The sequence below is a fragment of the Mustela lutreola genome, chromosome 8 (genome assembly GCF_030435805.1).
Source record: "Mustela lutreola isolate mMusLut2 chromosome 8, mMusLut2.pri, whole genome shotgun sequence".
Lineage (NCBI taxonomy): Eukaryota > Metazoa > Chordata > Mammalia > Carnivora > Mustelidae > Mustela > Mustela lutreola.
The window spans coordinates 5,377,576-5,520,312 of record NC_081297.1 but is presented as its reverse complement, the minus strand read 5'-3'; the positions used below and the strand labels follow the sequence as shown (position 1 = coordinate 5,520,312).

At 46.0% G+C, this 142,737-nt stretch overlaps 3 protein-coding genes and 1 long non-coding RNA gene across 13 annotated transcripts; 2 read left to right on the top strand and 2 right to left on the bottom strand.

Moving 5' to 3' along the window:
- Window positions 1-79,741: 79,741 nt before the first annotated feature.
- LOC131838054 (prostaglandin F synthase 1-like) lies at window positions 79,742-101,372 on the top strand. Of its 7 annotated transcripts, XM_059183707.1 has the most exons (12): window positions 79,883-80,059; window positions 80,804-80,931; window positions 81,699-81,764; window positions 85,055-85,177; window positions 86,897-87,064; window positions 90,591-90,707; window positions 91,408-91,485; window positions 92,646-92,768; window positions 95,503-95,612; window positions 96,325-96,490; window positions 97,039-97,118; window positions 99,387-101,372. In XM_059183707.1, exons 4-12 carry the CDS (start codon window positions 85,091-85,093, stop codon window positions 99,427-99,429), a joined length of 972 nt encoding a protein of 323 aa, XP_059039690.1. In that variant the 5' UTR covers window positions 79,883-80,059; window positions 80,804-80,931; window positions 81,699-81,764; window positions 85,055-85,090; the 3' UTR covers window positions 99,430-101,372. The 7 variants fall into 7 exon arrangements, with proteins under 7 accessions (XP_059039691.1, XP_059039694.1, XP_059039690.1 ...); XM_059183708.1 differs by lacking the exons at window positions 79,883-80,059; window positions 80,804-80,931 and adding an exon at window positions 79,742-79,825; XM_059183705.1 differs by lacking the exon at window positions 80,804-80,931.
- A 5,548-nt stretch (window positions 101,373-106,920) lies between these two features.
- AKR1E2 (aldo-keto reductase family 1 member E2) lies at window positions 106,921-118,791 on the bottom strand. Of its 3 annotated transcripts, XM_059183700.1 has the most exons (10): window positions 118,669-118,791; window positions 116,061-116,228; window positions 114,084-114,200; window positions 113,869-113,946; window positions 112,478-112,600; window positions 110,839-110,936; window positions 108,998-109,070; window positions 108,499-108,579; window positions 107,752-107,837; window positions 106,921-107,484 (listed from the first exon to the last, which is right to left on the bottom strand). In XM_059183700.1, the coding sequence occupies exons 1-10, from the start codon at window positions 118,705-118,707 to the stop codon at window positions 107,442-107,444; spliced, it is 906 nt and encodes a 301-aa protein (XP_059039683.1). In that variant the 5' UTR covers window positions 118,708-118,791; the 3' UTR covers window positions 106,921-107,441. The 3 variants fall into 3 exon arrangements, with proteins under 3 accessions (XP_059039683.1, XP_059039681.1, XP_059039680.1); XM_059183697.1 differs by lacking the exons at window positions 106,921-107,484; window positions 107,752-107,837; window positions 108,499-108,579; window positions 108,998-109,070 and adding an exon at window positions 109,769-110,581; XM_059183698.1 differs by lacking the exons at window positions 106,921-107,484; window positions 107,752-107,837; window positions 108,499-108,579; window positions 108,998-109,070; window positions 113,869-113,946 and adding an exon at window positions 109,759-110,581.
- A 1,498-nt stretch (window positions 118,792-120,289) lies between these two features.
- LOC131838051 (uncharacterized) lies at window positions 120,290-130,473 on the bottom strand. Of its 2 annotated transcripts, XR_009356446.1 has the most exons (5): window positions 130,388-130,473; window positions 128,212-128,301; window positions 122,215-122,353; window positions 120,937-121,068; window positions 120,290-120,423 (listed from the first exon to the last, which is right to left on the bottom strand). It is a non-coding gene; the product is annotated as an uncharacterized LOC131838051 (long non-coding RNA). The 2 variants fall into 2 exon arrangements; XR_009356445.1 differs by lacking the exons at window positions 120,290-120,423; window positions 120,937-121,068; window positions 122,215-122,353 and having other exon boundaries at window positions 127,789-128,301.
- A 114-nt stretch (window positions 130,474-130,587) lies between these two features.
- LOC131838050 (malignant T-cell-amplified sequence 1-like) lies at window positions 130,588-131,470 on the top strand. The gene has a single exon (XM_059183696.1). The coding sequence runs from the start codon at window positions 130,725-130,727 to the stop codon at window positions 131,268-131,270; it is 546 nt and encodes a 181-aa protein (XP_059039679.1). The 5' UTR covers window positions 130,588-130,724; the 3' UTR covers window positions 131,271-131,470.
- The last annotated feature ends 11,267 nt before the right edge of the window (window positions 131,471-142,737 follow it).

The following is a 142,737-nucleotide window of genomic DNA, read 5'->3' as shown; positions in this document are numbered from 1 at the left end:
TATTCTACTATTGTCAAAACATCCCTAGATGCAGTCACTCCCCCACCCCGTCCCGAGTGTGTTTACTGGATATCTGCTAAGTATGAGGAACGTAGGTGCTAAGTAAATAGGACTTAGTACTAAGTACTATGCGAGCCTCCTGCTCAAAGCGTGGTCGCTGGACCAGCAGCCTCAGCATCCCCAGGAGCTTTCTAGACAAGTGCAGGGTCTCAGCTCTCACCCCAGTCCTAACGAACCAGAACGTGCATTTTAACAAGAGTCTCGGGCAAGAAGAGCAGTGATGGGAGCACCAATAAATGGCTTTCTTATAGGAAACCATTTGTAGGTAAGTTTGAGGAGTCAGGTGATTGAATGGGAGGTGAGCCTCCAAGAAGAATAGAAATGACCAGCTTTTAACTCTTTGTGGAACACACCTTACCTTTACCCCAGTGAAAGCTGAGGGGAATGATGTCACTTTGGTCCCATCGGGGTCAGTAGCTTTGGGAAGGACATCTGTGTGATCCTGGTGGGGGGCTGGAAATGAAAGGAGAAAATGTCCTCTTCAGGAGTTCACATAAGACATCCCCAGAAATAGCTCCTCGGGTCTGGGGGTCAGTGTGGCACCGTGGGTCCCCTGTTCTTCAGACAAGGGCGCGGGCACCTGGATTTGGAGCCTGAGAAACCGGGTTCCATGGATTTGCGGTCATAGAATAGACGTTACTTTATATTCTGCCATCTCCCCATACCCACCACACTTTTTCAAACATTTAAAAGTCTACTTCCCTTTTTGCTCATCCGAGACTCACTTTTGCACTGTTATGGGGATAACGACATTCTTCACTTCATTTCACACTCTGTGTATCAGGCGGATGGCTCGCTGCGTGGCACACACCCCTCCCGCTCCCCCTTGGGAGAGGGAGGTTGGAACAGTCATCTTGGTAAGCAGCAGGCACTCGCTCAGGAACTGTTGTCTGCAGGGAGACTGCTGGTGCCATGCCGTGTACAACACGTGGCCATCTGAGCCGAACCTGGGCTGCTAATGAGAACATCACTTTTTTCTAGAGTCTTCCTGCTCCAGCTCAGAGGTGAAAATGAGATTTCCCCCAACAGTAATTCATCATGCATTCACAACTGCTCATCCTTCTCTCCCAGGCTGTTTTTCAAACATTCGAGCTTGTTACTGAAGACGTGGCCAGTGTGTCCAGGGCTCTGCCACGAGGATAACACCACTATCCCTTGTGTAAAACGCAGTGTTGCCCAAATGACTCCTTATGCACTCTCTTTGAACCTGAACCTTTTATCTTGGAAAATTTTCTATATCTCCCGAAAAGTAGAAATCAGAGCTCCATGAACACTGGTATACAATTTACCTAAGTTAACCAGTTGTTAACATTGTGTGTGTTACACAATCCAAGCCACGTGTCTTGTAAAATGCCCCACATGCTGGATCAGTTTCCTCGTGTTTGATTTAGGTTAAACACTTCTGACAAGAATAGCACATTGATGACATGATGTACCTTCCTACAGCATCACATCAAGAAGTGTGTGACAGGGGCACCTGGGCGACTCAATGGGTTAAAGCCTCTGCCTTCCACTCAGGTCATGATCCCAGAGTCCTGGGATCGAGCCCCGCATCGGGCTGTCTGCTCAGCAGGGAGCCTGCTTCCCTTCCTCTCTCTCTGCCTGCCTCTCTGCCTACTTGTAAGCTCTGTCAAATACTTAAATAAAATCTTTAAAAAAAAAAAAAAAAGAAGTGTGTGACAACAACTTGTTCCATCACTGCTTCTATGACTTTTGATCACTTCGTCAACATGGTTTTCCTAGTGTTCTTGATTGTAAAGCCCCTTTCCCTCTTTCTAGTCAATAAGTAATCTGTGTTGATATTTTGAGAGCTCGTGAATATCTTGTTTCCTGGTAACATTTCGCTCAGTGGTTTCAGCATTGACTGACACCATCTGATAAATCTTATCATAGAGGATGAAAACAGTGACTTCCTAAATCTTTAATTTGTTCCACTTTTATTGGCTGGCATTTCTCAGTGGAGAAGGACGCCCCACCCTCAGCTTTCCACCTTTCTTCCTCCCTCTCGCTCATTTCTCGTTGCTCCCTCTCGTCCACTCTCATGTGCAAAGCAGCACAGACTTAGAGATTCTTTTTTAAATTCCCGGCGTTATTATCCATTACTATATATTTTTTTATTCTCGAGTTATTCAAATTGTGTCCAATGGTGGTCCTTCAGGCTAGCTCCTGGGTCTTTTGACATCTCCCTATTAGTTTCTTTTCTTTTTTTTTTTTTTTTTTTAAATACATCCTTACTTTCTGGTAAGACGATATTATAGGCTTATACTTTCACTATCAGAGGACTGGGATCAAACGTTGTTCCAAGCAGCCCTGGTTCTTTTTAGTGGGGAATGGTGTTTCAAAACGATATTTAGTGGGACCGTGTGGGGGACTCAGCAGCTGAGTGTCCAACTCTTGCTTTCAGCTCAGGTCATCATCTAGGGGTCATGAGGTCCAGCCAACCTGCCTCAGACACTGTGCTCAGTAGGAGTCTACTTGGATATTCCTTCCCTCTGCCCCTCCTCCTGCTTGCACACATGTTCTCATTCTCTCTCTCAAATAAATAAATAAATCTTTAAAAAAATGTCTATAGTGGAGAACTCCAGATATGCCTCTTGCTATAGGGGATCACTGTTTTTAGGCTCTTTCTATAGCGTTAGCTAGGAAATAGACTTAAGGGAATCACAAATCCTTCCCAAGCTGATTTATAGGATCAGTACAAATCCAATAAAAAGCCCCAGCAAGGATTTTCTTTGAAAAGGCAAAGGGCCTAGAATAGTTAAAACAATCTTGAAAAGAAGAACAAAGTTTAAGAACTTAACACTACTAGGTTCAAGACTTACTGTAAAGCTGTAATACTAGATGTTATGAATCAAAAACTAGATCAATGGCACAGTAGGTAGAGTTTAGAAATGAACCTGCACATATACGGCCAACTGATTTTTGACAAACACACAAGTCAGTTCAATGGGAGGGCAGATCTCCTCAACACATGGTGCTGGAGCAACTAGATAATTGGAGAAAAATTAACTTCAACTCTTACCTCCCATCAGACACACAAAAAAGATTTTTATATGGCCCATAAACCTAAACATAAAAGCTTGTAATATGATGTTTCTATAAATAAACATGGGAGACTATCTTTATGAACTTATATTGGACAAAGATTTCTTAGGAACCAAAAAGCATAAACCATAATGGAAAAACAGGTACATTGAATTAAAGTTGAAAAAAATCTGCTTATGGTCACCTGGATAGCTCAGTTGGTTAAGTGACTGCCTTCAACTCAGCTCATGATCCCAGAGTCCTCAGATGAAGTCCTGCATCGGGATCTGTGGGGAGTCTGCTTCTCCCTCTGACCTTCCTTCTCATGCTTTCTTTTACTCTCTCAAATAAATAAATAAAATCTGAAAAGAAAAAAATCTGCTTCTCAAAAGCCATTTTTTAAAAAGATTTTTATTTATTTATTTGACATACAGAGAGAGAGAGATGACAGGTAGGCAGAGAGGCAGGCAGAGAGAGGGGGGAAGCAGGTTCCCCGCCAAGCAGAGAGCCTGATGTGGGGCTCGATCCCAGGACCCTGAGATTGTGACCTGAGGCAAAGGCAGAGGCTTAATCCATTGAGCCATCCCGGTGCCCTCAAAAGACATTGTTAAGAAAATGAAAAGGTAAGTCATAGACTGGAAAAAAATTTGCAAAATATATATTTGACAAAGGGTATAGGTCTAGAATACATAAACAATGCCTACAACTCTACAGTGAAAACAAAACCCAGTAAAAATTGGCAAAAGCCTTCAATAGACATTTCACAAAACAAGATATAAAAGTGGTAATATGAGGTTGGCAAAGTTGTCATCAGTATTAATCATCAGAAAAATGCAAATTAAATCCAAATTAAGAGACTTCCAGCTTCTGCTTAGAATATAGAGATCTAATCTAACAAAAACAGGTACTTCTGTCTGTGTGTGTTTCAGCAGCTTTAACAGGATACCACAGACTCAGTGGCTTATAAACAATAAACATTTATTTTTCACAGTACTAGAGTCTGGAAAGTTCAAGATCAAGGTACCAGTATGGTCACACTCTCGTAAGAACCCTTTTTCTGGCTCATAGCTGATACTTTTGTCCTCACATGGTCTAAAAAATGAGGGAGCTCTCTGGTGTCTCTCTCTTTTGTCAAGACACTAATCCTGTTAATGAGGGCCCCACTCTCATGACTTAAGCACCTTCCAAAGGCCCCACTTACCAGTGTCTAACCATGGGAGTTAGGATTTCAGCCTATGAATTTTGGGGTGCCACAAAAACTCAGACCATAGCAACCTCCAAGGAGAGATGATTATAGACTCTTTCTTGAGCCTGACTGGGTGATCATGAGAAAGACCAGGCAGAGTGAGATATGGAGAAAGCCTATTTCTTGATGGAGGCTTGGAGAAACCACTATGGGAAAAACACCAATCCTTTGTTTTACTGCACCCACAGGACAAAAACTCTACACTGATAGGAGAGGGCAGGGAAATGTGCTGGGTCCAGCTCCACAGAAGTTCCCTATCACTAAGGGAAAGGCAGAGTCACTGAACAGACCCCAGCTCTGAGGCCCATCTAAGACCAAAGCTGGACCAGACCAACAGAGAATACTTCCCTGTGCCCACCACTATAAAGCTAGCAAGCAGTAAAGGAACAAGCAGTACGTCTACTGCTGGGCAAGGTCACGAATGTGGAGAGAGGTCTTCTCCAAGGTGCAGATGCAAAAGAAGAAGTGAAACCGAGGGAGGAGCAGACAGGGGTAAGCACTCTGACAATCCAGCTTCTGCCCCGACACAGATGATGTTAGAGGAATTAGAGGCTCGTGTACACTGAGGGTAACCATAGCAACAACAAATCCCAAACCCTACCTCAAAGTACTCACTCCCTTCCCCCCCAATAAAAGATTAGCACAGAGGTCTAGGTGTCTTCAGACACAGATATCATTTACCTGCATCTCTGCTGTCCTATACAAAATATGTAACTCAGAAGACAACAGGGAGACATCTTTAGAGTACTGGGGAAGAAAACTGTTAATGCTGAATTCTACAACCAGGAAAATTATCTTTCAAGATTGCAGGAAAAATACTTTTCTCTACAAAAATAGGAATGGAAAATAAGATGAAAATTGAGAGGGAGGCAAACTATAAGTGATGCCAAACTCTGGGAAATAAACTCTCTTCTTGGCTATATTCAGCTCTGTGAAAAGCATCCTTCATCACGGTTACCATGCTTTTGTATTTCTTATATTTCCATTTGGTTTGTTCTTATAGCCTATATCTCACTGTTAAAGTTCCCCATCTGATCATGTAATGTCACCTGTCTTTTCCCCTAGAGCCCTTAACATTTTATTCATTTACTTTAAATTCTAGTAGTTCCAACATCCATGTTATATGCACGTCTAGTTCCAATGATTACTTTGACTCTTGAAAATGTGTTGATTTTTTGTTGTTGTTGTTGTTCCTTTATAATTCCCCTAATTTTTTGTGGTGTAGAATTTTTTGTACCTAGATGTCTCACCCTGGTCCCAGCCCTGTGGAGAACAAACCTCCAATTCACTCTATAAATCCTACAAGAAAAGACAACTACAAACTAATATCCCTTAGTAATATAGATGCAAAAATCTTCAAATACTAGCAAATCAAATCCAACAATATTTTTAAAAGGGTATTACATCATGGCCAAGTAGAATTTAGCCTAGGAATGAAAGGCTGGTTTGACATTTGAAAATACATCAATTTACCATATCAACAGACTAAAGAAGAAAAACCATCAGATCATTTTAATAGATTCAGAAAAACCCTTTGAAAAAATTCAGCATTTCTTCATAATTAAAAACTCTCAGCAAACTAGTAACAGAAGGGAACTACTTCAACCTAATAAATGCCATCTATGTCAACATTATATTTCATGGTGAGAAACTGAATGCTTTCCTTTAAGATGGTGAAGAAAGGATATCTGCTGTCAGTCTTCTTATTCAAAATTGTATTAGAATAATTCAAGCACAACAAGTCAAAGTAAAGAAATAAAAACATACAGGGATGCCTGGTTGGCTAGTGGGCTAAAGCCTCTGCCTTCGGCTCAGGTCGTGATCCAGGGTCCTGGGATTGAGCCCTGCATCGGGCTCCCTGCTCGGTGGGGAACCTGCTTCCCCCTCCCTCTCTGCAGAGAGGCATCTCTGCCTGCTTGTGATCTCTGTCTGTCAAATAAATAAATAAAATCTTAAAAAAAAAAAAGAAAGAAAAACGTGCAGAAAGTAAAGGGGAATAAATAAAACAATATTCACAACTGACATGATTTCCATACTAAAAATCCCAGAGAATCTATATGAAAACAAGTTAGTTTAGTAAAATCACTAGATACAAGGTCAACATGCAAGGTTAATTATTTTTATATATTAGCAAATGAACAATTAGTAATTAAAGAGTACCATTTTCAATGACAAAAATTTTTAAAAAGCTACTTAGACATAGAAATAATTATATGTGAAGTGCATATGTTGACAACTATAAAACATTGATGATAGAACTCAATAATGCCTTAATAAATGTACAGATATACCATGTTCATGGATTGGAAGACTATAGGTAGTAAAGATGTCAATTTTTCTTATATTGACCAGTTGAACAACAAAATTCCAATTAAAATCCCAGCAGGATTTTTTTTTAAGAGATCAATGAGCCAATTCTAATGTATATGAAATGTTAAGAAGTTACAATTGCCAAACCAAATTTAAAAATGAAGAGCAAAGTTAGAAGACTCACTGTAATTGATTTCAATGTTAGTAATAAAGCCATGGTAATCAAAGGAATATGATTCTAGAGAAAAGATAGACATATAGGTTAATAGAACAGAACTAAGTCCAGAAATTCACCCATACATATATGATCAGTGGATATTTAGTAAAGGAGCAAATGCAGCTCAATGGAGAATAGACCACCTTTTCAACAAATGCTACTGGAAAAACTGGATATCCATTTGCAACAAAGGACTACTACATTATACCACTTAAAAAAATCAGCTCAAAATTAATCATACTTCTAAATGTAAAACCTAAAACTATAAAACTCCAGGAGAAAATGTAGGAAATAATTTCTTATGAATTTGGCAAAGTTAGGCAAAGATTTCTAAGATACAATGCCAAAATCATGATTTAATAAAAGAAAAAAAATGTTAAGTCAAACTTTAGTAAGATTGAAAACTTCTGATCTCAAGATCACTAATAAGAGAATGAAAAGACAAGACACAGACCAGGAGAAAATATTTGCAAATCAAATTTCCAAAAAAGAAATTGGATTTGGTATTTATAAAAGAAATCTCTTAAATATTAAGATTTGCACCACTACAAAAAATGCCACTTTTTCCTAAATTTACTTTTGTTTTGGATTATATAGTGGTTTTTCATAAGCATGGTTATTTATGTTAAGAGGTAATGGGTTTATTATTATTATTTTTTAAATGGATGAATACACATTTTTAGAATTTCCCTGTTTTAAGGTTTACTATGACAAATACTGATGGTATTCCCTTTAGAGTGTGAATGTGTCCTGAGAGCAAAAAGGTTGTTGCTATTATAGACAGTACGTACTGAAGTTCAGGGCCAGCATTTGCTATAATTGTTTTATTCTAGTGTTCTGCGGGGAAAGGCTCTTTGGTTTCAGGTCAGTTCAGTTTTCATTAGATGCCTGGCTGGTGTTGGCTCTCAGAGGGCCCTTCAATGCAAATTTGTCACTACTGTCATTTATGAGATTCATAGGCAACACCGCTTATCTAGCAGGATAAGTGCTTTAGAAGGATTTTATTCTAGAATGATGCTAAGTGAGAGGAAGGTATATCCTCCCAGATGAGTCAGAAAAGTCAGGAATGCTTTGGTTCTGACCGTATTAGTGAGTGTCTTCCTATTGTGCTCACCTGTTCAGTGCTACCTTGAGACTTTTTCTAGCTTGGATGTGGCCATGGATCTGTAGTTTAGGAAGGACAAGCCTAAAAGGACAAGAAATCCCTTCTGCGTGTTCTCCGCAACTCTCAGTCTCAGTGAGAGTTCTTCGCTGCCTGTTGGAAGAGGCGTCTGGTTCCTTTCTCTCTTCCTCCGTTCTGACTAATTGTTGATTAAAACTCTGCATTTACTTGATTCTTTGGTTGTTACCTTTCCCACTGTCCTAACCTTTATCGAACACTCCTCCACTGAGTGTAGTCTGAAGAGCATTTGATGTAAATGAGGATAAATCTAGCCAGAAATGGATTTTCTTCAGAAATACTTGTTAGTGGGGAGTGGTGGGAGAAAAAGCTAAATGTCAGTAATAAATACGTATCAGTTTTCGACAAGGGAAGTGCTTCAGAGATGCTCTGCTTTGCCATTTCAAAATTATAGGACTGGTTAATTGTCCCATTTGGAAGAAGAACATGCTGGGCTTTTAAAAATAAATGTCATATAATGAAGAAAATCTGCGTTTTTGGGTACAGTCATTTATCCACTTAAATATTCATTGAATGTCTGTGGCTGTGAGGGGCTGTGTTGACTTCTGGAGATTAAAAATGGAGTGGGACAGTCATGATTCTCTCAGAGCTCAGAGCTCCAAGTAGCGTCTCTCGGAACAAGCTCATTTACTGTTACGAAGGGATAACTCCTATTCATGCTTGAATTCTCAGATTAGTGTTAGGTTAAGTGTCTAAGAACTGCTGGTCGGGAGGAGCTGTTACTTTTATGATTTTAAAAGATACTGTAATACCAGAAAAATATTGCTAATTGTCCTCTATAGTGATTGTACCAACTTGTACTCTCTTTTTTTTTTTTTTTAAAGAGTTTATTTATTTACCTGACAGACAGAGATCACAAGTAGGCGGAGAGGCAGGCAGAGAGAGGTAGAAGCAGGCCCCCCGCTGAGCAGAGAGCCTGATGTGGGGCTTGACCCCAGGACCCTGGGATCATGACCTAAGCTGAAGCCAGAGGCTTTAACCCACTGAACCACCCAGGTGCACGCCCGTTTGTCCTCTTAATAGGATTATAGGGGAATGGAAGTTAAGGTCCATGGAGTCTGAATACCCTCCAGGTGAGCTGGGCTGGGCTGAAGATGGATCAATGGGCAGCGGCAGGACAGTGCCCAAGAGCGGAGGCCAGGGTACTATGGGGACGTCTCCGGAGGCTCCTTGTCCGGTCTTGGTGCCACCCAAAGATCTCTAGACATCAAAGCTCACAATTAGTAAAAGGACAGTGGAAGGATGAAAAAGAATTATTCATTCTCGACAGGAAATGAGGTCATGGTTAACTTTGCGAGATGGGGTGGTCTTGTTCAGGATCTAACGTTCCTTTCTACATGGAAGGCTTCTCTGATGCTGCCCACCAGAAGAGAAGCAGGGAGAAGTCCTGGGAAGGTTCTTGGCAAATTTAGAGGTGTGTTGCTTGTTGCATCATGAGCAAAGATAATATGCAATTTAGAAGTATTTGTTTATAGTATGTAACTCACTCACGTGATTCAGAATACACAAAGGCACACAGTGAAAACTGTTCCTGAGTCCACTGAGATTTCCCTCTGGAGGAAACCAAACTTACACATTTCTTGTGCTTCCTTCCAGAGATATTTCATGCAGAAAACAAGTAAATCATATGTATGTGTATCAAGTATAGATATATAATGCTGTATATAAATATATAGTATAGTTTATATATATATAACTTTTTATATTGTACATATACAATTTTTCCTCCTCTTTTACAATGTTAAAGAGCTATAGTACTTCCTCATTCTTTCATATTCCAATTTAAGATGTACCATAATTGATTAAATCAGTCCCCGACTGATGGTCAGTCTTTTACTATTAAAAACATGCTTCCATATTATCTATAAGATAATTTCCTAGGAGTGGAATTACTGGATCAAAGAATCTATACTTTTATCATTTGAAAAAAGTTGCCAGATTTGCCATCATAGAGAGTCTATCAATTTACACTCTCGATAGGAATATATAAGAACGCAGCCTGAGGCCCCAAGAGTAGAACTTTGGCGATAGGAGTTGGAGGATGTGATTACACACCAGTAGCAAGCCCTTGGCTTTCTGAGAAGTGCAATACCGTGGGGGTGGACACTTCCCACGTGGTCAGACCTGAGCTGTACCTGCTGGGACAGGCTTAATATGGCTGCTCTAGCCAGCCACAGAAATTGCACCTGAGCTGCAACAAATGTCATCATGAGACCCAGGGAACCAAGAACAAATACAATGTGAGTTTTATACTAAAGTTATGTTTTACCTTATTATACCGAAGTTCTCAGGCTCAGTCACTGTGGGACTTTAGAATCATTCCCATTAATAACACGAGATTCTCATTGGCCATCAGCTCCAGCTGACGGTAAAAAGTCAGTATTTTATGAACTTTTTCCTTAAATATTTCTGGGCTTCCTCGGGGGTGTGTACAGGGTGGTAACAATCATTCCTGACTATTGTTCAACCCTTGGCTGGTCCAGATAAGGTTCTCAAGTCCCTGGTCCATGTAAGTCACAAGGGGCTTTGCTGCTCCAGGATGGAAGGCCCTTCTGCCTGGAAGTCTGCATGTCAGGTCTCTGCGAAAGCGAGACATTGCCCCCAAGTCTCAGAAGGAGAGAGGCTCCCTGGCCCGCCAAATCTCTCCTGACAGATGAAGCATTCCTACTGTGTTTATACTTGGCTAGGGGTCGGAGAGAGGGTCAGGTACCATAAAGCAGGTCTGTGAAGCCTCCTTCAAGGCACAAATGCAGTCTTTTTTTATTTTTATTTTTTGGTGGGAGAGCACCAGGGGCTCTATCAGGATTGGCTTTGGGGTGAAGTGGGAGAGCAAGGTTCTAGTCTCATGGAGTCGAATGAATCTTGCTGACGAAGGAGAGTGAGTAAAGAGTTTATTAAGTGAGGTTACAGAAAACTCTCTCAGGAGGGAGAAGGGTCAGGACAGGCCACTGAGGGCTTTTAGGGTTGTTCTTTTATTGAAGGCTGACCAGGGAACCTTGATCCTTTTAACATTTTTATTGATTTTACCATTGATAAGGACTAGTGATAACACCTTCAGTGGCTCACTTCCTTTTAGGGTCTAGGAACCCTTTGTTGGTCACAAGTAACTGTTGGAACAAGACCCCACCTCTGATAGGGAAGGTTTGGTTTGTTCCCTTATCTCTGGTTTCCTTATGCCTCCACATTTTGGGAATTTTGTGAGCCTGATCCCACAGCCCCCTACCTATTTCTTCCTACCCTGCCCTGCCCGTCCCTTACTCACCATTCTCGCCGTAATAGTTTCTCTCTCATGGGCTTGTTGGAAAGGTCAAAATGAGATAAGGTGTATAAATTCTTAGCAGAGCACCTGGGACAGGGTAAGTACTCAATATATGGTTGCATCATTATAAGGGCGTAATGAAAAATTATTTGGTATTATTTGTGTTGATGGCAATTTCTGTCACTGCTCATCTTCATTTCCGTGAGTAAATAGGGTCAACTTGATGTGGAGAACAAAGACAAAAGAAATGTACATGAAATCAAATATCACAACTTGCAGCCCCTTGACAAATACTTGAGACAGGCAGAGTCTGACATTCCTCCAGGACTCCCAACTGTCTTAATGTTAATGCCTTGTTAGAGGGGAAAAAACAACCTCAGCTTGACAATAGCCAGGCTTCCAGGATCCTGTAAGTCTTAACATAGGAAAATCCTTTTGGAAACTTCCTTTGTATCTACCCCTTACCCCCAACTTAAAAGTTTATCAATCACTCAATGGCTTCTCATGACCCCTTTCTGACTCTTTCTGCCTATGTTCCTGTCCCTGTGCCTTAATAGAATCACCATTTTTGCCCTGAAAATATCTCAAGAATTTTTTCTTGAGGATTCACTCCTGGATCCCACATCAAACTCAACCCCGGTCATCTCTGGCAGACCTTCCCTCTACGCCTTCTCCATGTCCTCGGCTTGATTCAAGCCTCCCTCGTTACCTGAATAAAGGCGATTGGTTCCCCTTTGGCATTCCTCTAATGCCAGAGTTTTTCTAACGTTAAAGTGCATTTGAACCACTTGAGGGCCCACTCAATCACAGTGGTGGGGAGGGAAGGAGCAGAGAATTTGCATTCCTAAATTCCTAGGTAATGCCAATGCTGGTTGGCTGGTCTGGAGACCACACCTTGAAAACTGCTGGTTCTCAATGTTGGATGCCCTACTGAAATCAGTACTTGGAGAGGGGGTGCCCAGGTGGCTTAGTCGGTTAAGCTCAGTCTACCTTTGGCTCAGGTTATGATCCCAGAATCCTGGGATCGAGCCCCATATTGGGCTCTCTCTGCTCAGTAGGGAGCCTGCTTCCTGCTCTTCCTCTGCCTGCCTCTCTGCCTATGTGTGATCTCTCTCTCTCTCTCTGTCAGATAAATAAATAAAAAATTTAAAAAGAAAAAAGAAATCATCACTTGGAGTGATTTACAAAATATTCTTGCCTGGATCCTATCGGCTCAGAATCTGATTTAAGCCATTTGGGATATGCCTTCCAGTGCTGGAGTTTCTTAAAAACTTGCCAAGTACAAAAACTTGTAATGGACCTCTGCACCAGAGCAAACTCCCTAAAATCCTCCTCCAAATTGCTCCTTGAATGCCCTGTGCTTCACATTATCATCCCTAAAGGGACCGTGTCTCCTCCCTCATCTGTTTCTGCTCAGCTCTTCAGTGAAAGTCATCCTAGCTGATTTCCCTGCGTTCACCTTCACTGGCAAACTCACAGATGCTTTTACTTTTTATATTCTAAACAGCTGGCCAGATTTCCATCCTGATGTGGGTTATGATTGTTGGTTTACTTGTTTGGTTTCCCAGCCAGAGCAGGAGCTGTGTCCTGTTCTCTGTATCATAGTGTGTAGTGCATAAAAAGAAAGTAATAGATGTTTAATAAGTGTTTGCTAAAGCACAGTTCTTTATGTAGCTGTTCCATTGCAGACGAAATGCCAGATTGAGAAAGGCACAATGTGGGGAAATGAGCACTGGACCAGGAAGCGAAGGGCTGGGCTGTTGCCATGGCTCTCTTGTGACGGGGCGTTTCTGTGTGGTGTTTGCATTTACTTCTCCCGACCAACCTCCAGGGTGGATATCATTACCCCATTCTCTTTTTTAAATTTTTTTTTAAATTTCTTTTCAGTGTAACAGTGCATCACACCCAGTGCTCCATGCAATCCGTGCCCTCCGTAATACCCACCATGTGGCTCCCCCAACCTCCTACCCCCGCCCCTTCAAAACCTTCAGGTTGTTTTTCAGAGTCCGTAGTCTCTCATGGTTCACCTCCCCTTCCAATTTCCCTCAACTCCCTTCTCCTCTCCATCTCCCCATGTCCTCCATGTTATTTGTTATGCTCCACAAATAAGTGAAACCATATGATAATTGACTCTCTCTGTTTGACTTATTTCAGTCACCATAATCTCTTCCAGTCCCGTCCATGTTGCTACAAAAGTTGGGTATTCATCCTTTCTGATGGAGGCATAATACTCCATAGTGTATATGGACCACATCTTCCTTATCCATTCGTCCGTTGAAGGGCATCTTGGTTCTTTCCACAGTTTGGCAACTGTGGCCATTGTTGCTATAAACATTGGGGTACAAATGGCCCTTCTTTTCACTACATCTATATTTTTGGGGTAAATACCCAGTAGTGCAATTGCAGGGTCATAGGGAAGCTCTATTTAATTTCTTAAGGAATCTCCACACTGTTCTCCAAAGTGGCTCCTCCAACTTGCATTCCCACCAACAGTCTAAGAGGGTTCCTCTTTCTCCACATCCTCTCCAACACACGTTGTTTCCTGTCTTGCTAATTTTGGCCATTCTTACTGGTGTAATGTGGTATCTCAATGTGGTTTTTATTTCAATCTCCCTGATGGCTAGTGATGATGAACATTTTTTCATGTGTCTGATAGCCATTTGTATGTCTTCATTGGAGAAGTGTCTGTTCATGTCTTCTGCCCATTTTTTGACATGATTATCTGTTTTGTGTGTGTTGAGTTTGAGGAGTTCTTTATAGATCCTGGATATCAACCTTTTGTCTGTACTGTCATTTGCAAATATCTTCTCCCATTCCATGGGTTGCCTCTTTGTTTTGTTGACTGTTTCCTTTGCTGTGCAGAAGCTTTTGATCTTGATGAAGTCCTAAAAGTTCTTTTTTGCTTTTGTTTCCTTTGCCTTTGGAGACATATCTTGAAAGAAGTTGCTGTGGTTGATATTGAAGAGGTTATTGCCTATGTTCTCCTCTAGGATTCTGATGGATTCCTGTCTCATGTTGAGGTCTTTTATCCATTTTGAGTTATCTTTGTGTACGGTGTACAGTGTAAGAGAATGGCCAAGTTTCATTTTTCTACATATAGCTGCCCAGTTTTCCCAGCACCATTTATTGAAGAGACTGTCTTTTTTCCACTATATATTTTTTCCTGCTTTGTTGAAGATTAATTGACCATAGAGTTGAGGGTCCATATCTGGGCTCTCCACTCTGTTCCACTGGCCTATGTGTCTGTTTTTATGCCAGTACCATGCTGTCTTGACATCACCCCATTTTCAAGCTAAAATAATGGAATGTTAAATAATTTCCTCAACTTCTCCAAATCTCTTTCATTCAGTCTCTCTGTCACTTGTCCCTTCCCCCTTAAGAATGATCTCTTGGGGGTGCCTGGGTGGCTCAGTGGGTTAAGCCGCTGCCTTCGGCTCAGGTCATGATCTCAGGGTCCTGGGGTCGAGTCCTGCATCGGGCTCTCTGCTCTGCAGGGAGCCTTCTTCCTCCTCTCCCTCTCTCTGCCTGCCTGTCTGCCTACTTGTGATCTTTATCTGTCAAACAAATAAATAAAATCTTTTTTTTTTTTTTTTAAAGAATGATCTCTTGGCTTTTGGGACTAATGTGTGCTGGTTCTCCACCTTCCCTACAGTCTCTCAGTCTCCTTTCACAGAAATATTTTAGTCAAGCTTGCCTTGTCATGCGTACTCTTCCTGGAGAATTCTGGAAGCTGTGGGTTCTTCCTCCCAGGGATGACCTTCGATGTGTATTTATAGCTCAGACAGTTCTCCATCCAGGCCCCCAGACTGCACATCCAATTGTCCACTTCGTGTCTCCACTCTAGTGTTCTAGAAGCACATCAAAGTCAACATTTCCAAAGCTAAGCTCATTATCTTCCCTCTTCAGTGTTCCCTAACTCTGTTACTGACCCTACTGCTTGGCCAGATGCTAGAACAGATCCTTGATCACCCTCTTATTCCCAGCTCTCAAGTAAGCAGCTGCAAGATGGGATGAACTTACTCCTTAATATTCTTGTCCAAACTGCTTGCATCTTGTTCTTCAACATGACTTCCCCTCCAGTCCTCTGCACAGGGGCAAAGCATTGTTGCTGAAATCCAAGTCATTTTTTTGGCCCTAAAATTCTTTTCTAGTGGGTAGGGGAAAAAAAATTCCACTTTTGTTAGTGAGTGGGAAAAAAAAAATCTCAGTAGTGATGTTGGATTTCCTCTTAGAGCAGAAATTGTCTTGGTTTAGAAAAATACTTTGAAGTTTCACACAGCAGGTGAGAACATGGGGGCAGGAACATCAGGAGTCAAAAGGCAAGAGAAATATATTCATCATGCCTGTGTTTCCCTCAAGCAGAGAAGTAAAGATTTTTGATGGGTTGTTTAATATCCTCTTCTTGCATCAGCTTCTGATACATTGATTAACAAAGCAGAAGAACTTTGTGAACACAAAACCTTCTGCAGTACGCTCTGTCAAGCCTTCACTACAAATCTTAATATAGTCCCGACATCTTCAAGATACCCGAGAGCCCTCGCCCCTAACTGGCCTGTGCAGAAATAAACCTGATCAAACTGTCCTGAGGATAATGCAGTAGTAAGAAGATTGAAGCGGGAGAGAAATTGTCGAGGCTTAGCTGAGCCTCGTGTGCCAAGACTGATCTCCTGCTTCTCCCTCTTGAGTCGCTTCACTACAAAACAAAGCAAGAATATGGTTCAACAATATTCAGGAAGCATTTCCTGGAACAAAAATTTTGTACCAGGTTCTATGTTAGGGCCTGGGGATACCAAAAACACCTATGGTATGGCCTCCCTACTGTCTTCCATGACCTGGACGCAGATAGAGAAAATAGAAATAACATAATTAAGTCCATGAGAAATACCACATTTTTAAAATGTTATATTAGCATATCATCTGGATGTATGCCAGAGCCTTTGTTTGGAAAGACAGTACCTCGTCTGTCACCAACCAACGACTCACAAAGGAAACAGAGAAGTGTGTTTACAAAAGCTAGGTGCATCAACACGGTAGGGGGGTCATTTCCTCTTCTCCAACCATCTTCCTATCTGGACATTAAGTATTGCTGTCTCCCTATGGGACGTTGGTATTTTCAGTTCAACCAAAGCTTTTTGAGGCCATACCATGTGAAATTTTCTACTAGGGATACAGAGACTAATAGGGCTTGGCACTTGTCCTCAAGGGCTTATAGTGTGTGTGTGTGTGTGTGTGTGTGTGTGTGTATGTGTTTGTGTGTGTGAGTATGAGTGATCAGAGACAAAAACTCACCAGAAATCTATCATAGACTGGGCATTTTCTATACTCCAGGCACTACGCAAAATTCTTTTTACCCTCATCTAGTTCTTTTACAGCCACGTAAGGCTGGTGTTAGTCCGGCTTCATGCTTGAGTGACTTTCCCAGGGTTACAAAGCTAATAAGAAAAGGATCACAGGAGAATTTCACAACAAAGTGATATGGGAGCTCAAAGGAGGACATACCATATTTGAGTAAGAAGGTATCGAAAGCTTCATGGTGGAGGGTGTTTTGTAAGACCTTGACATCCAAGCAGAATTTTGAAAGGCAAAGATCATGGATGTGGGAATCATTCTCTGTAGAGAGAAGAAGATGGGTAGAAGCCCAGGGTGTTCATGGAACAGGACAGTGTGCTTGGGCTGGAGTGTTGGGATGTACAGATGGATAAGACTGGAAAGATAGGACTTTTGGGGGGAGGCCATTTTTTGAGGGGCTTCTGTAATGTAGAGTTAATGGCTGAGTAGGATTTGTGGTGTGCTCCCAGCTGTGTTTAGGAAGATAACTGTCAGGGTTAATATTGGAGAAGGGGAACACAGGAAGAGTGAGACCCGTGAGGGCCACACAAATTTCAGGAAAGGTAATGAGATCTTATCTAGGGCAGCAGCACTGGGAGCAAACAGCATTATGTCTTATAAGATGAGCATCATGTGGGTTGTTTTGTTTCAGGATTCCTAAAGATGAAGTTGCGTCTATGGTCACCAAGTAAACCCATACTGTAAATACTTGGATTGAAAATATGGTCCCACTCAGCTCTAAAAATTATATCTCTAATACGCTTCAGCAGCTATGTGCTAAGGCTTAAGTCAATGCATGCTGATGCTTTTGGGGGTGGAGGGACAGAACTGATGGATGAGAGAAGGGGACAAGAGTAAAGTTGGATCAAACTGCCACCCAAACCTAAGCCGAGAGTAGTGTGGCAGAGAGGTTAGGTGCATAAGCGGGCAGCCAAGAGATGAGTTCAAGTGCGAGTTCTGGTCCTGTCTGGCTGTGCGACTGTGGAAAGAAGAGTCAGTCTTCGGTTCCTCTCTTGTAATGGGATTAATAATACCTCCACCTCAACATTTATTTAATATAACGTTCAATTTCCACCTCTCCCACAAGACCCACTTCTTTAATCCCATAACTACCTGAGAAGGTAGACACATAGAAGTGTCTGGTAATTGTTTGCTTTTTTCGTTATTATATATTACTATTATTTTAATATTATTAAGATGATAACATCCCAAACTCCAAGAAGGGTAAGGACTGTTTATGTAAACTATGTAGCTTTATAAAAGGCTAAATATAGTTCCCATTCATTAAACTCTGGTTTAAAAATAGTATTTGGTGATGACATTTAAAACACAGAGATTGGCAGCTCGGGGCAGGATACAAACTTCCCAGGAGCAAACGTCTACCAGCGAAAGAAGAGGTTGGAACCACTGATCACAGACTGACTAGAAAGTGCTTCGAGATAGGGATTACCAGATGAAGAAAAAACATGGGTGGCGGAGGGGAGGTTGTTGGAAGGGGATGGGGTAAGAGGCTGCCACTCATTTCAGTAAATATGAAGGATGAACACACTCCTGGTACCTAGCGCAGTGCCATGCACATCAAAGATTCGAAATGTGTGCAGTGAATCAGAGGTGATTTACCTTCAGAGGGATGGAGAGAAGTGGTCTGGAGAATGTGGCAGGGTTCCTGGCCCCTAGTGGACACAAAAGGAGAAAAGGAAAGAAAGAACGAACTCGGATCTTTAGCTCCCTTATGCAGAAGGGGAGTTTACTGATGAAGAACTGAGAAGGGACATTAACAAAACTTACAGAATTAAAAACAAAAACAAAAACAAAAACACCTCTGGCTTGTTATCAACAGAGGTTAAACAAATATGTGTGGGATTGGAGGGCAAGGAAAGAGATCGTATACCCTTCTCAGCCTAAAAGTAAACACACTTTACTTGGGCTCATGTGGGCTGAAGGTTTTCCCACCTTGGGACTGATCTAGAACCTTTAATTCCTTCTTAGGGCTTCAGTATTTCCAGATGCCTTTCTGAGATACCCTGCTTGGGGCTCCTGTGGGCCTCGGCAGACGTGAGGAAGGGGAGGGTCCGACAGTGCAGCTGACTGGTAAATATGTGCTTCCCCCTTCTAGGACTCTGCAGTTCTTGGCTCTGCTCCCCTTTCTGTGCTGAGCCCCCAGTCCCCAGGGGCCCATGATGATCAGCTCTGTTATAAGCTCATCTATGTCCTACACGGAATGACTCAAGCAGAAAAAAATGGTCATTCTTGAAAGCTGAAGTGGGAGAGTGAAGGAAAGCCTTTTTGCCTCTTAATGCCCGGTTAATGCCCAGTCTAAGGGCTTTGCCATATGGCCCATGTTCGGAATTGGCCTGGCATGAGGTCATGAAGGTGCACTGCACACACACACATGATATGTTATATTGTCAAAGAACTGTTCCGACTGACCACCGATAGTGAATACACGTGGTAGCATTCTACAGGGAAATCGGAGAGGACCTCATTTATAAGGGAAATGAGAGCTTCTTTCCAGCCAAGCTTATTTTCAGATTTGCAGGTGCAAAGAGCTGGTTCTCAAGACATTGAGATTGGGACCATTGTCGTGTTTCGAACACTTAGACCCTTTCAGACGCCACCTTGGGAAGGACTTGATGGAAAGCGTTCTATCAACTTGATTCCTGAAACAGACACATTTCTCAAGCTGTCCAGAGGATAAGGGCTGATTCTGAGAACCAGATCCGAGTCGGCACGTCTAATCCAACCACCACCTGTCTACCCCAGCACACGTTAGCGCTTCTCCTTCACAGAGAAACAAGAGTTTCTCGATTCCTGCTTCCTTGTGTGCCATCCTATCAGACTAGTCTTCCACATTTATCAGTGCATTTCTCTTTTCCCGTCCCCTTTGCTCTTATGCGGAGTCAGTGGTTTTCAGCCTCTGTTCCGAAGTTTCACTTCTCCCATGAGCTGATCCCTTCACCTCTCCAAGTATCCCCTTCCCTTCATTGTTTTACCTCTGCTTCTGTACGTACTTTACCTCTAGTTCTTACCCCTCAATCTATGGTCTCACGCAAGATTACGAGTTACTGGAAAAATCAAACCCTCCTTCCCCCTGCCGGGCCCTGGATCTTGCTTTAGTTGCTTTTCTCTCATTCTTTTATCTTTGATAACCATGCTGTTCAGGAGAGGAATGTGTGCATTTGTTCCTTGCACATTTAGTCATCTATCAACCTTTGGTTGGACGGCCTCCCACCTCCCAGGAACTGGGCAAAGTGCGGGGGCTATGAACAAGATAGTCCTTACCTTCAAGGAGCTCACAGTCTGGTGAAGGAGACCAGTAAATTAATGACCACACACACATGCGATGCCAGGGACAAGCACAGGTCTGGGAGTACAAAGCACCTTCTGGTTCATCCTTTGAGACACAGTAGAAAAGTTACTTCCTCTGTGAAAGTTTTCTGCAGGATTCTTCACATCCCGTGTGTGCTATCACGTTGTCACTTATCACATTTTACTGTGACTACCGCTACCCAGCTTCCTCCTCTCCCTAGTTGTGAGTTTTCCAAGAGCAGGGATTGTGCCCAGTCTACCCCAGGACCTTTATCCCACAGCCAGGATTTAGGGGCTACAAGCTCTTAGTAAGTGCTCATTGAATGAGAGAGAGTGGATGTTAGGAGGAACACAATGTTTTTGGGTGTCAACTTTGATGACATGACAAGATCTGAGTCCGAGGGTCCTTCTGGAGGAAGGCAGAGCCATGGGAAGAAAGTGCCAGCACCCACCTGCTTACTCAATCCATTCTCTTTCCTGGCAGCTACAGCTTCTCCTAGCTACCAGTTCTCTGTTCAGACGTAGGGGGAGGGTTGAGTTTTGGTTTTGATCACGGAAGCACTTCCCTTTCAGAACTGGAAGAGTTTGGCTGGTTGTGCATGAAAACCATCCTTTCTGCTCTCCGCCATGATGCCGCCAAACCCCTCCCGTCATGGTGGAAGGAAGTTTTAGACCTCCCAGTCTGAAAATGCGCAAAATCAGGAAGGACGTGAGTACTTGACTTAGGACAGCACCCAAGTCAAGTCTCTGGGGCCCCTACCTTTCAATCTTACACAAGATGTTGGGCAGAATTTATCTGAACAAACCTTGTTTTGGGGAGCAGGTAAGGTTTTATTACCCTTATTTTACTGAAGAGGTAGCTGGACCCAAGATGAAGGGGTTACGTGATTTGCCCAACAGCTAGTAACACCTTATACCTTCTGACTTCTAAAGCAAGACTCTTGTCTCAAACTCTCTAAAGCTCCTTGAAGTGAAGTGAAAAGATCAGCCTGAGTTTTCTCAGGGGTGTGTGTGAGTCAGCTTCCCAAGTATTTCACATTGACGTATGCCTTTCTTCTTTTGGGCTCTGGATTGATCAGAAGTCATCTTAAACACAGACATAGCATGTGGTTAGGGTTAATGGAAGGGGGATATGAGACCCCCCCACCCTAGGGGTAACGCAACTTCCTGCCACCCCAGCCCCTTCTGGAGGAGGGCACTGCATGCGGCAGTGCTCTGGACTCCACGGACATTGTTTCCTAAAAGTTCAATAGCTTGTAACTTTGTTAAATACTCACTAATTATTGCGTATTTCTTTTTGCTAGATACTCTATGGCAAACTCATTAGGAGCTTATTAGCTAGGACTGGTGGAGATGAGCTAAAGCTAGATAAGGAAAATGAATTTGTGGAGCTTAAATCAGTGCTGGAAGTATCCTCATCCAGGCTAATGGGAACTTGATAAATGCCACAGACCAACTGGCACGTGTCAGTAATCAGAAGCAGTCAAACCATTCCTGGTTTTAATAATTCAGTCCAAAAAGGGCACACATCAGTCAGTCAAGGATGGCATGTGCACAAGGAAGATGTATGAGTCAAAGAGTAATATCATCAGGAATCCAATAAATTTGCCGGATTTTGGAGGGGAAGCAAAGTGGTGTTGAAGCCAGGACAACAGGGCAACTGTGCAGGAGTCCCTGCTAAATGTTAAAGAAGTAGGTTCATTACTGATAACTTCTATATGACCACGGCTCCCTTATTTGTAGGAAAGGAACGGTGAGTTTGGATTCACAGAGAAAGGAGAGAAGAATGCTCTCCACTCTCCAAGCTCTTAAATTGTTCCTTACTTGCCCATCTTATTTGACTCTTGCAATAATCCTAGGAGATAGTCTGACATTTCAGTCTGGGGTGGCTTAGTGTGTCCCTTGGGGGCAGGACAATGAATGGGCTTCTAAGTAACTGGGCAATTTTTGAAGATGACTTCTAGGCTTTAGTTTTGATGCTCTAACTTTAGATCCAAGAACCAATGGAATGAGAGGACTTTTCCTCTGGCTCAGACTCCACATGGTTTAATAAGGAGAAGCTCGTAGTCCTAGACCACCCCCTTTATAACATCAGCACCCGCCCTTTTACCTGAAGGGATCATTCCTTCTCTTTAGGCTGATTGGTGGCTTTACAGAACCTCAAAGGCAGAACTTTTGAGGCTAGAGTATTTTTAAAAACATATATTTAAGTTTACATATAGTATAACTGGTGTGTGTGCGTGTGTGTGTGTGTGATCTCTCTCAGGCTTGCTTGCCAGATTGCAGATCAATAGACTCCCAAAGGCAACCTATCAGATATAATAACTGCTAGAAGAAAAACTTCACACGTGTGGTGAGGAACGTCACTGAAGCCCAGAGCGACAGGAGGCGCTGGGTAATCACAACACACGGTAGATGTCCTGTGTGTGTGCATTCTCCCAAACCAGAGAAGGAACGGTGTGTTGCAAGGAATCCTGAGATGTACTTACTCTTGGGTATGTACATTCTTGAGTGTTTCCTTCCATTTCCTTCCTCCTTTCCCTCAAATGCTGATGATTCCCAAATGTGTAAGTTCCCACCTGCAGCCCGAGTCTGGCTTCTAACCCTACTACGGTGTATATCCACCAGCTTTGTCTCTCAGTTTATGGTCTTCCAGGCATGTCACATTTCACCACACAAAACCGAGCCTCTGATTTGGAACCCTCCTACCCCACCAAAAAACTTGAAACTTTCTCTGAAGTCTCCCCCTGTTTGGATTAATAGCAATTTTATTTACTCACTTGCTTAGGCCAAAACTTTTAGCTTCATACTTGACTTTTCCTTCTCTCCTGTCTCACATCTGATCCGTCAGCAAATCCTGTAGACCTGATCTTCAAAATATATTTGGAATCTTTAAAAAAAAAATCTATAAACGTACAGAGATGATTTCAATAGTTACAGGAAATGCGTTTAATAATATTTACCATAAATTTTGAATTAAAAAAAAAACTCTGGTTCAATTAAGAATAAAAAAAGACTTTCTTTAATGGAATAAAGGGTGTAAAAACCATAAACCTAAACTGAGAAATAATAGAAGCATTCCCTTTAAAATCAGGAACAAAACCAGAGTGACTATGAGCACTGCTTCTATCCAGCATTATACTGGGGTCCTCCACAATGCCATAAGAAAAAAAAAAAAAGGAATACCAGCATAATTTTGCCCTTTTTCCTTTTTTAAGGATACACACACACACACACACACACACACACACACACATACTTGGCAGAGAGAGAGCACAAGTAGGGGGAGCAGCAGGCAGAGTGAAAAGGAGAAGCAGACAATCTGTGGGAACTCAGTCCTAGGACTCCGGGGATCATGACCTGAGCCAGAAGACACAGGCTCAAGGACTGAGCCACTCAGGGACCCCTTTGGCCCCTTGACCCCTTCTTTTAACATGCAAATGTCTTCCCACCTAAGCTGTTTGCTTATGCAATTCTCTTCCCCTGAAGTGTTATTCTCCTCTAGGAGGTGATCAATCAGTATTTGTGACATGAATGAACAGACAGAGACTGTAAGCTCCATGTAAGGCAGGGCTTTTTCTTGTTTCGTTCACTGCTGTCTCCCCAGCTCTCAGAAGAGCGTATATAGGAACAGACCCAGCTACATAATTGCAAAATGAAATCCTGGGGCTCCCTGTTAAAAAAATTCTTAAGATTTTCAAGACAGTAAGTCAAGTGTTAAATTAAGCATGGGGTTCTTAGCGTAGTACCATCGGCAGCTGTGCCCATGAAGCCAGCCCTACATAGAAACGACCCACCAGGGGCACCTGGGTGGCTCAGTGGGTTAAGCCGCTGCCTTCGGCTCAGGTCATGATCTCAGGGTCCTGGGATCGAGTCCCATATCGGGCTCTCTGCTCCGCAGGGGGCCTGCTTCCCTTCCTCTCTCTCTGCCTGCTTCTCTGCCTACTTGTGATCTCTGTCTGTCAAATAAATAAATAAAATCTTTAAAAAAAAAAAAAAAAAAAAAAAAAAAAAAAGAAACGACCCACCAGGCACTCAAAACTAATGGCTGAAGAAGTAGATGATCTCGCTTGATCATCTCAATGTCTCGTAAGGCAATGGGGACAAACGAAGCTTAAGGACTAGCTGAAGTAGACCGTCTTGCTCTTCCTTGGCCAAATGGAACTGGAAGGCAGGACCCAGGAGCCTGTTGGTGGAGTCCACCAGGTCAGCCTCTGGGGCCGCAGACCAGGGTACAGAGGAGCAGAGTGCGGGCAGGGAATGAGGGCAGGCAGGAACAGCAGCATGCCTACTCATCGTACTTTTCCTCTTGACTTGTGTCTCCGTCAGGCGGTGGAGTTGTGTGATAGCCCCAGAACCTGGCCCCAGGGCAGATGCATGAACAGTAGGTCTCCAAAAAATAATTGGTTACTATATGAACAAATGAATTAACAAGGAAAGCAATTAATATAGAGAAGATATAGTCAAAGTCATTTTAGGTGAAGGGATAGCAGCTTGGTGAATTTGGGGAGTCTGCCTGAGATTCTCTCCCTCCCTCGGCCCCTCCCCTGCTCATATGCACATGCACACTCTCCCTTTCTCTCTCACACAAATCAATCAATCAATCAATCAATCTTAAAGAATTATCAAAGCCTTGTTGAGAGAGAAGTATAGGAATACAGTCTAGTTCATGGTGTGCTATTTAATATATATTTGTCACGTGAATTTGTTATTTTTAGCCATTACATTTATGGGTCTGTATTGTAGACACAAAATTAAAATTCCTTTGACAGCAGGGAGAATTCTAACGGTCTAAGCTGAGAAGCGGTTCTAAATTAAATGCCATAAACAAACAAGAAGGTTGGAACCAGTGCCTCTGAGCCCATCACCAGGAATGGCAGCTCAGGGGTATAATTCTGGGGTGGCCTGAGCTATAAATGTATCTTAGGGGTGTCTAAGGGAGTCATTAAAGACAACAAGTAGTTACAAGGAAAGTCACAGAGGTTGGGAAAGTCAAACACAAGCTCGTAGGATTATGTGCCACTCAAAAATATGAACTCAGAGCTGTCCGGGCCAGTTTGGCCAAAATTTCTCACCTTTATTATGTCACCTCTTCTGTATAACTCAACTGTTCTAAATTCAAGAAATGGCTCTTATTCACTTCTAAGTTATAGAACACTTTAGAAGTTTAAATATTTGTCTCAAACTCACATCTGTTTCAATTATTTAAATATCCTTTTCGTATAATACTCCCCTATGAACACTTGTACTATAATTATAAAGCACATATACTTTGTTTCTATTTACTATCATATTATAAGCCCATTGTGGCATCTCTACTCTTCATGTGTCTTTTTAAAGTTGTTGTGGAAGATTCCCTGAGGTTGCTAGACTTTGTCAGTGGTCAGTTGCTGGACATTTTTTATAGAAAGCTTTTTCCCTCCTGTGACTGCCTTAGCACAAAATATCGTTATGGATATAGCTTTTTTCCGCTTTTGAATTATTGGCTTGGGAAGAAGTTCCCAAGATGGGATTTCATGACTCAAAGGCATAGCACTGTGACCGCCGCTCTCGCTGGCCACTGATGGGACAACCAACTCCCTGAGAAGATCTGCCTCCCAAACTCAGTGTCTTTCTTCAGTCTTTACCAACACATGCTACGTGTTTAGTGGGACCGTCACCCCCGATCCCAGGCTTTCCCGCCATGTTCAAGGTCCTGAAACTTACTCCTGCTTCTTTGTCTTTGATCTCAGTGTTCCTACCCACCCTTCCCAAACCCTGTTCTTCCTCCTCACTGCTGAGGAAACAGCTGTCCTTCTTCTACCTCTGTTCTTCTCCTCAAGCTCACTTTGTACAACTAGTCTTTATTGTGCAAATCAGCACAACATTGTGTTCTAATCATTTCACAAGAACTGGTTTTATTCTCCTCAGTTTCAAGATTTTCAGCTACTTAGGACTGTCGGTTACACCTTTCCATCCCCTGATTGTTCCGATGGGCACTGACACTCCCACTTTTGAAACTCAAATACTTGATCCTCTGTAAGCAGTTTTTACTTCTAAGCTATTTCTTCCAGCAGTCCTTTGAGTATTCTTTCAAAACCTTGTATTAGACTTAAAAATTTTTTTTTTAAATTTTTCAACATTTATTTATTCATTTTAGGGACAGCAGGGGCAGGGGTGTAGAGGGAGAGAGAATCCTGAAGCAGACTCCCAGACCCAGGGCTCATCCATCGACCCGAGTGGAAATCAAGAGTGTGCTTGACGGACTGAGCCACCCAGGCACCCCGATTTTTTGTTTTGTTTTGTTTTTAAATGCTGGTGCGTGATGGGGAAGGAGAAAGATTGGGGATGTGGCTGACTTGCTTTGAAGGAGATGAAATGCACAGAAGTCAGTAATAAAAACAGAAAAATATCAAGGAGCTTATAAATAGAAGGAAATTTAAATAAAACATTGAACACGATGTTGGGGGAATATTAGCAATAACTGATTACACAACTAGTGTTACATATTACCCAAAAGACCAGTTGGTTTAAAATCCTAACCATACATTTAGCTCAGTTCTGTGGGTCAGTGATTCAGGCTTGTGGTTTGGGGCCCTGACTAAGCTCGGTTACAGGTCCGGGGGTCCACTGGTTGTTGGCCTGGGCGAGTTCGTCCTCCCCTTGTCCCTGGGGCCTCTCTAGTATATTCTCGTATTAAAGAAAAGAAGCAAGAGTGGAACACCTGGCTGGCTCAGTTGGACGAACATGTGACTTGATCTCAGGATTGTGAGTTCAAGACCCATGTTGGGTATAGAGATTACGAGAAATGAAATGTAAAGAAAAACTTACAAAAATTTTTGAAGAAGAGTCAGAGAACAAGCCAATGTATCCGCACTGTCTACATCCAGACCTATCTGAGCTGTGGAGTCTGACCAAAGTGTGGACAGATGTGGGCCCGAGGAGGTAGAGACCACACCTGAGGAATAAGGAAGCTCACTGAGGCAGGTCAGGACAGGTCCCAGTTCAGAATCTTGTTGGGCCAGCTACTCGGGGGGTGGAAGGAATTGAGAAGCAGGAAAAACCGGCGTCCACAGTCAAACTGGAAAGGTATCAACAGCAAGGAGAAGACTGATTCAGGTGGCTACGACCTTGACCAGGGGAGCGAGCTGATGTGCTGGAGCCGAGGAGGGCTGGCAGGGAGGGGGCGGGGCAGGTAGGGACCTAGGAGTGCTTCTCAGCCTCCTAGTCCCTGGGGAAAGCAGATGTTGATCTCCTGCCATGTTTGTGGTTTCAAGTGATGGCAGAAAGGCAAGTAGGTCATTTTATACCTTGTGCCCCCTTCCGGGATGACTGGACAGACTTAAAATTTTCTCTACCCTCCCCATTCTACGCCCCCTCCCCAAGCCTCTCCAGCTTCCCTCCTATCTGAACGTGGGCCAGAAACAAGGACTTCAGTTGTATTAGGCACAGTGGGATGTCTCAGCTGTGTTCTCTGCTGTCAGAAACCAAATCAGAGTCAAATCAGATCACTGAGGAACAGAAAAACTCATTCAAGTCCTGAAGTTTGCCAGGCGTTTCCATCAGTTTCAACAGGGAGAGGAAGTGGTGCTCAGTGAAGCTTCACAGGAAGGATTCATAATAGAACTTAGAGCGAGGATGGAATCCTGAGATGACGTCTTCCTAGCCCGCAGGACGTTCACAAGCAATACTAATGTGTTCAGTCCCCAAGGGGATCTGGGGTGGGTGTCCCCATCATAGGAGACTTGAGAGAAGTCAGTGCACACTGTGGTGTAACTTTGGGAGCTTAGCTCAGAATTGGATGATCTTGTGACAATCCTGGTGTCTGGAATCAAATCATTAGAGATTTTCTGCTTGAGGCTTGAAGCTTGTCAGTCTTCCAGAAACCCAAACTGAGTAAATGCCCAGTAAAATCCCTCTTGCCATCACCAGCAAGGGGGCTTGAATAGCTAAACCAGGAGGTAGTGGGACACAGCCTATCTGGGAGGAGGAAGAGGAGCTAAGGGTCAACTCGAGATAAACCAGATCAGCTTAATCGTGTGCAGGGATGGCTCCAATTCAAATACTGCCAGAATTCTTTCCTTCTAAAGTTTTGGGTGCTTTGGGCAATAAGAAAAGCGAGCTAGGATGTTACAGCCTCTAGGAGATTGAAGTTCATGCTGTAGACTTAGATGTTTTGTGGGAAGACATCCCTTCTTTTCTTTGCTAATTGTGGGCTTTATGCATGATTTTCTTTCATCTCTATTTAAAAATATAAGCTCCATGCAGTAAGAATCATGCATATTTTATTGACACTGTAACCCTGGCATGGAGTAGACAGTAAATATGTGAGCGAGGTGTGTGAACCGTGGTGATTTTCAATCTCTGACACCTCCAAGGGAAACATGTTCTACCACCTGGCTACCTGCTGTGTAAAGTAGCACTTCCTTTGCTTTGTTCTTAAAAAAGAAATACGTACTTTAGGTTCAGAAAGATAGGTGATGAGACCTTAAGTGGTTTTCAGTTTCTCCCTTTCCTGTTTGGTTTTTCCAAAGCAGAGAAACTATTTTATCAAATGCAAGTTTACTTAGAACCATAATATGTGGAGCATATATACACCAGGCTGCCTATGTTCATAGTGGACCAGACCTCCTCTTCTGTTCCTCCATAAGGAGCTCAGAAGGTATCAGAATGCCTGGACCTCCCAACTCCAGCACTGTCTATAGGATGTCTAGTTCACAAACACCCGTGAGTTTCTAAAGCACAGGGTGCACATTCTCCTAGAGCCCACAGGGTACATCAGGGTCACTCTTGGTGTCACATGTTCTGTCGGTTTGGACAAATGTGTAATGACATGCATCTGCCATTACAACATCCTACTTAACCATCTCATTGTTTCAAAAATCCCCTGTGCGCCAACTATTCATCCCTTCCTCTCTCTTCCATGGCACCCTTTGGAATCTTTTCATTGTTTTCCTAGTTCTGCCTTTTCCAGAATGTCACGTGATTGGAGTTACGAAGTGTGCAACCTTTTCAGATGGACTTCTTCCACTCAGTAATATGCAATTAGGGTTCCTCAATGTCTTTTCAGGTTTGATGGTCCATTTGTTTTTAGTAATGAAGTACATTCCATTGTCTGGATGGGCCATAGCTTGTTATTTATTCATTCGCCCTCTGAAGGACATCACGGGTGCTTCCAAGTTTGGGCAATAATGAATAAAACTCCTCTAAATATTTGTGTGCAGGATTTTGTGTGGACACAAGTTTTCAGTTCATTTAGGTAAATATCAAGGAACATGATTGATGGACTGTATGATAAGAATGTATACTTTTCTAAGAAACTGCCAGGCTATCTTCCAAAGTGGCTGCAGCGTTTTGCATTCCCACCAGCAGTGAAGGACAGCTCCTATGGTTCCACATGCTTGTCAGCATTTGCTGATGCCGGTATTTTGGATTTTCCTTGCTCTATAGATGTATAGTGGTGTCTCACTGTCATTTTAATTTGTAGTTTCCAAATAACAGAATGTTGAACATCTTTTCACATGCTTATTTGCCATCTGTATTTCTTCTTTGGTGACATGGCTTTTCGGGTCTTTTGCCCACTTTTTAATTGATTTATTTTCTTATTGTTGAATTTTAAGAGTATATTTTGCTAACAGTCCTTTTATCAGATACATTTTTTGTAAATATTTTCTCCCAGCCTGTGGCTTGACTTTTCATGCTCTTGACATTATCTTTTGCAGAGCAGAAGTCATATATTTTAACGTTGCCTCTACTCTGTCAGAAGTTGGATGATTACATTTATATAGGTCTATTTCTGGACTGTTCACCCACTTATTCTATTCCCTTGGATTATGTGTCTATTTTTTCACCAATACCACACTACCTTAATTACTGTAGCTTTACGGTGAGTCTCGAGGTCAGGTAATATCAGCCTTCCCACTCAGTTCTTTTTGGGTATCATGTTGGCTCTCCTGGGTCTTTGCCTCCCTATATAAATTGAGTCAATTTATAATAGTTGCTTTACTTTGATTGGGGTTGCAATGAATCTATAGATCAAGTTGGGAATACGACACCTTGACAATATTAAGTCTTCTTATCCATGAACATGGAATACATTTCCACTGATTTAGTTATTCTTTGATTTCGTTTGTCCTGAAAACTTTCTTCTCCTGAAATTGTCAGTTGGGAAAATCCACATCTCTAAGTGGATAGGCTGTTGGCTCACTGTGACTTTAATTTATTCCTTGTGCTTTGCTTTCAGCTTGTGGTCCTGTGGGTTATAGTAGTATCTAAGGAGAGGAATCAGCAGGTAGTAAGAACCAACCAACTTCTCTCCAAGGGAGGGAAGAGCAGTTGTGGACACTATCAGGAAGTTGTCTGTTGTAGACTCTGAAGTTCACTATCTCTCCCAGTTAGCAAGGACTTTGGAAGCAAACAGATCTGAGCTCCAATCCAGTTCACTATTTACTAGCTTGCCTGTGGTGGGTTACCTTCTTCAAGCTTCTGGTTTCTCTGTATACTGGAGGAAATGTCTATTTTGCAGGATTTCTGTGAATATTAAATAAGGTTGCATATACAAATGACTCACAGATACTAGGTATCCAGTAAATGGCACCTATTCTTGAAGCTCTCTCCCTTCCCTCCTCTGAATGACCAAGAAGCATGTGCCTTTCCCAGTTTTCCTCAGGTGCTCAGTCCCTGACCTTGGCAGGGAAAAGGGGTGTTACCATTCCAGAGTCCTCCACCCACAGGGTATGGTGCCAGTTTGCAAAGCCTCCATGCATCGAGGTACAGATTACACTTTCAAAGCTTCACGTTGGACCTTTAGTTTAAGATTCTCTTAGTCTCTTCCTCCTTCACCTTGCAAGGAGCTAACGAGTTCTTGCAATACTTTAGCTTCTCTTTTCTGCCATTTGGTTCTGTGAAATCATTTCATGTTATCAGACTGTCTCTTATAATAGGTCTCTTCTGATACAAAGGTCCTTATTTATACATTCTCAGAGAATCTATTCTTACCCATTAATACGTATATTCTGTAAGGTTCTTTACACCTGTTGATTTCCTTTTCCTCCATGCTCCTCCATCTAGAAGTCTTTCTCTTTACTTTGCATATCATCTGGTTTGTTTTCTCATGTATTTTTCTTAGATGGGGTCCAGAGGTGGACCCCACCTAAGTTGAGTGTCTCACTATTAAATGTCTCACTCAATAGCTTTCTTTTATCTTGATAGAAAACAGTATCTTAGAGGATACTTGAGGGGCAGCCACTTTCTCAAGAGTCTGTAGATGCTCTTACTGTCTTCTACCTCAACCTACCTACTCATCACTAGAGATCTTGTTAAGATGCAGATTCTAATGCAGAAGGACTGGAGAGCGGGGCCCGAGATTCTGCATTTCTAGGAAGCTCTCAGTTGATGTAACTGCTGCCAGTCAGCAGACTATAATCTCAGTAGCAACCGTCCAGCTTACCATGTAGCAGATGAGAAGTTGGAGGCAAGTCAGAGTTCCCTCTTCATGGCTAACTTTTTTTTCCCAGGAAGTTTGCAAATTTCCTTCCTGATTATAATTTAAGAACTTTATTAGAATATGCTCATAAATGTGTCTTTTGGGTCATCAATCTAGTATTCAACGAGCTCTTTAAATCATAGATTCAAATGTTTCTTTGACTTGAACCTTTTTCTTCTACTATTGCAGTCAGTACTCAGCTATTTATAGATTCTGTATTTGTGAATTTTCTGAAATGCTACAATTTATATCTAACCTCAGAATCCATACTCGTGGAGATTTTGTGGTTGCTCACAGATGTGTACATTGTAGCCCCCAAATGTCACCTGATGTGCATGTTTCCAGCTGAGGTTAGGCAAGGCTATGCTCTGCCTTCTTGCTTCAGCTCTCACACTGTAAACACAGTCCTTTTGGCTTTTGGAGGGGGGGCTTGTTTTGATAATTTCTGTTTAGAATGGTCCCCAAGTATAATGTCAAAGTTCTGTCTAGAGTTCTTAAATGTAAGAGCACTGTGATAGAACTTAAGGAGAAAATACCTGTGTTAAAGTTTTGTTTGGGAATGACCTGTAGTGCTGTTGGTCATGAATCCAATGATAGGGGCTCAACAATACATATAAAATGAAGTTTCCTCAAACAGAAACACACACAACACAGGGTTATCCACAGATCAGTTGAGGAGAATGGTGTGACCAGATGCTGGCAGGAACCTAACTCCATATTTCCCTCAGGAGCAATTGTTCAGTGTTTGTTGATTCATCATTCTCAGCAACTTTATCAAACATAAATACACAAATAATGAGAATCCATGATGTTTTAAAATTTTTGGTTTTCTTCTCTATCTCTGGAGTATAATACCATTTGATCATGATGTATACTTGTCTTTGCCTATTGCTGGATTTGATTAGCTAATATTATGCTGAGGATTTTGTATCCATGTTCATGAGGGATATTATTCTGAAAAGGGTTTTTTTTTTTTTTTTAAGATTTATTTGAGAGAGAGAGAGAGAATGCCAGAGCAGAGGTTGGGGCAGAGGGAGAAGGAGAGAAGCAGACTCTGTACTGAGCATGAAGTCCAATGCAGGGCTCAATCTCATGACGCTGAGATCATGACCTGAGCCAAAATCAAAAGTTGGACACTCAACCCAGGTGCCACTGAAAAGTGTTTTTTTTTTTTTTCCTTGTTATATCTTTGTCTGGCTTTGTTATCAAGGTAATAATTGTCTCATCAAATGAACATTTTAAGTATAAATTTCATTTCATTGCTAAATATAAGACTGGTTACATTATCTCTTTCTTGTTGAGTGAGCTCAGGGTGACTGATACAAGTTTTCCCAAAATATAATTTTCTCTTGAATGCCCCGTTTTTATCCTTGGCAACAAACATTGTTAGTTGTTTTCCCCTGCCATACGCCGATGTTGGAATAACCAACCACAGTTGATCAGAACCATCACTTGTCAGTTGTTCTTTTGAGTAAAAATAGCACTCAGTGGAAAGGTGACTTGTTCAGCCTGCAATTCGAACAACTGTGCAAGTGCTTTTCCTGGAAATAACCAGCGTGCTATGGTATACGGCATGGAGTGCTTCCCGTTTCGTCACACGGACATGAGGGGGGCAGCAGGGAAAAGGAAGGGTTGGGGTTGAAAGCGTTGAGACTTCATCTATGACCTTATCAAGGACAGTCTCAGAGGAGACTGTTAGTCCTGTGCTGTCATCCAATGTCTGAAACCCACATTACGTGGTTGTCTGGTCTTCTAGTTGCTTAAGGCAGGAGGGTGGGTGTTGTGCCTCATGTTCCCTCATGATAGGTTTCTCCTCTTCTGGAAATCCTCTTCATCAAAAATTAAGCCTCCTGGAGCTATCTCTCTGGCCTCTTCTCTTTCCCTCTGATTTTCTTCTTTTCTTTTCCCTTTGTCTTTTGGCACATTTCTTACTCTTGGTCTCAATAATGGAGGACCATCTGGTTCTTTAATTCGAATACTAGGTTTTAAAATTCAAAGCAGGCTTTTGGGTAAAGCCCCTGGCAGTCTTCTTGTCTTGGCTGTCTCTGATTTCCTTACTCTGTTCCCTTTTACTGCAGGTGCCCATCTGCCCCCCCGCCTCCACTCCAGAGGTAGGTCTACTTCATCGAGCACGTGGTCCATACACTTCCCCGGCTCTTCCTTGCTCTCTGGCGGCTGGCTCCTGGAGAGGGCGTGACTTCTGCTTTTGTCAGTTCATTGGGATTCACACCCTGTTGCTGGAAGTCACTTGAAGGCAGGAAAATGCCGATACCATTTCACACTAGATTTGTATCTTTTTTATTGAGGTATAATTGGCAAGTAAAATTGGACATATTTAACGTGGATGATTTGATATACATGGTGAAATAATCATCACCATCAAGCTAATTAATGTATCACCTCAATAGTTACTTTTTTTGGTGGTGGTGGTGGTGGTGGGGAGAACACGCAATCTACCCTCTTAGCGGGTTTTTTTTTTAGAGAGACAGTGAGCATGCATGCATGAAAGCAGGGAGGGGCAGAGGGAGGACACAATCTTAAGCAGGCTCCTACCCAGCACGTGGAGCCCGATGAGGGGCTTGATCTCACAACACTGAGGTCATGACCTGACCCAAAATCAGGACTCAGATGCTTAACACACTGAGCTACCCAGGCACTCCTACTCTCTTAGTGAACTTTAAGATGTATTCATCTCGTACAATGGAAATTTGTATTCTTGGTCTATGTCTCTCTATCCCCTCACCCCTGGCCGCTGGAGCCACCAATATACTCTCTGATACGAGGAGTTCAACCAGTTCAGATTACACATTGTGCAGTATTTCGTTTTGGCTTATTTCACTTAACATACTGTTCCCTGGATTCATCCGTATTGTCCCAAATGACAGGATCACCTTTTTTAAGGCTGAAGATCAATGATACCTTTTTTCCGGACATTGCCACACAGATCTTAACCCTCTGGTAAAATCAAGACTTACATAGGATCAGGGTCAGAAGTAATTATTCCTTCTCTGTGGGTGGAGAGAATGAGACTCTGAGGAAGGAAGCCCCTGCCTAGCATTCCTCAAGAGACCAGAGGCAGAAATCCGGAGGGACATCTATATTGTCAAGGTGATTATCAACCATCTGTTGAACTCTCACCCAGTGCTGGGCACGGAGATAAATATTTCACACATGTTAGTGTTTCTCATGCAGCTGGGTTTTCTGGTTACTAACACATTTGCCCTGTGACACAGGTACAAGGATTCTCCCCACTTCTACATGAAGAAGCGGTGTCTTTCCCTGAGATCACCTAGGCAGGAAGTGGAGGAATTGGGATTTGAATTCAGGTCTGTCTTTGAAATCCTTGACGGCTTTTGATTTGGACAAGAATGGGAGTTTTTTCCCTTCTCTGCTGCCCCTGAAGGACTCAATGGGTGGCTTCTTCATTTAGAAAAATCCTTTAGGGGCACCTGGTTGGCTCAGTTGGTTAAGCATCTGCCTTCAGCTCAGGTCATAATCCCAGGGTCCTGGGATCAAACCCCATATTGGGCTCCCCGATCAGTGGGGAGCTTGCTTCTCCCTCTTCTTGTGCGAGAATAAATAAATCTTTAAAAGAAAATCTTTCATGTTCTTTCAGTGTATGAGGTCAAGGGCGCCAGCTCTTTATCTTCTATACATTCTTTCCAACATAATAGCCCAGCTATTATTATTATTTTTAATTACTTTCCCATTTAATGATTAATTAAAGAGACTGGTGGGTTGCATGGTGTTACCAGGTGATGGATTCTGTGCTTGCTTTTGCTCAACCTTCCCTGCCCCTTGTCCTTTACATCAGCTGATTCACAGGCTGTCTCCTTATTACCATGAAATCTGGGGGCAGAACAATCCTATTTCTGGTTGCCATTAGCATTTCTCTTTTGAAGACCTTTTGAGTGATGGGTGTGGCCTACTCAAAACTTCTCTTAGGGATTCATGGCCCCTGCCAAAGGAGTTTTCGAGCATAGTCTAAGAAAGAGAAGAGATGTGGATTATCTGAACCAGGGCTTAACCCTTAAATCACTTTTGTAAGATTGGAATGGAGCCTGTGGGAGAAGGTCTGAAGGAGCAGCTATGTACATCAGGCACCCAGCGAGGGGCTGCTTCAGGGGCTTGTGGGCAGGAGTTCTTTCTAGTACGGTGGGATTGTTCAAACCTCGATGCCCTCCAGAGCCCAGATCAGTAGCTCTTAGCCAGGAGCTACTGACCATCTGGCGATCTCCTAGGCTCCACCTCCACAGAAAAGTCTGAGAGTCCTGATACGTATATTTTGACAAAGCTCCCCTGGTGACTCTCAGGCATACCTCAGCACCAGCCCCAACTGCCCAGAGGAGCAGGCCTTGGGGTCTATGGTCATTTACTACTGATGTCAAAGATTCAGAGTTTATTAAAGAACTCATGCAAAATGCATAGCATCGCATGTAGAGCTGAAGCTGAATAACATTACTGGTAGTGGATCAGGAGCAAGGAGGGTACTCCTAGGACATAGACGGGAAGTAGGGCAGGAACGCAGGGCATCAGACCTTCAAGGCAAAGACAGCAAGAGTCGGAGTCAGGCATCCCAGTGGAGACCCTGGACTTCAGATTTGTAAGGTTGGAACAATCCAGAAAGGTAGAGATATGTTCACAAGGGATGAAAACGGCCAAGGTCCTTGAACACCAGAGTCTACCCAATGCCAGCCCCTCTCCCTGTTTTGCTAATGCAGTCTTACTAGTTCCCCACTGGGTTCTGATATTATTTTCCCAGAAACATCAGGATCCTGACATCATAGGATATCAACTCACTCTGTTAATAGCATGGCAGATTTTCAATATCTAGGGTCACCAGCACTTAAATGACTTTCCTGTCTGGGCCCCAATGCACCATTTCTGGCAACTCCGCACGGGCAGAGGAGATGAAGGAGGAGTCCAGGAAAGGAGGTTGCAAGGAACTCAAGAGTGGGCCCCTGGGGACCTCGCCATGACTAGTGACATGTCTGTCTTGCCTGACAGAGTAAAATCTTTCACTTAGCACTAGGTGACTCCACCATCAAGGAATCTAACTGCTTGGCTTGCCAACCGACACTAGATTCACCACTGATGTTTGGAAAATGAGATTACCTGAAGCCATCTTCCCAGCTTGGGACACCCCAAGACGTCAATGGCCTTGGACACTACGGAGAAGGGAGCTGTCAACCCTTGGGTTAGCTTCCCCTCCCTCCCCAGCTCTGGTACTGGCCCCACCTGTGGGCTGAGCCAGGAACTGATGCAAACAACCTTCCCTCCCAGGACCCCAGACTGATATTTTTGGTCAAAGTGATCCTCTTTTCTAGAAGAGTGACATGTATTCATTGGCTTAATAGGGAAAGTGAAAATCTGGAGATTTAGCTTCAGTAGATGTTACCATCTGGCCCCTCAGTGTGACTGTGCCCAGTTTTACTTCTGCCATTTGGGTATAAAAGTGTAGGTTCCACACTCAGTATCGCGCACTGACATTTTTGCCAGGCTGCTGTGTGTGAAGCAGAATTTCATTTTGCATTAATCCACACTTCACCAATACAAACAAAGTTGACCAACATTTCCTATGTTGGTTGGGACCTTTTTTTTTTTTTTTTAAGATTTTATTTATTTATTTGACAGACAGAGATCACAAGTAGGCAGAGAGGCAGGCAGAGAGAGAGGGGGAAGCAGGCTTCCTGCTGAGCAGAGAGCCCGATGCGGGGCCGATCCCAGGACCCTGAGATCATGACCTGAGCTGAAGGCAGAGGCTTAACCCACTCAGCCACCCAGGCGCCCCTGATTGGGACATTTTTGTTTCCACTTCTTCAAATTGCTGACACATATCCTTTGCCCATTTCCCCCTATTTTTTATAGTCTTTTTGTATTGATTTTTTGAATTCTTTATCTTTTTATGGCTTAAGTCCTTTGCTAAACTATTTTTTATGACTTCAAGTTTTTTGCAGTATTTCTCCTGGTTTGTCCCATTTTAACTTGCTACTAGCTAATGGGAGTTTTAAATTTGGATACAGTCAAATTTACCAGTCTTTCTCATTTTTTTTTTTTTTTTTTGTGCCTCGGTTAGGAGAACCTCTATCCTCCTAAAGGTATTTTCTACATTTTCTTTTCATACTTTAAAAACATTGCCTTTTTTATTGAGGTTGTCCTTCTTTGCAGTGATGTTGTGAGGTAGGGATTTAACTTAATTCCTCCCTCAGATGTCTAGCCCCTGGGGTCATGGCAGGCACAGACGAGAGGCCCCTTCCCCAGCCCCTGCCACCGACTGGAATGGCATCTTCCCTAGGTACTAAATCCCACATGTACTTTATTCTGTCCCGTTGATGTATTTTCTGATTACTGTTCTAATAACACACTGTCTTCATCACTATAGCTCTAGAGCATTTGAAACCCTCGAGCTGCTTCCACATGTTGTCTCGGAACTTTCTTGGCTCTTACCATATTTCGGAATCCCTGTCTGTTTTGAGGATTGTCCATTCTCTGCCTGTTTCTCATTTCCCAGTTCAATCGGACACCCTTCCCCTGGTCTGATCTTTGTCACCTACTTTTCTCCTTTTCCTCGACTTCCTTCAGGGAGGTGGATAGAAGTCCTGAATGGCAGTCAGGAAGGCTATGTCCGAATGCGTGCTCCCGTGGGCATGAGCTTGCTGTGTGACCTTGGGCAAGTCATCCTTCCCCTCTGAGTTTTAGTTTTTATCCCTCATAAAATGAAGGAGCGGAGGAGACGAACCCCACCTTCCCTTCTAACTTCTGCTGTTTCATACAACAGCTCAGTGACCCACGTCAGTCGCTCTGCTAATCAACGTGGAGGTCACAGTAGAACAGTCTTCTCTTCCTGCCGCCGTCTTCACCGGCACCCCTCCCTGCCGCCCCACTCAGGGATGTGATGACTGCATGTGGCATAATACGCTTGAACCTGATATTTCCAGACTGGTCTTCTCCGCAGAGCAAAGAAAGGGAGCCGGTGGCTGCTACAGAGAGGCTTAGCTATTTAAACAGGTTAATCTTCTGGCTCTGCTTTCAGAGTCCTGCTTGAGGACACAGAGGGCCTGCCTGTCCACTATGCAACTTGGGTAGGATTAGCGGACAAACCTGCTGCCCGGGTGCACACACCTGTTGGCCACCAGGGCTCTGTCTTCAACCTTGCAAATGGCCAGAGTCTATTTGCCATGCCCCGCTGTGTATTTGCTTTTCTAAGTGTTAATGGTCGAGTCTAATGAGGCAGTAGAAGTCCTTCTGGGCAATTATACTCAGGTGAAGCATCAGATCAGGCTGCCTGAGTTCTCATATGCCTAGAGGGACAGGCTGGTGGGCAATCCGGCTCATGTGAGCTCAGTGAGCTCATGATAGCCCCAGGGACAGAACCTAGGCCTGCCCAGACTTCTGGAGGGACCCCTGAGAGCCACCAGTGCCCTCCAGTAAGGAATAATCATTATCTGGCTGGTGTACCTTTTGTTTGCTGGTCCACAGTCAGGAGCATGTGATTTTCCAAAGATTTTATTTTTCCATTAGCAATTCCCAGCTCTTTACAAGTAGACTCATTGTAACTCTGGGACTTGAAGGTCTCAGAGAGACAATAATAGCAAAGTTGACACTGGAGTGCTGTTTATATTGGGACGCCCTGAACGTTAAAGGCTTATGACACCGTACAACTTAAATTCTTGCTGTATTTCTGCCTGCGGCCCCATCCCAGGCTTTGTCCCATCGCCGAATCTCATCCATTCTTTATTTCCTGAGCAAGGGCGAAGCCATGGGCCGTTACCATAGTGAGGATTTAAAGGCCAGAAAATAAAGTAAATGCCTAGGATCACAAAAGAAACAAACGGTAGTGAAATGCAGGGGCGTTGGTTTCTTCCTGCGCTGTAAGAAGTCACTACAGACATGGGGCCTTGAAGTAACACAAGTCTATCTTATAGTTTTGGAGATCAGAGATCCAAACTGGGTTAGCAGGGCTGCATTGCTCTGGAGTTTTGGGGACAACCTGTTTCCTTGCCTTTCTCAGTTTCCAGAGGACTTCCACGTTCCCTGGCTCTTGCCTCTTCCTCCAACTGGAAGGCCAGCAGGTGCTTCACTCTGGCTCTGACCGCCCGCCTCCCTCTCATAGGAAGCTTCGTGATTATTTCGGACTCACCCGAAGAACCCGGGATACTCTTCCCAGCTCCAGATCGCTGGCTTGCTCACATCTTCAGACTACTTATCCTATGTAAGGAAATGTATTCCAGGTTTCTGGAATTAGGATGTGGACATCCTTGGGAGAACATTCTTCTGACCCCATTGGAGTCAGGCCTCGATAGATGGTCTTCCACACGTTCCCACGCTCTTCCGCTGCTAACACACGGAGCCTCACGGGGCAGGTGTCTCTGCGGGCATGTCCATCCTTGTGCTGGCCTTAGCGTGCTTCTCTGTGGGGTTGTGAGGGCCACTGTGCTCTCTTACTGCTTGGCTCTTACGGTTCTCTTGATGACGTTATACGGACATTGAGTGCTAATGGGTTTCCTTGCCCTTTAGGCTCTAACTCTCCGAGGCGGAGGAAGGGGAGAGGAAAAAGTGTCGCTGTTTGGTGTAGTGGTAGCCAAAGTTGGGAGGACGTCCCCGGTTGACTGAATCTCACCGGTAGCTACTTAGAGAAGAGAGGGAAAGCCCACGGACAGCCTCACTGAGGAGCGGAGAGATCCCACGCTTAGGGACGCTCTTACTTCCAAGTTCTAGAGAGACGGTTGTGTATTCAGTATTTTTTTAAATGTGTTAATGGCCTGTCCCTCATCTCCCCTTGGTGAATCATATTTCCCCTGGTGAGCAATAGAGAAGGGATTATTTCATTTACTTTATTTCAAGGATCTTCCCAAGGGAGACTGGGACTGTGGAATGTTTAGTGGCTCAGAAATTAATCTGAGGTGTAAATCAGCACAGTGGGCGGGGGTGAGGGGTGGAGAGGGGGGCACCCGGGGGGCTCAGTCGGTTAAGCATCTGCCTTAGGCTTAGGTCATGATCCTGGGGTCCTGGGATTGAGCCCCAGGTCTTCGGGTTCTCTGCTCAGCGGAAATTCTTCTCCCTCTCCCTCTGCCCTGTCTCTGCCTGTGCTCTCTCTCGAATAAATAAATAAAAAATCTTAAGAAAGGAATTCGCACAGTTGGAAGGCAATGGAACAAGCTTCCCATATAGCCAGCCTGGATAGGAGAAAAGGAAACCGTGTTTGTGATGCACATGGACTGTTCCCCACCCTGGACTTCTCTTCCATCACCCTGTCAATTTTCCTCCGTTCTGTTTCTCCACACTGAAATTCCAACATTCCGATAAACAATCCCAGGGATCTCTGACTTGCAGGAATTTGGGTTGTTTTTCAGTTGAGCTATGTCATCGTCTTGTGTGTTTGGGTTGCGCACCTCTAAGGCTGCCCTTCATGGCTGGCTGGAGTTGGGAAGCCTCGCAGGAGACAGACTCCCTGATCCCCACCTTTGTTACTTTGCTGTGTGTGGTGCCTTTTAGCTGGCGGCCAAAGGTGGGAGACTGGGGTCCTGTAAGCTAGTTCCCTCTGCCGGCCCTCGGCTGTGTGACCTGGGGCAACACACCTGGCATTTCCGTGTCCTTACGTGTGAAATACGCTAGCTGGTGGGAATTTGAGAAAAGTCTCTAGGTTTTGTCAAACTCTAAGTCTCTGGTGGTCCCAGCCCTGGGCAGGTGCAATGCTAAAGCCACACACTAGAGGGAAGCATTGACTCAACGGTGCTGAGAAGTACGCGGGATCCTGTCTCCGTAGTTGAGCTCGCTGAGTTTCCGCAAATACTGGTTTTGAGATCTTGGTAGAGTGGACTCAGGTCCTACCAGTTCAGAGCAGTCAGGTTGTCCACTGTCGTCATTGGTGTAGGCGGGAATGCTCGGCGAGCGTTCTGCAGACGTGCAGGTGAGCGGGAGGGAGCCCGCCGACCTATGCAGCCCCCCTGGGAGGGCGGCGCCCTTCTTACCCTCCTGTGGCCGGACCACTTCCCTTCCCCCCTCTGAAAGCCTTCCGACTGAAGAAACTCTTCTTATCCTGTCCTGAGGGGGATCAATAACACATGGGGAGACCCTACACGACAACCTTGACTGTTTAAAATGATTACTTGCCAATACTTCAGCGTGGTTTACTTCGGGCTGAAATATCTCAGTTTGCTCACCTCTTTTCTTCCTCATGGGTTCTCTGTGAATTCTGCCCGGGGGCTGGCACAGCTGCGGAGCTGTGTTCTTGAACTCCAGAGCTGCCAAGTCCGCCTCCCGAAGGCCGGTCCTCTGACTGGGTTCCCCCCCGGGGAACATCCGTTCTTGGGGCCATTTCTGCAGATCAAGTCGAGATCCCACTTTCTGGCCCCGCTGGTGCTTTTCTGAGCACCCGATTGTTTGCATCATTTCTGCCCAGAATGTACACAAAAGTTTCCGTGTCTGGCTCGGAACTTGGCTAGGATGGAATTTGAGCTCATGGGCGAGGCAGGGTTCTGAGGCTGCAGAGACACGGACACACTTGAGAGTGTGTGTGCTGTGCTGTCTGTCCCCTGATTCCTTTCCCTCTGCTGCACCGGAAGAAAATATAAGTCGAGTCTCCTTTCCAGGCTTTAAAATTAACAAAAGTAAGACCCAAATACTTAGGGTTAAAAAAGCCTCCCTACTTTATACCGCTGTCCACTGCTCATGTGGTGGGCAGCCTTGCACACCTTATGTGTGTTTATGTAGCATGGACACCCTGTGTGCCTGTGTGTACCCAACACGTGCATACAAAGCCCATATGTCTGTATAGAGCCATTACTCCGAGTGTGCCCTTCCCACATGGGCCTATCAGATTCATTTCACGGCTCCCCTGTACGGTTTGAACCGCGATTTACTTAAACTGCACTTTACTGATATGTTTGTATTCACTTGTTTGTGACTGTTTTTATACACAATGCAGCGAAGCATATCTTTGCTTCTCTTTGGACAATGTGTCGGTATTTCTGTGAGAGGGATCTTACAGAAGTGAGATTGCTCGGTCAAAGGAAAGGAGCGCTGCAAACGTCAGTTCCTGTCTCACACTGCCCTTAAAGGCATGGGCCCAACTTGGCCCTTCCAACAACGGCCAGAGACGTCTGTGCAACGTGCTCAACTTGCACGTGTTGTCCTAGATATTGTTTCTGTAGATACTCCTCCTGTGTTCCTTAGTCAGGCTTCCTCAATATGGTGTCTTTCCAAGACTCCAGTCTAAGTTACCGGGACAAATCCGCGCGACTTCTCTTTCCTGTTTCATTACTTTGCTTTAATCCTTGTTCATTCTTCCCTCTTTCTTCTCCTGTCTCTGAATTTGTGTTGTGATCCTTTCTGGACCCCCTTTTGTTGTTTGTTTTTCTTTTTGTGTTCGTTGGCTTGCTGGGCAGTTAGGTTTTTTTTTTTTTTTTTTTTTTTTTTTTTTTTTTTTTTTTTTTTTTTTTGCCAGTGATTTTGTTTCATTAGGGAATTTGGCCCGTATGAGCTCTGTTTTATAAAGTTTCTCCTTTTCCCCTAACACGTGGCCGATCCGATCAGGTGATGCACACAGGCCCCGGGCTTCTCCAGCCCACTCACCCATTTCCAGGGTTCCTGGCTACAGCACGGAAGGAGCCCCAGGGACTCCCCCAACCTCCTGAGGGAACCTAGAGTCTGGCCAAGGGCTGAGAGTCCAAAGCCAGCAGGGCAGGCGCTGGGCATCCTGGGAGAGTGGGGTCCCTCATGCTGTGGGCCTTGTTCTTTTCCTCACTGCAGTGAGACGTCCCCCTGTGTGTGTCTGGGAGAGGAATTTAAGGCTAGGTGCAAGTGACCCCAGTCCAGGTTCTTGGGACTAAATACCTCAAATTCAGTCTTCATCAGGGCTCTGCTTTGGACAGCCAGGGACTCATCCAGATGGGTAGAGTCGTATATAATGACGAGGGAGCAGAAGTCAAGCTGCGGGCAAAGCGGAGCTGACACCCCACAAAGGACCCCCCTAAGGTGCGCTTAAGGGGGCGCTCAGGCGCTCCTGACTGCACAAGAACAAAGGCCAGGGAAAAACAAATGGTCAGCTGATAAAGATCCCAGTCCTGTAGGGCATGAAACTCCACTGTGGTTTGTCACTGTCTTAATGACTGACAAGAGAAACATAACCTTACTAATAGTCAGACCTCCTGGAACCTATAGACTTAATTTCCTGGAGCCCTAATGTTACCTTTGCCTTCAAAAGACAGAAAACCCTACAGGATCAGTCACCCCACGCACCCCCAGTGCAGCTCTTTCTACTTACAGGTCCTGTCCCCATGCTTTATTCAATACACCTTCTTGCACTGAAAACGTCTCCAGAATTCTTGCATGACTGTTGTGCTCAATGATCCCACATCGTATAACATGCTCAGTGACACTGTTAAATAACAAAATTCAACCAAGTAAATTCAAACATCCAATTGGCTTTATTACTGGATTCGTAAATCGGGCAGCACCCCAGCCAGTCCGTAGAGACTGGCACATAATGGAAGGTTTTTGTAGAAGGAGGCTGGGGGAAAGAAAGTGACCGGCAAAAGAAAAGGATTGGTCCGGGTGAGGCCCTTTCCAGGAGGAGAAGAAGGAGAAGCCATCCTAGCCCGCGGATGACTCCACCCCACAAAGACGACCTAGGGTGGCGGACCCACGGCCTCAGACAGAGAAGTTCCCGAGGGACCTGTTAAAAGTCCCCGAGGGAGCCCCTTGTTGCTAATAGGTTCTGTATGAAGCCCAGTCTGGGAACCCATCTACATGACACCGTTTTGGACCTGTCGTGGGTTTTCGTTTCTGTTTTTAACAGCGCGATACATTTTTTTCAGATTTTTTCATTCCCCAACTCTGAACGAGCCCTAAAACTGAGAAAGTCCAGCCCCCGGAGGCCGATCCGGGCTTAAAGGTGCTCTTGAAGCTGGCGTGAACGTGACATACTTTGGGATGATGGTGATTGCAGTTAACACTCAACCACGGTGTTGTAGTACGGATAACGCATCTGGAGGGTCTCTGATGACGTCTCCCCGAAGTACACCGCTTCGGCATAAGGATTGTTTGGAGCTGAGAAGCGAGCACAAGAGTGGCTCTCTGCCAGCCCAGCCCCACCAGGAAGGACAGCAGGTTAATCCCCAGAGACACTTCCAGACCCTCATCAGCCTGGAGACCGGGCGTGAACACATAACCCCTCTGACTGGCGTCTGCCTCCCCTTGGTTCCCCAGAGGTTCCCCTCGATTTCCCTCCCTCCCTTGTCTCGGTCTTGTTCCTTCTTTATGAAACGTACCGTTCTTCTGCTAAAATGCTTTCTAAGCTTGAGTTCTAACCAACCTTCCGGTTACTCATTCCCGAGTTCCACCAGGTGGACGATGTCCCAGAGAGTTTACAAGGGTGAAGAGAAAAAGTTACAACAATACCCCTGCCACGACACACACATTCTGTCCACATTAGCGAACATCGCCACTATTTTTAAAGCATTTTGATTATGGCTGAATATTTAGCTCTTCTAAACACTCCTGCTCTGTGGTTAGAAGATGACCAGGAGACGTCTAGTCATCAGGACTGAGCAATGTGACACACCCCTGTATTAATCTATCTAGCAAACATCTTCCGGGCTCCTGGTCCGTGCCTTGCACTGAGCTCAGCAGTAAGGATGAAATCTCAGATGGTGAACGAGTGCTCAAGGGGTATGAAATCTGCCTCACGTGAGACACGGGCAGTGAATCGCAAAGCTAGTGCCCAAGTCTGTACTCCCAGCTACAGTCCACAGCACAGGACCTCCACCATGGTCCTAAGCGTATCTATGGCTCTGGGAATTGTCATCGGCGAAGAGGCAGGACAGTGTCATGGACAGCACATTGTTTTTAAATCCAGAAGATAGCAAAAACACAGCCTTCTAATGTCTCCCACACAAAACCATCTCAAGGATCTTGCAGGCACTGATGCATCCTCGAACATGCCTACTTTACGAATCAGGGAGCTGAGAGCAGGCCACACAGGTAGAAGGTGACAGAGCCAGGATGTACCCCCAGGCCATGTGCCTCACTAGCTTCTGGTTCCGGGAAAGGTAGCCCGTCACATTTCTGTTCTGCCCTGCTTATGCCACTGAAAAGCAGGAGCAGCTAAAAGGAAGCCGACCGTGTGGGACCCAGCCCTGAGGACTCACCCGTGGGCACAGACAACAAATCAGGAAATGAAGCAGAGAAGAAAGCTCCTTTCTCCAGCTTGGGGACTAGGAACGGACGGCACCCAGAAAATTGTTTGGCAGTTTCTTGACAAGTTAAACATGAATTTATCATAGAGGAATTCTGTCCTTATATGTTGGAGGCATCTCCCCAAAACAAACGAAAACTTATGTTTGAGACAGAGTTGGACGCAAGTGTGCATCGTGGAATGGTTATTTATAATAGCCCCAAAGTAGAAGCAATCCAAACACCGTTAACGGGTGAACGGAGAGACACAGTGTGGTCCATGTTATCATGGGACACTTCTCAATGTCGATGAATAAATCTCACAAATATTTTGGTGAGTGAAAGAAGCCCAACATAAAAGGCTACGTATTTATATAATATTTGTGGGAGAGGCCAACCTTGGCAAGCAGGAGGGAGGTTAGAGGTTGTGTTGAGCTGGGGTATGGGAGACAGACTTGCCTTCCAGCGGGCACGGGGGGATTTGGGGGGGGTGACGGAAGGGCTCAGAAACAGGATAGTGGTGATGATTGCAAAACTCTATATTTACTGAAGTTCCTTGGAAATACATTTAGAATGGATGAATTTCATGATGCGTAAATTATACCTCAATAAAGCTAGTGGAAATATCAAATAGAGCTATTGGTACCACGATTCCTATCGCTCCAGGATTGAGCTAAGCTTCCTGTGGCAGGACAATCAGGAACGACAATGGTCCGAAGTACAAGCACCTGCCTTGCAGACCCTACTCTTGGGTTTGGGGTAAGAGACTTGCTCTCCTTACGAGAATGTCTCATGGTTACTCTTTCGTGGACACTGGGGGCCTCCTCTCCTTTCTCATCTCGTGGAATTGTAACAAGGCCTGGGAAAGAAGAGAGCTCAAGGGTGCTGAAATCAGCTTGCATTTTGGTATTAAATGGTCAACTCCCCCATCTGAAGTCTGAGTGTCTTCATTCTGTGGCTTATCCTCCAGAAACCAGCACAAACTCCATGATTTAGGCTCTTAGGAGAACTGTGCTGAAGAAGGTAGGATCCTAGACCTGTCCCCACTCTGCTCTGTAAGTCCCCCACTCTGGCTGGTGGGCTCGTGAGAAGAGAGACACCAGAGCTCGCTTTCTGGTGCTGCACAGGGATGACATGTGAGGACAAATGAGTTCTTTTTATATTTTGGATATTAACCCTGTATCGAATTTGTCAATGGTTTCCTCTATCGTGTAGGGAAGCTTTTAGTCCAGTGTGGTCCCACTGGTTTGTTTGTTTGTTTGTTTATTTATTTAGTGGCTTGTGCTCTGGATGTCATATCCATAAAGCAACTGCCAAGACCAAGGTCAAGAAAACTTTTTCCTTATGTTTTCTTCTAGGAGTTTTATGGTTTCAAGCCCTACATTTAAGTCTTTAATCCGTTTTGAGTTAATTTTTGTGAGCATTGTGAGACAATGGTCCAGTTTAAATATATTTTTTTTTGGCTTCTGGTATCCAGTTTTCCCAGAACAATTCATCGAAGAGACTGTATTTTCTCCATGGAGAATTCTTGGGTCCCTTGTCAAATTTAGTTGTCTGTATATGTGTGGGTTTCTTTCTGGGCTCTCGATTCGTTTCCATCGGTCTATGTGTTTGTTTTTATTCCAGTACCATACTCTTTGGATTTTTATAACTTGGTAATTGAAATCAGGAAGTGCAATGTCTCAGCTTTGTTCTTTTCCCTCAAGATTGCTTTGGTTTTTTTTTTTTTTTTTTTTTTTTGGTGGTGGGGGGGAAGTGTTTGTTTTTGTTCTCATGGGTCCATACAAATTTTACAATTGTTTTTTCTATTTCTCTAAGAAATACCATTGTAATCTTGATAGAGATTGCCTAGAATCTACTTTGGTAGATTTGTACTTTGGGTGCTATGGACATTTTACCAATAGTAATTCCTCCAATCCATGAACACAGGATATGTTTGCATTTATTTGTATCTCATTCAATTTTTTTTTTAAAATCAATGTCTTGTGGTTATCTGAGTACAGATCTTTCACCTCCTTGAGTAAATTATTTCATAAATATAAGATTGTTTTTGATGCTGTTGTAAATGTGATTATTTTATTTATTAATTTTGGGGATAATTCATTTTTAATGCATAGAAATACAATTGATTTTGCACATTCATGTTTGTATCTTCAACTGTACTGAATTTGTTGATTACTTCTAACAGTTTTTTGGAGTCTTTATGATTTTTCATATGTAAGATCATGTCATTTGCAAACAGAGACAATTTTACTTCCTTTTTTTCTGATTTAGATGCCTTTAATTTCTTTTTTCTTGCCCAATAGCTCTGGTTAGGATTTCCAGGACTGTTTTGAATAGGGGTGGTGAGAGTAGTACCCTGTCTTTTTCCTGATCGCAGAGGAAAAGATTTTGACTTTTCACCATTGAGTATGATGTGAGCTGTGGGCTTGTCATATATGGCCCTTTTATGTTGAGATATGTTCCCCCTATACCTAATTCGTTGAGAATTTTTATCATGAATGGATGCTGAATTTCATGGCCATGTGATTTTTATCTCTCATCTACTAATGTGATGTATCACATTTATTAGTTTATGTATATCAAACCTATCTTGCCTCTCAGGGATGAATCTCTCTTGATCATAGAGTATCCCTTTAATGAGTTGTGAATTTGGTTTGCTAATATATCCTTGTGAATTTTTGTGTCCATGTTCATCAGAGACACTGACCTATAGTTTTCTTTCCTTATTGTGCCCTTATGTGGCTTTAGTATCAGGGTCATGCTGGCCTCATAAAATGAGTTTGGGGGTGTTCTGTCCTTTTCAGTTTTGGGGAAGAGTTTGAGAAGAACTGGTGTAAATTCGTCTTTACATGTTTGATGGAGTTGCCTATGAAGCCATCTGTTCCTAAGCTTTCGTCAGGAGGTTTTTGATTACTGATTTGATTTTTATCCTCATTATTCATCTGATCAGGTTTTCTATTCCTTCATGACTCGGCCTCAGGAGCTTGCACTTTTCCAGGAATTTATCTGTTTCTCCCAGATTGTCCAGTGTGTTGATGTGGAATTGTTCATAATGGTCTCTTACGATCCTCTGTATTTCTGTGGTATCTTTTTCATTTATAATTTTACTTAAGTAGGTTCTCTTTTTTATTGGTTAGTTTACTTAAAGTTTTGTCAATTTTGTTAACATTACTCTTAAAGGGCTGGGACCCCGTCTCTTTGAAATGAAAATATCAGAGCAGACAGGTTTCTGTCTCTCTGGGGACCTTGCTCCAAGCTATAATTGCCTGTTGTCATAGAGCGTTCATTTTTCCTTTAGAAAAAGTCAATGAACTAGCCCATATGGTTGTCCCAGTTACTATACAAATTTAGAACTGAACTATACAATAATGCATTGCAAATGGTGGTATTAACCCTCTTACCTGAGGACAAGCTATCATTTATCTTGAAGATATATCTGCTTGTTTATATAAAAGGTTGAGATTTCTTTCTATTTTTGTAATCTCATTAGCAGGTTACCTGTGAAGTTCACTGCATTCCGGTTTATCCAGTAATAAAATCCAATAATAATACTCATCCAATAATCCAATAAGTCCAATAATAAAACCATTTGCTCTCTTTTCTGCATGCATGGAGAGGAGTTTTCTGTGTTGGCAGGAGATTTTGCTTTTAATTTTTCCCTCAATATCACTGAGGAGAATCTTGACAGTCCATGTCCCAAAGAAGGTAAAGGAAGATTGCCATATGGTGTAACCACAGGCCCATTATTTCTACCTTCAGTGTACATAATAAATGATACAGAGCTACCTTCCTCTTCCAGAGTCCTCACTGGGGACTATCCAGTAATGCCCAGGGACATGGACATGTTGTACCTCTTGTTCTCTTTCCTACCCTCATCTGAGTGAGCAATGTCAGTGTTGGCTCCCAGAACCATTTGGAGAGTTGAGAAAGCTCTCCTTCCTATAGAAGGCTAAAGGCAATGCATGGCATATCTCATTAGTACGGGGCATTGCATTCTGTAGGAAATCCAAGAGGAGTTGAGACTTTAACCTGCCTCTATATTTGGTTTCAGGAATTTCTGCTTTGCTGCTCTCAGAAATACCACCCTACCCCCTTTCAAAAAATTCTGCTGACTCACAGTGACCAGAGACTTTTGATGGCATGTTAGAACCGCTGAAAACACAAAACTAGCCTGTCGGTGCTCATTCGGAGCTGTTGGGCTGGCAGAAAGTGCTACTTAAGATGGCAAAAGTTCCCACCACAAGACCTGAGCTTGGACAGGAGAACAAAGGCCCAAGCAGGAATCTGAGACCCCCGCCCTGGGGTCCAGTGGACCAATGGGACCCTGACGAGCAGGCGAGATATCCGAATAAGGGAAACTTGCCAAAAGACCCCTGAGCTCCCCTCGAGACCCCTTAAAAGCCCCCTCCTCCCTGCCTTGGGCGCAACTTGCCCCACTCTGCTTTCCAGAGTCGCAGAACCTTGCCTGAGGGTGCCCACCTCCTCCCGGTGCAACTTTCCTGGCTCCCCTTCTCCTGAGCCCTGAAACTTCACCGGAGAGAGCCTTTAATAAACCTTGCCTTGCACCCACCTCACCTGGTGTTGTGTTTATCTCGCCGGGAAAAACTTTACAGGAGCCACACAGGTTCTCTCTTTCAATACCAGCTTTTTGGAAAGAAGCTCCTAAAATGAGGGCCATTCTTTTTTAAATCATTCTGGTTTTTTGGCTTTGTTTTGTTTTTGCAGTTGCTTTATAATGATTCTGAAGCTGGTGTCCACTTTTCCAGGAGACAGGAAATGGGTGACTGTCCAAGGATCTCTGGGTACACTTGAGTTTTTAGGGCTGATGGTTTAGTATGTTTGCATTTGGCACAGGGACCAGAGAAGGTACAGGAAAAGCATAAATGACAGTTGTAGAAGTACTCTGGAAACGGCGCAGGGAAGGGCTGAATCCCCTGCAGATACTTGGATAATTGAGGGCTGGAGCTGGGGAAACCCTCATCTCTCCCATCCCCCAGTGTGCATGGCTGCACACCAGTGTGCATGGCTGCACAGAGGCAAAGACCTAGAGCCACGGCGGAGAGCAGATTGGAAATGACTTCTGTGTGAATATGCGTGTGAACAAGTTAAGAGTTGTGCTGAGCAAAATCCTTCCTCAAGAAAATATATCTGTACAATCTTTTTCAAATCTTTTTTTAGAAATTAAAATTTTTTTTTCATCTTTATATAGTCATATTCCATCCCTCCATTGTGTTTATCCTTATATATGTTTTTCATTCTTTAAGATTTTGGGAGGTAGTTTCTTCTAAGAGACCAAAATACTCCCCAAATTAAGTGGATGACCCTGTTCTAGTCACCAGTCATATATATATATATATATATATATATATATATATATATATACACACACATATATATACACACACACACACATATGGTCTTCAGGGGGGTCTCCTCAGATCTTGTGGGGACCCCACTCACAGAGCAGTGGCCTGTGCCACGGGTTACAGTTCAAGGTAGCCCCGAGGAGAGAGTTCACCCCTCGGCTCTGTCTCTGTAGCCCGCTTCCCTGCTCTAATACCTGCGAGCTCCATGACACCCAGACACCCCTGATCCTTCTGTGACCCTACGGGACCTGAGGCCACACTGTCCCTGCGTGGGCTTCACCCCAGTTTAGCCTCTGGAGCGATGTCCCTCAGTGGAGCAGACTTTTAAAAGTCCTGATTTTGTGCTCCATTGCTCCATCGCTTGCAGGGAGCCGGCCCCTCCCACCGTGGTCTATCTTCCCATCGCTTTAGATTCACTTCTCCACCTGTCCTACCTTTCAGAAAGTGGTCGATTTTCTGTTTCTAGAATTGTTGCTCTTTTTCTCTTCGATATCCTGTTGGATTTGTAGGTGTTCACAATGCTTTGATAGGCTATCTAGCTGATCTCCTGCTGCCTGATGTCCTCTCAGCCTGCTACTTCTCCACCATCTTGACTCCTCCCCTCAACACACCTTCTTTTTTTTTTTTTAAATTTTTTATTTCTTTTCAGCTTAACAGTATTTATTGTTTCTGCACTGCACCTAGTGCTCCGTGCAACCCGTGCCTCCGTAATACCCACCACCTGGTTCCCCCAACCTCCCACCCCCTACCCCTTCAAAACCTTCAGGTTGTTTTTCAGAGTCCATAGTCTCTCATGGTTCACCTCCCCTTCCAATTTCCCCAAACTCCCTTCTCCTTTCCATCTCCCCTTGTCCTCTGTGTTATTTCTTATGCTCCACAAATAAGTGAAACCATATGATAATTGGCTTTCTCTGCTTGACTTATTTCACGCAGCATAATCTCTTCCAGTCCCGTCCATGTTGACACAAAAGTTGGGTATTCATCCTTTCTGATGGAGGCATAATACTCCATAGTGTATATGGACCACATCTTCCTTATCCATTCGTCTGTTGAAGGGCATCTTGGTTCTTTCCACAGTTTGGCGACTGTGGCCATTGCTGCTATAAACATTGGGGTACAGATGGCCCTTATTTTCACTACATCTCAACACACCTTCTTTACCTGATTACTGAGAGCCTCTCCTCAGGCAGAGCTGTGGGTGCTTCTCATTGGAAGACTTTGGGTAAGTGCACATGGATGGGGTTAGTGCAAGCTCACAGAATAACAACTGCATCTCCATGAGGGGCATCATGCAGTATATTTATCCTTTAATTCTCTCTCAAACTCCCTGAAAATCACCCATTATTTCCTTTGTAATCCAACTGGTATATAGATTGATTTTTTTTTTTTTTTTGGTCAGCTTTACTGAGGTGAAATTCACAAAGGTGGGAGATGCTGAATTTGGCAAACAGCAGTGCTGATTTGGAGTTCAGGAAGTCAGTCAGGGCTGGAGGTGAAGATTTTGGAGTCCTTGCTTTATGGGTGGTAATTAAACTCACAGAAATGGGTTAGCATTTCTGGGGACAAATTTCCAGTTTATTCTGGGAAGGATGAACTGGAGAGGACAGAAAAGTCAACAGTTACTTAAGGATCAGGCAAAAATGCATTGGTTAGGAGACTGAATATGAGTTGCCAAGTAGGGAGAGAGAACATGGTAGAAGCCAAAGTGGAGGGTTGAAAATGTTTGAGTGTGTCATGGGGCACAGGGGTGGGGGTGGTCTTGGTGAGGAGCTCCCACTCCAAACACGGATGAAAAGAGCCACTGGACTTCATGACGTGGGCTGCTTGGGAAAGCCCACAGGAGCAGTGGCAAAGCAGTGAGAGAGGACCTGAGAGGAGAAGCAAAGAAGTGGAGAGTGAGGAGAGGAATTAGTCATAAGTAAAAGACATTTTAAAATAATGTCCAACACCCAAAAACCAAATAATCCAGTCAAGAAATGGGCAGAAGACATGAACAAACATTTCTCCAAAGAAGACATTGCAATGGCCAATGGTCACATGAAAAATGCTCAACACCACTTGCCAACAGGGAAATACAAACAAAACCATAATTAAATACCACCTGTCAGAATGGCTAAAATTAACAAGACAGGAAACAACAAATGTTGGCAAGGATGCAGAGAAAGGGGAACCTACTTATATTGTTGATGGGAACGCAACATTCCCAGAGTACAGCTACTCTGGAGAACAGTATGGTGGTTCCTCAAAAAGTTAAAAATAGAACTACCCTACGACCCAGCAATTGCACTACTTCATATTTACCCAAAAGATACAGGTATAGTGATCTGAAGAGGCACATGCACCCCAATGTTCATAGCAGCAATGTCCACAATATCTAAACTGTGGAAGGAGCTGAGATGTCCTTTGACAGATGAATGGATAAAGAAGATGTGGTATATATATAAAATGGAATACTACTCAGCCATCAGGAAGGTTGAATACCTACCATTTACATTAATGTGAATAGAATTAGAGGGTATTATGCTGAGTGAAGTAAGTCAATCAGAGAAAGACAATTATCATATGGTTTTACTCATATGTGGAACATAAGAAATAGTGCAGGGGATCATAGCAGAAGGGAGGGAAGGCTGGGAAGAAATCCGAAAGGAAGACAAACCATGAGAGACTCTAAACATGAGGAGGTTGCTGGAGGGGAGGTCGGTAGGGAGATGGGGTACCAGGTGATGGGCATTAAGGAGGGCATGTGATGTGATGAGCACTGGGTGTTATATGCAACTGGTGAATTACTGAACACTACATCTGAAACTAATAAGGTACTATATGTTGGCTAATTGAATTTTTAAAAATTCCATATGCTGCCAATTTTCAAACACTATGATATTGTGAAGTTTTATAGCCCTTTTGTGAAAGAGTTTGAAAATGAGGCAAGAAACCATTCACATACTTATACTCTTCATCGTCGAGGAATCTATTTGCAGAAAATAATTAAAAATGTGTTAAAATATGTCCTCCTGCCCTTCCTTCCTTCCCATTGTCTTCCTCCTCCTCCTTCTCTCTCTCTCAATTTATTTGTGAAATAAACTAAGACTTTTTTCATTTAAATTTTTCTACGGAATTGGTTTTACTGACGGATCCCTGTGTTACAATTTGACATGTTGCTCTGTCTTTTGTGCTTCCTGTAAACTGGAGGTTAGGTCTAAAGCCATAATCACACACATGTCATCAGTAATCCATGGGTGCTAACAGATTGGATGTTTTCCCACCCAGTGCAGTTGCTGTTCTTACCCATGAGCAAAGGGTCACCATTTTGGTCAGCAGAAGCATCCTCCTTCTCTTCGTCTTCCCCATCTTCTTTACTCTCAGGACTGTAGATGTTCTAGGATCCATTTGTAGTTTTGGTTCGGACCAGGAATCATCCAGCTTTCTAAGAAATCTTGGTTACTTTTAGTAGGAGAGGGCATGTAGAGGCCACAACCTGAGCATACTGGTTTGTCATCATCATAAACACTAATTAAAAAAAATAGGAAGTGGAGCACCTGGGTGGCCCAGTCAGCTAAGCCCATTCTTGATCTCAACTCAGTCTTGATCTCAGGGTTGTGAGTTCAAGGCCTGCACTGGGCTCCACATGGGGTGAAGAATGCCATGCTCCTCCAACAATACTAACATCACAGTTTACAATTGTGTTAGGATAAAAATAAATAGAATCCAGGCTGGACTCATTATGATGCAGTCATTATTAGCAGAATCCTTTCTTCTCCTGATTTTAAAAAGAAGGAAAGACAAACCATTTTCACAGGCCCCCCAGAAGTAGAGTGGACTGTGGGAGCTGTGCCTTCTGTGTCTAATGAGGGAATTCACAAGGCAGTTTAAAGATAAGAGGGAAAAGATTTTAGTTACAGAATAAGAATTTAGTTTTGAAAGAAATATCATAATACTGGTTACTGAACAAGTATTCTCTTAAGCTATAAATTAAGAGGACAGTAATCACATTTTGTAGGTATGATAATTTAGGTGTACATATTATCTCCTCAGTATACTGGGAGTTCCTTAATAGAGGGGCCCTGAGCTGTCGAAGGAGCTCCTTATATGTTTGCTGAATGCATGCATACAAAAAATTTCAAAAGGCAGCAAAATCCTCCCTGTGACTGTTCTCACCATCTAGGGGCCGGTTCCACCTGGGGATGAAGTGACCACAATAGTTGAGCCCCAATACTTATCTCTCTTGTAAAATGCAACCTAGAACAGGATCTGCGTCACTTTGGAGTTTGTACTGCAGGTGCGCGGGCACTGGGTGCGCAGGTGAGCTCTGCTCGGGGCTCGGGAGCTTCAGTGCACGTGAGTGCTGGGGGACAAGGTGGGAGGGATGGGGGCAAATGTGGCTGCAGACTTGGGAGATTTTAGCCCGGCGTTCCTGCCTACCCAGAGAAACCCCCTGGGAGCTTGGGAGGCAGAATTGACAAGTTCATGTCCCTCCATCTCTTTCAGTGCTGTCGATTATCCTCATAACCCATTTTCCGAAGAATACTGACCATGACTGATCACCATTGACTCTACCAGAATTTCTCACTTCCAGGGCTCAGAGAGGACTTCTGTTCATGGTGGAGGTGATTAAAAGCAGTGCCTGTGGCTTCAGGCTGCTTCTCTGTCGGTCTGTCTTTCTTTCTTTCTTTTAAATGAAATAATAAAGACTTCAAAATAAGCATTTTTTCAGGATAACTAAAATGATCCATAAAAATTACAGAAAATTGGGGAAATAAAGACAAAGGATAGAGAATACAGATAACCTATAATTATCCCATTTAAAAACACTTAACTTTTAAAAAAGTAAAAAAAGAAATTTAACTTTTGATGCATTTTCCTTCATGATTTTCCTATACATGTATGTGTTTATTTACAAAATTGAAGTAATCCTCAATATACATACTGTATAATTTTTTTTAGTTAGCCTAAGTCTTTTTCTAAGATATTAAAATATTATTTTCAAAGTTCCACTATTGTATTTGGCTTGTGGTAAGGTGATACATTTCAGTAATTTATTTAATTTCTTAATCGTCTGCCTGTGTTTTGGCGTCATGATAAGTTCTTGTGTATTTTTGCCTTTCATCTGTTTACTCATGCAGCACACCTTATTGAACATCCTTTATTTATTGTTTTATCCATAAATAAGATGGATGAGAATGAAATTAAAGCGAGAAATGTCTTGAGTTTATAGTCTAATGGAGGAAGAATTACTTGAGTGAAATAAGGTGTATTTGGTTGTTAGAGATGGGTAAGTGGGAGATAATTCTGCAGTCTCTCACATTTCTGTACTCCTCAGAAACAGAGGCACTGACTGCCCTTCATTCCACAGTATTTTTTTCAAGAAGTTCGTACAGCAAATGATCTTGGAGTATAGAGATCGTGAACCCCACCAGAGAAATGGAAGGCTGCTCACTGCCTAATAATACTAAAAAAATATTTCCCTCCAGAGAAAGGGCAGGGATGGTTAGTGCCTACTGTCCCTGATCCAGGTTCCCCAGACTCAAGATTTTTCTCCCATAATTCTATCCACTGTGTGTTTACGTATCACCTGGTCCCCTTCACTTCACCTTGTGGAAATGGGGGCTCAGCACAACAAACCTTACTGTGGTAAAGATTTTTTGCAATATATACATCTATCAAATCCTCATATGGTAAACCTTATGCTTATACAATGTTATATGTGAACCGTGTCTCAACAAAGCTGGAGAAGATGCTGTTACTTTAGCTTATAGCTTTCACTGGGAGTGATAAGCTGTACTTATTCAACCAACATCCATGAAACCAGGGCAAGCGAATTTGTTAGCTTGCAAATCCATCCTTGACGGTTCTTGACAGGGATTTGAAAAAGAATGAAGCAGGGAAGGAGAATTGTAGTGGTGGAGAGAGGGGAGTGTTTCGTGCCACTACAGTATGGTCAGAAAAGACTGGGCTGAAGAGGGGACTCTAGAGCAAAAATTAAGGCAAGAGAGTGAGCTCTGTGGGAATGTGAGAGAGGATGCCTGGACATGAACCAAAAAGTGCTAAGGCCAATAAGAAAGAGTATTCCTGCAATATTTAAGTGACAGTAAATGGGCTGGAACGTCAAGGAGGAAGAAGATCCTGTTTCAGGGCTCCATGGAAAAATTAAGATAAGAGGGAAGCCTGGGTGGCTTGGTTGGTTAAGTGTCTGCCTTCAGCTCAGGTCATGATCCCAGAGTCCTGGGATCGAGTCCTGCATTGGTCTCCTTGCTTAGCAGGGGACAAGCTTCACCCTCTGCCTCTACGCCCCCTGCTTGTGCTCTCACTCTGATAAATAAATAAATAAAATCTTTTTAAAAGTTAAAAAATTAAGAAATAATGTTGTCTTAGACCATAACACGAACAGTAAATGTGGTCAGAAGTTGTTAGAATATGGATATATTTTATGGGTAGAGTCAACAAGGCTGTCTAACATATTGGACATATGGTGAAGGGACAGAAGAGTCAAAGTTGACTCCAGACATTTTCAGTTAAGGAACTGGGCAGAAGGAGTTGCTTTCTTCTCAAAGGAAGATGATGTAGGAGTGGCAGATTTTTGTGGGAAGAAGACAAGCTCAATTTTAGACATGTGTGTTTGAGATGCCTATTAGATATCCAAGTGAAGAAACCATGCAGAGAGTTGAACATACAAGTCTACAATTAAGGGAGAGATCTAAACCAAAAATATATATTTGGGATTCATCAAAATACGTTTGCTGCTTAAAGCCTTGGAAGGAGCTGGTCAGAGACTAGATCACGTGAGTGAGTGTAAAGAGAAGCATGAGGAGGGATCCCATGAAGAGATGTGTAAGGAAAAAGTGGAGGAGATGGGAAAGCAGGCTGAGAAGGAAGGGCCAGTGAGGTGGGGGGGGGGGGGAGGAGATTTTTCTGTTCTGGAAGCAAAGAAGGAAGAGTTTTAAGAAGAGTCAGATACTACTAACAGTGTAGATAAGACAAGGACTGAAAATGGACCACTGGATTTGGCAACTGACCTTATTCAAGGTCAAGAGCAGTTTTGTTCTGTTTTTTTTTTTTTTTTTTTTTTTTTTTTTAAGATTTTATTAATTAGTCTGAGAGAGCACTGATAGGAGGAGGGGCAGAGGGAAAGGGAGAAGCAGACTCCCCACTGAGCAGGGCGCCTGATGCTCATAAGAGCAATCTAGTAAACAGTGAACATTGACGACCCAGGAGAGGAGCAGATCTGCTAGAATCATGTCTGTATCAGTTTCCTGTTGCTGCTATAACAAATCACCACAAACTCTGGACTTGAAATGACATAGATGTATTGTCTCACACTTCTGGAGTTCAGAAGTTCAAAACTGGGTTCAATGGGCTAAAATCAAAGTGCTGGTATGGCTTCATTCCTTCTTGAGGTTGTAGGGGAAAATCCATTTCTTTTCTTGTCCAGCTTCTCAAAGACACTATCTTCCCTTTTCTCGTGGGCTCTTCCTCCATTCTGCAATGCCAGCCTCATAGCATCTTTGAATCTCCTATTTATGCTTCTGTACCCACGTCTGACGGCAACCCTGCCCTGTCCCACTGACATTCGGCCTCCCCAAATATTCGAGGAAAATCCCCTCATCCCATGATCCTTAATCACATTTTAAAAGTTCCTTTTGCCACACGCGGTGGCATATTCACGGACTGCAGGGATTGGGGCATGGACATTTTTGAGGCCACTATTCAGTCTACTGCATTACCTCTGTGCTTAATTTGAGGCAACTAAGCCCTAATTTCCTAATCCTTCCAATAAAATAATTATACCATCAGGTTCCAAGTTCTGAAGCTCTAGAATTTTGCCCCAATATCAAGTGGAAAGCCACATTAATAATAATAATAATAATAATAATAATAATAATAAACTTTCTCTTTTAAGGTTAGCATCATTTTGACCCCATTATCTTACCTACTTCTTGGCAACACTCCCTTTGTTCTCTTAGTTTATAATTCCTTCCCAGAATGTGTTGACATCATCCTTGTTCATACAGATGATGCAAGCTTCTCACTTTTCTTGATGTTCTCAACTCAAGAGAGTCTCTCCTTGTACTGAGACCACACTGATCACTACCCCCATGATGACTGCTTTAACTATGGTGTCTGTGAAGCCCTCATGCTGACGTGATCCACACCGGTCCCTTCTCTTACCCTGTGGTTTCCTCTGCACCTCCATCCGTCAAGTTCTGATGACGCACAGGAGCAGCCTGTGAGTCCTTTCCCTTTCCATCCTTGGGCTCCCATAGGAGATTACATATTCAGATTAGGCTAAAGGGCTACCCTAAGTTAAAATTTATCAGATGTCATACATTCTTTCTACATTTCTGCCTCCTGGCTCGTTCATGTATCTGTCCTTGTATCAACCATACAAGGCAAGTCTGCCTACAGCCAAGACAATTGCTCTGCTTTTCTTTTATCTAAAGCTGAGACTCCAACCCCACCAGAGACTCTTAATCTTCTGCTCTGTAGTGAAGCCTCGGTGTCAGTATGTTGTGAAAACTCAGTACACAGTTCCATGTGAGGCTAAGGTTGGAAACTGCTAGTCTAATGATCATGTTCTCAGTTTGCCTTCCTAAGACCCATTTTACCTTAAATGATTGAGTTAGGTCACTCTTGTTGATTCCAATTCTCTTGACACATAAAGGCTTTGGGAAGAGCACTGGCCAATGGAAAATGAGAGGAACTGTATTGGGGGGCTTTTAAGGACTTGTTGCCATTTCTTTTTATTTTTTTAAACTGGTTTATTTTATTTTATTTATTATGCTCAGTTGGCCACTATATAGTATATCATTAGTTCTTGATGTACTGTTCAGTGATTCATTAGTTGCTTATAACACCCAGTGCTCATCACCACATGTGTCCTCCTTAATACTCATCACCCTGTTACCCCCTTTCCCTGCCCCCCTTGTTCCCTCTTCTTAAAACCGTTGGCCCCTCTCCTGCTGCTGGCTGGTCCTGTTGAGATGTGATGTCTGGATCTGCTGCCCTGCCCACACCCAGCTCAAGGATGATGCCGATGCCCAGAGAAGGAAAGAGATCAGAGAATATCAGACGAGACCTGGACCCCCACGGATGACACCCAGCGCTTGCCTCGCCTCTGGACTTCCTGTTACAGAGGTAACGCATTTCCGTGGGGTTTAAGCCATGGGAGGAGGCTGGTTTTCTGGACCTGGCTGTATCCTAACCGAAACAGACATTGAAGTCAACAACGTTCTATTGATAACTTCCCTGCATGGTGCACCTTGCTGGCAGTTCGGAATTGCAAAAGTTGCTGAGTCATCCTTGGAGAGCTTGGACCCCAGGGGATTTGAAGCATTTGACAATGGTATTGGGTGATATTAAGCTAAATAAGTATGCAGAAGATGCAGTGGTCCCCTCAAAAGCCTTGGATTTCTCCTTCACTTATCTTGAGGTTGCATTTGGGATGCCTTTTGTTTTTCCTATGGAACCCCCTGCATGACGCAACAGTGAGTGAAGTGGATTTTACTTAAAATTCCATGGGTTCTGGATTTCATCAAACACCATACCTAACATTTCGTAAAGTTTCTCTGTTTTTTTCTCTCCCAATTCCCTGCAGGGCAATAGCAGGGCCTCACATCCTCTCTACGCCTGACCTCTCTTTCTTACCCTTCTGCACACACAGCTTCCCATTTTCCAAAGCAGTGTGTACCTGGCCTTTGGCCTGCACTCTCCTACCATGCATCTTTGCCAAGTTCAACTGCAAACTTTTGTTTGCCCAGAACTCATTAAATGGAACAGGGCCCTTCGTAGGGACAAGTACTACTAGCGACATAATTTTATTTATTTTTTAAACCGTGTCACCCTACCCTTTGCTAGACAAACATTTGCCGTCTCTGTACACTGAAAGTTCTCACCTAGGGAGTGAGTGAGGAGAAACTGAAAGCAATGATTTTTTTGTGGCAAACCTGCATTACTCATTCATGACTCAGAGGCCCCCTGTTATCTCCTTTCTTTCCTGCATTCCTACTTCCCCTCTCCTCCTTGCCTCATGCCCCTGTCTCAGCCCTCTCCTAGGGGACTAGGAAATGCTCAGGTCTCTTGACAATTCACCCGTTCAGCCTGATTGTATATAGCTGGGGAAAGTTGGAATCCACACCAGTTCCATGAACCCAGACTGGTCAAGCAAATGCCGGTACAGATCCGCCAGTTTCTCCAGGGGCCCTGGGAGCTTGAGGATTCTGACTGGTTGCCGGATGACTAGGGGGATGTTCAGCCTGGGCCCCATCCTCCAAAGTTACATGTGTTCTCTTTCGGGGGCTTGTGGTCCAGGACACTGAACTTACTTCTCTATCTTCATTAAAGCTGTAATAAGAAATTCTACCTATCCTGTTCTTTTGGAAATTCTACCCAGTACTATTCTATGCTAATTCTTGCAGATAGCTCACAAATACTCATTATTTATAAGGCAATCCTAAAACAGCCTCCCGTTTGGTAATAAATGCAAAAACATCTGGAAAGGACTTAGCTTAATAGCACATTGTGACACTCAGAAGTTGGTAAATATTCTTGCTAATATTTTATTAATATAGAAGAGAATGAAGACAACAATAAGGAAATAACGCAAAGAGAAAGAGAGAATGGTGATCAATTGGTAACTGCTATAAAAAAGTAGATATTTCAATAATAGGCCATCATTTTTCTATCACATTTTATTCTGGGTCACTACTCTGTATAAAGATCTCCTTACTCTACAGTAAGCCGTTTCGACAAGGGACCTGACTCTTATGTGACATTCTTTCCATTTCTGATATGTTGCCAATGGTGGGCAGTGGATAAGTAATGAATGAATTTTAAAAATGGGAAGTAAAGTTGCTATCAGTAACACTTATCACCCTAAAGTAGGTATTAGTGCCAAGCAAGTGGCTGGACTTGTCCTATTCAAAAGAAAGCAGAATCAGCCTCTTCTTCCGCTGAGTATTTGAAATAAAAAGGGACAGGCTCTCTGCCATTGCTCTGCTGACAGATGTCACTCAGGTGAGGAATATGATTGAATATTTGACTCTGCATGTTCTCTGTATTCTGTTCTTGGCAGGGAATAGGAGTTGAATAATTTCATTATTACTTTTTAAAAGCCACATTTCTTATAAAGTCATGTGTGTGAAAGGAAGAAAGATAGACTTCACAATGAGCCACATAGTGAAATCTTTACTTTTTTTTGGAAACTTCATTGATTTATTCGAGAGAGAGAGAGAGTCATTGAGCCAGTAACACATGATGTTCGCTCCCGTTTGGTGCAGCTGGCCCCATAACCGTCCTCGCCTAATGAATATCAACACTGGGGCCTTGGACTCCGACCTTCACCCTGTGTGTGTGTTGCGAGCAGTTTGGGAACATCTCAGCTGTCGGTAAGCAGACACATCAGCTCAGGGTCAGTCCATGCTGTTTAGTGCACACTCAGAGCGAAATCCAGAGGTCAGGAGGGAGGGCACTAAGCCTTTGTCACTTTTGGTAAATATTAAAGAACCGTTTTCCCTAAAGACTCTTAGCAACTCCAGCCTCTGTCTTGTCTGTTTTGTTTCTTTCTAACTAATTAGAGCCCCAAACTGGTTTGCCCAGAGTTTGGGCTTGGGGTGCAGAAGAAGGTACGTAAGATGGCACAGTGACCCGGATGTTCCTGGGGTGGGGAGTTTTCAGCCTCCAGGAAGCAGCAGCTGGCAGGTACTCAATAGTCAGTGTCCCCCCGGGCCCTTTCAGGAACAGGGTGAGGAATGGCATTTGGTCCAGACAGAGGCACACTGAAAGGACGACAAGCAGCCTGTGGGCTCCTTGCAGCAGTGCACAGAGCAGAGGGAATGAGGCACATCCCATGGCCCCAGCAACCCAGATATGGGAGGGGAACCCACCCCAGAGGATGCGTAGGACTCGGGTGGACAGAAGGCTGAGGAAGGCGTTGAGCGCACGTCTGTTGGGAAATGGTGGCAAATGCCTCTTTTGATATTTCGACCCTGCAGAAGAAGGGCAACTCTCCACAGTGTTTTATCAAAGAACCAGAGTGGGCAGGAGGGGCTAGACTGTCATGTGAATGTAGGTAATAGCAGTAACTTGCTAGGGTAGTTTGGCGGGAAGTCAAGGGAACCACTCATTCACTGGTCACGTTGTGCTTGCTAAGAACAAAAGTGTAGCTAAGTGCATTTTAGAGATTTAACTGGCTTAATTAAACTACTCATAAATCAGGCAGCGTCCCCTCTAGCAAACAGAAAGGAGCTCCAGCAAGCTGCAGAAAAGCGAGAGTTTTTCAATGTAGAGAGGGCACAGAGAAAAAGGGAATCATTAACAAAGAACCAATTGTTTTAGGCAAGGTTGCCCTCCTAACAGGAATGGAAGGGTCTAGTGACCGGGCAGTTCCCACGTTGACCAGTTAGAGATCACATTCCTGAGGGGTTGAAACTGCGGTTAGGTAGGGTAGTAAGTCTTGATTTACTGCCTTGGGGCCTAACCCAAGTGACTCCATGATGCCCTGTGGATTTATTACCATGCCCATTAATTCCACATTTATCTAATTTTCTTAGGTCCAAAAAATATTAACTTGATATACTTGATCCCTTTAAACATTTCAAACACTAAATCAGGCACACCTGCAAATACAAAACACAAACTATTCCTAAGCCATTAAATATTTTTGATAAAGGCAATATTTCTATGGCTAATACATTTAATAACTTTGGTTCTCCTAAATTTTAAAGCACCATTTGAAAATGTGTGCATGCTAACTAGCATACTGCTTCCAATAAGTGTTAATTTTTAGGAACAGCTTTTACAAAAAATGTACATTTATTTTCTATGATTTTTAAGAATATGTTAACTTTTAGGAACACCTTTTACAAAAAATATACATTACTTTCTATAGTATTTATTTTTTAAAGATTTTTTATTTATTTATTTGAGAGAGAGAGAGAGGGCAGGAGCAAGGGGGAGGGGCAGAGGGAGCTGGAGAAGGAGACTCCCCGCTGAGCATGGAGCTGGAAGGAGAGCTCCATCCCAGGACCCTGGGATCATGACCTGAGCCGAAGGCAGAGGCTTAACTGACTGAGCCACACCGGTGCTCTGTAATTTCTATAATATTAAAGAATACAGACTTAATCATATCATCGTAAGGAACCAGATTTTTATGTCAGATCACTTTGTTAAAACTTGGGACAGTCAGGGACAATGAAAGAACTTTGAGATGGAAAGTCATTCAAGACCCAGGTGTACTGTCCAGTGCCAGTACCTCATCTCCTGCTTCTTCTCATAAACACATTTGTCTGTCATAACCACTGAGTTTTCTAAAGCCATGCTCTTTAGCTGGGACCTAACCAACAAGCTATGCAGCCCCCAGTACTTCCTACAATGACTCCACCTTTTAAAATTAGAGGACGCCATGTTTGTTCTCACATGTTAGTTTGTATGTGTAGGACTATGACATAATCTTGTGTCTTTAAAACATAGCACATAATTATTGGAATCAAATTCTTTACGTAGGCTGAGATTGATTCTCTCTTATTTTTTATAATGTCTCATTGGGCTGTTTTTTGTGGTTTTTTTTTTTTTAGTCAGTTTACTGAACTCCATCTTTAAAAGTTGCTCCCCTGGAAAGATCAGTGTATATGAGGAAGGCAGTGAGGGAAACTCCCTAGGCCTACTTCAGGCAGTAAAGAGATAAGGAGAAGATGCAAAAAGTTAAGAAACTACATTGTCTAATGAATTCACAACTGTTTACGGAGGGAGGCCAAATTTTAATAATATAGAAAAAGCTGGACTTCTGGTCTCCAGTCTCACAGGTTGCAAACTTGGAAGTCATTACTCCCATCCTCGTAACAAGCAAAAAGATAAACTAAAATTCTGCATCTCTTAGATCCACCAGAAAATTGAAGTCACTGGACAAATGGAAGATCCCCAAATTGGAGAGACAGGTGGACATAGAGCATCATGATGCACCAGAAGCAGGAGAGTAACACAGGCAGGTGGACCGACATTAATGAATGTTAAAACTTACTATAAAAGCTCCAGCAATCAAGATGGTATGGTGGAGGGGGGGGGAGTCAAGATGGCGGAGAAATAGGAGGCTGAGACTACTTCAGCTAGCAGGAGATCAGCTAGATAGCTTATCTAAAGATTGCAAACACCTGCAAATCCATCGGCAGATCGAAGAGAAGAAGAACAGCAATTCTGGAAACAGAAAAACAACCACTTTCTCAAAGGCAGGACTGGCGGAGACGTGAATCCAAAGTGACGGGAAGATAGACCCCAGGGGGAGGGGCCGGCTCCCCGAAGCGGCGGAGCAACGGAGCACAAAATCAGGACTTTCAAAAGTCTGTTCCACTGAGGGACATCGCTCCAGAGGCTAAACTGGGGCGAAGCCCACGCGGGGTCAGTGTGGCCTCAGGTCCCGCAGGGTCACAGAAGGATCGGGGGTGTCTGAGTGTGCAGAGCTTGCGGGTACTGGAACGGGAAAGCCGGCTACAGAGACAGAGCCGACAGTAAGCTCATAGCTCCGGGTTACCTTGAACCAGTCGCAGGCTCGGTGAGCTCGGAGCGCGGCCGGAGGTCAGGCAGACGGGAGTAACTGGGCGCTTTTCTCTGAGGGCGCACTGTGGAGTGGGGCCCCGGGCTCTCGGCTCCTCCGGGCCGGAGACTAGGAGGCCGCCATTTGTATTCCCGTCCTCCGGAACTCTATGGAAAGCGCTCAGGGAACAAAAGCTTCTGAAAGCTAACCAGAGCGGATTACTCAGCCTGGCCCCTGGTACGGATGGTGCAATTCCGCCTGGGGCAAAGACACTTGAGAATCACTACACCAGGCCCCTCCCCCAGAAGATCAACAAGAAATCCAGCCAAGACCAAGTTCACCTACCAAGGAGTGCGGTTCAATACCAAGGAGAGCAGCAGAATTCCAGAGGAGAAGAAGGCAAAGCACGGAACTCATGGCTTTTTCCCTGTGATTTTTTTTTAGTCTTGCAGTTAATTTAATTTTTTTCTTTTTCATCTTTTTTCTCTTCTTCTGCTAAATTTATTTTTAACTTTTACCCTTTTCTTTTTTAACGTTTTTAAACTAGTTTATCTAATATATATATTTTTTCTTTTTTATATTTTTCTTTATTTGTTTTCTTTTTAAATTCTTTTCTTTTCTTTTTTTTTTTTCCATTTTTTCTTTCTTTCTTTTTGAACCTCTTTTTATCCCCTTTCTCCCCCCTCATGATTTGGGATCTCTTCTGATTTGGTTAAAGCACATTTTCCTGGGGTTGTTGCCACCCTTTTAGTATTTTACTTGCTCCTTCATATACTCTTATCTGGACAAAATGACAAGGCGGAAAAATTCACCACAAAAAAAAGAACAAGAGGCAGTACTGAAGGCTAGGGACCTAATCAATACAGACATTGGTAATATGTCAGATCTAGAGTTCAGAATGACAATTCTCAAGGTCCTAGCCGGGCTTGAAAAAGGCATGGAAGATATTAGAGAAACCCTCTTGGGAGATATAAAAGCCCTTTCTGGAGAAATAAAAGAACTAAAATCTAACCAAGTTGAAATAAAAAAAGCTATTAATGAGGTGCAATCAAAAATGGAGGCTCTCACTGCTAGGATAAATGAGGCAGAAGAAAGAATTAGTGATATAGAAGACCAAATGACAGAGAATAAAGAAGCTGAGCAAAAGAGGGACAAACAGCTACTGGACCACAAGGGGAGAATTCGAGAGATAGGTGACACCATAAGACGAAACAACATTAGAATAATTGGGATTCCAGAAGAAGAAGAAAGAGAGAGGGGAGCAGAAGGTATACTGGAGAGAAATATTGGGGAGAATTTCCCCAATATGACAAAGGGAACGAGCATCAAAATTCAGGAGGTTCAGAGAACACCCCTCAAAATCAATAAGAATAGGCCCACACCCCGTCACCTAATAGTAAAATTTACAAGTTATAGTGACAAAGAGAAAATCCTGAAAGCAGCCTGGGAAAAGAAGTCTGTAATATACAATGGTAAAAATATTAGATTGGCAGCTGATTTATCCACAGAGACCTGGCAGGCCAGAAAGAGCTGGCATGATATCTTCAGAGCACTAAACGAGAAAAACATGCAGCCAAGAATACTATATCCAGTCAGGCTATCATTGAAAATAGAAGGAGAGATTAAAAGCTTCCAGGACAAACAAAAACTGAAAGAATTTGCAAACACCAAACCAGCTCTACAGGAAATATTGAAAGGGGTTCTGTACGCAAAGAGAGAGCCTACAAGTGGTAGATCAGTAAGGAACAGAGACATACAGTAACAGTCACCTTACAGGCAATACAATGGCACTAAATTCATATCTCTCAATAGTTACCCTGAAAGTTAATGGGCTAAATGCCCCAATCAAAAGACATAGGGTATCAGAATGGATAAAAAAACAAAACCCATCTATATGTTGCCTCCAAGAAACTCATTTTAAGCCTGAAGACACCTCCAGATTTAAAGTGAGGGGGTGGAAAAGAATTTACCATGCTAATGGACATCAGAAGAAAGCAGGAGTGGCAATCCTTATATCAGATCAATTAGATTTTAAGCCAAAGACTATAATAAGAGATGAGGAAGGACACTATATCATACTCAAAGGGTCTGTCCAACAAGAAGATCTAACAATTTTAAATATCTATGCCCCCAACGTGGGAGCAGCCAACTATATAAACCAATTAATAACAAAATCAAAGAAACACATCAATAATAATACAATAATAGTAGGGGAATTTAACACTCTCCTCACTGAAATGGACAGATCATCCAAGCAAAAGATCAGCAAGGAAATAAAGGCCTTAAATGACACACTGGACCAGATGGACATCACAGATATATTCAGAACATTTCATCCCAAAGCAACAGAATACACATTCTTCTCTAGTTCACATGGAACATTCTCCAGAATATCACATCCTCGGTCCTAAATCAGGACTCAACCGGTATCAAAAGATTGGGATCATTCCCTGCATATTTTCAGACCACAATGCTCTGAAGCTAGAACTCAACCACAAGAGGAAGTTCGGAAAGAACCCAAATACATGGAGACTAACAGCATCCTTCTAAAGAATGAATGGTTTAACCGGGAAATTAAAGAAGAATTGAAAAAAATCATGGAAACAAATGATAATGAAAATACAACAGTTCAAAATCTGTGGGACACAACAAAGGCAGGCCTGAGAGGAAAATATATAGCGGTACAAGCCTTTCTCAAGAAACAAGAAAGGTCTCAGGTACACAACCTAACCCTACACCTAAAGGAGCTGGAGAAAGAACAAGAAATAAACCCTAAGCCCAGCAGGAGAAGAGAAATCATAAAGATCAGAGCAGAAATCAATGAAATAGAAACCAAAAAAACAATAGAGCAAATCAACAAAACTAGGAGCTGGTTCTTTGAAAGAATTAATAAAATTGATAAACACCTGGCCAGACTTATCAAAAAGAAAAGACAAAGGACCCAAATAAATAAAATCATGAATGAAAGAGGAGAGATCACAACTAACACCAAAGAAATACAAACTATTATAAGAAAATACTATGAGCAACTCTACGCCAACAAATTTGACAATCTGGAAGAAATGGATGCATTCCTAGAAACATATAAACTACCACAACTGAACCAGGAAGAAATAGAAAGCCTGAACAGACCCATAACCAGTAAGGAGATTGAAACAGTCATTAAAAATCTCCAAATAAACAAAAGCCCAGGGACAGATGGCTTCCCGGGGGAATTCTACCAAACATTTAAAGAAGAACTAATTCCTATTCTCCTGAAACTGTTCCAAAAAATAGAAATGGAAGGAAAACTTCCAAACTCATTTTATGAGGCCAGCACCACCTTGATCCCAAAACCAGACAAGGATCCCATCAAAAAAGAGAGCTATAGACCAATATCCCTGATGAACACAGATGCGAAAAGTCTCACCAAAATACTAGCCAATAGGATTCAACAGTACATTAAAAGGATTATTCACCACGACCAAGTGGGATTTATTCCAGGGCTGCAAGTTTGGTTCAACATCCGGAAATCAGTCAGTGTGATACAACACATCAATAAAAGAAAGAACCAGAACCATATGATACTCTCAATAGATGCCGAAAAAGCATTTGACAAAGGACAGCATCCCTTCCTGATCAAAACTCTTCAAAGTGTAGGTATAGAGGGCACATACCTCAATATCATCAAAGCCATCTATGAAAAACCCACCGCAAATATCATTCTCAATGGAGAAAAACTGAAAGCTTTTCCGTTAAGGTCAGGAACACGGCAGGGATGTCCATTATCACCACTGCTATTCAACATAGTACTAGAAGTCCTAGCCTCAGCAATCAGACAACAAAAGGAAATTAAAGGCATCCAAATAGGCAAAGAAGAAGTCAAATCATCACTCTTCGCAGATGATATGATACTATATGTGGAAAACCCAAAAGACTCCACTCCAATACTGCTAGAACTTGTACAGGAATTCAGTAAAGTGTCAGGATATAAAATCAATGCACAGAAATCAGTTGCATTTCTCTACACCAACAACAAGACAGAAGAAAGAGAAATTAAGGAGTCAATCCCATTTACAATTGCACCCCAAACCATAAGATACCTAGGAATAAACCTAACCAAAGAGGCACAGAATCTATACTCAGAAAACTATAAAGTACTCATGAAAGAATTTGAGGAAGACACAAAGAAATGGAAAAATGTTCCATGCTCCTGGATTGGAAGAATAAATATTGTGAAAATGTCTATGCTACCTAAAGCAATCTACATATTTAATGCAATTCCTATCAAAGTACCATCCATCTTTTTCAAAGAAATGAAACAAATAATTCTAAAATTTATATGGAACCAGAAAAGACCTCGAATAGCCAAAGGGATATTGAAAAATAAACCCAAAGTTGGTGGCATCACAATTCCGGACTTCAAGCTCTATTACAAAGCTGTCATCATCAAGACAGCATGGTACTGGCACAAAAACAGACACATAGATCAATGGAACAGAATAGAGAGCCCAGAAATAGACCCTCAACTCTATGGTCAACTCATCTTCGACAAAGCAGGAAAGAATGTCCAATGGAAAAAAGACAGCCTCTTCAATAAATGGTGCTGGGAAAATTGGACAGCCACATGCAGAAAAATGAAATTGGACCATTTCCTTACACCACACACAAAAATAGACTCAAAATGGATGAAGGACCTCAATGTGCGAAAGGAATCCATCAAAATCCTTGAGGAGAACACAGGCAGCAACCTCTTCGACCTCAGCCGCAGCAACATCTTACTAGGAACATCGCCAAAGGCAAGGGAAGCAAGGGCAAAAATGAACTATTGGGATTTCATCAAGATCAAAACCTTCTGCACAGCAAAGGAAACAGTTAACAAAACCAAAAGACAACTTACAGAATGGGAGAAGATATTTGCAAACAACATATCAGATAAAGGACTAGTGTCCAAAATCTACAAAGAACTTAGCAAACTCAACACCCAAAGAACAAATAATCCAATCAAGAAATGTGCAGAAGACATGAACAGACATTTCTGCAAAGAAGACATCCAGATGGCCAACAGACACATGAAAAAGTGCTCCATATCACTCGGCATCAGGGAAATACAAATCAAAATCACAATGAGATATCATCTCACACCAGTCAGAATGGCTAAAATCAACAAGTCAGGAAATGACAGATGCTGGCGAGGATGCGGAGAAAGGGGAACCCTCCTACACTGTTGGTGGGAATGCAAGCTGGTGCAACCACTCTGGGAAACAGTATGGAGGTTCCTCAAAATGTTGAAAATAGAACTGCCCTATGACCCAGCAATTGCACTACTGGGCATTTACCCTAAAGATACAAACGTAGTGATCCAAAAGGGCACATGCACAGGAATGTTTATAGCAGCAATGTCCACAATAGCCAAACTATGGAAAGAACCTAGATGTCCATGAACAGATGAATGGATAAAGAAGATGTGGTATATAAACACAATGGAATACTATGCAGCCATCAAAAGAAATGAAATCTTGCCATTTGCGACAACATGGATGGAACTAGAGCGTATCATGCTTAGTGAAATAAGTCAAGCAGAGAAAGACAACTATCATATGATCTCCCTGATATGAGGAAGTGGTGATGCAACATGGGTGCTGAAGTGGGTAGGAGAAGAATAAATGAAACAAGATGGGATTGGGAGGGAGACAAACCATAAGTGACTCTTAATCTCACAAAACAAACTGAGGGTTGCTGGGGGGAGGGGGGTTGGGAGAAGGGGGTGGGGTTTTGGACATTGGGGAGGGTATGTGCTTTGGTGAGTGCTGTGAAGTGTGTAAACCTGGCGATTCACAGACCTGTATCCTTGGGGATAAAAATATATGTTTATAAAAAATAAAAAATTTTAAAAAAAGATGGTATTGTAGTGATGAACATAGACAAGTCTATTAGTGGAACAAAGCAGACCCACAAAAATATAGTTAACTGGTCTTTGACAAAAGAGCAAAGATAATCCAATGGAGAAAGATTAATCTTTTCAATAAATCCACATGTAAAAAGTGAATCTAGACTCAGACCTTAGACGTTTCACAAAAATTAACTCAAAATGGATTGGAGACCTACTTGCAAAAGTAAAATTATATAACCCTAGAAGATATCAGGTGAAAATCTAGTTGATCTTGGGCACAGTGATCACTTTTTAGGCATAACACCAAGTACACAATCCCTGTAAGAAAAAAAAATCAATGTTAGCATTCATTAAAATAAAATTAAAAAAAAATCTGCTCCATGAAAGGCACCATAAAGAGAATGAAAAGACAAGCCACAGACTAGGAGAAAATATTTGTAAAACATTTATTTAATAAAGGATCGGTGGGGGTGTCTGGGTGGCTCAGTGGGTTAAGCCTCTGCCTTCAGCTCGGGTCATGATCTCAGGGTCCTGGGATCAAGCTCTGCTTCGGGCTCTCTGCTCAGTGGGGAACCTGCTTCCTCCTCTCTCTCTGCCTGCCTCTCTGCCTACTTGTGATCTCTCTCTCTGTGTCAAATAAATAAATAAAATCTTAAAAAAAAAAGTATTGGTGTTCAAAATATGCAAAGCTGTTTAAAGCCTCAACAGTAAGAAAACAAACAACCCAGTTTTAAAATGGACATAAGATCCAGACAGACTCATCCCTAAAGGAGATATACAGATAAGTTTATGGAAAGTTGCTCAACATCATTTGTCTTTATAGAATTGCAAATTAAAGAAAAATGAGCTACTATTACACACCTGTTAGAATGTCCAAATCTGGAATGCTGACAACATCAAATGCTGATGAGGCTGGGGAGCAACAGGAACTCTCATGCCCTGCTGGTGGGAATGCAAATGGTGTGGCCACTTTGGAAGACACTTTGGCTGTTTCTTATAGAACTAAATATACTCTCACCATAGGATCTGCCAATTGCACTTCTTGGCATTTACCCAAATCAGATGAAAACTTAAGTCCACACAGAAAACTTCACACAGATGCTTGTAGCAGCTTTTCCTAATTTCCAAAGTACATTGAGAGGATCTGGATACAATAATTACATTCATACTGTAGAATTTTATTCAGTAAGAAGAAGAAATGAAGTCTCAGGATGTGAAAAGAACCCTAAATGCGTATTGCTGAGTAAAAAAAAGCCAGTCTTACAAGGCTGCAATGCTGTATAATTCCAACTGTATGACACTCTGGAAAGGGCAAAACTTTTGAAACAGTAAAAGGATCATTCCCTAGTTTCCAGGGATTAGGAGGAAGAGAGAAAGGAGAGGATGGATGGGTAGAGCACGGGGGAGATTTAGGGCATTAGGGCAGTGAAACTATTCAGCGTGATGTATACAGTGATGGTGGATACATGTCTTTATGCATTTTTCAGTATTCATAGAGCAGTTTAACCACAGAGTCGACCCTATGGCAAACTTCCAATCTTCGGTAATAATAGTGAATCCATATTGGCTCATCAATTGTAACAAATGTCCCACAGTCAGGCAAGACACTAATAATAGGGAAAACTTAGCTGGGGGCAGGGAGGAGCGGGGGAGAGGAAATTGGAATTCTCTGTACTTTATGTACATTTTTTTCATAAATCCAAAACTATTCTAAAAAATATCATCTATTAATAAGAACAAAAAACCATACAGTCCAATTCCTAGTCCTTCTCACAACTTTTGCCCATTAATTAAAAAAAAAAAACTTTTTGAGCATCTGGTAAGAGTGAGATATTGTGACTCTTTTATGACACAACTGTTAAAAGGGTCTGATACCCGTCTAGCCTAGATGTCAGTGTTTTTGACAGTTTCAAGATCTATGAAGGTGAACTCAAATGGGAAATGGGGCCGTCTGGACTAGAAGAGCAGGTTGCCAGACTTCATCGCACAAAGCCATGTGGAGTTATCTGGGGGGAAATGGTTTTTGAAGTTACTTGCATAGGGAAGTAACTGTTTCATTTCAGCCTAGTTTTCAGTCCCACAGAAGTAAAGAGCAGTTCTTTTCTGAGCCTCTAAGAAGATTCTGAGATGAATGGCCCCTGCATCCAAGGCGGTATGCAGAGAAGAACCCTGCAGTTCTAGAACGCAGCCAAGTAGGCAAGGCTCCTAGCTTGGCAGTAACCTTTGCATTACACTCTGTGGAACTGAAGATGCCAGAAAGGGTCCTTGGCCAGGAACACCCTATGGACGTTGGAGTTCCAAACACAAAGGGGATGAGAAATCATGGAATCCTTTCTGAGATTTGGCGAAGACCCTATGGGTCAAAGGCCAGTGGGGTATGCCAATATTGGTCTACTGGGAAACAGTCTCAGGAGATCTGATATTGAGGAGAAAGAGTGTGATAATCCTGAATCCTAGCACGAGGCCTGGCACCACAAGACTTATCACAGAATTTGGGGGCATGCGAGAACATGACTGTTTCTCACGTCAAAAATAACAGAGCAAACAAGATGATCTCTCACCATGAAACATGACCAGCAGACCCCCAACCACACGAGAAGAAATAAAAATGGTGGAGGAACTTAAAAATAATTTGGTTTGGCATATTCAAAGAAATTAAGAAGGGACAGACATTTATGGAAGAAGGAAAATAAGTAAGAAAAGACAGATGGGGGAAAGACTTTAAAGTGTTTGAGTAAGAGAGAAAACCCAGCATACTTGAGTGGCTCAGTTGGGTAAGCACCTGCCTGAGGCTCAGGTCACGATCCCTGGGTCCTGGCCCCCTCTGGACTCCCTGCTCCCTGCTCAGTGGAGAGCCTGCTTCTCCTTCTCCTGTCCCCCTCGCTTGTGCTCTCTCTCTCAAATGAATAAGTAAAAATCTTTTAAAAAAGAACCACCTTCACTAGATGCAATAAACAGCTGTTAATTTTACTTAAATGAAGTGACTGCTTTTAGAACATACCTGATGCCTTTTTATCTGCCAAAGCCAATGACAAAAGAGTCTATTTTGATGAGTTCCATGTAAAAGAGGTTAATCAGTGTGACTTTCCCAATAAAGATCATTTTGTCTTGATCGCTTTTTTTTGGTCACAGGTGTCCCCTGCTTCTCATAAGTTCACCTTGCACTGTTTCGCTTTTATGAAGGACCTACATTAGTACCTGTTTTCGTTAGCTGAAAGAGAGTTAAAGATTTTTTTTTTTTTTTTTTTGCTTGCTCTTGGGAGAAAAGGGGGAAAACACAGAGCCTTGAACCTTTGCAGCCGGCGGCGGCCGCAGGAACTGCACACGGAATCTGCATCCGCTGCTGGAGCTCGGAGCTGGTCTGGGAGCCTCTGAGCCCTGAGCTGGTCTGGGCCTCCCTTGGCGAGATGTGCCCTGAGTCTCAGAAAGCCCAACACAGGTGATATTTTTGCATCGGCGATGCTCGGAAATTTTTAAGCTGATTAGCCTACATTAATGGGAATTGCTTCTTCACTTTGGGCCATTAGGAAAGGTTGAGGAGGAAGGCTCCACATTTGGATGGAGGAGGTCCTGTATTTGAATTTAATCCTTAAACCACATTTACCAACCTTACTGTTTCTATAAGTGCTTTCAAGGTCAGTCCATTCCTTTTATGTATGGGGGCTCTTCCTTCTGCCTGACCTTCTTGGGGAGCCTTGCTTCTGCTCTACAGGGAACACCAAATCAGGCCAACACAGATTTCACCAGATAAATCCAGTGATTCCATCCCTTCTGGCTCGCGCTCGTGGCGGCTCTCTTGTTCAGTCGGGAAGATAGTGGCAGCCCACGTGCTCTTCTGTGCTTCCTCGTGGATCCCTTTTATGTTCCTGCAGAACCAGAGAGAAACATCTGCATCTTCCCCCAACTTTTATTTTGAACAACGTCGAACGTACTAAAAGTTTGAAAGCACAGTGTAATGAGCGTGCCTCCGCTCTCCACCGTCATTCACCGTTTGTTAATAGTTCGCTACATCTTTCTCTCTCCATTTTTGTTTCCCCTGTGGAAACTCTTAAAAATAAGTTAGAAACAGCATGCTTCTGTTCAGACTGCCTCTCCCAAGAATGAAGGCATTTTCCAGTGCCACCTCTATTCCACAGCCAGGCCAGGACAAAGTATTACCACCGGGCCTGCAGCCCGCTCTCGGATATCTCCAGCTGTCCTGGGAAGGTCTGCCTCCATTTGGACCTCCCTGAACTAGAATGAAAGGTGTCAAGTGAAAATGGCCCATTCAAAATGTCGTACGAAAACCTCGGAAAAGGGCTGAGGAAGTGAGAGAGTGAGAGGAGGGACCCCTGAAAGTTAATCCCACCGGGAACTCTGGGAAGCATTAGGGAGCCTCTAGCCCCAGAGCCCTTCCAAACGGTGAGCAGCCGGAGGAACCCCACACGAGCATCTACCTGTCATTTGAGGTTTGCCTGTGGTGGTGGTGGTTGGGGGGGGCTTTAATGTCCTGGCTCTTCCTGCCCACAGTCACAGGCTGCGGTGCCAGTGAGCAGAGAAAGCCCCGAGGCAGAGAAACGTGGACGTGGCAGCTGCAGGTCCGTCCTGCATCTGTGAAATGGTGACACAGGTGGGGAGGGTCAGCGCGGCTGCCTCAGTCCTGGCAAAAGTTCCTCCACCCAGATACAATGTTGCCATTGCATTTCTTTGTGACAGTGTGTTTAGTTCATCAGGACGAGCCCCCTGCTTCTTGGTGTCTTTCATGGCCACGACATTCCCATTGCAGAAGAGGCCAGGCCACAGCCCCCTCTGGGATCTTGGTCCATGGCACCCCCCTAAAGCTCCCATACAAGACCCCCCGGCTCTTGCTGTCCATCCTACAATCCAGGCACAGCCGTCCGGACATAACTCTGCTGGTGCCATGGGGTCTGCGTAATAACCGGTATTTGTGGCCCTCCGAGATTGGCGTGCCCGGGTCCCAGTGGTACCAGCACCAACCAGGGTTCCGACATGGGTTCCCCATTCAAGGGCATGCATCACTAGAGACCTCCTGACTGGAGCCCTGACACCCCTCAATGTCACTTAGTGTTGTTAAACCTTCCAAGCCTCTGGAGTGGTGGTTCCTCCTCCCCTCCATCGGCCTCTTATGGGAATGGACCCCATAGTAGTGGATGTTCTCGCCTGTAGTCCGGTCCTATCATGGGCACTGCTGTTGGGACCCACAAAATGGAAGGCTGTGGAATTTCGTTCGCCATTAAAATGGGTCAGAATTCCTCCATATCTTCTGGGACGAGGTACTGAGGCACAATTATTAAAGATCCCCTAACTCAAAGTACTGCAACTCAGTCTGTATGTGACAGCTCCCTAAGTCCAGTGTTAAAGGCAGGCAGAACTGAGTGGTGATGTACAGGTGACCGTCATCGCTCGAACGTGTCAACCCATCCCATCTCCCGCCCCGGGCACACAGCGTACAGAGCTCGCTGCAGCAGCTCCTCTCCTGGCATCCATCCAGCTAGCATGTTTTTGTTCTTGTGTGTTTGTTTTTTTTTTTAAGATTTTATTTATTTATTAGATGGAGAGAGTGCGCAAGCAGGGGAAGCAGCAGGCAGAGGGTGAGGGGAAAGCAGACTCCCTGCTGAGCAGAGAGCCCGATGTGGGACCCCATCCCAGGACCCCAAGACCATGACCTGAGCTGAAGGCAGACGCTTGACCGACTGAGCCTCCCAGGTGCCCACGGCTAGCATGATTTACTAGATACCCGTGTTCCCAGCTGCCCAGCCTGGCTTGCGCTTGTGGGGAAGGAAGACTTTTCCCTTCCTCTTTCCTGGGTTCCTTGGCTGCTCTAAGAATCAAATTGACCTAAGACGGATTAACAGGAGGAAAACAAACTTAATTTCATACATACAGGAGCTCCTGGAGATACGGGACTCAAAGAAGTGACTGAAGTAGGCAGCTTTTATACCTTTAAAACAAGAAAACAGATTTGTGAAGACTTAACAGACAAAGGAGTTTGGGCTTGGGCTTTCAAATTACTGAAAAAGTCACCCTGTTTCTATAACAGGCTCAGCCCTGAATTTCCTCTCTGGCAGGAAGGATGCCTTTTATCCTCCAAGGGCTGGGAGGGTACCCCTGACAAGTGGAATTTATTTCCTGCAAGGGATAGAGAAGGGACAGAGTGTTTTTACACAGGCCATTTCTCAAGTGACTTTAATCGAAAGTCACTTTGAGTTCAAAGTCACTTTGAAATCATTTTTATCATGAGGTATTAATCAATATACTAAAGTGGTGTATTTTGGGGTGTCCTGTCTCACACCCCATTACATTCCCATTTGAGGCGCTCAGCTGACAGTCATCTGGTTTCCTGGGGGTGGTTCCCCACTGTGGCACGTGACCTCTGCCACAGGACTGGCACAATTAAATAATACAGAAGTTTGGCATTATGTGGAAGGTATTTTGTGTGTGTGTGAGGCCTTGATATAGAACAGGCTTTCCAGGGGGAAGAGACCCTCCTCGTGGGGAGATCGACCCTGGCCCTGAGGCTCCTGGAAATGGATGGCGTGCCTCCCCAGCGTTTGCAGACCTGTTTGCTGCTGTGTGTGGCCTGGGACAGCTCAAAGGGACTACCCCCTCCCCCAAAACAGAGGATGTGAGGCAAAAGATGGATGTCTCGGATGGCTCCAGGTCCCTAGGCGGATGGTGACTGCAGAGGAGCCCACAGAGCCTACAGTGGACTCACCCGCACTCTTAATGACACGGGCCGGTACACGCCCAGCGCACCTGTCTGCGCAAACTGTGTGCGGTTTACCCACTGTCCTTGGTACACGGGCTCCATGTACAGCAGCCTCCTGGGTGCTTCCTGTAAAATGCTGTGTCGTCAGACTCGGAAACAGCTCCACAAGTAGGTCAGACTTCTGCCATCCTGGAGATCTCCCCGATGTTTCCGAGTCCAGATCTCGAGCCCAGCGATACCAGCAGGTACCACCAATGGTCCCAGCAGACTTTACTGACCCTGCCCTGCACTCATTAGCCCACTGATGTCGTGACAGGGGATGGCACTTACGTGGGTGTGGACAGCCCCTGTGGAGGCCCACCTGCTCTCCGCCCACGGAGCTCTCTGTCCCGTCCAGGCTCCCACTGATCGCTCCCATGCCCCCAGAGGACTGTCCCCGCTGGTCAGTCCGTGTCTGTTGTCTCCCACCTACTGTCCTTCTCCACTCTTGACTCTATCATGGACTTCCCTTAACGTCACCCTCTCCCATAATCACTGCCGAGATCAGCCGATTGGGTTCTCCTGTGGAACTCATGCCTCCCCTCGCCCTCCATGCCGCCATATTGGGACCCCCTTTCTCATGGATCCGCTGCCATTCCCTGGTTCCCTCTTCACTCCGGGATCTCCACCCGCATCCGGCCAGCATCCTTCTGCCAAAACCAGGTGCAGGACTCATCCAGGGAGGAAGGATGGTTCACCCAGTGAAGGTAGATTCCTCAGGAAGTGGTGTTGCCTCTTCCAAAGAGGAGAGCATGGCAGCCAAAACTTGCAGAGCCCAAAGGGCAAATGCATGAGGCTTTAATCACTCGAATGGTGGAGACAACCACCAGCCATTGGCTTAAATCAAGGACAAGGCTCACTTGCTGAAATGATGTAGCTCTTGGCTTCACCGAGACTGACCATGGGAGTATCTGGAAAATTGTCAGAACCTCCTGTTACATGTACAGGAATGATGTAGGCAGAGTCACCCTGTGAGGGACTTGCTGTTTCTAAAGCAAGTTTCACATACTTTCCCTTCCTTCTGTGTCACTCTAGGCCCTGAACATTTCCCAGTATGTCATGGATTTATTTTCATACTTGCCCAGGGGGCCGCCCAGCTCTGCGATGTGCGTCAAGGGCTTGTAATTACCATCCTAGGATGAGACCCGTGCTGTGATTTTCTTCCCTGCTGTGGATGCGTGGTGACCAGATCTCACCCTATACCCTCCAGGTGTCTTCTGTTACTGAGGTCTCAACTACCTAAATCTCCCTGGTGATCTCCACCCCATTCCCCGAGTGCACCTAATGGCCATGGGATGCTACAGTATAATGGGGCCAACTATGTAAACGTACTTTATTCTACTTTATCATTATTCTATTAAAAGTAGTCTCTACGCCCAATGTGTGGCTTGAACTCATGGCCCTGAGATCCAGAGTTGTCCGTTCCACCGACTGAGCCCGCCAGGCATCTCAGACAGACTTTAAATTTTGGTAAGCTGACATTTTAATACCCATAAAATGGGAACTTGGTGTTTCTTGGTAAACCTTGGCCCATCCAGAAGTGTTGAGGCACCAAATAGCTCCAGGCTGGTCACAGTGTCCTGTTGGTCACAGGGAACACCATATAATGTTCAGTGGAGCCAGCCAATCCCAAGCCTGCTCACCTTGCCTGATCCTTTCTGGAAAGCCACAATATAAGCTCTTGGTGTCCATGGCTCTGCCCGGTTGCAACCCCAGGGCTCCCGCCGAGTGCCCCGAGTGGCCGCGGTGAGTATGAAACGACCTTTAAACTTTCCTTCTCTCTCTCCCCCTCTTGGCTTTCAGTCGGTGCTGCTGGGCTCCTTTGCAAAGGCAGTGTTCAGTACCTTTTCGAAGCAGCCGAGATCGCGATCTCCTCGCTCCCACCCAGGATGGACAGCACGAGGCGCTTTCATTTCTGCTCCTCGGATGGCTTCTAGCTGACATCTGTCATGACTCAGTGGAGCTTCTCCCTAACGGCCGGTGAATCAGAATGTCCTTGATCTCTGGGGAGTTTGGCTCGCTCTTCTGTGCCATCTGTCTTCTTCAGCATATTTGAAAACTATTTGTCTTTTTCTGGACAATTTCTTTTCTTTTTTCTTTTTTTTTTTTTTTTTTAAAGATTTTATTTATTTATTTGACAGGCAGAGATCACAAGTAGGCAGAGAGGTAGGTAGAGAGAGAGAGAGGAGGAAGCAGGCTTCCTGCTGAGCAGAGAGCCCGATGAGGGGCTTGATTCCAGGACCCTGGGATCATGACCTGAGCTGAAGGCAGAGGCTTTAACCCAATGAACCACCCAGGTGCCCCTCTGGCCAATTTCTAAGAGCTCTTTGAGGTTATATAGATAAGCTTCCTTTCATCCAGTTGATAAATATTTTCCAGATTTATCGTTTGCCTGTTAACTCTGATGAAAGTGAACTTTGCCATGCAATGTTTTGACGTTTGTATGTGCAACAAGGTTTATCTCTTCTTCCATAAGTTTCATAAGTTTATTTCCTAAGCCCATTAGGGATCAGGAGTGATATTGTATGATATTTCTTGAAAGTTGAGTGAGGGGTCAAACAGAAGACAGCTGGAATATCCAGTCCGCTTCTGCACTCCATCTGGTACAACAACCCACACCACGTAAAGCACGGAAAACTCCACTGTAGACCTGTAAGATAATGAGGATAAAAAAAGAAAAGAGCCCCTTGGCATCATGAAGATAGTCTTTCTCTTGTGCCTCAGAAAGGGACCGCAGGGGCCTCCGTGGGTCCTGTGACTCCGCTTTGAGAACCACGGCTTTGAAGTTCACAGGAAACCAGCTTTCCTTTGGTCCTGGGCCGTCAGAGCTCTTCAATATTTGAAATTAGCAGGTGTGTTATAGTGAATATTAGGGATCTAAGAAAAGGAAAGAAAAGCGGTGGGAAATGCTACACAGTGCTTGATGTCAATTACTGTGAGGATAAGATCAGTTGTGTTTCTACACTTCGGTAGTGAACGAGCCAGAAGGAAATTTTTGGACACGCGCAGAATTCTGTTGGGGATGACAAAGATGTCTTGCTTAGAGTTAGTGCTGATGGTTGCAAAATGTTGTGAATCCCTTTAATGGCACTGGACCGTCAAAATGATAATCATTGCTATGCAGATTTTATCACAGTTAAGACCTAATCGATAGAAAGATAATTGTAGATATTATAAATGTCTACTAATGATATGGAGCAGAGATACACAAAGTGGGCAGGACTCACTGCCTGTGTGCGCATTGCCCACAAGCTAAAAATGACTTAGACATGTTTTCTAATGGCTGAAAAATCCAAAAGATGGATAATATTTCATGATACTTGAAAATTATGTGACTTCCAACTTTTAGTCTTCAGAAGTAAAGCGTTTTGGAACCAAAAAATTAGCCTAAATGGCGAGATTTGGATGACACATTTATCTTTGGTTAGGGACCTCACTTAGTAAAATCAGTGACAAATTCAACATATTTTATCTGTGTTCGTCCTACTTTAATATTTCAACCGCCTTTTCCTAACCTTTATACTAATTTCCTCTTTTTCACTCTAATTGCGAACTCATGGCCTTTCATAGAATCAGTTTCTTCCAAATAACGATGTTAATGTTATTTTCATTTTCAAAGTGTCACAGATGATCTGACAGGCTTCCTTCCTTGGATACCTGTTTTATCAGCCTTGTTGCTGGCGTGGTAAGCCTCGATTTCCAGTTCTCGATTGCCTCGGTTCTGGTTTCAGTTCTGTGTTGAATTTTCAGGATGCAAGATACAAATATCTACTCTCTGAGAAGGCAGATTTACTTTCAGAGGAGACAGAGCTAGCGAGTAAACTCTGGTCACTGGTAACACGCATGAGAAGTAGGGGTCGGTGGAGACGCTCCTGGATCCTGTTTGCCTCCTTTAGGAGAGACAGGACCAGAAACAGTATCTTCAATAGAATTTTAGAAGTATGAGCTCGTCATGTTTCCATTTGAATGTTTCTTACAGGGTGAGGTATTGTCAACCACTAATATCTTATACTATGTTGACAGTTACTTTATTAAAGCAGTTGGCTAAAGGAAATTTAAATAATAGGGAGAAATCAGGCAAATAGAAACTGAGGTTTGAGAGCTTTGAGAATCAGTACCCATAGGAATTTCAGGTCCTGAATCAAGGCAGCAGTCCGTATCAAAGTCCAGAAAATACCCACAAGTGTTTCATAATTGAACAATCCCTGGTATGAACTATGCAACCTAAAGAGAAGGTGCAAGTTGCTGAGCTGGCTTTGGGCAAGCTCAAAGGTCTTGGAAGAATTTCTAAACTCAGCAAGCAGAGTTGGAACAGTTCTAGGTGGTGGGGCCAAGGCAAGGAGTCGGAGGGTAATGACAGGCGAGGTCTGAGCAGAGGAGACCAGGAGGGGACAGGCTGAGAAAGCGTTTAGGGACTCCAAATCTGGTCAGGCTGGGCACCTGCTGGCAAGTTCACTGTGACCAATTACACAATAAAATCTACAAACCCAGGGACTTTTAAAATACATTTTAATCTGTTTCTTCAAAAATAATACATTAGCTTTTAGGGATCTTAAAAATTGGGTACTCCAGAACAGAGACCAAAATCACCATAAAATAATAACTGTCACAGTAATCATCAACATTCGGAGTTTCATACCCGTGTATGCATTGTTTCTGCAGTGAAATCTTCATTTACTACATTCACGTCACCATCTCTGTAGCTGATCTTTTTAGGGAATACACAATTTAAAACAGACTCGTGAAAGTGGTATTTCATTTTTAATGTGCATTTTCTTTCTTGCCCCACAGAAAAGTGATTTTTATTGAGGTATCATTGGCGTATACCGCTGCGTGTTTCAGATGTGCAGCGTGTTGATTTGATATTGGGATGGATTGCACAGATGGCCACAGTGTGTGTAGTTAGCAAACATGTCGTGCCCGTCTCTGATGTGTAAGCAAGGTGGACGGCAGAATAGACTTCCTGGGAGTCTAGTGCCTTTTTGAGAAGCAAGAGAAAGGAAATGCTTTAATGCACCCGATTTAGGCAGGAGAGGAGAGGAAAAGATTAACAGAGTCGGAATCCAGAAATTATCCTGACAGCGTTAGTCAGCCTCTTGTACTGTGGATAGTACAATGCTAGAAAAGGAGGGTGACAGCCCAAGAGTCTGTTCAGAAATTTTTCGCTGAGGAATCGCAATACTGCCACAGGGTCAAGGAGCTAGGAATTTTCATGCTCTGTTGATCAGTGTGTAAACACCGATGTGGCATTGCCTTTTGAGAAACTGACTTGGAAACATCAGATAAGGCTTCAAAATATAGGTATTTAATAATTTTCCATAACATCATAAAATCTGAATAAACGTCATTATTATTTTTTTTCAAAATTACTGTTTAGGAGGCCTTTGCATTTTGCCTTGTTAACATATCATGAAGCAGATAATGCCTGGGTTTCAATTGCTTATTTATTTATTTAGTTTTAAAGATTTTATTTATTTGAAAGAGAGAGTAAGCACAGCCAGGGGAGGGGCAGAGGAAGAGGGAGAAGCAGACTCCCTGCTGAGCAGGGCACCCTACACAGGGCTCCATCCCAGGCCCTTGGGATCATGATCTGAGCTGAAGGCAGACGCTTAATCAACCGAGCCACCCAGGTGCCCCTCAACTGTTCTTTTAATTCATCAATTCAAACTTAGAAATGGAGGTAGGCCCAGGGTTAGAGCTTCATTAAATAGTTTAAGAACAAAATTGATCAGAGATTAATCATTCTAAGTCCATGTTAGAATAATACAAATGGATTTGGGGGTCATCAAATTCAACTCAAAATGGTTGAAAGACTTAAAAGTAGACCTAGAATTTTAAGACTATGGAGGAAAACATAGGAGGAAATCTCAGTGACATTGATCAGGATTTCGTAAATAAAACACTAGAAGTACAAGCAATAAGACAAAAATAAACATGTGGGACTACATCAAATCAAAAAACCTGTGTACAGCAAAGGAAACCATCAACAGAGAGAAAAGGTGTTCTTTGGAATGGAAGTATTTGGAATTTGCTAACTATATATTTGATAAGAAGTTCCTTTCCAAAATATGTAAGGAACTCCTACAATCTGTTAGTAAAGGAAACTAATAACCAATTCAAAAACAGGCAAGGTCTCGTGTAGACATTTCTCCAAAGAAGATAAGCAAATAGCTAAGGGTTACATGAAAAGATGCTCCACATTGCGCATTGTCAGGGAAGTGCAGATCAAACCACAGCATCACTTCATGCCATCAGGATGGCTATTAACAAAAAACAATGGGCAATGGTTGTCAGAGAAGATGTAGAGAAATTGGAATTCTCAAGAAGTGGAGTGTCAACAGTACAGCCATTTTGGAAAGCACTTGGCAGATTCTCGGAACATTAAATCTGGGTTTGCTGTATGACTCAGTGTTCCAGGCTTACGTATAGATCCAAGAGAACTGGAAATGTATGTCCACACAAAAACATGTGCATGGATGTTTACTCAAGCATTATTCCCAATAGGCAAAAAGCAGAAAAAAACCCCAAATGTTTGTTAACTGATGAATGGATAAAAAGCATGTGGCACATCTGTACTAAGGGATGCCAGTTAGCCATTAGAAAGAATGAAGTACATTACCCAGTATGACGTGGATTGGCCTTGAAAACATTATGCTAAGTGAATGCAAGTAGTCACAAAATGCCACATAGGGTATGAGTGCATTTGCATAAAATTTCCCGAATAGGCAGATCCAAAGAGACAGAAAGAGGTCTCCAGGGGTTGAAGGGAGAGCGGAATGGGGAATTGTTTCTATGAGTATTGGGTCTTAGAAGGGGTGGTAACATGTTCTAAAATGGTATATTGGTCACAACTCCGTGAATGGACTAAAAACTGCTGACTTGGGTAATTTAAAGGGATGGTTTTATGGTACGTGACTTATACCTCATTAAAGCTGTTTTAAAAGTAGCAATTTCATTATTTTCTCCCCTTGGCAGATTTCTTTTAATTAAAAACCAGAAGAGTGCAAAGAGATGAATCCAATGAAAGTTTGCTCTGTAAGGCTGAATGACGGATACCTCATGCCTATGCTGGGACTTGGCACTTCTGCTCCTAGTCAGGTAGTCAAATGACATTGGAGATGGAGAGTGGCAGACAAGGGTCCTTACCAGAATTATAATTCAGGAAATGCACTAGGGCCTCATTCTCTCCATTGGTAATAACCTAACCTTCCTTCCAGGTTAGGTTATTTACTGCATTAAGTCAGTGCTTTTATAATATTAATAGGCATAAAACACCCGAGGATCTTGTGAAAAATGCAGATTGGGGGCTGCACCCACAAAGGTTCTGAATGAGTAGATCTGGGATAGAGCTCAAAAATCCACATTTCTAACAAGCTACCCAGTGACTCTGATGCTACTTGTCCAAGGATCACAGTTGGAGTGGCGCTCTATCAAGGGACATGGAAGTATGTCATCTGTCTGCAGTCCAGGAGTGGGCAGGGTTGTTTCTGTTCCTTTCACTTGCTGTCCTGTGTAGCCATTCACAATCCATTGGAATCGATGAGATCCAGGAGGCAGGGACTTAACAGCAAGCTTGCTTGTCATGAAGTTTCTCTGTAACGCCCAGGGTCCAAGAGCTCTCTGTCCACCAGCAGTCATAGAATACCTAGAGAAATCTCAGCCGCTGAAGGACCTGGAGAGAGACAAGATTCATGTTAGAGAGTGTGTTGGTGGTCTGGAATGGAAATATGCTCTTAGAGGCCAGGTTGTTAAGATTGTGCCGTGGGGAGAGCCAAGTAGCCCTTGGAAATTCTCTCTCTGCTTGAAACACTGAACGCCATGCATGTCTTGCATTTGAACATTGCAAATTTACAAGAGCGCATTGTCAGCGGTTCTTGGTGGAGGAGGTTATAATTATTTAGAAGAAAGTTGTAGGGTTCATTCTCCAGCACGAGAGTCACATGGGATGTCATGCTGAGGACCCAGAAAGAACGCTAGCACAGAGCGTTGCTTTTCCTCGGACTGGGCTCTTATTTAAGTCTGTGTCATTGGGAGTTACGAATGAAAAAATATCCACAGGAGACCTTTTAAGTGAGGGAGAGGAGGATCAGAGAGAGGGGAAGTTACAGATAACTTGGAAAGCCCATCCTGGCAGTCCAGCAGAACCGTAGGCAGCTAAGAACAATAACCGAGTCGTTTCCTGGTTTTAGGAGAAAGTGTCACCTACAGACCACCATAACAACACACTTAATGACGAGGTATTTTTGCATGAAAGAATAGTTTACTTTCTTTTACATCTCTATCCTTCCTCAAAGGTTGTTTGAAGTGTTTTCCCAAGTTGCCATAGGTAAATCATTAATTTATTCTGTGTACAGTTGCACTTTCATTGAATTGAGAGATAATTTGCGTCTCAGACTCCTGAATTGCCATCAGTGTAATAATCTCTTACAGACTGAAATAACTTGGACTATAATTCTATAGATTGGCTAAACCCACAGATCATGTAAATCCAGAGGCAGGGGGGTTAAAACCAGTGACAAGTTGGGCCAGCTTATGGGCTCACGAGATCCGATGGTGAGCACCTTCTCCTAGTGTTCGTAGCTTGAAGTTAGCCGTGGTGGTAGGATTTACACCACAGAAACTAGCAAATGCCATAAATCAGGACTTCTTCTCTTCAGAGAATCAGTTATTAAACATTTACTGCTAAGGTTCTAAATATTTACCTCTGTCGCCTCTAGCTCTCAGCCCTTAGCAAAACAATAGGTTCTGCAGAATACCTCTGCTTGTGGAACTGGCCATTCCAGAATCCAGTAGGTCCTTGTCTTTGTGGTCTTCTAGGTCCCGAAGAGTAAGGTGGAAGAGGCCGTCCAGATAGCAATCGATGTAGGCTACCGCCATATTGACTCGGCTTATTTGTATCAAAATGAGGAAGAGATCGGGAGGGCCATCGGGAAGAAGATTGCTGATGGCACCGTGAAGAGAGAGGACATATTCTACACGACGAAGGTTCTGTGTATAGTTCCCTCGGTGTCTGTGAATAATGACGTGGAAGTTCTCTTTTCTATGATGTTGGAAAAGAGAACTACCACAAGGATGAAATTAATATTTGTGAAAGTACTTATGTACATTGTTAACTTTTTTAGAAAAAGAATTTATTATTTATTTGACAGAGATCACAAGTAGGCAGAGAGGCAGGCAGAGAGAGGGGGGGGGGGAAGCAGGCTCCCTGCTGAGCAGGACCCTGAGATCATGACCTGAGCCGAAGGCAGAGGCTTTAACCCACTGAGCTACCCAGGTGCCCCTGTTGTTAACTTTTTAACAAAAATTTATTTATTTTAGAGAGTGAGAGTGTGTACATGCACGTCAGCAGGGGGAGGGGCAGAGAGAGAGAGAGAGAGAGAGAGAGAGACTCTCAAGCAGATTCCCTGCTGAGCACAGAGCCTGCTCTGTCCTCAGTCTCATGACCTGAGATCTTAACCTGAGCCAAAATCAAGACTTGGACATGAACAGTGACTCTTGGAACACTACATCAAAAACTAATGATGTACTATATGGTGATTAACATAACATAATAAGGTAAGAAAAGAAAAAGAAAAAAAAAAACTTAAGACACTTAAGCAAGTGAGCCACCTAGACGTCTATACACACATATATATATTTAAACTTGTGAGCCATTTTCTCCTAGTATTTCTCATATCCATGGATATCATATCTGAAAGAAATAGAAGAACTTACGTGCTTAATTCAGACTGGAAAGGGAATCCAAGAGGCATTATTCTAGTAGTGTGCATTGAGCCGATTACTGCTGGAAATAGCTTTTTAAAAGATTTTATTCTATTTGAGAGAGAGAGAAAGAACAATTGGGGTGGGGGTCAGAGGGAGAAGCAGATTCCCCACTGAGCAGGGAGCCCAATGTGAGACTCGATCCTGGGACTCTGGGATCATGACCTGAGCCGAAGGCAGGTGATTAACAATTGAGCCACCCAGGCGCCCTGGAACCAAATATTTAAATGTGAGGTGAAATAGTCCATGAAGAGAGGGTTGAAGTCCACACAAGTGAATCCTAGGCAGGTCTGTGAACAGGTATCTCTCCCTTTTCACTCCAGAAGATGAAGCTTCCTTTATGACCGTGTTAGACATGGTATCACCGTCTTACTCTCATCTCCTTGTCTCCTTTTGTTTCCTTGGCTTTAGCAAATTTGGTTGATTTTCCTTACACTATTACTTCCTAAAATAAGCTGACTAAAGTGCCCTCCTCCCCCCAAATCCCTATAGGGTCCATTTATCTCTGGAACACTGGATCATTTAATACAGTCAAGGTGCAATTTTCTGAATCACAGCTTCTTAAGGTTCTTGTTTAATATGCAACTTCCCAGCTCAGTCTCCAGGGACTGCGATTTATTGTGTTGAGGTAGGACCCAGGGGTGTGTTCTGTACAGGCAGACCAAGTAATTCCTTCACGTTCTAGAGTCTGACACCCTCTGTGTAGGGCCATACTTGTCCATTTCTACCTCATTGTCTTCATTCTGTATGAAAAGGAAGCTACAAGGATACAGAACGTAGAAGCTTGCCGGGATGATTTGTCACTTCCCAGTGACGGCATGTGGATCTGCGCTTGTTTATTTGCCATTTGATTATTTTTTTTTTAAAGCTGAATCAAATAGTTTTATTTGGTTTTACTCAGGCTAGAAGGGGAGGCAGTAAGCCCCAGATGCGTCAATCAACTAAGCCATATTAAAATAAAACAATTTTTTTATTGACATGGAGTTAAAAGATAGAGCATTTTTGTTATGGAAGTAGAGTTGAAATACAGTATTTATTAGCTCCCGGCATACAACAGAGTGTTTTGACAGGTCTCCATTACGCAACACTCACCACGATAAGTGTAGCCCCCGTCCGTTACCATACAACACTGTTGCAGCATTGTTGACTGTATATACTCTCCATTCTTCATGATCTGCTTACCGTATGACTGCAAGTCCGTACTCCCTGGTCCCCTTCACCTGTTTCACCCGTTCCCTGCCTCCCCTCCCTTCTGGCAACTACCAGCTACCATTTTCTCCTCTGTATTTATGAATGTTTCCATTTATTTGTTCATTCGTTTTGCTTTTCAGATTTCACATATATGTGAAATCATATAGCATTTTTCTTTTTCTATTTCACTTAGCATAATATCCTCTAGGTCCATCCATGTTGTCACAAATGGCAAGATTTCACTTTTTATGGACAATATTCCATTTTACATATATACCTATATATCCCATTTTTTTAGTCCTTTCGTCTATCAATGGACATTTGAATTGTTTCTATATCTTGGTTGTTGTAAACAATGTTGCAATAAACATAGGGATGCATGTGTCTTTTTTGAATTAGTGTTTTCATTTTCTTTGGGTAAATACCCCAAAGTGGAATTAGAGTAGTGGATCATATGGCATTTCTAGTTTTAGTTTTTGAGGAAGCTCCCTCCATACTGCTTTCCACAGCAGCTGTGCCAGTTTGCACTCCCACCAGCAGTGCAGGAGGGTCCCCTTTCTCCGAGTCCCCGCCAACACCTATTGTTTCTCATGTTGTTGATTTTAGCTGTTCTTACAGACGCAAGGCGGTATCTCATTGTGGTTTTGATTTGGGTTTCTCTGGTGTTGAGAATCTTTTCATGTGCCTGTTGGCCATCTGCATATCTTCTTTGGAAAAATGTCCATGCGGGTCTTCTGCCATTTTTAATCAGATTATGTTTTTCTTTTGGTGTTGAGTTGTATAAGTTCTTTATGTATTTTTGATATTAACCACTTATCAGCTATGTGATTTGCAAATATCTTTTCCCATTCTGTAGGTCGCTTTTTTGGTTTTGTTGAGTGTTTCCTTTGCTGTGCAGAAGCTTTTTACTTTGGTGTAGTCTCAGTGGTTTCCTTTTGCTTTTGTTTCCCATGCCTCGGGAGACATGTCCATAAGGATGGACACATTTTAGAGACATGTGAGGAGACTTGTCCATAAGGATGGACACATTTTAGGATTGTTTGTTCTAGTTCTAGTTGCTGTTGGTATTTTGAGCCTGATTGCATTGGATCTGTACACTGCTTTAGGTAGTATGGACATTTTGACAATATTAATTCTCCCAATCTGCAAGCATGGTATGTCTTTACATTTCTTTGTGTCATCTTTAATTTCTTTCATCAAGGTCTTATAATTTTCAGAAACCAGGTCTTTTATCTTCTGGATTAAATTTATTCCTAGGAATTTTATTCTTTTTCATGCAATTATCAATGGGATTGCTTTTCTTAACTTCTTTTTCTACTGCATCCTTATTGTATAGAAATGCAGCAGATTTCTATATATTAATTTTGTCGCCTGCCACTTTACTGGATTCTGAATTTATCAGTTCTCATAGTTTGGTTTTTTTTTTTTTTTTTTTTTTTTTGGTGGAGTCTTTATATAGTATCTTGTCTGCATCGCAAATAGTGAATTTTGTACTTTATTTCTCCTAAAGACTCTTAAAAAAACCCATCTCATACCATTTCTCTTCCAACCTCTGCAGGTGTGGGGAACCTTCTTCCGGCCAGAATTGGTTCGAACCAGCCTGGACACATCTCTGAGGAAGCTTGGGTTGAGCTATGTGAATCTTTATCTCATTCATTTCCCAGTAGCTTTGAAGGTTAGCAAAAGTTATTTTACATTGATGATCAACGTAACAACTAGTAGCTGAATACAACAGAGGATATAGTTATTAAAGATGAGGAGGAAAGATGCATAATACTTTGAGATTCCCCTTCTTTTCTGCTCTAATATTCCCTTCCAGCCCCAGAGTGAAGAGAGTTCACTGGTTTCCATGGCTTTGCTTCACTCTTATAACTGCATTGCCTGTATTTTCAAGACCCCATGTTCCTGAATCTCAGCCTCTGTCCTTTCCTGTCTGGGGAATGTCCCAGTGTGGAGACCAGTTGGCGCACAAGAGATGTAGTGAGTCTGGAACTCAGGCCTGGAGATGCGGACGAGTCACGCTCTTGTAAGGCCCCTCCAGGTGGAAAGCGGGGGTGGGAGCCTCCTGTCCCACAGGGTTGGGGGCCAAAGAGCTCCCAACTGGCATCACCCTCACTTCTCCCAAGGATGGGGCCTTGGGTGTCTCAAGTTGCCCTTGACACAAACAATATTTATTAAACCCTTAGCAGTTAAAAGCACACTTTCTAGGAAGGACACTTCCTCCAGGTACTTTCTTTCCCTCTACCCTAATCTTTCCATTTCTTTCAAGAACAAGAATAGATTGCTGCATGAGCTTCAAGGTCTCTAGGCTCTAGATGGCTTGGACGAGGCCAAAGATAGCTTTCTACAACCGCTCATTCTTTTCTGTGTCCCAGCCTGGGGAGGAATTTATCCCAAAGGACAAAGATGGAGAAGTCATTTTTGACACAGTAGATCTCTGTGCCACATGGGAGGTGAGTACAGCCCCAAAGATGCCACCTATGTCCCTGCGTGCTGGGAGACAGAGGGTGGACAAGGAACTCGGGAGATGTGTGTCTTGTCCAATTCTGCTCCCATGTAGCCCTGGATGAGTCCCTGGATGTCCCTCTGCCTTGGCTTCACATCTCCCCCATTCAATACCTCAGCAAGTACTTTTTGAGTGCCTATGGTGTACTCAGTGCTGAGTATTTTTAAGTTCTCGGGCTGCTTCAGGGAGCAAATCAAGATGTCCGGCCGCATGGATAGGAAGGTGCTCTGGCACGGGGGAGGAATGGGAAGGGATAAGCTGGCTAAGGGGACCGAGAACGCCAGGGCAGCTACGGGATGCAGATGGGCAGGGTAGGGCCTCCTGGGCCAGCCGGCAGTGGGCAAGGAACTGATCGTGTGGGTGCCTGGAGGGAGGGTGACGCACGTAGAAGGAAGGCCAAGGTCCCGTGCTGTTGTTTTTACCTGAGAAAGACTGAGAGCAAGAGAGAGAGAGGGAGCACCGAGGGAGAGAGAGAAGCAATCTCTGCTGAGCAGGGAGCCTGATGCGGGACTCAATACCAGCACCCCAGGGTCATGACCTGAGCCAAAGGCAGACGCTCAACTGAGCCACTCCACGGCGCCCAAGGCCCGGTTTTTAAGGAGAGAGAGAACGTGTCATGTTCAAGAGCAGCAAGGGGGCCTGTGACTGGACCAGAGTGACTTCGGTAACCTTCATAGGGAATGAGGTCAAAGGGAAAAGAGGGAGCCAGTGGTCTGGGGGACAGGTATGGCCTCCTTCCTGCTTCCTGGGCTTCCTGGGCTGCACCTCCTGTTCTCCTGGGGCCCATTTTGCCATCGCTCAGGGTTTTCCGGGTTTCTAGATGTCAGCTAAAAATCACCCTGGCCCTTTGGGCTCCGTCTTGAACGTCTTGCCTTCTTTACTTACTCTATCTTCTGACTCGTTTTTCTCCTCCTATTCTTTTCTTTGTCATTCTCCCACGTGGTTAATTCCTTCCCCTTTATTGACCCTGGCACCTTTGGAGGCTTTGTCTTTCCTGCTCTGTCTCGGGGTCTCTCCCGGCCCCAGGCCCCACGCCGAGCCCACCCCTGTTCATCACGCTTCCCCCGCGAGTTACACAGGTCGCTCCTCACACCCCTTCCTCCTCAGGCCATGGAGAAGTGTAAGGATTTAGGGCTGACCAAGTCCATCGGCGTGTCCAACTTCAGCCGCAGGCACCTGGAGAGGATCCTGAACAAGCCAGGGCTCAAGTACAAGCCAGTCTGTAACCAGGTGAGCTGGACCCATCCGCCCCCAAGCTCTTCTCCGTCCTCAGCTTCCTCTTCCCTCCTTCCAGCAAGGTCCCCAGCAGCCTCCCCCTCTCCTGCAGAGAACAGAGCGCATTGCAGGTTGTTGAGACAGGTCCAAGGCCACATTGCTTCATAAAAAAACATCCAAGGGTCAGGTTGGAACGTAATGGACTAGGTGTTACGGCGGTTGGTCCTAGAAAATGAAAGCTAACGCGCCGCCGAGCTTTCTCATCTCCAGTCAGCAAAGTTGGAGCATCCCGTGAGAGGAAAACGGGGCAACTCTTTTGAGCTCTGTGTCATGAGGCAACCACCGAGACCCGATGGTACGAAATCAGCCCACCACACCGTGAATACGTGAACGCCACTGAACCGTCACTTAGAAATGGCCAAAATGGTAAACTTGTTTTTTTTTTTTTTTTTTTTAAATGGTAAATTTAGGTTTGGTGTATTTTAACACAAAAACACATTTACAAGTAAAAAAAAAAAAATTAAGAAATCCCCTTGTCAAGATAAACCTGCTTTAATAAGCCACACGAACGACTTGCTCGTCTCAGAAAATAAGGTGAGAAGTCCGATGAGCCGGGAGGTAAGCGGCCGGCCGTCTGCGCTCGGCAGGGCCCACACTCACCATGTCTACATCATCTCCTTTAAAACCTCTCACGGGCCGGCTGACCGGGAGGGAGAGGCAGTTTATGTATTCAATACTTGCGAGGCTTATTTTTGGATGAAAAATACAAATGGGAATTCTAAAAAGTTCTGTTCTGCGTTGCTGAAGAGGTTTAGCTCCACTTTGGGCATCATGGGTTTGGAGAAAGTAAAGAAACTGGTTTTGACCTGCGTAGTGGTGACAAATTAAGAAGCTGAGTGGTCGCGACCTCTGCAGTGACCCTGAGCTCTACGGGGCCAACAGAATGTGGCCAAGTGGAGGCCATTGGTTAGTGGGGAGTCTACACGGGCCCGAAGAGCTAGGGCAGAGTGTAGTTCCTTGTGACCTGTGAGGCAAAAATTCCGTTGTGGACGGTGGGTGAGGTCAGTTGGACCCGGGTCCTGGTTTGGCTTATGGACCTGCGTACAATCCGCCCCACTTCCTCCCTGTGCTTGGTGCTGACCGAGCCGCAAACACGTGCGGCCGTGACCCAGAGAGTTAATCTGGCCCAGCAAGCCATCTCATTCCGGATCTTTGCTCCTTCTGATCTGACCACCAGAATCAGGGGAAAAGCAACGAGAAAGGTGTGCAGTAGAAAGTGCTTCTGGCACCCTCTGGTCTGGGATCGGGCTTGTAAGAAGCGACGGGGTTGTCCTTTGCATCCGAACAATAATGAAAAAGCTGGACCAATGGAGAACCAGCTACTCTCTCAATCCATCAGAGGATTGAGGTCACAGGGCAAGCTGTGGCCCCGACAGTTGGAGAGGCAGACAGACAGATGCAGAGAATTGCGGCTTTCTAGGAACACAGCCACTGAGAGGGTCCCCGTGGGGCAGGAAAGCGTCAAACAGAGCTGCTCACTTGCTGGAGGCTCAGAGTACCAGAGCTGAAGACTCCAGGGTGCTCATCTATGGGATGGTCCCCAGACTTTCATAGCTTGTACCCCCAGAAACCCTACCAGGATTTCCCAGTGAACACTCATGCTTCTATCAGGGGGAAGGGGAAGTGGCCAGCTTGAAAAATGGCCAGAACGTTCTGTTTCTGTTCAGGCCCACCCCACAGTGGAGACTACTACCCTGCAGCCTAACCACTTGGGGTTTAACTCAAGCCCAATTGATCTGAGGATCTGATGGAAGGGAATCTAGCCAAGGCCAGCCCAAGAGTCCCCAGCTGAGCTGAGCTGGTCCTCAGCCCACCTGTCCCATGCCTGGGGCAATAGTCTTGGCCTACCTAGATCTGGACTAGAAAGCAGAGAAAAGGCGGTTAGCATTCTGGGTAAAGGTTCTGGATTTCCTGCTCTCCAGGTGCATGGAAGGAAGACAGAAAGTCAGATGGAAAGTCAGGTGACAGCACCACTGATCACCATCTACGGCACAGAAGCCTCTCTACTAGCAGTGTGTGCGTGTCACGACACTGGTAACAGTTTCTGATGAATAACAACTAGCCATTTCTTTCCACGTGATGGTAAAGGGGCCAGAAGTCCCAAATCCCTCTACACCTGGGACCAGACTGAGCCTGGGGAAGGGAACAGGTGCGGGGGTGCAGAGCAGGGCCGGCATTTGGAGGCTCCTAGGATCACGCGGAGACCTTGCAGTACGGTGTGGTGGGAAAGAGGAAAGCACTCTGGCTTGTGGAGCCAAACTGGCCTAACGAAGATGGCTCAGATGTGGAGGATGAGTGACTGCTTTCCAGGTGTGGTGACTGTGAAGAGAAGAGGTCAGTGTGAGGCTGAGGATAACTAGGAAAGGCAGAGCTGCTCCTCTGTAGACACCAGCAGTGCATGAGACTGACCCAAGCCTGCCTTGTGCTCTCCAGTCAGAGAGACTGAGCCTGTCAGGCAACCGCTCACCCGAAGCTTGTCTCCTCTGAGCACCGAGCATGTTTCTCAGCGCTGCTGTGCTGTCTCTGGGTGGTAATCAGGGGTCAGCCTCAGGCCGCTCCACTGGTACCGCTGTGGGTGACAATCGTGTGCACAAAATGCACTTGCCACCACGTGGTGCAGCCCTATCTGTTCCTCACCCATCTGGTGGCTGTGGTCCTGTGTTCAACCATTGTGCCTGGCGTTTTGCAGGTGGAGTGTCACCCTTACCTCAACCAGAGCAAACTCCGGGAGTTCTGCAAGTCCAAGGACATCATCCTGACTGCATACGCTGCCTTAGGGACTGACTTTAGGAAGGAGTGGTAATGACCTCTGTGCACTTATTCTAACCACAGACACCATAGGTACTGGAGTTATTGCTCAGTCCTCGGGGGAAGGTTGACGGTAGACAGCAGGAGTAATCCATTCTGGAAACCCTTTAACGAGCCTACGTTGTCATGACTGAATAACACTATTAGGCAATAAAATATTGCCAGTAAAATATTTTATTAGGCAATAAAATCACTGATGAGAATGTTCCCGCAATTTGAAAGCTCTGGCCTTCAAGAGTGACAAAGGGAGCCCATACCACGATTCTGGCAGTTGATAGTTGAGTATAGTTGAGTGAGAGGAGGCAACTGACATCTTCTGTAAGTCTCAGTTTATCTCTTGAAGAGCAATGTAAGAATGCACCTTTTAGCCCTTGATAAAACAGGTCATTCACTGAAACATTTTTGAAATTCTTCTAAAATAATTCTTAAAAAATCAGGGAGATTATTGGGTCCTACTTTGGACATTTTTATCTTCTTGACTTATCCAATCTTCTACCACATTTCTCAGAAATGTTAAAAAAAAAAAAATACCTGAGAGTCCTTTTCTGTCTTTCTTTCTCTGGTCCTTGTCTGGATTTACCAAAAGAAGCAGAAACAGGGGTGAAGACAGCCAGAGGGTAACAAGGCAGATTTCAGAGGTGGAAGCACCCCAGAGCAAGCGGCCACATAGCCCAGGCACACAGCTCCTCTGCCTCCCTTCCAGGGTGAACAAGAACTGCCCTGTTCTCCTGAAGGATCCGGTGCTCAACGCCATCGCTGCAAAGCATGGGCGCACTCCCGCCCAGGTGGCCCTGCGTTTCCAGCTGCAGCGGGGCCTGGTGGCCTTGGTCAAGAGCTTCAATGAGAAGAGAATTCAGGAGAACTTCCAGGTATGTCGTAGGGCGTGGGAAGCTGGGGACTGTTGGAGGCACCTCACTTCCCTGTGGTCTGGGTTATCTGTGGGGCTCCTGAGCTCTGCTTGGACAAAGCTTAGCTCCGTGTGTTCTGTATGTGTCTGAGGGCCGTACGTAACTGTTCTCTCCTCCGGCTACTCCAAAGAGGGAAGCTGGTGTTGGGAAAGAACTCCAGAGGGTCAGGTTTGGGTCCTGATCCCATTTTTTTTTTTTTTTTAAACCCCACAGTATGGCCTTGATTTCTTGAGCTGTGAAATGAAGGAGTTAGATGAGATGTGATTTGGGCTTGACCCTGTCTAGGATTCCTTTGCTCCAGCCACCCCACACCCGCCCAGTGCCCCCGAGGGGCCTGTGGGTTCAGTGGACACACTGCCACACTCCTGCAGGGGAATGAACCCCAGGTTCATGACCATCCTCTCATAAAACCTGCATCCATCTCTGGATAAACAGAGGGACGTCTCCAGAGGGACGGGGGCAGTCATAGATGCAGGGAAAAGGAATCCGTCTTCTCATGTTTCTGACAGGTTTTCAATTTCCAGTTGACACCAGAGGACATGGAAAGTCTGGATGGCCTAAACAAAAACATTCGCTATTTTCCAGATGAGTAAGTAGCTCGGTGAGCTGTAGACACTGGCAGCAGGGACTCCATTGGTCTCAATCCACAGAGGGGGGGCCTCATCTTTTAGGAAGTGGCTGGGAAACATTTTTCCTTCTGACCTTCCGACCCCATGTTCCCTGTTCTCTCCCACCTCTGTCCCCGCCCCACTTGCATTCCAGGGGCTGGTGTTCCCTGCAGATACCTTTGACTTCTGTCCTTCTCTCTGCTATTCAGTGGCCTTTAGGAAACCTGGGGAAATCCCATAGTCTGCCTCCACCACCAACTTTTCCCTTCCCTTGGGATGATTCCAAGATGCATTCAAACATGCTCCCATCTTTAAAACCAAAACCAAAAATCTTCTCTTGAGCCAACTTCACTCTGGAGTCGCTCAACATTTCTCCTTTCACAGGGAAACTTCTGGAAGAAGTCTATACTTGCTGCCTCCAGGCTTTCCCTCCAGGCTTTCCCTTCTCTGAACCTACACAAAGCAGGCGCCCGCTCTCCACTTCACCAAAACTCTTTCCTCATGGTCCACCATGACCTTCTCTCCTCATTCATCTTGTCTTAGCTGGTGGATCGCTCTCTCCTCCTAGAAACGTGCTCCTGGCTTTCCTTCCCCAGATCCTGTCTGTGTTCCCTTGGTCTCCCTAGCTGGTCCTTCTCGTGTTCTTTGCAGGCTCCTCTCCATGCACTTGACCTCTTAACTTTGGAGAGACTCAGTCCTTGGACTTCTTCTCTTTCCTATCTGCACTGACCTCATCAGCGATTTCATCCAGTTTCATGCTTTAAACACCATCTAAATAAATACACACTCCCCAAATTAGATCCAGCCCAGACCTATGAGGATTGGTGTATCTGTTTACTCAGCAGCACCTGGGTGTGGAATATGAACCTCAAACCCACCATGTCTACAATTGAGCTCCTATGGGATGTCCAGACACCCCCCGCTGCACACCCACACGCACACACACAGCCCAAAGTCTTCCTGCTCAGGTAGCCATCTGCCGTCTGCTCCGTCTCCCAGAGCTGGCACTTCCTGTCCACACCTGGAGGCCAGAGTGGACAGGCACTCCTCTTTCTTGACATCTGGTAGCCTACCTTCTCACTCAGAGTGAAAGCCAAGTTCCTTACGACACCTGCAGGGGCCTCGCTGTCCGCCTCCATGTCCTTCTGCTCTCGGCCTGCTGACACCAGTGCAGCCCCAAGGCCTGGCTGTTCTGCACAGACACTAGGCCCATCCCAGGGCCTTTGCACTGACTGTTCTCTCTGCCTAGAATGCTCTCCCTCCCCATGGCTGGATGCCCATTCTTTCACCTCCTTCATGTCCTCCCCCAGGGGTCACCTCCGTGGTGCTTTCTCTGTCACCTTACCTAGGAACGCAACTCTGCCCAGCAACGCCTTTGTCTCTACTCAACTTCGTTTTCCCTTTGGCATACATTCCTAATTAGCATCCCATGCCATTTATTGATTTATGTTGTTGATTTCCTATTGACCTCCTTCAAAGTGTTAGATTCCTAGGGCAGGATTTAAATACCTACCGTCTCCCCCAGTCATTAATAAAAGCTTGTTGAATGAATAATACCATCATATGATAGAGAGGGAAGGGCAGAGAGTGGAGACATGGGCAGTATTCCTTGGCAATTAACACTGGTCATTTTAATAATTAATTGTTTAGTGATTTAGCACTTCTTATCTCAAAATTATTACTATATATGGGGGGGTCTACCTCCCTTGCTAAAATGAAAACCCCCCGATGAAGTATCTTATATCATAACCACTGTATCCACCCCACGTCTAAAAAGTACTTTCTCACCAAGACGTAGATCAATTACTTCCAAGTGCTTGCAAGAAACTGAACCACAGTGACAGTCTCCTCACTCTCCTCGTCATTGCCTTGAAATATTTGTTAACTTGATGGATTAAACTAGGTTGTCATGGTTTTAAAAGAGCCAGAATTCATTTCTGCCCTCTTGGGAGTTTAAAATGGCAACACAAAGAGCTTATCTCCTTAGGTTGTAGACTACTACAATACCTGCAAAAAGGCGACATTTTGGTTTGTTTTTGTACCTGTGATCATGAGCAGGTAAGTGTATTCTCTACATTGTATCCCTAACCGTGTCAGGCAGTGGGACATGATTATTGTAAAACCGGGTGACTTTGTACCTATCCAAAAAGAAGGTTCCATTAATATTCATACTTAAACCAGTTTAAAAGAAACCTCTCTTTACCCAGGCCAGAAACAAACTTGACTAAGTCTCTTCCTTTACATTCTAGATTTGTTAGTCATCCAGATTATCCATTCTATGATGAGAATTGACAGCGGTGTCTGGTTGCCCTGGAGTTCTTGGACTCTGGTTGATGATGGGCAAACAGCTCACGGATGAGACGGTATCTGGTTTATCCCACATTGTTTAGCCTGATAGGCTGAATGTGGCTTTAGTCCCTGGATCTGGAAATAAAAGTTACTAAACCCTGTCTTTACTCCCCCCCCGCAAAGTCAATGAAAATACATATCAAACAACCTGACCTTTTACTACCTTAGCTTTTTAGTATTTTTGCTTTTTTCTGTGTCACTGAGGTTGAAATGTTAATCCTTTGATCATAGTCCCCTCCCCCAAAAAAGCTAACCATTTAGTATACTTTCAAGCTTTTTACTTGTCCATAAGAATCTTTTTCTTCTTTTGTTCTGTGAGTTTACCACACTACACAAATTTAGCAGACCTTTTAAAAGAATCTAAAACTTAATTAAAACACAATATAAAGGGCACCTGGGTGGCTCAGTGGGTTAAGCCTCTGCCTTCAGCTCAGGTCATGATCCCAGGGTCCTGGGAGGCCCACATTGGACTCTCTGCTCAGCGGGGAGCCTTCTTCCCCCTCTCCCTCTGCCTGCCTCTCTGCCTACTTGTGATCTCTCTGTCAAATAAATAAATAAAATTTTAAAAAATTTTAAAAATAAAACACAATACCAAAAGGCCATATTTCAATTAAAAATCACTCATAATACCAAGGACAAGATTATCAAACCCAGTGAAAAAGGACAAGCAACAGATGCCCTACACCAAGAAGACCAAGATATGAAAATTATCAGAAAAATTTTAAAGCAGCCATCATGAAAATGCTTCAACAAGCAATGGCAAATAACTGGGAACAAATGAAAAGATAGAAAATTTCAATAAAGAAATAGAAGACACAAAATGGAAATTTTAGAACTGAAAAAAACAATAAATGAAATAAGAATCTTGGGGCGCCTGGGTGGCTCAATGGGTTAAGCTGCTGCCTTCGGCTCAGGTCATGATCTCGGGGTCCTGGGATCGAGTCCCGCATCGGGCTCTCTGCTCGGCAGGGAGCCTGCTTCCCTCTCTCTCTCTGCCTGCCTCTCCATCTACTTGTGATTTCTCTCTGTCAAATAAATAAATAAAATCTTAAAAAAAAAAAAAGAAATAAGAATCTCAAAGGATATACTCGACAGCCATTAAGGTACAGAAGAAATAATTAGTGTAGTGGAAGCTAAAACAACATAAATCACCCAATGGGAACAGGAGGGAGAGAAAGTAACCAGGGGGAAAAAATGAACAGAGCCTCGTGGGCCCTGAGTAATAACAAAAAATTCTAACATTCGTGTCGTCATGGCGGGGGGAATGCAGAGATGTTGGTCAAAGGCACAACTTCTGTTATAAGTTCTACGGACCTAACATTCAGCAGGGTAGTTAGAGTTAATAATAGTATATTGTAAAATTGGTATTTGCTTAAAGATTAGATCTTAAGTGTTCTCTTTCACACGCACACACAAATTGTTAACCATCTGGGGTGATGGGTGTATTAATTAACCTGATTGTGGGAATCATTTCATAATGAACATGTTTGCCAAATCATTGTGTTGGTACACTTTAAATACATAGAGTTTATCTATCAACTGCGTCTCAGTCAAGCTGCGGAAAAAGGAGGGAGTAAGAACACAAGAGAGAGGGGGGTATGGTCTGTGTCTAGATTGTGGTGAAGTATTCCTGAACACACACGTGAAAAAAAAATCACAGACACAAATCAGCATAAATCTGGGAAAATCTGAATAAGATCAGTGGATTGCATCAATGTCAAAACCCTGGTTTTTGTGATTCTGTGCTATTGTTTTTCAGGATGGTACCATGAGGGGATACTGAGTAAAGATTACATGGGATATTCTGTATTATTTCTTACACCCTACTGTGTATCTATAATTATCTCAAAATAAAAAAGTGCTTAATAAAATAAGAAACCAGAAAATTGGTTCCAGCTCCATATGTTCCCACACTCTCTTTTTTTTTAAATTTCTTTTCAGTGTAACAGTATTCATTGTTTTTGCACCACACCCAGTGCTCCATGCAATACGTGCCCTCCGTAATACTCATCACTTGGCTCCCCAATCTCCCATGCCCCCCCACCCTTTCAAAACCCTCAGGTTGATATCTCAATGTGGTTTTAATTTGAATCTCCCTGAGGGCTAGTGATGATGAACATTTTTTCATGTGTCTGATAGCCATTTGTATGTCTTCATTGGAGAAGTGTCTGTTCATATCTTCTGCCCATTTTTTGATATGATTGTCTGTTTTGTGTGTGTTGAGTTTGAGGAGTTCATTATAGATCCTGGATATCAACCTTTTGTCTGTACTGTCATTTGCAAATATCTTCTCCCATTCCGTGGGTTGCCTCTTTGTTTTTGTGACTGTTTCCTTTGCTGTGCAGAAGCTTTTGATTTTGATGAAGTCCCAAAAGTTTATTTTCGCTTTTGTTTCCTTTGCCTTTGGAGACATATCTTGAAAGAAGTTGCTGTGGCTGATATCGAAGAGATTACTGCCTATGTTCTCCTCTAGGATTCTGATGGATTCCTGTCTCACGTTGAGGTCTTTTATCCATTTTGAGTTTATCTTTGTGTACAGTGTAAGAAAATGGTCGAGTTTCATTCTTCTACATATAGCTGTCCAGTTTTCCTAGCACCATTTATTGAAGAGACTGTCTTTTTTCCACTGTATATTTTTTTCTGTTTTGTTCAAGATTATGTGACCATAGAGTTGAGGGTCCATATCTGGGCTCTCTACTCTGTTCCACTGGTCTATGTGTCTGTTTTTATGCCAGTACCATGCTGTCTTGGTGATCACAGCTTTGTAATAAAGCTTGAAATCAGGTAACGTGATGCCCCCAGTTTTATTTTTGTTTTTTAACATTTCCTTAGCGATTTGGGGTCTCTTCTGATTCCATACACATTTTTGGATTATTTGCTCCAGCTCTTTGAAGAATACCGGTAGAATTTTGATCGGAACGGCATTAAAAGTATAAATTGCTCTAGGCAGTATAGACATTTTAACAATGTTTATTCTTCCGATCCAAGAGCATGGAATGGTCTTCCATCTTTTTGTGATATCACCTTACACCAGTTAGAATGGCCAAAATTAACAAGACAGGAAACAACATGTGTTGGAGAGGAATGCACTGTTGGTGGGAATGCAAGTTGGTGCAGCCTCTTTGGAGAACAGTGTGGAGATTCCTCAAGAAATTAAAAATAGAGCTTCCCTATGACCCTGCCATTGCACTGCTGGGTATTTACCCCCAAAATACAGATGTAGTGAAAAGAAGGGCCATCTGTACCCCAATGTTTATAGCAGCAATGGCCACGGTCGCCAAACTGTGCAAAGATCCAAGATGCCCTTCAACGGACGAATGGATAAGGAAGATGTGGTCCATATACACTATGGAGTATGATGCCTCCATCAGAAAGGACGAATACCCAACTTTTGTAGCAACATGGACGGGACTGGAAGAGATTACGCTGAGTGAAATAAGTCAAGCAGAGAGAGTCAATTATCATATGGTTTCACTTATTTGTGGAGCATAACAAATAGCATGGAGGACATGGGAAGTTAGAGAGGAGAAGGGAGTTGAGGGAAATTGGAAGGGGAGGAGAATCATGAGAGACTATGGACTCTGAAAAACAATCTGAGGGGTTTGTAGTGGCCGGGGTGGGGTGGGAGGTTGGGGTACCAGGTGGTGGGTATTATAGAGGGCACGGATTGCATGGAGCACTGGGTGTGGTGAAAAAATAATGAATACTGTTATGCTGGAAAAAAAAAAACCCTCAGGTTATTTTTCAGAGTCCATAGTCTTTCATGGTTCACCTCCCTTACATTTCCCCCAACTCCCTTCTCCTCTCTAACTCCCCATGTCCTCCATGCTATTTGTTATGCTCCACAAATAAGTGAAACCATATGATAATTGGCTCTCTCTGCTTGACTTATTTCACTCAGCGTAATCTCTTCCAGTCCCGTCCATGTTGCTACAAAAGTTGGGTATTCGTCCTTTCTGATGGAGGCATCATACTCCATAGTGTATATGGACCACATCTTCCTTATCCATTCGTCCGTTGAAGGGCATCTTGGTTCTTTCCACAGTTTGGCGACCGTGGCCATTGCTGCTATAAACATTGGGGTACAGATGGCCCGTTTCACTACATCTGTATCATTGGGGTAAATACCCAGTAGTGCAATTGCAAGGTCATAGGAAAGCTCTATTTTTAATTTCTTGAGGAATCTCCACACATATGTTCCCTCTCCTTTTGGAATCTTTCCTACCCACAGTCAAAAGAATTTGGGTGAGGCTCTAGCCACAGGCCCTGCTACCAGTGCTTGAGTAATCCCAAGAACAGTCCCGTCAGAGCACAACCCGGAGGAAGTGGAATTAAAAACAAGTGATTTGGCCCAGCCAGTGAACCCAGAGGCTTGATACACACCCCCTTCTCTGACCTTGAATGATGGGGATTTCAAGCAAGTTCTAGGACTTGGCATTGCTAGTTACCAAGTGGTGGGATAATTCAGAATTTGGGGTGAGGAGTTCGAAGTCCAAATGAACCCCAGGGGAAGAACAATCCTTTCTGGAAATTGTTAAATTCAAATTTTAGCCGCCCCCCCATTCAAATGATTAACCATAAATAATTTTCTTTAGCAACACCCCCTCTCCAACTTGAGAATGGGGGTGGGGGGCCTCTTTTTTCCTAACCTTTGATATCTAAAGGCTCAATTGCTATCAATTCATAGACACATTTTAAGGACTTTGAAATATAATCCCAACTTACCACCAGGAGATCTTTATAAATTTAGAGTTCTTGTAGAAGTTACTGAACGTGTAATTTTTCAAAAAGCTTCACATATATCAGAGAGTCCAAATTTCAAAAATGGTATAATTGTCAAAAGGGATTGAGAAATGAGTGCCATGATTTATTAAGAGGTTCCAAAGATGTGCCTTCTCCGTTTGCATCAATGCCTTGTGAGGAACTCCCAGCCCCAGCTGCTTGCCATAAAGACCATGTTTCAAATGAAACTTAGTTTAGAATCAGAATTTCAAATTTCTATACCACAAAGTATTGAATCAAGATCGAATATATATATATATATATATATATATATATATATATATATATATATATATATATATATAACATAGACCAATTGTTGCTTTGAAAAGAATTTGTTAGTAATGACAATAAATTCGTGAGAATAGGGTTTGGACCATGATTAAAGTACTTATTTTTCCATTTTTTATTCATCTCTGGCTCAGTTTAAATTATTTTTTCTATTTTGAGGTGTATTTTAGAATGTACACAACGGATTAGTAAAGAGTGCATTTATGTAATACATAAAAAATATATATGTATTGGGGCTCAAGTTCAAACACTGTTGGTAATCATAGAAGTTCCCTCAAAAAAGACGGACCCCGCTGTTCAGAGACCCCAAGCTGCCCTTGTGTGCACGAGGTGGGGAAGCAATGGTGGCCTTTTTCACGAGCGCTGTCCCCCGCACGGAGACAGAGGCCCCGGCCGCCGTCCGAGCCGGCGTCCATCTCCTGTGGTCCAGGCGGGACGGGGCCACTCCAGACCGGAGCAGGCGTCACCCCCGCGGGCGCCGCGCGTCCGGACCAGGTCGGGGGCGGGCCCCCGGGGAGAGGTCAGATCTCGGGAGCGGGGAAAGCAAACAGCGCCCGGCTGCTTGGCCCCTCGGGGGGCCTTCCGGGCCCGTGGCCCCCGATGTCGGTCCAGGCTCGGGAACGAAGCCCAGCCGCCTCCCCGGGGCGGGCCCCTGCGCTCCCGCTGGTCCACCGAGAGGAGGCCGCCCGGGCGCCAGTGTCCCCAGCCCAGGCGCTCCGTTCCCGGCCTGCAGCCCGGCTCCCCCGTCCCCAACCCCCGGACGACCCCGGGTACAGCCCCCAGTCCACAGGCGGAGCAGCGGCGCCCTTTGCCGGCAGAGCCGCGAATGCGCCGGCGCCCTGCGCGGACCCGCTTCGCAGCGCTCCCACGGCCCGGGTCCCAGCTGCGGTCTCTGCGGCGGTGTGGCCTATCGCGCACAGGCCGCGCCCTCGTGCTGTGCGCAGGGCGACAGAGCCCGGGGCCGCCCGCGCAGGCCCAAGCAGGCGCAGTGCCCATCGCGTGCAGCTGTCCCCGACCCCAGCTCTGCAGGGCCAAGCGTTTCTTACCCTCACGGTACCTGCCGTGGTGTTGCTAGTCCAGGTGGTCCTAGTAAGAAACCACTCACAAATGTGTAATCCTTTTTTTTTTTTTTTTTTTTTTTTCCCTGCGGAACACAGTGATGGAACTTACAGTACCGTGCGGTCCCTCAAGGCTTACCTGTGAACTGACATTTGCCAGCACGCAAGTTTAGCATGTAGGGGTGAGAACACCGCCCCCACCCACCCCAGCAAGCAGTGCCTTAGTAAGGCTGGACTTACGGCGAGAAGGATTCATTGTAAGATGTGGAATTCATTTACACTAGGCAGGAAGCTCGGATGATCTGTTAAAACTGTTTGTCAAAATACTAAGTGGACAGTTGCATGACCTGTACATCTAGTGTATACATGCACACCTTCTTAAAAAGTTACAAATACAGTTTTGTGAAGTTTATGTCCACTTATTAGATGTGTATTACAAGTATTACAGATATTTTTTTAAGCTTTGGTGGGGAGTGCCTTCGCAGTGGGGGAGGGGCAGAGGGAACAGGAGAAGCGACTCCTTGCTGAGCCCGCAGCCCCATTGGGGCTCAATCTCCCCATCCTGAGATCATCACCTGGGCTGAGACCAGGAGTCCCATGCTCCGCGGACGGAACCACCTAGGCGCCCCTGGTACATATTCTGTGTAATTTATCTACGTATGTCGTGGGCATGGGCAGAGCTGAAGGGCCCACCAGAAAGATGATTCTTCTCAGATGTTGTTATTGCTGCTCTCTGTAACTGAGCTCTTTCTTCTCCATTTTCTTTGCAGTCTGAATCTGGTAGAATTGCTTCGTTAAATAGAAAAATTCTGTAAATACTAATAAAAAGCCCTATTAGCCTTACACTTAATGGAAAGAGGGAAAACATCTGGGAATTCATGCAAGAAAATGATCCTTTTTAATCTGACATCATTTACAGCAGCTCAAAATACAAAATGGCCCCAAGCTTGGTGCCCAAGTGCCACCCAGTGAGACAAGTCAAAGTCACACATTGCCCTGAATGAGCCTGTGTAGACATGAGCCCTCATGCCCTTTTTTTTTTTTTTTTTAAAGATTTTATTTATTTGACAGACAGAGATCACAATTAGGCAGAGAGAGGGGGGGAAGCAGGCTCCCCCAAGAGCAGAGAGCCTGATGCGGGGCTCGATCCCAGGACCCTAAGATCATGACCTGAGCCGAAGGCAGAGGCTTAACCCACTGAGCCACCCAGGCGCGCCCCCCCCCCCCATGCCTTTCTTGACGGAGCCCCGGGACCGGGTGGACCCTGCCTGCCTGACGGGAATGGCCCACATGTCCTCTCTAAGCTGGGGTTTCCACGGGTTTACCTGAAGAAGAAAAAAAGCCTCTCTGTTGAACTGAGGCATCTCCCACTTTCAGCCAGGTGTTCCCTGGTTGTGTGAAGGTGAATTCTGGGGGACTGGCAAGGACAGAGGTGCACAGGCGACGCGGGGCCGGCCCAGGGTTGGTGAGGGGGCTCACCACGCAATGATCTCAACTTTTGTATTTGAGTATTTCCACCACACAATCTTTTGTTCGAGAGTACAGGCCACTTGGCTTGTCTCGTAAAAACCCCATCACACTGTGCTCAAAGGATTCTGAGGACGGAGGTTCTAGAGAGTAATCATCGCCCCCGTGGTGTTTGTCTCTGTCACGGAGACCAGCTGAACCGTGTGAATTTCTCAGGGAGCTCAGCTTCTGTTCCAGGCGGGGATCCACCGAATCAAACCCCGTCCCTCCCCTCCCTGGCCGCCCAGTGCCGAGGCGGGCCGGGTGGGAGCTGGGGGCGTCCGTCCAGGCAGAGGAGGAGGAAGGGGGAAGCCAGGCTCAGTAGTCTATGTTGAAAGGATAGTCCTTGTGGTTCACAGCTCTGAGAAACAGGAAACAAATAAAAAATAGAGATGTATACTCTTTTCTAAGAGAAACATTCTAAAAGCTACATTCGTGTACTTTCAAGCTCCCCGATGTGTTAAATCAGTCTTTGGATTCACTCGGTGGCCTAGCCTCAAACAGGAGAGACTTGTGAGAAGGCTTCGCTAACCTCACATGTATACAATCAACACCTCCTCAGGGACCAAGCCCTCCGTCTGCCTATGAGAGCCTCTGTCACGAGAGCCAGTAAAGTTGCCGCACTTACATGGGTAGCCGGCACATTCGGAAGTTCCTGTCCAGGCCGAAGATGTCGTTCATATCCTGTTCTGATAGTTCAAAGTCAAACACCTGCAGCCCAAACAGACGTTCACAGCAAATTCAGTTTGGTGAACATTTCGCTGTGCACGCGTTACCTGCAAGGCGCTGGGCCAGGCCAGCGGCCTGGGGCTGCATGGGAGCCCCTGGGACGACCAGCCGGGAGCTGTGTCCACCCAGTGGGGGTCAGGGACACCCGGGATCGTTAAGAGGCACAGCAAAGCATCTTTCCCTCACTGCTCAAAAAAACTAAAAAACGAAAAACCCAAACCCAAATCCATTGTGCCGCACACCCTACCACCTGGGAGAGCGCTGGGGCCCCGGGACCATTAAGTCTAACAGTAGCCGTAATGCAGCGTGATTTTTGTGCCCGTTCCTTCTCAAGCAGAATTCTAAGCTGCCCCCCGGCACCTTGCCTGCCCTTTTGCTCTTAACACACTTGAGGACTATGATCCACTCCTAAAATGGGAGCTTTTCTCCCGGGAGAGCCAACCCTGGTCGCTGCTGAGGAGCTGGGAGAGAAGGTACAGTGCCCAAGGCCCCCCACCCTCTTGGATTCCGTGTCCCGGCTGCAGCTTCATCTGGTCTTCTGTTGTGTCAAGGCCACAGGGCACCTGTTTGTTGCGGGGGTCAGACTCCCAGCTAACTAAGCGATGATCCCCAACCCTCCGAGTAAAAGAAGAAATGGACTTTCCTGGATATTCTCAAGAATCCGCTTTGGGTTGACTGATTTGGGGATCACGATCACATTCCTCTGGATCTGAAATCGGAGCAAAATCTACGGGAAAAAGGTCCAACATCAGCCAAAGGGCAATCCCCCGGCAGTCAGCCATTTCCCGCACAGTTTATATCATATGGTACTATGACGTCCCAAAGTCAGGGGCAGCTGGAGCTTTTATTACAAGGTCGTCTTCTCCAGAGTCCTCCAGGAACCAAACCGGTGTTTTCTGGACGGTTCCTCCAATGTGTGTGTAATGAGCGCCCATGGAGAATTCGTGAATGAAAGAGAATTCACTGAGGCGCCCAACCCTTAGACGTGCAACATGAGAGCACGGAACACGGAGGCAAAGCCCCTCCCCAAGGAACCGAGGGAGCTCGGGCAGCGGGGCCAGCGTGAGTGAGCCCTTCCTCCACCCAGAGCCTGGCTCCCCGAGGAAGCGGGAGCAGCACCCCCAGCCCCGGCAGCCCCCTCCTACCTGGGCCGGAGACTTGTTGTACTTCTGGGCCACCCTCTGAATCACGGGGTCATTCATCAGGTCCATCCCCTCACTAGAGAGAGCAGGACCGGGAAGGGGGTTAGGGGGTAAAACGTGTGTGCTTCTTGCTTCAAAACACACACCGCTTCCTCCAGGATTTGCTTTCGTCTCGTCACGATTCCTGATCACTGCGGGGACGAGCTCATCCCGCAAACCCCGCCGTCTAGCCACAGCCACGGCTAACGCTCCCGTGGAGACAGCTGGATGCGCTGCTTTGATGTACATTTGGTGTTTTCTTGAGAACAAGGTGACAACGTCTACCCACACTCTGGTGTGTGTCCCTCTGACACTGCCAGGCCTGACCTAGCGCCCGCAGCTCTGTTCCTAAGTCATTGGTGTTGGTGATGGTAATTTCAGAAAAGTCCAGCTCAAATACCAGAACAAGCCTGAGACTGGGAACGGGTGCAAGCCCCAATGCCAAGAAAGGCGCCAGGCCTCCGCGTGGTCCTGCAGGCACAGGCCCTCCCCACTCTGGAGACGTCTCTGCAAGACCACTCTTTACGCAGCTCCTAGATTCCGAGCACTGCTCTAGAAACAGCGCTCAGAGTCTCCTGAAGGAACTAAACGGCTGGTTACATCTGCGGCAGGCCCAGCACTCGGCTGGTTCCCCTTCCTGGGCGGCTCCCAGCACCCACTGTGCCCACCCCCCCAACCCTGCGCTCAGCTGCACAACCGGACCAGCAACTCCCTTGCTGCTACCAAGTTCCAACACCTGTGCCTGCTTCCCCTGTGATTACACAGGTAATCACAAATACCTCCAGCCTTCCCAGGGCACCTGCTCTGTCCCAGGCACTAAGCCAGGGGCTGGCAGGAAGTCACAAATCACACACTGTCCCTGCACTGAAGCAGCTCTGACAAGTGGGAAAAGGAATTGATGTTAGGACAGTATGATGAGGGCGATGGACAAAACCTGACTACCAGGAGTCTGGAGAGCTTCCTGGAGGAGGCGACGCTGTCAAACCATATATTAGAAATCAGAGTTAGCCAAATTGAAAAAAAAGAGAAAAAAAAGGATAAAAGCAAGATCTGTAGGTAAAGAGAACAGTGCGTTCAGAGGCACAGAGACTGGAAAGAACGCGCTCCATTCCGGGAGACCCGCGTAGTTTCCAGGGGTCGGTGCGCACACTGCCTGCAGGAAGAAATGAGGCCAGAAATGGGCAGCAGCCAGACCAGCTGGGACTCGTAGGCCATCGCAAGAACTGAAGAGTTTTTAAGCAAGAAAGTGGCCTGATCATTTTGAGACTCCCTTTGGCTACATGTGTGGTGTAGACAATGAACCGGAACCGGTCAAACATGGCCGGAGTGAAAAGGCTACAGAATTTCAGGGACTCCCCCTTAGCCAAGGCAGCGATGGCGAGAACAAGAGACCAAGAGACAGAGCCTGGGATCGCCGGCAGAATGACCCGAGGACGTTGCTGAGACTGGGAAGGCCGGATTTTCAGGTGTCTGGTCCGAGGGCTGCCGGAGTCGGGGCTCGTCTGGGGCGGGATGGGAGGAGTCTCTGTTCTGCGGAGACGGGGATGTCTGTGAACCAGCCCGACGAAGAGGCTGAGCTAGGCGGGCTCTGAAGAGGCTGCCCCAGCCGCTTCTGTCCCCCAAAGGGACTCTTCTCTGGCTCCTGGCACCAGCAACCTCCCTGGCACCACCCCCGCAGGTCTGTGTGCACCCTGCCCACACCCCGCTTCCCAAGACCCTCCGCTAACCACCCACGTTCGGTCAGATGGTGCATCTCCTGCAGCTCCTGCTAGAGCCTAGACTCACTGCCAGCGACGCAGTCCTACCTGGAACCGCCGAGGGGCCGGTACGCAGTCACGGACACGTCTCTGGACTGGCAGAAACGGATCAGGTCCTTCTGGGTCAGATACGGGTGGCACTCAATCTACGAAGAGAGTCGCAGCTTACCAAGAAAATTCAGAGCAACAGCACGTCAGGAACCAGGCCACGCATGCCTGTCTTGGCTGTCACCGAGGAGCTGCGTGACCCATCCTGAGGCTCAAGCATCTACCACTGTGAAGTGACAAGCCCTTGCGAACAGGCAGAAGGGACACCTGCATTCCCTGGACGCTCAGATGGCCCCTGCTCGGTGAGGCCCGCTCTGTCTTCTACTGTCCACTCCAGCCCGCATCGTGGACATCTTTGATGATCTTTGATGTTGTCCTCATTCGCCACGTGATGCAGGCTCCAGACGGCGCGGGTTTGGTCAGACTGTGCTGTGTGTGCGGACATCTGCCAACACCCAGCATGAGCTAGCGGAGTGCGCTCGTCAACACTTGTGAGGACAGCGAGCGGGGCTGGAGAGTCACGGGGCAAACACAGGCTCCTGGGGATGCCAGCGGGCCCTGGAAGAACCTGGAGGGCAGGATTCCCGTCTCCACATCCTCTGAATTCTCACGTACGATCCCAGGTCCTCAGTGGGCTGGCAACAGATGCTTGTTTAGGGAGAATGAAGAGCTACCACAGTGCCTTGTGGGCTCTCTGAAAACCCTTCTGAACCCACGTTCCTGGGGGGCTCAGAACCCTAATTAGGGGACATACTCTCCAGCCCCTCTGCACCCCACAGATGAGGCACCAGCCCTTCCCGGGATTTAAAGTGCCACTGCGAACCCTCCTGGGACAGGGGCTATGACGCACTTGGACAGATCTAGTCTTGTGAGGTTGTAAAGTAGCAACACTGAGTGGTCCTTGCAAGGGGGCAGTGGCTAGAAGAGCTTCCAGAAGGCAGCGGCTGTTCTGTTCCCTGCCCTAGGTGCGACCACCTGAGCTCGCTCATCTGGGGAGACTCACGGAGCATCGCCCTTTCCAGTCTCCCTGTAATGCTTTAGCTAGGAAGGGTTTTTTTTTTAAAAATAAAAAATGGAATGTGATGCTCTATTTTCATGTCCCCAAACCAGAAACTACCCAAGGGGTCCTCAGTGCTAGAATGAGTGAGCACCCATTACTGACAGAACGGACCAGCACGCAGAGAGCAGAACGAGGGACAGTCACACTGGGCATGGAGGCATCCAACAGACACGGGGCTGAAGGAAGCTGGACACAAACAAGCACATAACGCGTCACGTTATCTGCACGTTGAAAGCTGCCCTCTGCTTTAGTAATCGCACGGCGGCCGCCCTCTGCGGGGGCTGGTCCACACAGAAGAGCTTTCCGAGGAGGCCCACATGGCTGTGAGCGGGACCCCTCAGCGCCTCTGCGCAGGGAAAACCCAGCCCAGCCCTCACCCTGCCGTCCGAGGGCACCGCCGTCCGCACAAGCCTCTGGGGCAGCTCTCCTGCCTTGGCCCCAGCTGCTTGCCTGCCTGCTCCCCGAGTCGCCCGTCTGCAGCCACCAGAGACAAATGCCCACGGTGTGCCCCCCCATTCCGTCTCCAGTCCAGCCACATGAAGTGACCTGAAAAGCCAGCTCCGCCTGTGAAAGCCTCACCTGGTTAGTCACTGGCCTGAATCTCAAGCTGGGTTTGTTCAAAAGTCTCTCCAGCTGCTCATGGTTGAAGTTGGACACCCCGATGGCTTTCACCAGCCCCATGACCACCAGGTCCTCCATGGCCTAAGAGAACAGAGAGTCGTTCTGCGCCCGAGAACCCACGGCCTCACTCCTCTGCAGGCCGCGTGAGCCCGGCTGATGCCCCACAGGCCTTCTGCGTGCAGGGCCCGTGCTGCTTCCATGCCCCCGGCTGGGGGAGCTTGGGCACGTTTATAGGGCCGCACTAAACTCAATGTTGTCACTGCAAAGTGGGGACAAGCCTGTCCGTGCCACAGGATTATTTTAAAGATTCCACCAAACAACACATGCAAGCATTTAGCTCGGGGCTGGAAAGCGGTAAGCCGTGCCATGTGGCAGCTGTTACGGCTCCTCTCACTCTCCCTACCTGTGGGTAAGGTCTGGGGCAGGGACGTCTGTTGCTGTCCACTCACCCCTTCGACTCCGATTAGATGCTTCCTGAGCACAGGAAGGGGCCGGCAGCTCCAGGAGGAGCGTGGCCCGGGGCAGCCACACCATCAGCAGGAGTACGATGCGGCCACGGGCAAGCACAACAGCTATGGCCCCTGCGGCACCATCCAGAACCCGCTGGTGCTGCCCGGACAGCCCAGAGTTTAACCCACGCTTTCTGGAGAAGCAGTGCCGCGGGGCAGAAAGGGCTGGGGCCCCCGGACCCTGGCTCTCCCAGGCCGCGGCCCTGGGCTAATCTGCTAAGCCAGCCCCCATTTAAGAGGAAGGGGGAGGGCGTGGCCTGGCTGGTGTGCGTCCCCCTCGTTCTGCCTGGTATTTGTAGGCTCCCATGCCTGTCCCTGAGCTCAGTGTGACCTCACCTGCTTCCCATGCCTCACCCCTGCCCTCCTCTGCCCACATGGGTGTGCACAGCGGGGGGCAGCGGGAACCCTGCCTCCCTTCCACACGGGCACCCCTCCCCTCGACTCCCGTGCTCGGGGCTTTGCTCAAGGCCTCTTCCTTCCTTCCTGTCCGGACTCCAGCCGCGGGCTGAGCTCGTGGCCCACCCTCCAGCTCCTCCCAGCGCCCCAAACCTCGCCGTGCTGCCAGACATCGCTCCGACGAAGCTCACGGACAAGCCCTTGGCAGCTACTGGACACGAGTGGTGGTCACCACTGCAGGAGGGAGACACAGATTCTACCTTTTCTTTTTATTCTCTTCTGAATTTCTGTGATGACCACCTGCTGTTTCTAATAAGCAACCAAGCAGACACTGAGACTCACAGGGAGGTCTGCCCTGGTTATCCCCATGTGTGTTCCTGGTGAACACAGCCAGCTCGCAAGGGCCCAGCACCCTGCCCAGAGGCCCACCAGCCTGTGGCTCACCTCCCACGTGTCCAGGAAGTCGGTGTCACTGGGTATCACCATGCCGCTGGGGTCCAAAGGCATGTCTTCCACCCCGGGCTGTGAGGCAGAGGAGGGAGCTGATGATGGCCCGCAGGGGCCTCGAGCCCAGGCCTCTGCTGAGCTGGGACCCTCACTCCCCGCTTTCCCCCGGCGGGCATGAGCAGGAAGGAAGGTGCTGCTAGTGTCTTTCGTACCTTGAAACCCATGGGCCAGTGTATGAGGTAGAGGTCCAGGTAATCCAGCTTCAAGGCCCTCAGACTCTTGGTGCATGCTGCTTTCACCAGGGACTTCTCATGGCTGGTGCACCAGAGCTGCCGAGGGGAGGAGGGAAGCCAGGGTTAACACAACGTCTGCCCCTTGTCCCACAATCCAGTCTCAGGGAGACAGATGACATCCAAGCCCTATGGCTATAAATGCAACATGGCTGTGACATTAGCCTCCGATGGTTCCGGGGCTCCCTCGGGGAGGGATCCCCAAAACTGGGCTCTGCAGCCTGAGCCCTACTAAAGGGACATCGGCAGCCCCATGAACTATATGGTGGGGGGCTGCCAGTTATCCGGACCCACCGGGATAAAGCCAACCAAACTCAATGCGTGTGGACAGAAAGGAGAGGAGGAAAACTCAGAAGAAAGTCTACATTGCATTTCCCACTTCAGTCTGTGCCATGCTGAAGGTCCCCGGGGACGAAGGCGTCATACTCCTGCAGTAAAGCTGGTGGGTGAGTGAACGCCACCGACCTGTGGGGACCTGGACACGCCCCTCCCCCCGCCCCCACCCGTAAGCACGAAATCCGTGACTGGTGCTTCCTCTTGAGATTCCTGTCTTGCTGTTTAGTATTAACTGTGACGGGAGCCACTCGAAGGCTCCGACGCAGCAAGAGAAAACACAAGAAGTATTACAAGAGTAAGAACAGAAACACAGAAAAACATACCGTCAACACAGCGTACTGACAGAAAAGAAGAAAAACAAAAAACCCTAAAAATAGGTTGTCAGCAACAGGACTCTCTAGATGGTGAGTATACAGTGATCTTTTAACATATCTATATCTATTTCTGTGACTTTCCCAAACGTCAGGAGTAACGAGCACACCTGCCCTGCGGCTGTGATGCACTCAGGCGCGAATGTCCCCTGACTTTGGGGCTGGCCTGGGCAGACCAGGCACCCCTCCCTTCCTGGAGTGGCAGGGGAGACTCTGCCCCTCTGCCAGGTGCAGGCCTGGCCCATCCCTCCCCTCCCTTTGCTCCAGCTTTAGAAGCACCGATGAATTACAGAAACCATCGGAGAGTGAAACCGAAGAGCAAATCTGCCACAGAAACAGAGGTGACTTGTGCAATTATGGACATCGGACCTGGAAACTACTCCGGCGATGATCAAATCTGAGTCCTGCTTTACACACAACGACGCTGTGACCCTGTGCCATCGGGTGACTGACCCAGTCTCTTGGTGCTCGTGAGAGACCGCTGGAATGAGGGCCTGTGGCTACTGACCTCCCGGTCTTAAGGTTCTGCCTCAAAGTCAAGAGCAAAGGGGTTCTTGAACTCTGCTGAGTGGGTCCTCCCTTCACCAGGCCCGCGCGCCTCTTTCCCGCCTCCACCGTCTCTCCCTGTCCAAGTCTGGCCCGCCCTCCGCTCCCACCCACCCTGCCCTCCAGGTTCCCCTGTCTTCTGCCTTCTGCTCAAACACACACTCCTTTCAGTAGCTGCAACTGCCTGGGTAGGACACGAGTCTCTCCGCTGCGGAAGATAAGCTCCCTACTTAAAATCCTTCAGCGGCGCTCCTTGTGCACGGGAAAAAGAATAAGGCCCTTAAAAGGCAGCCAGGCCTCTGTGGTCTGGCCTGTCCCCTGCTCCAGCCTTGTTTCTCAGCACTCCTCTGCCTACCATTCTCCGATCCAGGAACTCCAAGCTTCTTCTAGGTCCGTGTACCCAAGGCGCTGTCCCACGCCTGTGCCTCTGCGCAAGCTGTCCCCTCCGCTTGTCACCCTGCCCCAGACATCTTCACCTGCACCACCAGCATGTGTATGAAGCTGAGGAAGTCTAGGCAGGTCTGGTTCCAGGACGAACTGAGCTGCCAGCTGCTAGGAGACCAAGAACCCTCCCCACACGGGGTCAGCTGTCTTGCTAAGGGAGCCCCCGGGGGTCGCCCTGCTGGCGCTGCGTGTGAAGTCCTACCTTACTGACGATGAACAGGTCCTCCCGCTTCACCACACCCTCCTTGATCTTGCACTGGATCCCGGCTCCAATCTCACTCTCGTTATGGTATAAGTAGGCGCAGTCGAAGTGCCGATATCCGGCGTCGATGGCCAATTTCACTGCCTCTGTCACTTCCCCTGGAGCCGCCTGCAGAGTGAACACGACAGAAGCAATCCACCCGCGCTCAGGACATCCCAGCGTTTCACTCTAAAATGAAGACTCACACAGCGCATAAGTGAGGAAGGAGGTCATGGTGTCAGTGAGCACCAAAATGAGGGACGCTGTCAGAGTCAGAAAGGACTTACACACAATTTGAGTTGCCATTCCTTGACTTATCTGGGGAAAAGTCTATGGGTACTTTTAGTGCCTGCAAATAACGGGGCCGGACGCTGAGCCTCCTGAACGAACAGAGTAATAAAGAAATGGAGGAGGAATCCTAGTAGCAACTGAGAGAGAAGCAGGTTAGACTCAACCTCTACCCGACAAGACCAGAAGTCCAAGGGCAAAAGTGAACAGGAGCGAACTCACACGGAGAGACTCCACCACCGGTGAACCATCTCCCCAAACCCACAGGAACGGTGCGGATTCCATCAAGAATGTGGAAGCTCAGAAAATGCTCACTGTGAACGGGGCTGCTCAAGCAAGCGAAGGGGCAGGAACAGGATGAAGTCCGGGAGGGCTCACAACACAGCGCACTGAGCCTTCCCAAAGGGCTTCGTGGCTCACAAAGCACCTGCTCAAAGCACCCTGTGCTTTGTTGTGACGGTCCTTGCTTGACGAGCAGCACACTTGGAGGGGCCAAAAGCCAATGAAGAATCCATCTCAAGTCAGGAAACAAACCGCCAAGAAATTAGAAGGGAAGAGAAAATGTGAAAACAAGAGCAAACATCCAATAAAGACAGGACAGAGATCAACAAAGCCAGAGGCTAGTTCTTCGAAAGACCTTAATAAGGTGGAAAAGCTTCTGATGAGACTGATGGGACCAAGGTTTTTTTTTTTTTTTTTTTTTTACATGATCTGAATGAAAAACAGTCCTACGGATTAAACACAGACCCCAAATCTCAGAAAATATTATCAATAACCATAAGCTGACAATTTGGAAAGATGAAAAGAATGGGAAAAATCCTTGGAAAAACTTACTTGAGAAGAAGTAAAAGCTGACTTGTCCTATAACTATTTTTTAAATGAAGCAATTAGTTAAACAGACACAAAACAGTTCTACAAAAGTTTCAAGGACAAAATCGTCCCAATATAACACAGAATCTTACACAGAAGGGAAAAATAAGGAATACTCTCAATTCATCCTACTAAACCAGCATATCCCTGGAATCAAAATCAGACAAAAATATTAAAAAACAGTTACACACTCGTCTCGTTCATGAATAACCGTTGCAGAAATCCTAAGTAAAATAACAGCAAATCGGACGCAACAATATATTCTGGAGAAAGAACGTCCCACATGCAACTGAGTCTATGTGAGAAAGCAAGGACGGCTCGGTGTTGGGAAATCCATGATAATTCACATCAACTGATTAGAAAAATAAATCCTGTCAATCAATGTTCTTTAAGCTTGAACACCCAGCTCTGATTTAAAGGCTCAGTAAACCAGGGGAAAAGGAAACTCTATAACTTGGTAAAGAATACCCACATTTAAAACAACAACAGTAATACAAAAATCAAGAATAAAGCCACCCCCAAAATGTAGAGGCAAACATCATCCTCCAACGTGTCCGTATCCGAGACACAACCTTCAAGATCAGGAACAAAACGGAAAAAGGAATTTGAGACTTAAAGCATCAGAACGGAGGAGGCGAAAGAAGCACTACGCGCAGGCGGTCTGGTCACGTATGGAGAGAACCCAAAGGGATCTACAGGCCCATGGCGAGAACAAGAGGGCGACTTGGCGACGTGCCAGGACAGGTGTTGAATGTGATTTTTTTCTTCCTTTTAACTAGGCTCCGCGCCCACCGCGGGGCTCCAAGCTCCGACCCGAGGTCAAGAGTCCGCCCCCACCCTCTCCCTCCCCGCCGGCTCCGCCACCCGCGCACGCAAACCCGCGGGAAGGCGGTCCGAGGCCGCGCGCCGAGCCCCGGCGACCCGGAGAGGCGCGCTCCGGCCCGGAAGCACCTGCCGCAGGTTCTCCCGCGCCGTGGCGCAGGGCTGGACCCCTGGGCCGTCAGGGGTCAGGGTACAGCCGGGCCCCGGCAGGGCCGGAAAGGACGTGCGGGAAAGCGCCTCAGCGGCCCTCGGACGCGCGGGGTCGCCGGGCTCGCCCCGGTCCGCCCCCCCGCTCCCCTGCGGCTCCCGCGTCCCGGCCCGCGCACAGGGCGGCCCACGGGGCCTCGCCGCGGCGCTGTCCCCGACCGCACTAGCCTTCGGGACGCGGGTCACCTGCCCCCACGGCGCCCGCGGGCCGGTGGCCGCCGTCCCCCCGCCGCGACCCCGGCCTGCCCACCGCCCGGGCCGCCCTTCGCCGACCTCTGCGGGCGAGAGCTCGGGACGGGGTGGGCGGGCGGCAGGTGGCCCCGCGAGGCCCCTCCGCGGCTGGGGCGAGGCCCCGCCCGCCCCGGGGCACAGGCCCCCTCACCTGCCAGGTGCCCAGGCCGAGCGCCGGGATCCGCTCCATGCCCCGCACCGGACCGCGGCCGCGGGAACACGACCGGCGCGCGCCGCCGCGCTCGCACCTCCGAGGGGCCCCGGCGCGCGCGGTGGGCGGGGCCGGCGGGAGGCCGCTCTGATTGGCTGGCGGCGCCCCTCGGGCCAGGGGACACGCCCACCTCCCCGGGCTCCCGTGAGTCCGGCGTCAGGGAGAGGGTGTGCGCAAGCGCACGACTCCGCGATCTCACGGCCGAGGGTCCCGGCCGCGCCACGTCGGGAGGGGCAAGGAGCCCTGCTGGCGGGCCAGTGTTCCGAGGTTCGCGGGGCCCGCAGGGCTGGGCTGTCCCGGGGTCGGGCGGGAGAGGACGGGTCTGGGGCTCTGTGTCCGCGCTCTGGGCGCCTGGAGCCGGGGTACGCCCCTAGCACCCACCCCCATGGCGAGGGGGCTTCGTAATAGGGAGGGAAGGTCTTCCCCCTCAGCAACTTGATGTGCTTGGAGCAGGGGCCCGGGGGTCCCGCAGGCTCCTAGAAGACTGTCGGCCTCGGTTCCCCATGGATGACGCCCCTGGCTAAGTCCAGTAAATGCTTTCTACTGGCCGGGGTCCCTGGGAGCGGACAGCGACCTGGGAACGGAGGGTCTGGGCAGTGCAGAATGTGGCAGAGCGCTGGACTGCTTGCTCCTCCGGGGTCCAAGGACCGACCCTCCTTGCTGGAGCCTCAGGGGCAAGTGGGCGGAATCATTGCCGGGGCTGGGGTGAGGAGACTCCGTGAGTGAACTAGAAACGCCAGGACACTGGTCGGAAACTGGGGACATGGAGGATCCGAGGTCCTTCTCATCCCCCTTTAGAGCCCCCACGTCCTGGTCCTTTGTCCCCTGGGGCCTGGGCACCCCCTGCCTTCATGGCCCCCAAAGGCCTGTTTTAATTTCTGGTTTCCTGCGTGGGGCTGCAGGGCTGGCCCCGACCAGCTCACTGGCCAGCGGAGCAACAGGAGCAGGAAGGGGACACCCAGGGGTCATTCGGACCCAACAATGACCTTTCACTAATGAACTTCTCAGAAGCGGAGGGCGCTCTAAGACCCTCTCATTGACTCATTTGGCCACTGTGCCCCGCAGTCATCCCGGTGACCCACATGAAAGGACCCACATGGCCCCTTGCCCACCAGGAGCTCCCTGTCCACAGTGGGAGATGGACCAAGACAAGAAAAGGAGCACATGCTATAGGGAGATAAGCAGGGTGCTGGAGGTCCAGCCAGGAGGTCCAGCCAGGAGGCCCTCGGTAGGCCTAAAAGGCCACGAGAGTAGCATTTATGCTGTGACCAGAAAGACGAGGAGCCAGCCCTGCACACGTCCGGGATGAGTGTGCTGGGGGGGAGCTCCCAGGCGGCTGGGACTCTGTTGGGGCAGGGTCCACCTCTGAGCTCATAAGCAAGTTATTGGGGAGATTCAGTTTGGACCAAGATTTCAGGTCTTTTAAGTCAGCTGATCTGATCTCAGCCCCCATTTGGTTCTTAGCAATAGGAACCAGAGAGACCCACACGGAGGGACAGAGGGAAGGAAGGAACACAGGAGAGAGCAAGCAGGACTGAAGTCACAACGTTTTGTCAATCATCTGTCAATCATCTTGGAAGTGCTATTATCACTCCTCAGTGTCCTACGAGAGCCGGGAGCCGTAAGGGAACAGCGGACTCATCTGTGGCCAGCCACGTATCCGGAAGATGTCACTAGTGGAAAGGCAGGCTGAAACTAGAAAGCAGTAAAGCATTCCTCAGAACCCAGTGCCAGAGAAAAGGTTGACCCGTCAAAGTCCCATCACTGCCTACCTTAGCCTAGTAGTACTGATCCTAGGAATTTATCCAAAAGAAGTTCGTGCATAGTTTTTTAAAGATCTGTTTAGAAGCAGACTCATTACAGTGTCCATAGGCTATTCCCTGGAGGGCCGTAGCCTAGCTCTTCCTGCTCCCTCCAGGCACAGACCCCTCTCGGTGAACACAGCACATCTAGGGCAGCTCAGCCGGGCACAGGGATGACCATGGACATGCTCCATCTAGGGGAAGTTCCCAGGTGCAGCAGCAGGACCACTTGAGCTCCTGTGAACGCAGCAGGCTTTTGCAAGGTATACAGAGGGGGCTCAGCAAAGCTGCTGGAAGGGCAGAGTGTCAGGCTGGGGGCTTTAGAATGGGAAAAAGTGCTCAAACCCCATCTACGTTTCCACCAGGAGTGGCCCCAACCCATGTACCCAATAAGCTTAGCTTCTACCTTGGCCTGTGGTCGGTGGAAAGGAAGGAGGAAGCTCTCCTTTCCCTCAAGGCAGGGTCAGGTGGAGTCGGCTTGGTCTGAGGCTGGGGGGTGAGGCCAGGGTCTGCAATGTGTCTGCCCAGACTGGGGAGTCTGCTGAGCAGAGAACATCAGTCCTCAAGAGGGGACATCAAAAGCACAAGTATAAAAAAATATATAAACTGGCTTCATAAAATTTAACATTTTGGATCAAAACATAGTATCAATAAAGAGAAAGACAATCTACTAAATGGTATAAAATACTTGCAAATAGTATTTCTAATAAGGGGCATTTGTGGATTAAACAACTCTTTCACCTCTATAATATAATAATATAAAAATTCCACTTAACAAGTGGGGGAAGGATCTGTGTATGACAAATCCCCTGAAGCAAATACACAGGGGTGGCTGGGTGGTGACGTTGGTTAAGACATCGGACTCTTGGTTTCAGCTCAGGTCTGATTGTGGAATCATGAGGTCAAGCCCCACGTCAGGCTCCGAGCTCAGCAGGAGTCTGCTTGAAATTTTCTCTCTCCCTCTGCCTCCCCCAACCCCCTGCACTCACTCTCAAATAAATCCTTAAAAAAAATGGCCATATAAGGAAGGTATACACATATTGCACATATTATAAACATAATTATTTTTTAGGGAAATGCAAATAAAAGCCACAATGAGATACCTCTTCACATGCAAAAAGGACATCTATTATTAAAAAGACAGGTATTGAAGTTCTGGTGAGGACACGGAGAAATTGCTGATTGAAATCTAAAATAGCAGTCCTTTGGGAAACAGGTAGTTCTCCAAAAAGGAGAACATAGAGTTACCACGAATCCAGCAACTGCACTCGAAGGTATGTACCCAAGAGAACCAAAAGCACGGTTTCGTGGATTCGTGGTAACTCTATGTTTTCCTTTTTGGAGAACTGCCCGTTTTCCAAAGGGCTGCTATTGTGCTCTCCATCACTATCTGTCTCTGTCTCTCTCTTTCAAATCAATAAATAAAATCTTAAAAAGCAAAAAGAGCAGCCACACAATATAAAACAGGCAAAGATATTAAAATACACTTCACGGAAAAGAAATATAAACAGCCTTACACACATGATGTATACTCAGTCATGACGAAATGACTAAATCCAAAAGATCACAAGGATCCCCGGAAGCTGTGTAGAAAGAGGAACTTTCTTCGTCGTTGATGGGAACCCTAGCTGCTCTCCCAGGGCGGCGGTCTGGCCGCATGTATCAAACTTACAGTTGTAGTCACGTTTTGATTGAACGGCCGCAGCTCAGGCAATCTGTCCCATGGAAACGCTTCTACACCTGACCTTCCTCAACGGTTATGCCCTGCAATGTTCTTCACAGGAGCAAAAGACTGGAAACCACCCGGCTGCCTTCATCAGTGTCTGGTCAAATGAATGACGGCCATCCACGAGAGGAAACGCGGTGTGGGGAGCGCGGATCAGATGAGGAAGAAAAAGTGAAGAGTGAAACTTCTTTCTGATGATTTGTGAAGATGGCCAGCCCCATAATCCCTCCAGCCCCACCCAGGTTCGTCTCGAGCTGCTGGACCAGGACGCAGGGACATTCTGCTAAACCTGGCCATGGGTCCCAGACGAGATTGGACAGCGCGTCTGTGACCGGACTGCCTTCATTTCAGCCCTGCTCCAATCAGCTCCATGCAAGCACTTTAGCCCCATGTCTCCAGAATAGTGTCTTGCACACAGTAGGCACTTACACATGTACTGAATCAGGGTCATCCTCCCAACAGTCCTAGGAGGTGGCTGCTCTTATGTTACAGACGGGAAAAAAGCAGAGATACAAAGTAGTCTTGGGTGAGTTGATGGACTCTCCACCCATCCATCCAACCATCCATCATCCATCCATCCATCCATCCATCCATCCATCCATCCATTCTTCCTTCATGTATTCAGCACCCGTGTACTCCCCCTTCAGTGTGCAGGCAGGAACTCTCCTGACTTTCAGAGCTCACAGCTCAGCAGGTGGGGTGACATTGGCCCCACAGCCAGGAAGGGGGGCAGCTGCAGAGCTGCACCTCTAGCACAAGCTCTTGCCCTGCTCTGGAGGGAGAGGAAGCTCTGCTAGCATCTGCTCCCAGCATCAGCCGAGAGTTAGAGCCACCTCTGGTCCTAGATCCAGACCTGAGCATGCCCATCACCAGTCCTGTCCCCAGTTCCGGTACCATTGCCAGAATCCAGCGTCAGCCACGGAACCAGGGCTGTTCTAGAAGCAGCCTCCCCAAGACCACCAGCGACAGAGCCAGTGCCAGCACTGGAGCCGGGTCCTGGGCTAGTTCCAGAGCCACCACCATGTGCGTCTCGGAATCAGCTGTGGTGTCCCCTGCCCTGTGGAGCCCCCGTCTCCCGGCATCTGCCCTTGAGCATGCCAGCGCCTGCGCTAGAGCTGTCTTTTCCTCCTTCACGATGACAACTTGGTTTTTAAATCTTCTTCGTTGGAGCTTATTAGATTTTATGGTTTAAAATGTACACGTAGTGAATATTTACCTTTTAGTCATTTTAAATCGTCTAACTCAGTGGCATTAGGTAAATGTTCAATATGCTGTGAACCCACCACCACTATTTCTAGAATGTTTCTCAAGGCAAATCCTGCATACATTAATGCAGACCCCCAGACCCCACCAGTCTCCCCATGCCCGCTTCCAGCTCTGGGGGATTCCAGAGCTCTGCTCTGGAGCCGGGGGAACTTGGCTCTGTGCATGCGGAATGGGGAACACTGGCACCAGGAAGGGTCCCAGTGCTCACAACCCCCACCCCCATCTCCTTTGTTTCTAGGCATTTCCTTTTCCCAGGCCTGCAGCCACCTCCTGAGCACAGCAGACCCTTCCTCTGTCCCAGCAGAGCTGAAGACCCCTGACAACGTGAACCTGTTCTGCACCAAGAACCCTATTGCTAACTGTGCCTTTGTCCTAAAAGTTAGACTTCCACCAGAAGGGCAAAGATGAGGCATGGAGCTCAACCCTCCCTCACAGGAAGCAGAGGGGGCTCAAAATTGCCAAGGGTTCCTTCTCACTGATCCCTAGTGCTGGCCAGGATGGGGCCTGGCAGGTCAGGCAGCCAAGTACTCACAGACCGCAGCGTCCCCGACACCCCACCCTGGCCTCGCTAGAGCCCTCCTTACCCAGGGCCCCGCCAAGCCCGTGCCCCGTGGAACCCTTGTCTGCAGTGACCCTCTCCGTGACCCCCCAACCCTGACAGACCCATGGCCAAAGCTGGGCTCAGAGGCCATCTGCTCGGTGAGGGGGGGGTGGGGGTGGGAGAGGCTCCCATGCACAGCACAACTGTGGGGTCCAAACGCCTGGGGCCAGGTCTTGCAAAAGCAAGTGACCACGAGCGCTGGTGTCCCTGCTCATCTATAATGGGATAAACTCACTGAGTGCCCAGGAAGGGCCCCCTAATACCAGTAAGTACTCGCCACACTTGTGCACCTGTCCTTCCCCTCTTACCCCAGCGAGGGAGGGGCTGGACCAGTGTTCCCAGGGCCTGCCAGGGAGACAACGGGAGGAGGTGCAGAAGAGGCCGAAGGGGCCGCCTGACCTTCTCCCTGCCTGCGTTCAGGTTTCCCTGACCCAGAGTTGAAGAGCTGGCCCTGGGGGGTTGACTCTGGGGACCAGTCGTGCCAGGCAGGAGGTATTCCAGGACTCCGGCCTGCCTGCTGGGGCTAGGGCGGCCTGCGGGTGCTAAGGGTTGTGAGGTCTCCCCGCAGTGGTCCGTGGGGAGTGCCGTGGCTGCCAGGCGGGCCGCCGCTGGTGCGTTGAATGCGCAGGAGCATGGCAAGGCGGGGTCTAACGCCCGGGTGTGATGCACACACTGTCGGTGCTGCTGGTGGGCAGGAGCCTCGGCCACCCCAGGGGGTCCCCTTCGGTCTGCACGTGGGCAGGAGACCGTGCACATCCCTCAGTGCAGCCCACTGAGCCCATCCGTGGTCTGGGAGCCCACACCACGTCCACACTACCAAGGGAGAGGTCACAAAGGTCTGTGTCCAGCCCTCCTGAGATAATCGGGAAACTGAGGCCAAGAGAGGCAGGAACTGGCCTGGGGCGCATCCGATGGCCAGAGTTTAGAGAAGTAGGGAGGGCTCTGGCTACCCCAGGCCACGACTCAACCCTCCTGTGGGGTTTGCATTGGAAATGAGAGCCCCTAAGATTCTGAGGGAACTCCGCTCACCTCCCCGGTGTGGGGGCCCTTTCCTCTGCGCTTGCCCACGAGAGCACCCTTCTACCCCTTCACCTGCATGTCTGCCATGGAGAGAACATGGCTGGAACCTGCGAGAAACCTAGCAGTGTTACCTGGGGGATGGAGCAATGAGGTGGAACATGTAATCAAGAACATTTGGGCTATCGTGAGATTATTTTTATGATATACCTAACTTCTTAATTTTTAATAACCGTTCCTAAGTTGAAGCAATGTGGAAAGAGGCATTTTATAAATTGAAGTATAATTAACATACAGTGTTACGTTAGCTTCAGGTGTATAACACGAGTCCACAATTCTAGGTTACTCAATATTCATCAGGGTAAGAATAGTCCCCAATTGTCACTCAACTTTATTACAGTATGGTTGATTATACTGCCTATGCTACTTGTCATCTCTGTGACTTATTTTATAACTGGAAGTTTGTATTTCTTTGAGAAGGCCAATAATGTAGAGCTAGCATGCATTTTTCAATAGACTTCATTTTATTTTATTTTTTTTAAAGGTTTTATTTATTTGACAAGCACAAGCAGGCAGAAAGGGGGAAGCAGGCTCCCCACTGAGCAGAAAGCCTGATGCAGGGCTCGATCCCAGGACCCTGAGATCATGACCTGAGCTGAAGGCAGATGCTTAAACCACTGAGCCACCCAGGTGCCCCTAGAATTCATTTTAGAAATAACTGCTTTAATATTGATTATTTAGAGAAAATTACAGAGAAAACTCAAATTTTAAATCACATAGGTACTATTTAGAATGTTCACCTGAACTTGGGAAATGTCTTATAATGGTAGAAATGGGTTTATTTATTTAGGAAAAATAATTGTATGGTTAAAATTTTTTTTTTTTTTTTTTTTTTTAACCTATATGACTAATACAGCACCAATCACGGGGACCTGCCGGCGAACTTCTCCTGCTCTCTGGTGGTCATGCCTCAAAATGCACACACAATTGTACACAGGTGAAGGGTTTGAAAGGTAGTTCAACGCAGGTGTGTGAACTGCACTTGTTCTGAACAGAATAAGTGTTGCAGATTTGAGGAACCTGAGAAATTTTCTCATTCAGGTTCCACACTTTAATTTAGCCCTGTCATCACTGTGTCTCGATTACACACTCCCTTGAGATTTTTTTTTAAAGATTTTTATGTATTTATTTGACAGATCACAAGTAGGCAGAGAGGCAGGCAGAGAGAGAGGAGGAAGCAGGCTCCCCTATGAGCAGAGAGCCCGATGCGGGACTCGATCCCAGGACCCTGGGATCATGACCTGAGGTGAAGGCAGAGGCTTTAACCCACTGAGCCACCCAGGTGCCCCGAGATTCTTGATACAATACTGAGTTGGGCCATCTCTTGACTATTTGACTTTGGCTTTATCCAAAGCTACAAACATTTTCTGTAAATTTTTTTACATCTATACAATAATCTTAGGCCTTATAAGTACTACATAAAGGGTGTTTTGCGAATAAATAAACACTAATAAATGTACTTATTCTGCATCTTAATACAAGTCCTTTGTATATTCTATTTCTTTATTCCTCGTAACCGCGCCACACGCCTTGTGAAGTATACACTGTACTCGTCAGATTTCACGGAAATGAAGCAACACAGGGAGGCTGACAGAACTTAGGAGGCCGTACAGCCACGGCTTGAAAATCAATTTGACTTTAGATTGTGCTGTAACTTTGCTCCTTCCTTTTAAAATCCATATATAGTTAATTAATTTTCAGTTGATTGTAAATTATTTAATGAGAACAAGTTGGTAGTGTGTTTCAGTGTTTTAACATGCTCATTTGTTCAAAGCAACAGTTGTGTGTCGTGTTTTTTCATACACTGATGTGAGTCACCTCACAGACCTCAAAGACCTAGACTCCTCTATAAAGTTTAAGAACCAGGCTCCATTTTCATTTTCCAATGAAAATAGAGGTTTTTTATTTGTTAACTTTAACTTTTTTAGATTTTTTAGGAATTTAAGGAGAAAACTAGCGCTTAGCATCCTCTTCCTGATAGATGCCAATTAGGGGCTCGACGGCCCAGGTCAAGTGCATCCCAGGAAAGAGTTACAGTGTACAGATTAGGTATATTTCTGATAAAAATGATTATTAACTTCGAAAATGTTTTCCATGGCTATGGAACTTCAGAGTAAACTTTCTTAGAGTCCCTTCTGTAAAATAACTTATTTAAAAAAAATTCCTTTGGGCATGTTTCTGATAAGACAGCTGCAGGTCAAATCAGCTCTGATAACGCTACTAGTCGTCCACATACAGGTCACCTGATCATGTGAGCCAGGAATGACTCTTCCTCCCTTGAATTTCTACATTTGGTTTATGCTGTTCATACAGCACTGACTTCACAAATAAAGAACAACAGAACAACCTGTAAGACCCAAAGAAAAGGAACTATCCTACCGGGATAGGATAGCACATAAATCTCTACATAACAGATGAGGTTAGCTGCTCATATGTTAACTGGAAATGTGTGACTCTTCATGGGATCAAAGTAATTGCAGTGAACTCTCAGGGAGGCATATTGGAGACTTGGCCATAAATAGGAAAGCCTAAGTCTGGCTGGTTGGGCTATGTTCTGTGTGAAGAAAGTATTAAAACAATCATGTAGCTGGTTTCATGTTAATTTAATAATTATAGCTATATGAAATACTGAAAACCCAATTATTTTAAGTTCTAATTCAAGCAGTTCCCACCCCAATCCCCAGGAGATGGGTATTCTTGTCACCCGTCCTTTTGTAATGAGTAAACAGAGATGCGTACAAGTTCAGTAACTTTCAGGATTTCAATCTGGTAAACGAGGGAGCAGGACCCATTCTGGGTCCTAGGTCAGGACATGAGCACACTGCTCTGCTGCCTCATTTAAGATGGTCTACCCTCGGGATTACCTTCTCTAATGTGGACAGGCCTCAACCAAGGCCTGAACAGAACAAAAAGGCTGACTCTCTCCTGAGGAGAAAGGAATTCTTCTTGCCTGACTGCCTGTGAGCTAGGACGTTGGTCTTCTCTTGCCTTTATATTGGGCTCAGACTGACCTACTACATTGGCTCTCCTGGGTCTCCAGGTTGCTGTTGACCATTGATGCTGGGACTTCTTGGGTCTCCATAATTGTGTGAGCCAATTCCCTATGATGGAACATATTACGTGTAAACATGCAGCCTATATTTACTTGTATCTATAAGCATATACGTAATTCCATAAACTTACACATATAAATACATGTAATAATAATTTTATAATATGATTTTATGTATCTATCCTTTCTCTGGAGAACCCAGACTAATCCAGATTTTTGTTCTGAGAATGGGGATGGGGAGATATCTATCTATCTATCATCTATATCTGTATCTCTATCTATATCTATCTATCTCAACACAATGTGCTGTAAGCTGCCAAGAATGTGGGAATAATATTCTTTCCACTGTATATTCACCTCCTTTTACAATTTCTGCTGTAGGGTAGGCTTCCCAAGACTACACATATACTCACTGGAGAGAAGTGCTAAGTGAAAGAAAACAGATGTAAAACACACAGTTCCTGGGGCGCCTGGGTGGCTCAGTTGGTTAAGTGTCTGCCTTTGGCTCCGCTCATGATCTCAGGGTCCATGGATGGAGACCAGAATCAGTCTCCATGCCTGCTGAGCAGGGAGCCTGCTTCTCCTTCTGCCTCACCCCACTCCTGCTCTCTCTCTCACAAATAAATAAAATCTTAAAAAGAACATAACAAAACCCACAATTCCTGGCTTCAGGGGTCTCAGGTCTCACACTTACCCTTAGAATAGCGTGAGAAATCTACATGGATAAAATCTAATTAGCTGGGTGACTTCCATATTAATCTTCAGTGGGTACGGACCTAATACTGGAGTTTCACAATGTATGAATCCAAAGCTGATAAAACTGGCAAGGGAAGCAGATCCACAATCACAGCTGGAGATTTCAATACTCCGCTCAGCAACTGATAGACTGTGTAGACAGAAAACGACTACATCCACCACTGGGGCACAGTCACCACGTGCAGAGCACTGAACCCAAACAAAGCAGAATGCATGCACACTTTTCAGGAGCACTCGTAAGGTTCGCCAAGAGAAACCATATTCTGGGCCGCATCCTGGGTTTGGATGTCTTGAAAAGGGCAGACGAAATCCTACAGCATTTGCATTCTAGGTGGGGAAGCCTTTCTCCGCCTTGTTCAGGCAGAGAGAAACCAGAGGGGAGAAGGCTGCAGCCACGGGTGACAGACGGCAGGCAGATATCTGCGATGACACGTCCCTGAGCCAGACGTGTGGGAAATATGGGGGAGACATAGGGTGTGAGCCAGGGAGACCTGGGGTAAGGATGGGGTCTGGGCTTGTGGTGGCACCTGTACGTGGCAGGAGAGCCGCACCAGCTCTCTGCACCTGTCCCGGGACCTGCTCCCCGGCACCAGCAACCCCACACCTGCTCCTGGCACCTGCTTCCCGCACCTGCTTCCCTCACCTGCTCCGGGGACCTGCTTCCCCCTCTTGCTCCCTGGCACCTGCTCCTCGCATCTGCTCCCGGGACCTGCTCCCCGGCACCGGCTCCCCGCACCTGCTCCCCGGCACCAGCTTCCGGCAACTGCTTCCCTGCTCCCCGCACCTGCTTCCAGCACCTGCTCCCCGCACCTGCTCGCCGGGACCTACTCCGAGGCACCTGCTCCCTGGGATCTGCTTCCTGCACCTGCTCCCGGCACCTGATCCCCGCACTTGCTTCCCCCCAACTGCTCCTGGGACTTGCTCCCTGGCACCTGCTCCCGGGAACCTGCTCTCGGGCACCTACTCTCCGCATCTGCTCCCGGCACCTGCTCCCCTGCTCCCCTCACCTGCTCCCCGCACTTTCTCCCCCTTCTTGCTCCCTGGCACCTGCTCCCGGGAACCTGCTCTCCGCACTCGCTCCCCGCACCTGCTCCCCGCACCTGCTCCCGGCACCTGCTCCCCGCACCTGCTCCCCGGGACCTGCTCCCCGCACCTGCTCCCAGCACCTGCTCCCCGGGACCTGCTCCCCGAGACCTGCTCCCGCCACCTGCTTCCCGCACCTGCTCCCCGGGATCTGCTCCCCGCACCTGCTCCCCGCATCTGCTCCCGGCACCTGCTCCCCGCATCTGCTCCCCGCATCTGCTCCCCGAGACCTGCTCCCCGCATCGGCTCCCCTCGGCTTCCCGCGTAGGTAAGCGCAGGACGACGAATCCGCTCACCAGTAACAACCGTAAAAGCAGCAGCTCCCTCCATTCGTCTCTTCCGCCGAAGGAACGCCGCCTCCCGCTCCTCTTGCTCAAGTCCCGCCCCTTCTACCCCCGCCCCCGCCGGCCTCCGCGAATCAGCGGCCCCGGAACCGCCCGCGCCGGCGCGCGGCGCCCCGAGGGGCGGAAGCAGGTCGCACGCGGAGCCGTAAAGCGCGCTCCCTTCCGGTTAGCGACCGCCGCCGCGCCCGTCCCCGCCGGCCCTCCGGGAGCGCCTCCGCCGGAGCCTCGGCGTCTCCACGCGTCTTCCCCGCTCGGGCGCTTCGCGGCGGCGCCCGCCCCGCCGTGGACCATGTTCAAGAAGTTCGACGAGAAGGAGAACGTGTCCAACTGCATCCAGCTGAAGACCTCCGTCATCAAGGGGATCAAGAACCAGCTGACCGAGCAGTTTCCGGGCATCGAGCCGTGGCTGAACCAGATCCTGCCCAAGAAGGACCCGGTGAAGATCGTGCGCTGCCACGAGCACATCGAGATCCTGACGGTCAGCGGGGAGCTGCTGTTCTTCCGGCAGCGCGAGGGGCCTTTCTACCCGACGCTGCGGCTGCTGCACCGGTTCCCCTTCGTGCTGCCGCACCAGCAGGTGGACAAGGGCGCCATCAAGTTTGTGCTCAGCGGGGCCAACATCATGTGCCCCGGCCTGACGTCCCCGGGCGCGCAGCTGTACCCCGCCGCCGTGGACACGGTGGTGGCCGTCATGGCCGAGGGCAAGCAGCACGCGCTGTGCGTCGGCGTCATGCGCATGTCGGCCGAGGACATCGAGAAGGTCAACAAGGGCATCGGCATCGAGAACATCCACTACCTCAACGACGGGCTGTGGCACATGAAGACGTACAAGTGAGCGCCCGGGGCGGCCCCGGGCCGGAGCCGGAGCCGGAGCCCGAGCCGGAGCCCGAACCGGAGCCCGAACCGGAGCCGATGCCGGAGCCGGAGCCGGAGCCGGGGGCGCGGGGCTGCGTCTGCGTGTGTGTCCGCGTCCGCGTCGCGGCGTGAACGCGCCGATGCTCGGGGAAGCGAAGCCCAAGTAAAGATTTGCCAGGAGCCGCGCTGTCTGTATCTGTGTCCTTGCGCGCGTGCGGGGGCGCGTGCGGGGGCGGGGGCGGGGGCGGGGGCGGGCGCGCGTGCGGGGGCGCCCCGGGGAGGCCGTGCCCGCGCCCCGGCCGCGTCGGCTCCAGCCCAGGCGCAGCGCCTGCGCGGGGAGCCTGGACTCTGCAGAGCGAGGAGCGCGCTTGGGCGCCCGCAGGTGGGAGGAAGCAGATGCCCGCGGGGGGCCTGCGCGGCTCGGTCACCGGCGCCGCAGGGACCAGCAGGACGTCGGCGCCGAGAGCCCCGCAGGCCTCGGCCCCTCCCCGCCTGCTGCTGGGACTCGGCCCACGCTGCGCTCCGTTTCCCACGGAGACGCAGTCATTTAGGGGTGGTCGTGGGGCCCGTGGCCCAGTGGGGTCTTCCTGTTTAGGAATCCGCGGGGGCCTCCTCCCGGGGTTTTGAGGCATTTCTCCGGGCGGCCGTGTGACCTGTTGGGAGGGGCTGCTTGCAGAGCGCGGGGAGGTGAGCAGGCGCTGCGAGACGCGCGGGAGAGCCTCCCGGGGCGGAGGTCGGCCTGTGCGGGGTCGCTGTCGCCGCGCGCGTCACGCGCATCACGCGCACAGACACACACGCACAGGCTCGGTGAGCGCGAGGTCTGAGCGCGGAGCGCAGCGGTGCCCTCGCCGACCGACCCGAATGCCGGGACGCTCACCAGAGGACGACCTGAAGTTACGTGAGCTACAAGTTTCCGCATCAATCACTTCCTCTCGACTTGAGTTTTCCGAAATTTAAAGCCAAAGTTACCTGAGTCTTTATAGAGCAGCGTCAGAGATGCCCAACGGGAAAACGGTCTAAAGGAGGGAACACAGGTCAGCCGAGGCCTCGTGGGTGACTTCGCCGTGATCGGTTTCAGCGATAAATTGATCTCATCAGAGATAAATTAGGGTAGATTTGGGGTGAATGGAGAGTGAAAAGGTAAAAGGCGGACATTTAGATTACACGTTGTTGCTTACAGAAGTGTGGGTGTGATTGGAAGACACCAGGTAGACGTTGGAGGAAGCTTCTGGTGAAGAGACTTAGTTGTGCAGTCCAGATTATTTTACTGTTGTTATTTTTATTGTTGTGGATTGTTAAGGGGATGTGTAAGTGTGTCTGCTTGCGGACGAGAAAGATGCACCAAGAGTGGGAATACTCCGCGGGGGTAGAATCCGTGGACTAGAAAAGCGGGAAGGAATGGCTCCATAAGGAGAGAAGGGACTGACCCGCCCTCACTTGGATTATGTCCTCACCACAGAGTTGTCCTGTAACAACTCAAACTCTCCTCATTAGAACACTGTTTTTTCCTCGAAGCATTAGGGGTTTTGCCCCATTTAATTGTCTGCCCCAGTCAGCACCACCCTGGTCGTTGGTGGACACCGTGGAGGCCCTGGGAGCATCTCATGATAATACTGGGGAGCACCAGTGACTCTGAGGGCATGGACGGAGACACTCAAGGTAAGAACCCTACAGTTCTTCTTTGACGGTGTCCCCACCAGCTCTCTCCACCAAAAGATGAAAGAGGACCTTCTGCGTCTGTTTTAAGCCTTCCTTCAGGACTCCTCGTTCACGGATACGCATGCTACCTTCCATTATTGGACGCGGATCCTCCTACGGCTGATACCAGTCCTACCGACCAACTCATGGTGGCAAGCCTGCATCCACGTTGGAAAGGACGGAGGGCAAAAGTTCCATGACCTTCCTGGAATTTCATACAGAATTTGGTGTGTATATTCAGAGAGACGTGTATTTGTTAAAGCATTTTCTACATTCATCACGTTTAAGGTGATCTGTGAGCCAGAAGGTTTTAGGAACAATTGAAGTAGAAGAGGATTGTCTCTGCTTACTCTTGGCTAATACCAGTGTCTAATTTAATACAAGCGCTGGTCACATCTTACCTCAAGAATCCACTCACTCCAGTGCTGCTTCTTCCAGAATAGTTCAACAAACATTATTGGGTACTTACTGTGGGGCTAGACACAGGGCTGGAAGTAAGATGCAGAAATATAAAATACCACTCCATTTTCCGGGAGCTTAGTTTTGGAAGGAAGGCCAACATGTAGATGCATAATTTAATTTCAAATATTTGTGTATGTATATACAGCTGTATTTAGTTAACTGTGAATTACTTATTATAATATGGTATGAATGAGTGAGGGAGAGTTGTCTCTGCCTTGAAAAATCAAAGAGGATTTCTTAATCAGGCTGTAGAAATGTTAGAAATGTAGAATGTAGAAATATAAAAATGTAGAAATGTTAAAAAAAAATGAGTAAGAATGTTTTCACAATGAAAATGGTGAAAAAATTTCCAGGAAAAGAAATAGTGTGAGCAGTGCAGGAGAGTCACAGAAATTGAAGCAGCTTGCCATTTGTAGGTCATGATTTTCCAGGAAAAGATGAGAAGAGATGAAGCCTCAGGCTTACAGGAGAGACTTGTAACAGATTGCCTGTGGGGCCTCCAGAGGGACTACGAGCAGACGGACAGGTAGTAAGTGTCTGGAGAGCGGGCAGTGCCAGGACTTGGATGCACATTTGTGGGCCATTAGTATGCAGATGGTGGTTAAAATGGTGAAAAGTAAATGCTTGTGAGTTTTAACATGAGGAGGCTGGAGATGGAGTGTGTGAGTGGAGGAAGATCTATCTACACAGAGAACGAAGAGGACAAGAGTCAGTGGGGCTATGACTCTGTGACCCACTGTCTAATTCCTGAGAAGAGTAAGGCAGTTTCCTTCAGCTCTAGAGGACTAAGTAAATACCTAGAATTGATGACTTACAGAGTCTGGAAGAATCCTAAGGAACTTTGAATGGGACTTGTCGGGCCAGAAAGAGGCTTGTCCTCTCCACGTACACAGTGCCTGCTGGCAGCAGGAAGGGGGAGGCATGCATTCCCAGCCGCCATTCTTGACCAATCCCACTGGACTTAGGTTGCCATGTGGACAGTTAGTGTTCCTGCCTCTGGCCAGCCACCCTGAGAGCCTGTGGAACTTTAAGACTCAGGGAAGGAGTGGTGTTGGGCAGGCCGTGCTCCCTGGTGCCGAGGACCTGGCAAGAAGGCAGGGCTCTGACCACGCAGAGTCACTTTCGGTGTTGTATTGGCAGGCGTTAACCGTGAGGGATGAGGTGACCCCTTCCTCTGGAGAAGGAGCAGCCTTGCTTCTTCCCGTAAAAGCCACAGATGCAACAAGTTCAGATGCCCCTCCTGCAGCATGACACCCCCCCCACACCATGTTTGCAGTCATCTGTGGAGCATGAAGGTCATGGGGCGTCCATGCAAACGAGCATGAAGCTCTGGCTGCTGCTTTTCTCGTGCTCTCTGCCTGCATTCATGAAACAAGCTAGCTGGCTGGTTTGCACCTTGGGTAAAGTCGGAGACCCTGCACAGTGCTGACGGCTTGTGCGGGGAGGATGGGACACTAACCGAGACATGGCTTCTGGAAGAGAAGAAATGAGAAAAATGAGGCCCTGCACAAGGCCAGGCAGGAGAACTTGAGAAGACCCCTGAGGACCCCGTAACGGAGGCCCTTGTGCTCCTGGCGGCAGGGGAGAGGGGAAGGCAGGGCATTCCCCTCTCCCATCTGTTGAGGGATGTGTAGAGGCCGAGCAGTAAGAGGCACGATTGAAACCAGCCTTTTCAACGGTCCCTCGGTCACTCTCCTGGAGAAAGAAGGGGAGGGTGCTGTCATCACCAGGGGCAGGCCCAGGACTCTGACTGGAAGGTGATGCGGTTTCATGTTGATTGCAGAGTCAAGGGCTCTCCAGCGCTGAATTAAATGATGTCCACAAGGGGACAGAGGGTTTTAGAGGGAAAAGGTTGTTTATTGAGCTGAACGGGCAGCCTCTGGAAACCCAAAGTAAAGTAAAACCCTCCTTCCTGCTCCTTGCTTCTTAAACTCTTCCCTGAGGCCCTCATGCTTCCCTCCCTCTCTCCTGGGCCAGCTGCTTTAGGAACAAAGCCAAATGAGTTAGCGCCTGATGCACAGGGGTTAAATCCGTGATCTATGTTGTCATTTCGAGGTGGTTGTGGGGAGCAACATCTGAATTCAGCTGATGAGGTCTCAGAAAATCCAGAAGGAAAGAACGGTAAGAACCAGCTCACTTAAGAACTAGGTGACTGGGGGTGCTTGGGTGGCTCAGTCGGTTGAGCGTCCGGCTCTTGATCTCAACTTGGGTCTCCATCTCGGGGTCATGGGTTCAGGCGCCATGTTGGGCTCCATGCTGGGTGTGAAGCCTATTTAAAAAAAAGAAACAAAACAAACTGGTTGCCAGAAGAGTACTGTTGTCCAGGAACAGTTTTACTTCTACCCTTCTAGCTTCTGTGGCTGCTCAGTTACGACGACATAAGATAGGTTAACAGGAGAAAACCAAATTTAATTATGTACTAGAGCCCCATAAAGATATGAAGACTCACAAGGCCGCTGGGCAGTTGAAGCTTATGGAACATCCTGAGCGATGGAAGGGGGTGGGGCCTGGGGAGACAAAGAGGGGAAAGGCTGCTCCCAAAAAGGCCGGAGGTGTTTGGAGAACAAAGGTTTCCCTGTTATCCTCCTGAGTTTCTTGGGTAAACCGGTTGTCCCTGGTAATAGCTGTGTTCCTGGGGCCAGACCTCCCTTTCCCATGTAAATGTAGGCAGTTAGGTGAGGAGCTTCTGAATCCGCTGGGTTTTGATATTCTTGAGCTCAAAATACCCCTCACGCCAACGTGGCATGAAACCTCTAGTTCAATAGCTGTTAAAGTAATTAAATTTATAGTTAAGGTTCTTCAAACAAAGAAAACTCCAGATCCAGAAAGTCTTGCTGGTGAATTCCATCCACTAAACAGTCAAGGAAGAAATCAATGAAAATTTTAGTTTCTTCTTTAATAAAGAAGTTTGAGGTACGCTTCCCAGTTCATTTTATGAAGCCAGTGTTACTCAAAAATCCAAACCAAAGACCCGGCAAGAGAATAAAACCACAGACCAGTATCCTCCATGAACATAAACACAAATATGCTAGAAAATTTTAGCAAAGTGACCCAGAAATAGGGAGAACTAGCAAACATGGGGTTTATTCTGGAAATGGAAGGCTGGTTGTCATCCTGCCATGAAGTCGCACCCACGAGTGGTCTTTCCGCAGCGTCTGCTTTACTCAGTCACAAAGCCAGGTGAACTCATGATGGTGAAGCAGGTTCAGGGTTCCAGTCTCACCGATGTGACTGGACTTGGCTTCTTATCCAGCCCGTGAAGCAAGACCGATGACAAACCACACAACACACAAGGTAACAGAAGAGTGTGGGAAGTTACAGAACCAAAGGCAGGTCAGTCTGTGGGTGTGCAGTTCAGACAAGCACTCGCTCTGGCTGGGTCAGCTCTCGGTGCACAAGCAGTGAAGGATCTTGTTTCTGGTCAGAGACCAGTTGGGCCGAGCCTTTGGCAGCAGCTGCCTGTTGTACTTAAGTGGTCAGACATAGAGGGGTCGGGTCCAGAGAGTCTGACAGTTTGCTGCCCAAACGCTTCCCTTTAAAGGGATTTAATGGGTTTTGGGTCATCGCAGACCTCCTCTGCTTCTGGTCCTTATCAGTTCTGGGGTGTCAGCTGGTGTTCCCTGAGATACCTCCTAGCTGCAGTACCTTAACTGCTTGAGGCATTGATACTGGCTCCTGCCTGACGGGAGAGACTCCATTTTGCTGTCTATACTGCTTCACTATTCTGAACTTAAGGAATGTAATGAATTGTATTAATAGGTTAAAGAAGAAAAACCATATGCTTATTTTACTAGCTGCAGAAAAAAATTGATAAAATTCAGTACCCATTCAGCAAAAGAAAATTTCCTCAATCTGGTAAAATACATCAGCAAAACACCAACAGCTCACATTATATTTATTGGTGAAAGAGTGAATACGTTATTCCTAAAATCAGGAGCAGGACAGAGATGTCCCCTATTACCACTTAGATCAGTCATTCTACATAGTGCAATAGGGGAAGGAAAAAAATACATACAGCTTGCAAATAAAAAATAAAACAGTATGATTGTCTAAGTAGAAAATGGAAAAGAATCGATAAAAAGGTTTCTAGAACAGATGTGTGAGATTAGCAAATCAACTTATTTAAAAACCAGTTGCATGTTAATATGCTAGCAATGAATACTGGAAATTGAAATTTAAAAATAGACCATTTTCGTAGCGTGGAAGACTTGAAATAATTATGTATCGATCTCATGGAGTACGTGTAGGGTCTGTATGTCAAAACCATACAAAATATTTAGGAACCCAGATTAAAGGGAACCCTAGCAAGCCCAGAGGTCTGCTCTGTTCACAACTGCAAGAGTCAATCAGGTGGTAATTGGCGTGGGAAACAGGCAAAAGGAAAAAACTCAGTTATCTTTCTGGCTAACAGCCCATTGACAAGTCCTTGAAACAGGCCGAATGACCTTCCTCTATGAACTCAGCTGCCTCCATGTTGATCTTAGACTGACCACCCATCCTATGTGTCTACTTTAACATAAAAATTTCTCTGGAAACTTCCTTTATCTCTACCCCCCCAAGACATATGTTGGCCATCATCCTCCAAGGGTATGACCTGCCGATACACATCTGAAGGGTCTCACAACTAGGGTTTTACTAGACAGTAGTAAATGACCTTTTCCTAACCCCTCAGGCTAGCCCCTCAAGATCCTGAAAACCTTGCTTCCAAATTCCTTAGAGACTTAGGCTGTCCCTAACCGCCTCCCAACTTGGAAGTATATGAAGAGTCCCCTGTCACGGCGCAGCCTTTTCTCCCACTGGTCTTGTCCCTGTGTTTTAATAAAACTACTTTTTTGCACCAAAGATGCGTCAAGAATTCTTTCTGGTCTGTTCGCTCTACACCCTAACATTTCCATATCAGTAATGTCCGTTCTTCCTAAGTAAGTATATACATTTAATATTATTGGGGTCAAAATCACACAAGATTTTTCATAAGAATTGACAAGCTATTCCTAAAATTTCAGTGGCAAACAAGGGGCACAGATTAGCTGAATCCATTTTGAAAAGATTAAAAAGGGCTCCCAGCACGTGGCTCAAGGCTTACCGTAACATAATGATAGATATGTCAGTAGAGTGTTAGCAAAAGGACAGACCTGTGAATTAATGAACTGAGAATAGAGTCCAGAAACAGACGCACTAAACATTGTCAAATGGCTTTTTACAAAGCTGCAAAGGTAATCCAACTGAGGAAAAAAATAGTGTTTGCCATAAATGGTGCTGGGGACATCCCCATACAGAAACTTCAGACCTCAGGCCATGCCTTGCAACGTAAACAGGTGTTAACTCAAAATGGATCGTAAGACCTAAATGTTAATAAAATGTACTAAATTTCTAGAAGTAAACATAGGAGAATGCCTTTCTGACCTTGAGTTCAGCGAAGATTTCATAGACATAACACTAAAAGCACTACCCTTAAATGAAAAAATAGAATTAATTGAAATCAAGAATTTCTGAGTTCTGAAAGAGAGCTAAGAAAATGAAAAGACAAGCCATACACTGAAAGAAAATATTAGCAGAACATATGCTTAATAGGTAATTTGCATTCAGAATATAGCAAACTCTGCAAATGGCAGAAAAGCAGAAGCATTAAAAACTGGAGAAAAGATTGGAACAGACGCTTCAGCAAATAGGATGTATACACGTGAAAACCGCTCAGCTCCTTTAACCACAAGGGACATTTCAGAATACACCACCGTGAGACACCACTACATATCTATTAGAATGAACAGTCACAACCAAAGCCCAAACATGCACATGTTGGTGAAAATACAGAGTTGCTGGTAGGAGTGCAAATGGTTATGTCCTATTGGAAAGGAAATGTGTAAATGGGTTTATTTGTAATCTTCCCAAACCAGAAGCACAGAAAGGAACATCCCCTCCCATTGTCACACATATGTCTGCTCTCAATCTGTATTTTACTAGGAATCTTGTAGTGGAGAACTTTACAAATAATGACCAATGACGATTCTGAATATTACAAGTCAAGGTTTTCAAATTCTGAGGATTAATGGTAACGTACATGTTGGCACATTTTTCTTTTACATTGATGCACTTTCTCATTTTTTTTTTTAAACCAAAGTCTACATTAACTGTGGGGCCCCAGTGCCTTCATTTCATCCTCACGTGATAAACCCCAGGAAAACTTTGAAACATTTACAAAGAGCATGATTGCAATCCTTGCATGTGCTCTTTCGGCAGAGCTAAATTCAGGATATAATTATTTTCCTTAAAAATTCAGTTGGCTCAACATATTTTCAAAAGAGGAAATTCCAAGGCTTTGAAAAGCACATCTGTGTTACAGAGAAACATTTTCAAAGCAGGAAAAGTCTTTCTGACTATGCAAAATATCAAATTTTCAATCACATGTTTTGGGGTTATTTCTATCCAAAGACTTTTTCCTTTTAGTTGGAGAGATTTAGAAATGTGGGCAAGCAAGTCATGGTACTGTCAGAAGCTTAGCCAAACAACCGGGAATGCTATATTAAATGGTTTTCTTAGGGCAAAATAGAGGCTTTTTAAAAGTGAGCTATGCCCTCGCCGTGTGTCGTGGAGTGTATGCCAGAGGAGATCTGTGTCTTTCAAAAGCTCCTTCAAGGGCTGCTTGTGGACACACTGGCTGTTGGCCATGTTGGTTTCTCTATTCCTTTGAGGTTAAATGTCAACTGATACTCTTAAGTTTGTATTTACCTCTGTATCGCCTTAAAAATTGACAAGAGCGTGCAGTAGAACAAAAAGGTTGCATGGGAATTGTCCCTTTTGCAACAACATCAGTGATGCCCCTGGTCATGCTGAGTGGTGTTAGAGAAAGACAAATACTGTAGGGCAAGCCTTACACGTGGAATCCAAAAACGGCCAGCTCATTGAAAGGGAAAGTAGACTGGTGGTCACCAGGGGCTGGGGATGGAGGGAATGGGAAGCTTCCAGTTATATGATGAGGAAATTCTAGGGATCTCATGTCCAGCATGAGGGCTTTAGTGAATAATCCAGCACCACATTCTTGAAATTTGCTAAGTAAGCCGACTTTAAGCTGTTGCATAAAAAAGTATGTTGAGGCGATGGGCATGCTAGCTTGATTAAGGTGGCTATTTCAAATCATATCAAATCACTGTGTACACCTTCAGTACGTTACAATTTTATGTGTCAATTATACCTCCATAAAGCTGGGGAAAAAGGAACAGTGAGATGAAAAAGGGTCACGGACAGTGGAATTGGTCAAAGAAACTTTGGACCAAGCTGCTTCCCCATGCTGGTCACTGGGCTTCATTACATGTCTCCTGCTCCTTAGGGAAGGACGTGTGGCCCAGCGCTCCAAGCCCCCAGAAGCCCTTGTGTTTTCTGTGAGCAGGAGCCCTGAGATATGCCACCTCCCCAGTCTGTGTGTCCTGATGTCCCTTGTCCACTCCTCAGAAGGAACCAGAACCCTGACCTCAATAACCACAGACCATTTTGAAAAGTCCCATTATCATGGTTTTTGTAAAGAAAACATCGGGATTTATGAGAAAACCCCTCTGTGATAGGGTTGCAACCTTTTCGGAGATGACAGACTTGAGGCACAGAGGGACTCAGCTGATGAGCCAAGGTCACAGAACCCGTGCGGGGTGTGCGGGTCATGCCCGACATCCATGGGCTCGTCCACAGGAGGCACAGCCATCGTGACCCTTTCTGAGTCACGTGGTCTTTTCCTTGGTTAACCCAGCCCCACAGGCACGCGGGCACTTCCAGTCGTTTCTTACTGCTTATTAGGAAAACAAAGTCCTAGAGATTCTTAGTTTTCAATATGCTCTTCCAGAAAAGCTAACCCTCTCCACTCCCGCCAAACTCTTTTCTGCATTCTCTGGCGGACTTGGTGTGGACATTTTGGGGTGTCTTTGATTCCAGTTGTTCTTTTATCTTGTGTTTGCTATTCCTTTCTGGCCTAATTGTTGCCTTTCTTCCGAAACTTAATAGAAGTTCTACATTTCCTCTATTAGATTCCTTTTTATTATTTTGCTCATCCCAAATCAAATCTTCTGAAATCTTAACAGAACCTAATGTCTCTCTACCTCATTTTAGCACATTGGCCTCAAGGAATCGAATGAAAGCTGCACTGATTGTCATCGAGTTGCAAAACCACGGTGCTGGGTACAACCAGGACCTCGAAGTGGGAGGATCAGGCTTCTTGCATTCGCGGAACTGATACATGTGAAGGCAGAATATAAATATGATTTTTTATTCAATGACGCCAAAGGTATGAACGCTAAGATGCTGACCAAGGAGCTGGGCTACGCAGAGGGTGTGTGAGGGAAAACCACTTCACGCATGAAGAAGAGGGAGCGTAACTGCTGTCTGACCAGTCAGGCAGGACGTGTGGGGGGGACCCACACAGCCCCCGTGGCAGAAAAACGTAACTTCTCTTCCCTGAGGGCAGAAGAGGAAGGTCAGCATGGAATAGGACAACTGCCACCACACAGGAGAAGGCTTCGAGTCCTCAGTCACCGAGTTTGCTGAAGGCAAGGGATCTCACTCTTCGGGTCCTTCCGGCGGAATGTTTATTTTGAGAGGACCCAGCCGGAGAGACGAGGGAGAGGAAACTCCCAGGTGCCCAAACAGGGCCGGACCAGGGAGGGCTGGAGCCCTGCGCTCGGAGGGAGAGGGACAGGGAAGGAAAAGGGAAGAGGGGTTAGGACTAGGAGTTCGCCACACGGGGCTGTGTGTGTGTGCGTGTGTGTGCGCGCGCGTATGCGTGTGTGTGTGCATGTGCATATGTATGCGTGTGTGCGTGCATGTGCATATGTGTGTGTGTGCGTATGTGTATGTGTGCGTGCGCGCGTCTGTGTGTGTGCGCGCGTCTGTGTGTGCGCGTCTGTGTGTGTGCGCATGTGTGTGTACGTGTGCGTATGTGTGTGTGCGCGTCTCTGTGTGTGTGCGTGTGTGTGTGCATGTGCGCGTGTATGTGTGTGTGTGTATGTGTGTGGGCGTGTGCACACGCCTGAGGGTGCACGAACTTTAGCAGCAAATATCCAAGAATGGCACTGGACCACTGGACATGGGCTTTTTTTCCAATTCAGTAGGAATGATGAGGTGTGTTATCTGACATCGTCTTTCCCAGCAAGAGCTACTCTGTGACAGCCATTCTTTGCTCCCTTACCTGACTGGCATTGCCTTTGTATCTGAGCAGTGGGGTTTTAATTTAATTTATTTTATATTTTATTTTATTTTATGAGAGTGAGAGGGCTTACTGAAGGAGAGGGAGAGGCAGACTCCCACGG

Bases quoted from the DNA above. Each gene is read 5' to 3' on its own strand.
- LOC131838050 (XM_059183696.1), top strand. From the start codon at position 130,725: ATGTTCAAGAAGTTCGACGAGAAGGAGAACGTGTCCAACTGCATCCAG.
- AKR1E2 (XM_059183697.1), bottom strand. From the start codon at position 118,707: ATGGAGCGGATCCCGGCGCTCGGCCTGGGCACCTGGCAG. The intron at 116,229-118,668 runs GTGAGGGGGCCT...TTCACTCTGCAG, and splicing joins TCGGCCTGGGCACCTGGCAG to GCGGCTCCAGGGGAAGTGAC. The intron at 110,582-110,838 runs GTAGGACTGCGT...GCTGGTTCACAG, and splicing joins CGGCCCCTCGGCGGTTCCAG to ACATCCCCGTCTCCGCAGAA.
- LOC131838054 (XM_059183708.1), top strand. From the start codon at position 85,091: ATGAATCCAATGAAAGTTTGCTCTGTAAGGCTGAATGACGGATACCTC. The intron at 90,708-91,407 runs GTTAGCAAAAGT...TCTGTGTCCCAG, and splicing joins ATTTCCCAGTAGCTTTGAAG to CCTGGGGAGGAATTTATCCC. The intron at 97,119-99,386 runs GTAAGTAGCTCG...TTTACATTCTAG, and splicing joins ATTCGCTATTTTCCAGATGA to ATTTGTTAGTCATCCAGATT.